The 144,179-nt window shown below is 42.7% G+C and overlaps 1 protein-coding gene across 1 annotated transcript; it reads left to right on the top strand.

Annotated features, from left to right (window-relative positions):
• Positions 1–35,332: 35,332 nt before the first annotated feature.
• Positions 35,333–136,204, top strand: LOC124590083 (odorant receptor Or2-like). The gene is made up of 9 exons (XM_047131621.1): positions 35,333–35,641; positions 43,858–44,264; positions 47,789–47,814; positions 52,195–52,202; positions 64,625–64,680; positions 91,150–91,249; positions 95,018–95,122; positions 112,268–112,423; positions 136,103–136,204. Exons 1-9 carry the CDS (start codon positions 35,333–35,335, stop codon positions 136,154–136,156), a joined length of 1,221 nt encoding a protein of 406 aa, XP_046987577.1. The 3' UTR covers positions 136,157–136,204.
• The last annotated feature ends 7,975 nt before the right edge of the window (positions 136,205–144,179 follow it).

The raw sequence follows: 144,179 nt of genomic DNA, 5'->3' as shown, positions 1-144,179 counted from the left end.
ATGGACTGGCCTGCCCATTCCGAAGTCTTAAATCCCATCGTGAACGTGTGGGAAAAGTTGGAGAGACGTACTGCAGAACATCAAATGGTTCAAAAGGCACTGAGCACTATGGGACTTAACATCTGAGGTCTCAGTCCAGTGATGAATACAGCCAGTTTCCCCCAGGGGGGATATATAGCTTGAGGGGGGTGGGTGTGGGGCGGGGGGGGGGGGGGGGCAGAGGACAAGGTTATAGGCTTAAAATTTAAGTGATAGCGTTCTGAAGACGTAGCAGCGCTATTAATATTTAAAATTTTTCATTATTAGCTAATATATAATTAAATAATATGTAGGTTAAGTACTACGCTGTTAGGCTAAGCCTAAGTTAATTATATTAAATAATTTTATTGCATGCAAAAAAACTCACATTTACATCGAGGCAGCATATCTCTTGATGACGTCATCAATAAAACTTTCTGTTGGCTCGTCGTCCCCTTCAGTTGAAATCTTCACACAAGTTTGGAGCGTTTCCTGACCTATCCAATTCCTTAATTTTGTCATCACCCTGTTCATTGTACTAAATGACCTTTCCACATAGCAAGTCGAAACTGGAATGCACAGTACACATTCAGCGAGTGTCCGTAGTGCTTCGTAGCCGATGTCGGCTCTCAGAATGAAAGACGCAACATCAGAAGACGTATAGTCTAATTTATTACTAACAATGTACCTAAAAGAATGCAAGTCTGCAATAACAGCGTCGACGTTTGTAAGTCCCAAATCACGCACAGTTATTTACAATCATTATCACTAAACTCCAGAAATTTTTTAAAACTCTAAAAATTTGCACTTAGTTCTATCACTTTTATTGCCTTCTCATCAAACCGTTGCTCAATTTCATCAATCATACTTTTAACAAATTTCCTTGCGCTTTTCATAGCTTGAATCTGCTCCTCTACGTTCGTGAATAGCACACCTTTTAACTTCTGTTGCGTCCTCCTGCAGTTTTTTAATTTTATTAAGAGTTTCATTTTCTGCACTATGTCCATCGCAGTCACAAAGACAGTCGATGTGTCTTAAATGTTCCAGAGTTCCAGAAACAAGTAGAGGGATTTGCGAAATTTTAAGTGATTGTCTCTGCAAAACTTTACATAAGTTCGAGACTGCATTTAACGTATCGTATAAAATCACTAAACCTACAATGAAATTGGTATTCATCAGATTCCTCCAGCTACACTTATTAAATCCGCGCCGTCCTTGTGTATATGTTCACATGCCATTATAATGGACTTGTAGGTTAGGAAAATAGCATGAACTGTGCGAGAGGTACTTAACCATCAGATGTCAACAACTTCGGGTATTTTTAAAACAGGTTGCTCCAAAGCACACTGAATTTCATGCAAAACATTTTCTCGTTTGGAAGAACCATGAAAAAGTTTGTAAATGTCTTTAACAACATGTAATGTGCGTCTTATAATGGGGTGTTTATTCCTAGAGTTGGTGGCATCAATTGACAAAACATGTGCTTTACACTGAATGTATGGCAGCTTATGGCCCTTCCTCTCTGACAACCGAGCGCGGACTCCTGAGATAGAACCACTAAAATTGGCAGCACCGTCGAAAGAACAAGATGATAATCTGTCGTAAGAAAGTTTTCTTTTCTTTAGTTCAGTATCAATTGCTATAAATATGGATTCAGCTGAAGTGCTTTTCAGTTCAACGAGACATAAAAACCTTTCCTTCACTTCAAACGACGGAGACAGTGCAACATATCGAACTACTAAAGACAGTTCACTTGGGTTGGAAAAATTTGTAGATTCGTCTTCCATTAATGAAAAATATTTTGTCTTGAAAGTCTAAAGACTCTCCCAATCAAGCAAACAATTCTGACGCAGTATACTTACTAAGATATGTGTACCTTTCGCTCTGAAATTTTAACCACTTTTCAAGATTAATGTCGCTTTTCAGTACTACCTTACGAATTAGAGGTTCATATTTCGTTGTGTGGGGTATTTCTTCCTTACTAAGGAAATACAGACTTCGAATTAACAATGACAATGCTTGCAGGTTTAAAGCTTTTTCATTTTATTTTTTGTTTAAATGTCTGTGTATGAATTGGAGCGTTTAATCCCTGTAATCTACCATTTTCAAGTGCAACGGCTTTTGCATGTTTTTCTGAGTTGGCGCGCTTTTCAAGTTTCCCCGTGCTTCCGGTAGCTTTTCTTAATTTAGTGAAAGGTACAGAAATGAACACTCCTCCTGTTGTCTGTAGAGCTTCGATATCGTTTTTTAAACGCATTTCTCACAATTTGCAGAAACCCCCATCCCGCTCGTGATCAAAGAACGACCAATTGTATTTACACTCCCATTTTTGCTGATACTTAATCTCGCGTCCAATACTTTGTTTAGAATTGCAATTAACGGATGGACAGAAATAGCACATTTATCGTTTGAAAACTGTGGATGGGAAACTGAAGACTTGGTAGACCTACGCAAATCATCGTCACAATCACTAGCACATCTTTCAGTAGACTCACACTCGTCTTTGTCTTTTGCAGTACACTGTCTTTTATTAGAAAAGAAAGAAATTAAAGTTTGTTGTTTCGACATTGTATTTGGGCACTAACACTTCTTTTTATGTTATAAACTGACGAAGACTGCATGTAGTACACTACATAATCACATCACATTTCCATAGCAACCTGTCGACTGACTGTTACAACCTTACAACAGTTTCAACAATGCATTGAGTTTTTATACAACAATGAAAGCTTAGATTATACTAGTAGAGCAGCGTTGCCAAACGTCCCACTCATGGTGGAATGTACCGTTTCTTTAGGCAAAAATTGTGTATCCCCATTGACACTGCGAAAATCATTGTCAAGTGTACACAAATATTTGGTTTGAGCTTTGGACTCATCGATTAGGAAAAATCTATATGGCTATTAAATCTTGGAAATATTCCCAGTAGTGCAATAAAAAATGAAAACAATCTTTTATAACGTCAGATGCTACTTCCAATTCCGTAGCAATACTTGGGGAAGTGTTTTGCGACATCAGGTTTATTCTAAGGGCAAATAGATACGAGTGGCGGATAAGAATAAAGTTCGCAGCGAGGGTGGGCTGTGTAGCTGAAGGATTAGCTTAGACGTTAGGCCGATTGGAGGTGCGGTGAGGGAAGACATGAGAGAGGAAAGGCTGACTTATTCCACAATCGGCGTTGCCAACAAACCTTGCAACGCTTAGCTTGACCGCACACTTATTATACAGCAACTGCTAATTTGTTGGTGTTGGCAATAATAATAATAATAACAGAACAATCGACGCTAAATGTTCCAAACCGAACAGATAAGTAACGGCCGGCCGCCACCTATTGTGTTACACATTCATTTTGCTTGTAAAAACTACATGTCATCACGACTTCTCCATAGTTGACTCCAAACTTCGTTAGCAACAGCAGCTGGCTTAGTTTAAATTTTGTCACAACGGTACAAGTTAACAGACCAGGTGATAATTTTTATGTTTCACCACAATTATAGATATGAATTTCTCGGGAGGGAATTTCCAATTAATCTCCGGGGGGGACTCCACCCCCCCCCCCCCCCGGGCCACCCCCTGAATTCATCACTGCATTAGTTCCCTAGACTTAGAACTAATTAAACCCAACTAACCTAAGGACATCACACACATCCATGCCCGAGGCAGGATTCGAACCTGCGACCGTAGCAGCAGTGCGGTTCCGGACTGAAGCGCCTAGAACCGTTCGGCCACAGCGGCCGGCAGCAGTTACGAACTTCCTCACGCAGCAGGACAGAATGTCCACATGCACCAACGACAATACAGCAGCTGCCAACCGCACTGGTGGCAGAATGGAAAGCCCTATTACAAGAAGTCCTTGCCAACCTTGTGCCCAGCATGGGAACACTTGTCGAGGATACATTGTCGTCTGTGGTGATCACACACCCCATTAAAAGCTATGTCTTACCGTTTGTAATGTCCAATTAACCATCATGAATAGTGATGACTTCCGTGTAGGTACTATCTTTGGATGAAAGTGTAATTTCTGTTCGTCTCATTGCGTATTTTGTCAGTTACCTTCTGTACTAAACTATAGCAGTTCTTCCTTTATGTATGACCAAATTTTTATTTAGTTTTGTTACTTGGCAGACACACATCACGCGAAAGTTTTTCACGCCAGCGTACGTATGATTAAATTCAAAGACAAAAGCATAAACACAACAAGACCAAACAAATTCTACAGCAGACAGCTGATCTCTTCAGTTGTTTGGCTTTGTACATAGTACGAGGGTGGTTTGAAAAGTTCTCGGAATCATCACGAGAGGTCAGCGCTACCACAACGAGTTGTTCACGTGATATTCATTGGATCGTTGCCTATAAACACGTGCCACGTCAGTGCTCTTGGAAGAGAGCTGTGCTGATGACGTGGCTCTGTTGTTGTTCCTACGTAGCGATTTGGGCAGATGGAAAAAATGGAGATTCGAGCAGTGATTAAGTACTCTGTAAAGAAAGGTATGAAAGTAAAGGACATTCATGCCGATTTCCAGAAAACACTGGGGGACTCTGCTCCTTCATATTCAACTGCTGCCAAGTAGACAAATGAATTTAAATTTGGTCGGGGGAGCTTAGATGATGATCCGCGCAGTGGTCGGCCAAGATGTTTCACTACTCCAGAAATCACTGATAAGTGCACAAAATTGTCATAAGGATCGCCAATTGAAAGTGCGTGAAATTGCTCACGCTTGTCAGATGTCATCTGAAAGGGTATATCTCATTTTAACTGAAGAATTAGAAATGAAAAAATTATCTGCGAGGTGGGTGCCGCGACTCTTGATGCTGGATCAAAAACGCATGAGAATGGACCTATTGGAACTATGTTTGGCCTGTTTTAAGAGAAACGAACTAGATTCGGTTTGTAACCACAGATGAAACTGGGGTGCACCCCAGAGACGAAACAACAGTCAAAGCAGTGGAAACATGTTGATTCTCTGCCACCAAAGAAAGCAAAGACAATTCATTCAGCAGGAAAGGTCACGGCATCTGGGATGCGAAGGGGATTCTGTTTGTAGATTATCTCTCCACTGGGCAAACAATTACTGGAGAATACTATTCTAACCTCCTGGACAAATTTAAACAAAAGATACGGCTCCGTCAGACTTCCATCTCTTCCCAAAACAAAAATTTTTCTTGGTGGACGAAGATTCACTTCAAACTAAGAATTGATAGCCAGAGTTAACAACTATTTTGAATTCCTGGAGGAAACTCATTTTCGGCATGGGATCAAGGCACTGGAACATCGTTGGCCCAAGTGCGTTAATCTACAAGGAGACACACTGAAAAATAAAAAAAAGTTTCAGTGATGTAAGTACTTTTTTTCTATTCCGTTCCGAGAACTTTTCAAACCACCCTCGTTTTATCTGTGATATCTTTAATATGCATAGTAATAACGGCGACACTGTCACCTTTCTATCGAAACTCGTTTTGAGTTCTTTTACAGAAGAAAACTCGTTTTCACGCAAAGTCTTAACTGTCAAACAGCTTAAGTAAACGAACTGTTAGAGTTCTGGAATAAAATGGGTGTGTGTAGAGTAAATAATTTCTTCGCAGCTCGTAACTTATCTTCCCAAAGCACTCTTAGCAGGTGGGCAATCGCGGTGGTCCGGTGCGACGGCATTAAAGTTGCAGCCGCGGCGAGGCGGAGTTCTTTGTGCGGCTGGAAGCTCTGCCATAATTAGGAGCCACGAGAGCTTCACTCGTCGCGGCCTCGTTGCATATGCACAGAGACGGAGGTCACGTCACTCCTGTGGAGGAACCAACCGCCCAGGCGTTGCCCCTACAGGCTGCGCCACCCGCGCTCAAGTCTGCTGCCACTGCCATTGCAGTGCCGCCATTACTCCTGCTCATCTCTACAGTAAATATCTTAAAACATTCACATGTAATATTAGTCTTTTTTTTGTTCACATTCTTTAGTGATACCCACAGGTTTGTAACTTGTTCGTGTACCTTTCATATACAACATGTCTTGTTTTATAAAGTATGTTAATATGAATATGCCTAAGCAAACAATTATTTTTCTCCGTTAAAACCAAAACATGTTTCAGCGAAGTCTCACCATCGTCCCTACGGTCGCAGGTACGAATCCTCCCTCGGGCATGGATGTGTGTGATGTCCTTAGGCTAGTTAGGTTTAAGTAGTTCTAAGTTCTAGGGGACTGATGACCTCAGATATTAAGTCCCATAGTGCTCAGAGCCATTTGAACCATTTTCACCATCGCCAATGAGTTAATTTATTTTCTTAGTATCACATTTTATGAATGTCTACCATTTGTAGTACAGCTGACATTTTGCTCCAATTGCCATTCGTAAATGCTTGGCATGGCACGGTGCTGAGACGATCACGTTGTGGTTGAAGCTCGTCTTGACCAGTGGCGAAGCTCTTCAGACGCTTTTCAGGCTTGCCTCTCCAAAAATTTGCAGAAAACTTGCAATTAGAGTTAGAATATAACAATGCATTGAAAACAGTACAAGTTTGTTTTGTATGTTGCTACTGTTTCATTCAAACCGTCCATGAGTTGACAGCTCGCTGCGTTATGCATGCTATCCATTTTAACAGTTCACTGGAGGCTTCTAGAAACAGCCTCTTGCTTCCAAGCAGTAGGCAGCAAGGCGGCAGGCAGTCACGTGTGTCGTAGGAGCGTGGAATTGCGGCTTTCCTCAGCTGTGAAAGTGTGTGTTATTTCGTGCGCTGCTCAGTACTGTACTGGTTTAACAAAACTTGTTTCAGTGCCACAACTCATGAGTGTATGTGATTAATTGATTATATTATGGCTTGTGTAGAGGAAACACTTGTGTCTTTATTTCGCGAATTAGGTGACAAACGATTTTCAAGCTGGACTTACTAAACAAAGTGCGCTTGTAAAGAAAGCCATTCACACTACGCTTAAACACTAATGTAACTGATGGGAAACGGAACAGAAAATTTCGAATTTCTTGGTATAAAAAGTATTCTTGGCATACAGGTTGCTCTGTATCAAATAAATTGAATAGTTACACATGTATTTCATTTTGTGGGTCTGGTATTGAGAAAGAATGGACGTCAGCTCCTTTCGGAGTTGTTGTTATTGTTGTTGTGATCTTCAGACCAGAGACTGGTTTGATGCGCCTCTCCATGCTACTCTATCCTGTGCAAGCTTCTTCATCTCCCAGTACTTACTGCAACCTACATCCTTCTGAATCTGCTTAGTGTATTCATCTCTTGGTCTCCCTCTACGATTTTTACCCTCCACGCTGCCCTCCAATGCTAAATTTGTGATTCCTTGATGCCTCAAAACATGTCCTACCAACCGATCCCGTCTTCTAGTCAAGTTGTGCCACAAACTTCTCTTCTCCCCAATCCTATTCAATACCTCCTCATTAGTTACGTGATCAACCCACCTTATCTTCAGCATTCTTCTGTAGCACTACATTTCGAAAGCTTCTATTCTCTTTTTGTCTAAACTATTTATTGTCCATGTTTCACTTCCATACATGACTACACTCCATACAAATACTTTCAGGAAAGACTTCCTGACACTTAAATCTATACTCGACGTTAACAAATTTCTCTTCTTCAGAAACGCTTTTCTTGCCATAGCCAGTCTACATTTTATATCCTCTCTACTTCGACCATCATCAGTTATTTTGCTCCTCAAATACCAAAACTCCTTTACTACTTTAAGCGTCTCATCACCTAATCTAATTCCCTCAGCATCACCCGATTTAATTCGACTACATTCCATTATCCTCATTTTGCTTTTGTTGATGTTCATCTTATATCCTCCTTTCAAGACTGTCCAATCCGTTCAACTGCTCTTCCAGGTCCTTTGCCATCCCTGACAGAATTACAATGTCATCGGCGAATCTAAGTTTTTATTTCTTCTCCATGGATTTTAATTCCTACTCCGAATTTTTCTTTTGTTTCCTTTACTGCTTGCTCAATATGCTGAGTGAATAACATCGGGAATAGGCTACAACCCTGTCTCACTCCATTCCCAACCACTGCTTCCCTTTCATGCCCCTCGATTGTTATAACTGCCATCTGGTTTCTGTACAAACTGTAAATAGCCTTTTGCTCCCTGTATTTTACCCCTTCCACCTTTAGAATTTGAAAGAGAATATTCCAGCCAACATTGTCAAAAGCTAGAAACATAAGTTTGCCTTTCCTTAATCTATCTTCTAACATAAGTCGTAGGGTCAGCATTGCCTCACGTGTTCCAACATTTCTACGGAATCCAAATTGATCTTCCCCGCGGTCGGCTTCTACCAGTTTTTCCGTTCGTCTGTAAAGAATTCGCGTTAGTATTTTGCAGCCTTGACTTATTAAACTCCTTTCGGAGTATGCGTGACAAAATATTTTGACAGAAAAGCCAAGAAACACCAGAATTCAAGAAGGAACCTTCAAAATCAAGAGAGTTTTCGGTTGTTGGCCCCCGGACGAGTGGAATATAAAATTTCTTTTGGAGCCAAACTGCTAGTCATAAAAAAATAATACCATGGTGACATAAAATGGATTCGTGATCAGGATACTTATTGATATTTGTTTCTCGGGCAAGATAGAGCTTGAATTCACAAGAGACTTTGAAGACGAAACTTCCGACAACAAAGGGGATTATCTTGAATTATTGGAACTTTTGTCTACAAAGGAACAGTTTAATCGTGATAATTTTTAGAGGACTTCTAGGTTCAAAGGAAAATCAAGCACAATTCAAAACGAATTGAATCAGTTACCAATGTCGTTCATGACTGGATTAAAGAAGAGTTAGTCGTGTGAGTTTGTTGAAGTGCAAGCATATGAAACCCCTGGACGTTTCTTGTAAGTCAGAAGTGAGTGTTATTCTCGAGTTTTGAACAAAAGACGGTTCCACAGAAATATTTATTGGTTTTCACAATGTTTCTAGTGACAAAAACTACTAAGGATTTTTCAGAAGTTTTATTAAATGCACTTGATGTTTGGGGAGTTACTGGCAAAATAGTGAAGCAAACACATCAATGCAGCCTCAGAAATGGCAGGTAAACATGGAAGTGTCCAAAATTTTGGTAAAGAAAAATGAATACGAGCTATGTTTTTGTTGTGCTATGGTTATAAACTTAATCTGATGCCGTTAGATTGTTCTAAAAATATGAAAGAAGTTAGGCTCTTCATTTACAATCTTGTAGCATTCAATTAATTTTTAGCAAGTCATCAACGCGAACACAACTCTTAGAGAATCAAGGATTCAAAATGTCTCAAATATGTACTACGCTCTGTAGTTTCAGTTCATGAACTGTTCGGACAATATAGAGGATGACAGTAATTGAATTATATGAGAGAAATGTAAATTAGTTACAAACTGCGACGTGCACACACTTTATTCAGCATGCAAACGTCACTTCAGATATTTGGATTTAGCTTATGAGATGTTCGGTATGCCTGCCATCACTGGCGATGATGTGGCGCAGGCGAATAGCAAAATTCTGCATGACCCGCTGATGTGTCGGGAAATCGATGCTGTCGATGACCTCCTGAGTGGCTGTTTTCAGTTCAGCAATGGTTTTGGGGTTATTGCTGTACACATTGTCTTTAATATAGCCCCACAAAAAGGAGTCGCATGTGTTCAGATCTGGAGAATATGACGGCCAATCGAGGTCCACGCCAGTGGCCTCTGGGTACCCCAGAGCCAATATGCGGTCCCCAAAGTGCTCCCCCAGGACATTAGGACATTAAACACCCTCCTGCTCCGATGGAGTCGAGTTCCGTCTTGCATGAACCACATCTTGTCGAAATCATGGTCACTTTGGACAATGGGGATGAAACCATCTTCCAAAACCTTCATGTACCATTCGGTAGTCACCGTGCCATCAAGGAATATCGCACCGATTATTCCGTGACTGGACATTACACACCACACAATTACCCACTGAGGGTGAAGAGACTTCTCGGTCGCGAAATGCGGATTCTCAGTTCCTCAAATGCACCAATTTGGCTTATTGACGAAAACGTATCCAAATGAAAGTGGGCTTCGTCGCTAAACCAAATCATATTCACATACTAATTCCCATCATGTCCCAGGGACAACTGTGCTATTTGATCGTCCTAACGCAAACTGTTCAGAAATTGTGACGATTTTATTTCATACAGTTCAATAACTGTCAATCTTAAACACCATGAGATGAAACATATTTTCCAAAATATCATCACAGATGATGAAGATTGGTATGAAGAGTCGTCAAACAGTACTTCTGCCTCGCTTAGCATTCTTAATAAAACTCAATTCCTTTTCCTACTTCGCCTTTACAAAAAAGTATTTGTATATGTTGACCTTCTCTATGCACTTCTTCAACACAAATTTGTCTGTGATATTAGTTTGTGTAATGTTGAAGTCGAGAAAACCATCAGTTTGTTAAAGGACGTGAGATCAGAAAACATTGTAACCTCTTGTACTGAAAGCTGTAACAAGAAATTTCATAGTAAAATAAGTCTTAGTGAGCGCGACTTGGGTCCCGTAAGACGTTATTTTATGATATCTTAGATAATATGATAGTGCAAATGGAAATGCGTTTTGGTGATCTTCAGAATATTACGTTTTTAGAGTTGCTCGATAAGAATAATTTCGAAATTATAAATCAAGTTTCGCAAGAATGAACCTCAGCTGCGTTGTCACAACGTACCTATTCTTCAACAAAGAACGACTTGAACATAAGTTAGGAAATATTTGTATTAACAAACATAAATATTTACCACCTGTAGACCTTCTTAAATTCATAATGGACAATGATCTTCAAAATATTTACAACGAAGTAACAAGGCTTATCAAATTCGTTCTTACTTCCTTATCACTACCGCTTCTTCTAAAATAAGCATGAACACCTTCAAAAGCATTAAAAATGCTTTTGCAATTCAATGACAAATGATAGATTGAGTTCTCTCTGCACAATTACCATAGAAAAAATACTGGTTAAACAACCCACAAGTAATCAGAAGTTTAAAGATAACATTATTGAAAACGCTGTTACCAAGAAGAATCGACGCATGGAACTCCTGTCTACTAAGATATAGGCCTAAGGTAAGCCTACCCACCAATAATCCATTAGCTTCGCCACTGCCACTGACGATCGGGAAACTTCACCGAGACATGGTTGAGGATTAAGGAAGAATAACTAGTGTTTGCTCAAGGCACAACAATATTTTGATAATTATTACAAGTGAATTCAATAATAATATTAAATTTCAGCGCCAAGACAGGCATTTCCGAACAAGAAACTGGAGCTAAATATCAGATGTACTGTAAATGACGGACAGAAAAACATAAATGTGTCATATTAAGAAAATAAATTAATCTACTGACGATGGTCAGACTTCAGCGAAACATGTTTGGGTGCTAAAGAAGAAGAATTTGTGTTTGCTTAAGGCACAACCATTTTTCCATAATTGTTCATTTGAACGCATACACGGAAAGTGAGTGCAACCACAAGATGAATGTTTGGTTTTTATTGCTGAAAACGCAGACTTTCACAGCTACGTTAACAACACAATCAGGTTTCATTGTTGTTAAATGTTTGCAGTTTAAGCACAAGTAGACAAAAAAATTAGATGATTCGTTTTCCCGTCGTTTGGCTATTTAATTGGACGGAAGAATGGTTGCTATTTTATTTTTAAATTTCATTCGATGACATGATGCTCAGATTCGGCCCCATACCCACTTTTTTTGCAGCCATATCCCAGCAGTTTATTGTATGTGGGACACAGAAATTCCAATTGGAAATATTTGGGACGGGATGTCCAGCTGCCTTACAACCAAGGGAAACCTCCCTCAAGCTTCAGTTGCAACTGGACGATTGCACCTGTATTTACTTGACTTCTGATACAACATCGTCCAAAGAAATACATGAAGGCCTAGCGCGTGTTTGTATATGCAAAAAAAATGAAATCAATGACTTGCTGTACATGAGAAGTGTACCAATCGGGATAATTTACGGTTTTTTGTTTTGTATTTCATACGTTCCATCGTCTTCTTCAGAACATACAAAGTGGGCTGTTCAAGATCTGGCCCACAATAGCGCCCGGCTTTGCAACCATTTTATTAGTGGAACAGGGTGAGCTGAGACTATTTTGTACAGGATTTTCATTTCCGGCATCTATCTTAACAATAAAAGAGAAATTTTCCGAAAACCTTATTTGGAACCGAGGATTTGAAGCTGTATGCAATTTATCTCTGGGACAATACATCTCAGTCAATATGATGAGGGCCTAGTGACTATTGATGTATGTGTTTGAGAATGTAATTGTGGAATGATCATATCTGCAGTATAATCACTACTCCGTTACAACATTAAATATTTTTTTTCTTCGCCAATGAAAAGGGAGACCTCGTGCATTATAAGACAAACCTCCAGAAAATCTTGGTCGGTACAGGGGGTTTGGAATTATTGTAGATGAATACTAAAATTATGTGAGCATTTGTTAGTGATGCATGCATATATGCACGAGTATGTGAAACTGTGGACCTGTAGTTTATGCGAAGATTAGAATTTGTCAGCCTCGGCTTCAAGAGGTTGTGGAGGCTGTTTGAAATCTGGCTCATTAGAGCGCCAAGGTTCTTTTCAATACCATGCAAGCTGGTTGTGGGGCAGTAGGCTTCCCAATTCGAAATAAATCAGAAGGGATTACTAGTACCGGAATTTGTAACCAAGGGAAATCCTTTAAAAATCTTGATCGGAATCAGAATGTTGCAGCTACTTTTAAATTATATTTGGGACAATGTAGTCCATTGTATCATACAAATGCTATGGCAGTTAGTTGCAGACGGAACTGCACTCTGAAAATGGTAAAGCCGGCAGTGACTGTCAACTAAATACACCTGGAACTATAAACGGGATTCCGGGAAGAAAAGCGTCAATCAGAAGCCTAACATAGTGCATTCAATAAACGGCGTTAATACACATGGCGCGGAGTGTTACAGTAGTTAATTAATTAAAATGTACTGTCGAATACGACAACAGCAAATAGAAATTAAAATGAGGTTAGCAGCACCATTTGTAAGAATGGTAATACATTTTTAACATACCCAATTTCTATTGTCACATTATGTCCAATTAGGGCAATACTTGAATAAATATAGGATTATCAAAGTTTAAAGTTTGAGATGTAACAGTACACAACATACGCTATATGACTATACAACACATACAAGGTGATTCACGTGCCCCTACCGCTGTCGTTTTATGCAATCCGCAATGTTATATGTGGGCTTTATAAACCAAGTGCGTTTCATTTTCTCTCGCTCGCGCTAACTTCTAGTCCCACAGGAAAAACGAGCAGGACGTTTTTATAGAAAATATAATGTAGTTGAATTTTGTACAGGGATCCCCATCCTATAACATGATGCCCAAACTATCAATGACCCATAAATTTAGTTTAAAACAGTGATCACATGGATAATAATACTCAGAACTGATTCGGATAATGAACTTGAGTATTTACAAAGTATTTTTTCAAGTCATTCATGGAAAGTTACCTTCCAACGCACTTCCAACCCATACACATCCCTCACCAGTCAGTCTGTCTGGTATGTTCCTTGTGGCGCTCCGTCCTACCATGGTACAAAAATTTCCGATTATACGAACTATTCCCGATATTCGACCTTTTTTTAGTCTTTACTGATTGGGCTATTACGCCACCGTTAACATTATTAATTCAAACGTGCCCGTGAGGTTTATGAAAAAAAACGACTTTTGTAAACGTTACGCTGAAATTAATTAAGTTGACAATTCGATTCAAACTTAATCTTCCAAGTGAAGTTGACGGAAGGCCTGATGAATACAACGATGTAGTTATTTGCAATTGCTGTTAAAATTTACAAAAGTTTTAGGTAAAATTTTCACAATCGTCAGTTTTACAATTTGTAAGTGCTCGATTAAGCTGGTGGCGTAACAAGACCAGACGGTGAAAACCAAAGGAGGTCGAATGTGGGAAATAATTCGTGCAGTCGTAAATTTTTGTACAGCTGTAGGAGGGAGTGCCATGGATAACATACAAGAAATCCTGACCGGTGGGGGCTGAGTGTGGGAATGTGATGCGTTTGAAGGTCGTTTTTACACTTTTTTCTTAGATAACTCGTGACACAACACACACTCCTTCCTTTCCGAAAATTCTTGTCTGCAAATTGTTAACACACCTTAACCTGTTAAGAGATTCATACAAGTGTAAGAGCTTCTTCCTTTTTTTTTGTAGCTAGTTTAATACTTGGAATGAGGAAAAAACGATAGTATTGCAGTTTTTTGCCTAATGATGTACATAATTTTTTTTTCTTTAGTTATAGACAGTAAAGTGTTTCCCATCAAGTGATTTATTGCCTGGAACTGTGCTAGACCCGTGTGGCAAGATAGCCATGTTAAAAAAATTCTCATGTCAACCCTTTCCTCATTTTGTGTCGCCATACAGTCCAGTCATTCAGGGAAGTAAATCCGAAAAGTGAAAGCAAAAACTCAGTTGTACATAAGTAAGGTTTTTGAGAAGTGTAGTTTGGGAGCATCCTTAGCAGCCATACGAAAATTACAGATGTAAACAGAGCACAATATTTGCGTAATTTATCTTACAGGGAAGGATTAGCAGACAAAGTGTAGTGTCGTTACCGTTTTATGGGTAAATCTATGGGAATATGATGTGATGTATTGCCGCAGCCCCCGGTAGCTGTCGAGCACAGGGTATTATCATTTTGGTTATAGCAACAGAGTTGTTAAATTATTGCAGGTCAGGCCAGGGTCGCTTGGTGAAACCCGCCAGCATAGTGGTAACGCACGTCTCTTGCAGTACAGTTAAGGGGATTTCTCCAACGGGTTCCAATGGTGTTGCCAAGAACACGACTAGAAGTGGCACACGGACACAACAGGTGCACTCTATCTTGTATAAGTAGTTGTCATTTTGGTAGCAGTTTCATTCGCTTCCCAGCAGTTCTACCAGGACGAGGGGACTATGCAGGATGAAAAGACCGCTTGGAACCGCCATCAGCAATCACGAGCTCAGGTCTCCTTTTGCCGGCCGGGTTGGCCGAGCGGTTCTAGGCGCTACAGTCTGGAGCCGCGCGACCGCTACGGTCGCAGGTTCGAATCCTGCCTCAGGCATGGATGTGTGTGATGTCCTTAGGTTAGTTAGGTTTAAGTAGTTCTAAGTTCTAGAGGACTGATGACCTCAGAAGCTAAGTCCCGTAGTGCTCAGAGCCATTTTTTCAGGTCTCCTTTCCTGTACCAACTTTCAGCATTAAGTCCACATTTCTGGCTTAGTGCCACAATCCAGCGGGCTATTCCAAGCTACTCGACAAGCAAGCCAATCTCCTGCCCAGGCGGTAGTGGGTCATATCCCATGTACAGCAGTCACCTTTTGCCATTGTGGACAGCCCGCCACCATACTGCACAGTCTTTCATCACGGAGCTAGCTACCATAGCAAGAATCCTGACTACCTTCTTGCACCACTGACAAGAGGTGCTTATGGCACATTGGCCACAGGAGTCAGCAAATCTGGGTGTGTACATATGCAGCCAGCTGGCTCCACGCTGGTTGTCATCTCCCCACTCACTTGGCTCTCTCTACATGGACTGGGGAAGTGGATGCTACACCACACAAACATAGCAGAGATATATACTGAAGAGCCAAAGAAAGAGGTACACCTGCTTAATATCGTGTAGGGCCCCGCGAGCATTCAGAAGTCCCGCAATATGATGTGGCTGAAGTAGTGCTGGAGGGAACTGACACAATGAATCCTGCAGGGCTGTCCATAAAGCCGTCAGAGTAAGAGGGAGTGGAGATCTCTTCTGAACGGCACGTTGCAAGACATTCAAGATATGCGCAATAATGTTCACGTCTAAGGAGTTTAGTAGCAAGCGGAAGTCTTTCAACTCAGAAGTGTTCCTGGAGCCACCCTGTAGCAATTATGGACGTGTGGGATGTCGCCTTGTCCTGCTGGAATTGCCCAAGTCCGTCGGAACGTGCAGTGGACATGAATGGATGCAGGTGATCGGACAGGGTGCTTACGTAAGTGCCACCTGTCAGAGTCGTATCTAGATGTATCAGGGATCCCATATCACTCCAACTGCACACGCCCCACACCTTACAGAGTCTCCACCAGCTTGAATAGTCCGCTGCTGATATGCGGGGTCCATGGATTCATAAGGTTGTCTCCATACCCGTACACGTCCATCGGCTCTGTACAATGTCAAACGAGATTCGTCCGACCAGGTGTCGTGTCTTCAGTCATCAGCAGTCCAATGTCGGTGTTGACGGGCCCAGACGAGGCGTAAAGCTTTGTGTCGTGCAGTCATCAAGGGTACACGAGTGGGCCTTTGGCTCTAAAAGCCAATATCGATGATGTTTCATTGAATGGTTCGCACGCTGACACATGTTGATGGCCCTGCATTGAAATCTACAGCTATTAACAGAAGAGTTTCACTTCTGTCACGTTGAGCGATCCTCTTCAGTCGTCGTTGGTCCGGTTCTTGTAGGATCTTTTTCCGACCGCAGCGACGTCGGAGATTTGGTGTTTTACCCGATTCCTGATATTGGCGGTACACTCGTGAAATGGTTGTACAGGAAAATCCCCACTTCATCGCTAGCTCGGAGATGCTGTGTCCCATTGATCGTGCTCCGACTATAACATCACGTGCAAACTCACTTAAATTTTGATAACCTGCCATTGTAGCAGCAGTAACTGATCTAACAACTGCGCCAGACACTTGTTGTCTTACGGAGGCGTTGCCGAGCGCAGCTACATATTCTGCCTGTTTACATATCTCGGTATTTGAATACCCATGGCTACATGAATTATTTTTGGTCCTTGGCGTAAAATAAAGTGTTAATTTCGACAGCCAAATCTTTCTGGGACTTCATTGTCTCTCTGGGTCTTCACTGGCCTGCTATCCTGTCTCATCCCTCTGGCCTCTGCCACCCTACATCACAGCCGCCCCTCCATCCCCAGCCCCACCTGCAAAAGTAACATTAACACTCAAAAACAAAATAAATTCAGACAGCATTACATAGTATCCATAAATGATCATTGTATTTCATCTGTATGGTTGAACAATATGACAGTTAACATGACGGCTGCGACGTCAAGTGCCATTATTTTTCTTCGTGTAGTAGTATTTAGTATCGTGCTTACAAGGAGGGCCATTTTGAACACCATTCACACTCAAAAATGGCTCAAATGGCTCTGAGCACTATGGGACTTAACATCTCAGGTCATCAGTCCCCTAGAACTTAGAACTACTTAAACCTAACTAACCTAAGGAGATCACACACATCCATGCCCGAGGCGGTCGCGCGGTACCAGACTGAAGAGCCTAGAACCGCTCGGCCACCAGCGGCCAGCACCATTCACACTCTCACATAACTGTCGGCTGAGAGGTTAGATGTATTTTTCGCTCAGATGTGCAGGATAGCACAGCCACGTCATACGCCTTGACTCAAAAATGTGCTTGTTTCCAGCAAGACAAATACGCACTCGGACACAGTGACGACGCCCCTGGAGGAATGCGTACTGTTAACACAATCTCCATTGTTACAGCTTCACGTGGGAGAAAACCAGAGAGAAATGCACAGACAGTTGTGCGACCTGACACCTGTCACCTCTTCATCAGGGATTTGCCCATCACCCCTGACATGGCGGGGTACAGGCACATTGTACTGTTCCTCTTTAATCTTCATCTTAATGTTTATGGTGATATACTTCATTTTTGGTTACCTTCTCATGTTCGATGTCCCCTCATCGTCAGTAGCGCTTAAGCGTTATGGCGGGCCGAAGTTTTGCCTTTACCACTGCTCGCCGGCGCAGACGTCTTAGGAAGTTGCTGAGTTCGTTGTCCGTGGGGCAGCCGGCGTGGCTGCCTGGGCGCCTGGCATCGTGGCCTCGACGACACTTGGCAGACTGTCAGCATGAAGGGATACTGTATTGAGGAGAGCAGGCAGTGAGGAGACAAGGGCAGCCAGGTCGCCACTGGTGACAGCTGCTGCTGGTGCGCCAAACTGCTGCAGGGCGACTGGCTGCGGCGACGGCGCGGGCAGTAGTCGAAGCGCTTGCACTTATGCCCCGCCCCCTACGCTGTATTGCTTGCTTGTGTGTGGCGGCGAGATTTTCCTCTGGGGATATCAACTCACTGACCCTCTGGCGTACTGTCTCGGCGAGCCACCACGGCCTTAAAACGTGTCAGTACAACGCCAGCTCGTGACGTACGCATCAACGCAGTTTCCACATTTGGGTTTGTGCATCTTCAGGAGTGGGTAGTTTGTGTTCACGTGGTTGCCTGTGCACTTAACGCATGCCCCAGGGAAGGAGCAGCGGCATGTCACATGTACCTCCTGGTATCGAAAGCACTGAGGCGATCCTGTCTGGCGAAGCGGATTGGCGATGACTATGGTGTAGTCACTCTCTTCATGCTGAAACAGCTTCCTATTCTCCTGGTGGTCTGTAGTGATCGCCAGGAGGGACAGAAACAATTTCTGGGCCTGAAGTTCTTTGACATGCGCCACAGTACCAACTGCAAATCCCAGATCCTCTAGTTCTCATTTAAGTAAATCGTGGGTTGCCTAGTGTAGTAAACTTTGAGGACTGACTTGCTTCAGTAATTCTTTTTGGAATGGTGGTGTGCCTGTTGAAGGGCAACGACAGAGCTGCCACCTCGTTCCTCACATTCCAGAAATATTCAGTTTAGCAAGCTGTACTCGCAGAGTGTAGAGCCTTCTAGTCTTCGTGGTGCCAACGACAATGCTGGACACAGAAGTGGTACTATGAAGACTTTCCAGACGAGTCTCGAATTTGTGAACAACATCACGATGGACGTATTAGTGTTTGAAGTCCCTGAACAGAATAACGTTTCTCAAATTGCATTCCCCATCGTCGTACGGAGCTAACACCTGGTTTGGGGGTATGGGATACCATCGAGTTAAAAACAAAACCATCATCTTTCGGCGTATAGCCTCGTAGGTCCGACGTGTTAAGATCGGTGACTGTGCCCTAACTTCAAGGTCTCCATAAGATAATCCTTCAACAAGGTAATGCAAGATCGCATTTGTCTGTGGTGTTACAATCGTCTTTAATATACAGGATATTCTAGTATTGTCCCGGTCAAAATGTTCTTTAGGTATCTCATTTCTGAATATATCTGGTCATAGGTTGCAGAGAGATTAGTACACCACCAGTTATCAGTTTCTTTGATTTATGAACTCTAGAATAAAGTTGAAGTAGTATTTGCATACTGCTTCAACTTTCAAAAATTCACTGTGCTGTATATGATGGTCATGTAACTGAAGGATGTATACCCTCGACTCCAGCGGCAGTCAGTCTGGTCCCTAAAGCCCGCTAGTAGGCTTCCGGCCATCACGATGGGCAATGGACTATGGGAGGCTCTCATAAAATTTTGGCATGAAGTATCTGGTAAATAATTATTGTTATATGCTTTAGCTTGCTGTACCTCTGCATTATACACACATCAAAAAATGTTTTGCATCACCTCGGTTCTGAGACATCCGGAACCTCTACAGAAAACTGGAATAGAGATCAACATAAACATCATTTATGTCCTTTTTATTGTTGTGAAAACCACACATTGCATGTTGTACCACCACACAGTGAGACCTTCAGAGGGGGTGGTCCAGATTTCGGTACACACCGGTACCTCTAATACCCAGTAGCTCGTCCTCTTGCATTGATGCATGCCTGTATTCATCGTGGCATATTATCCACAAGTTCATCAAGGCACTGTTGGTGCAGATTGTCCGTTCCGCAATGTCGATTTACCGTAGATCCCTCAGAGTGGTTGGTGGGTCACGTTGTCCATAAACAGCCGTTTTCAATCTATCCCAGGAATGTTCGATAGGGTTCATGTCTGGAGAACATGCTGGCCACTCTCGTTGAGCGATGCTGTTTTCCTGAAGGAAGTCATTCACAAGATGTGCACGATGGGAGGCCCGAAATGTCGTCCATGTAGACGAATGCCTCACAAATATGCTGCCGATATGGTTGCACTGTCGGTTGGAGGATGGCATTCACGTATCGTACAGCCGTTACGGCGCCTTCTATGACTTCCGGCGGCGGACGTCGGCCTACATAATGCCACCCCAAAACATCAGGGAACCTCCATCTTGCTGCACTCGCTGGACAGTGTGTCTAGGGCATTCAGCCTGACCGGGTTGCCTCCGAACACGTCTCCGACGATTGTCTGGTTGAAGGCACATGCGACACTCATCGATGAAGAGAACTCGATGCCAATCCGGAGCATTCCATTCGGCATGTTGTTGGGCCCATCTGTACCGCGCTGCATGGTGTCGTGGTTGCAAAGATGGACCTCGCCATGGTCGTCGGGAGTGAAGTTGCGCATCATGCAGCCTGTTGCGCACAGTCTGAGTCGTAACACGACGTCCTGTGCTGCACTAAAAGCATTATTCAACATGGTGGCTTCCCTGTCAGGGTTCCCCCGAGCCATAATCCGTAGGTGGCTGTCATTCACTGCAGTAGTAGCCCTTCTGCGGCCTGAGCGTGGCATGTCATCGACAGTTCCTGTCTCTCGGTATGTCCTCCATGTCCGAACAACATCTCTTTGGTTCACTCTGAGAAGCCTGGACACTTCCCTTGTTGAGAGTCCTTCCTGGCACAAAGTTACAATGTAAACGCGATCGAACCGCGGTATTCACGAGCCGTGTACCTCCTTCCTGGTGGAATGACTGGAACTGATCGGTGTCGGACCCCTTCCGTTTAATAGGCGCTGCTCATGCGAGGTTATTTACATACATCTTTGGGCGGGTTTAGTGACATCTCTGAACAGTCAAAGAGACTGTGTCTGTGATACAATATCCACAGTCAACGTCTGTCTTCATGAGTTCTGGGAACTGGGGTGATGCAAAACTTTTTTTGATGTGTGTACATTCGCCAAGCAAGTAAAACAGAATAAATGCTAGTGGACATGGACCACAATATGCCATTGTGCGATTAACCAGGAGATTCCAAGTCATACTTGGTTTTCCAGCTAGATGCTCACGAGGAAAGACATTGTTACTATTGAAGGAATAAGAGTCAATCTCATGAATAGAGACATTGTTAAAATTAATGTCAACTCCAGGCAGTGATTTCTGCCTTATTGACGAGGACACTGTCCATATACTAAGTGAATGTGTTAAATACAGTCATTCAAGAACAGCTACAGTGTCCAGTGCAATTTAAAAAAAATTAAGTATTATTTTACTCTTAAAATAGCTCTTAGTTCCTTGAACACAATGATTGCCTAATGTATTTGCCATTTAATCCATCTTAGATAAGCGGAAACTTCAAATCTGCCACTTTTTTGTGTTTGATTTTATACATATATACACAATTTGTGGCTTTTACTGTAATGGTACACTCTGACTAATGAACACTGTAGATTAATTATCTCCCAGAACTGTTGCTTACGTTTCTATAGGGTCGGCAAATAAAATATTTCCTGCACCTTAAGGTAGGAAACCAACCTTACATAATCCACACCTGTAGCAGATGACGTACGTTGGGTTAACTATCTTACACTAATAGCCATTAAAATTGCCACACCAAGAAGAAATGCAGATGATAAACGGGTATTCATTGGACAAATATATTATAATAGAACTGACATGTGATTACATTTTCACGCAATTTAGGTACTGAGAAATCAATACCCAGAACAATCACCTCTCGCTAATAACGGCATTGATACGCCTGGGCATTGAGTCAAACAGAGATTGGATGGCGCGAACAGGTACAGCTGCCCATGCAGCTTCAACACGATACCACAGTTCATCAAGTGTAATGTCTGGTGTATTGTGAGAAGCCAGTTGCTGGGCCACCATTGCCAGACGTTTTCAGTTAGTGATAGATCTGAAGAATGTGTTGGCCAGGGCAGCAGTCGAACATTTTCTGTATCCAGAAAGGCCTGTACAGGACCTGCAACATGCGGTCGCGCATTATCTTGCTGAAATGTAGGGTTTCGCAGGAATCAAATGAAGGGTAGAGCCACGGGTCGTAACACATCGGAAATGTAGCGTCCACTGTCCAAAGTGCCGTCAATGCGAGCAAGAGGTGACCGAGACGTGTAACCAATGGCGCCCCTTACCATCACGCCGGGTGATACGCCAGTATGGCGATGACGAATACAAGCTTCCAATGTGCGTTCACCGCGATGTCGCCAAACACGGATGCGACCATCATGATGCTGTAAACAGAACCTGGATTCATCCGAAACAATGACGTTTTGCCATTCGTGCACCCAGATTCGTCGTTGAGTACACCATCGCAGGCGCTCCTGTCTGTGATGCAGCGTCAAGGGTAACCGCAGCCATGGTCTCCGAGCTGATAGTCCATGCTGCTGCCAACGTCGTCGAACTTTTCGTCTTGCAAACGTCCCCATCTGTTGACTAGCCGGCCGTGGTGGACGTGCGGTTGTAGGCACTTCAGCCCGGAGCCGCGTGACCGCTACGGTCGCAGGTTCGAATCCTGCCTCGGGCATGGATGTGTGTGACGTCCTTAGGTTAGTTAGGTTTAAGTAGTTCTAAGTTCTAGGGGACTGATGACCTCAGATGTTAAGTCCCATAGTACTCAGAGCCATTTGATGTTCATGCGGTAAACACAGAAACGTGAACAATGACTAAGTTACTAACAAATGCGTCCAAATAAAACCAACGTGTTGTTATTCTTCTCTTGGGTGCCGAAGGACAAACACCGGTAGATATCCATCAGTTTATCGGGCAGCATTTCTGCCAAAAACGACCATTGTGCAAAACAGTGAGTGGGGGTGCTGCTGCTCCATGATAACACATGACCCCATATCGCAAACGTCGTAATACAGAAGTTACACCAGCTCAAGTGGAAAACACTCGAAAACCACCCTATAGCCCTGACTCTCCCCCATACGATTATCACGCCCTCGGCCACTTCAAAAAGGTCTTGAAGGGTCCACAATTTCCGTCGGATCTGGATGTGCAGCAAGCAGTTACGGCTCAAATGGTTCAATGGCTCTAAGCACTATGAGACTTAACATGTGAGGTCATCAGTCCTCTAGATATAGAACTACTTAATCCTAACTAAGGACATCACGCACATCCATGTCCGAGGCAGGATTCGAAGTCGCGACCGTAGCAGCAGCGCGGTTCCATACTGAAGTGCCTAGAACCGCTCGTCCACAGCGGCCGGCAGCAGTTACGAACTTCCTCACGCAGCAGGACAGAATGTTTCACCGAACGGGCGTCTTCAATCTGGTGCGTCAGTGGGATGTTGCCTCAATGCTCACTGCGATTTTGCCTGATTGGCATACCGATTCTCGATTCTAGACTGTACGTTCTTCGAACGGAAACTTTTTGATCGCCCCTTATATAATGACGTTATGACATTATCTGTTAAGCACTCCAAAGCATGACCACGATCCAGTAGTCCAATTTCTGCAATATATTATTTAATAACAAATGCACCCTTGATAAATACCATGTCAACATTGTCCCCGCATTATTGGTGTGTGACATCGCTATAAGAGTACCCATAGTAGACCTGTAAATAACAACGAAATAATCCACACTCACAACAGCTCTGAATTGACACTGTGAACAGTTATCCTCACCACCGGCATGAAACTAACATCTTAGTTTGTTACAAAACAATAATATCATTAACAGGATGGCTGAAAGCAGACGGGCCCTAAAAGAATGTAGTATAGTTGTAAATAACGATGGACAAGCCGAGTAGACGCATTTCTATGCAGAGCTAAACTACGCAGTAAACTATTTCCCCACCATTGGTTAGGAATGGTGGCGTAATACATGTTATTAAGAGGAAACTAAAATGTTGGCCAGATGCAAGTAGCTCTCACGCACTGAGCATTCCACAAATCTTAATTATGTATATAAATGATCATCACATCTGGGAATCAAGAAACTCTACCAATTTTGCCTGTAATCGATACTGACACTGGCAAGATATCAGTTTCAAGGATTCCAAGACGTTCGACAATGTTTTAATTTCAATGATATAACGTGACAAAGTCAGGCAGAGGCATGCGACCATTATTATAATAATCAGTAGTTCTTCATTCAGGCTGACTGGTTCCTGATGGTAAAAGTCAAACATCAGACAAGGAATGACTTTATTGTTCATATGATGCGTTTCGGGATTTATCCATCATGAGATACCCCGGAGCGATTACTGCATGTAGATATGGCGCTTCAAGTTGTATATGAAACAAACATTCACATACTAGTCTAGGATTAGAGAAATATGTAATTAAAAATATCAGGGCGTTTAATACAGTTTTTTTTCTACTCTGCTGTTGGGTGTTTTGACTGTTGGTGTCCTGTCTGCCTTATCAAGCTACTGCTTCCAGCAGTTAGCATCTGTTATGTGATCACAAGGTGTTGCTGCCACATGAATGTTTTTCCTGTCACCCCGGCCTTACTACGTCGTTTTAACGGTCAGAGAGTGAGCTTTCTCTCTCGCCCATTGCTGGTGTCCAAGGCGTGTAACGTCCATGTATCAGGTTCCATTCACTGTCGACACCAGTATGGTGGTGGAGGCTGGCGTCTGAGGCAGTTCTTCTAGCTGTGGTAAGGCAGTGCCAACATGAGGTGTGGCGCAGTCAGCACTGAGCTGGCTGGAAACTCACACGGACACAACTACTCATACGTCTTTGGAGTGTACTACTTCGCACACAACGGTAAGGAAAGGTGGGCTATGGAGTTGTGGGGCAACTGTCGCCGTAGGAAAGCTGGACAGGAGCAAAAATGATTGGTGAACAAGTTATAACAGGTAACAAAATTTTCACTTAACTTAAGATTTACTTAACGCTGACACTTGTTGATGGCCCAGCATTGAAATCTCCAGCAATTTGCTGAAGGACTGCACTTTAATACGCTGAATAATTCTCTTCAGTCGTCATTGGTACCGTTCTTGCAGGATATTTTTTCGGCGGAAACTATGTCGGAGATTTGATGTTTTACCGGATTCCTGATATTCACTGTACACTCGTGAAATGGTCGTACGGGAAAATCACCACTTCATCGCTACCTTGGAGATGGTGTGTCTCATCGCCCGAACCCCGACTATAACACCACGTTCAAACTCACTTAAATCTTGATAACCTGTCATTGTAGCAGCAGTAACCGTTGTAACAACAGCGCCAGACACTTGTCTTATTTAGGCGCTGCCAACCGCAGCGCCGTATTCTGCCTGTTTACATCTCTCCGTATTTGAATACACATGCTTATACCAGTTTCTCCGGCGCTTCAGTGTATATCATACGAGTAGTAGCACCGGGAGAGTGTTAAATATAAAAGCCAATCGCTTGAAGTAATTGCTTGTTATTTCGAGTCCCGAAACACATCTAATTATTCCTTTTGTTGGAATGACAATACGAGTATTTAAGACAAAATACGAATGGTTCGTGTGTAGGGAAGTCGAGTTGTAGTGTTCACTGTGTAAAGATGTGCAGAATATAAGAATCAATAAATGACAGGGAGTGTACTTTTTAAAGAATGGAGTAGTATTTCGGTGGGTTCATTTCGTGAAAGTAAACAAGCTCAGTTAACATCATTGGGACAAAAGATTTATAAACATAGGACGTTCGTAGCCATGTAACTGCACGCAGACAAAGGAGAAAAAGACAACGCAACGTTCTAGAGAACCGTAGAGCTGAACAGCAGAAAGACATTTTTGAAAGTACAAGAAAAATGTTTCGTACTGCATATTTTGTAGCGAAAGATAACAAACCGTATCTATACCGTCACAAGCTTGTGGATTTGTAAATTCAAAATGGTCTCCACATGACCTAAACGCTGCACAGTAAACTCAGTTGTGCCAACATCATAAGAGTGCCTTGCGGACCCTATGAGGACGAAGCTCTGTTCTTTCATAATATCAAATAAATCAAAGATCTCTGTGTTCATTGATGATCCCTGGTTTCACAGTCAGTTTTAATAATGTATTTAAGTTCCGAAATTAGTGATGGTAACGTAAATACGTTATTCTTGGATATCGTTGAACTTCATAAAACAGATAAAGAAATAACACAAGCTGAACTTTTAAAACGTCTCTCGAAGTACGGTTTTTCTGCATGTAATTAGAATGACAATTTGATTGGAGCATGCAGTGATGGTGGTAGTGTCATGCTAGGTAGGAATTCAGGTGTTTCAGAACAACTTAAGAAAAATACAACAAACTATTGAAAAGGCATACTTTGTGCCACCGAAATAAATGTTAGGTTTCTGATGCAACTGAAGAGGTTCCTGGTGTGAATCATACTATAAATTTTTTAAGAAGCTGTGTGCGTTGCGCCACCAATCTCCAGAGAATCAATATGAACTGCAGTGATGGTACTAGCGTCATGCTGGGTAGGAATTCAAGCGTTTTAGGACGACATAGGAAAAAGTACAACAAACTATTCAAATGACGTAGTTTGTGCCACCGAACTAAATTAGATGTTGCTGATGCAATTGAAGAGGTTACTAGTATGAATCATACTATCATTTTTCCAACAAGCTGCTTGAGTTGTGCTACCAATCTCCTAAGAATCAATGTGAACTATCAGCTATTGGACAAGAGTTAGTTGCAGAACTTAAGAAGATATATAATATATTCTCAGGGCATCGGATGGCCCCAAGTCCTATCAGGCTTTGAATGTTTATTCAAATAGATGTTCGAATGACAAAACTAAGAGATCAAATGTAAGGGAAGGGTTCAAGGGAATGCAGAAAACACTATCAAGCCCCGAGTTCAAGTGCATCACATTGCTTTCTGATGTTCTTGAAGAGATTGATACCCTCTCACAGTACCTCCAAAAGGGTAGTGCTAATATTTCCTCATGATATAGGACAAATACGAGGCTAATTAGAGCTACTGAACAACTGAAGGAAATGCTAGTGCTTTCATAAAGGAAGCAGAGGAAGATTTTTCAGAAGGCCACTTCAAAAACGTTTCACTGATTCTCAGAAGAGAACCAAGCAAAATGACTACCAGACTAACAAAAAACAATGCTTTCAGAACCTTAACAAAAATTTGAAGCAAAGGCTAATTTCGAATGACAATGAAGAACTCAGATCCTTCATTAAAGAGACTGATATTTTGGACAGTAAAAATTGATCCTATGAGGGTGGGAGCCGATGCCTAGAAGGGGGAAAAATCTAAGAAAAATGTGTGATTGTTTTCTTCTTTCTCTCCCAAATGTAAGAGAAGGTTTCACAGACTATATAGACAACAGTGGAAAGAACATTCATTAAAAGCTGAACCCAATTTTTGTTTGTGTTGATATGCTCCCTGTGAAACAGGCTTCAGCACAATGAACTTAGTTACGACAAAATTGCGGAATTCGCCTTCTATTTGCCATCGATCGTCTTTAATGTTTATTTCAATTGGGGCACCTGCGCCACATCTATAAAATCCCGATGATTGCAGTAAAGTATGGGTAAAAACACGTAGCCATGCCGAGGACAACCAGTTCAAGAAACCTTATATGCATGTGCAGCAGTCTGAGTGATAGCCAAAGTAATGAGATCTGCTTTATGTGAGTTCCTTCACTATGATTGTTACGAATACAGCAAATGCTCAACACCACCTACAAATATAATTAGCTAATCTTCTTTCTGTACTGTATATGCACACAGAGAAAAAAAGTGAATTTACTATCCTTTCTGATGCTGTTTTAATGTCCTGCAGTGTATTTTAATATTATCGTCACTTTTAATATTTGTGTTAGCTAATTCATACATATTTCACGTCTGTAGAACTTTTGAAGGCTATCTGGTAACATACAAGAAGTAGCCTCATGTCGCTAGTCTTGTTGGTAACGTGCAAGAGATAGCGTCGTGTCCGTAATCTTGTTAGGTATAGTGAACTCATTAGCAAATAAATAAATAAGTAGGCCTACTTGCGTTTGTATAATTGCTGTACACGAACATTTACGCATCAGTTGTTACATCTGATCCTGACAAGAAGTGACAGACTTGTGACGTTTGTTCTTTTGTTTCTAATGCGTTTCATTCTCTATCCTAAAGCGTAGAGTGGGTTGTTGGAGGCCCGAACAGTAGTGAAACCTGTTTTTTTTCTCTCAGTAATATACCAGCCGAGCTAGAAGTGAGTCAGAGAGAGGGATTTTACAGCTTCAAATTTTGCTTTACACCCAAGACAAGCATCCTGATAACAATAGAGATATTTTTAATTTTTTCTGGGATGAAATGAAATGATCGTATGACATTTATTGGTCAGGATATCCCCTTCGGGTTCGGTCGCCGTATCGAAAGTCTTTTTAGTTGACGCCACTTCGGCGACTTGCGTGTCAATGATAATGAAAATGATGATGAAGGACATACAACACTCAGTGCCATGCCGGGACTCGAACTCGGGCCCCCTTGCGTGGTAGGCGGTAACGCTACCGCTGCGGTACGGAGCCGGACTTTTCTCGGATAATATGCCACAGATAAAAACAAATATGAAGATGTAGTGTAAATTTGATATATGTTTATGTATGTACGTGAGAGAGTAAAGGCAATGACATTTTCGTCACGTGTACCGTACCTTCCGACGTTCTACATCTACATGACTGCTCTGTAATTTTTCGAACCACTTTCAGCCTGTTTTTTGACCGCCCAGCTCCCGAATATCACTTGGGAAAACAAAACACCTCACTCTTAATGTGCAAGATTTCATTTCTCTTGTTTTATGACGATGGCCATTTGTCCGTATATAGGTGACAGTTGACAAAATATTTTCGCATTCGGGTGGGAGTTCTCATCTCACCGCAACGGAAACGACTTTGTTTTAATGATTGCCGCCCGAACTCGCTTATCTTATCGATGATACTCTGTTACCCATTTCGCAGTCATACAAAACGAGATGCTCTTCTTTGAAATTTCTTATGCCCTCCGTCAGTCCCGTCCGGTAAGGATCCCATACCGCATAATAATATGGGAGCAAAGGACGGACAAGCGTAGTGTAGGCAGTCTCTCTAGCAGACATGATGCATCTTGCAAGTGTTCTGCCAGTAAAAGGCATTCTTTGGTTCTCCTTCCCCATAACATTTTCTGTACGATGGTTCCGATTAAGTTGCTGGCAATTATTATCCGTAGGTATTTAGTTGAATTACTTGTGTGACTTAATGTGTAACCGAAACTTAACGGATATTTTTAGCACTCATGCGGAAAAACACTTTTTGTTGTCGAAGGTCAACTGATACTTTTTTCACCATTGTTGTTGTTGTGGTCTTCAGTCCTGAGACTGGTTTGATGCAGCTCTCCATGCTACTCTATCCTGTGCAAGCTTCTTCATCTCCCAGTACTTACTGCAACCTACATCCTTCTGAATCTGCTTAGTGTATTCATCTCTTGGTCTTCCTATACGATTTTTACCCTCCACGCTGCCCTCCAATGCTAAATTTGTGATCCCTTGATGCCTCAAAACATGTCCTATCAACCGATCCCTTCTTCTAGTCAAGTTGTCCCACAAACTTCTCTTCTCCCCAATCCTATTCAATACCTCCTAATTAGTTACGCGATCTACCCACCTTATCTTCAGCATTCTTCTGTAGCACCACATTTCGAAAGCTTCTATTCTCTTCTTGTCCAAACTAGGTATCGTCCATGTTTCACTTCCATACATGGCTACACTCCATACAAATACTTTCAGAAATGACTTCCTGACACTTAAATCTATACTCGATGTTAACAAATTTCTCTTCTTCAGAAACGATTTCCTTGCCATTGCCAGTCTACATTTTATATCCTCTCTACTTCGACCATCATCAGTTATTTTGCTCCCTAAATAACAAAACTCCTTTACTACTTTAAGTGTCTCATTTCCTAATCTAATTCCCTCAGTATCACCCGATTTAATTCGACTACATTCCATTACTCTCGTTTTGCTTTTGTTGATGTTCATCTTATATCCTCCTTTCAAGACACTGTCCATTCCGTTCAACAGCTCTTCCAAGTCCTTTGCTGTCTCTGACAGAATTACAATGTCATCGGTGAACCTCAAAGTTTTTACTTCTTCTCCATGAATTTTAATACCTACTCCGAATTTTTCTTTTGTTTCCTTTATTGCTTGCTCAATATACAGATTGAATAACATCGGGGAGAGGCTGCAACCCTGTCTCACTCCTTTCCCAACCACTGCTTCCCTTTCATGCCCCTCGACTCTTATAACTGCCATCTGGTTTCTGTACAAATTGTAAATAGCCTTTCGCTCCCTGTATTTTACCCCTGCCACCTTCAGAATTTGAAAGAGAGTATTCCAGTTAACATTGTCAAAAGCTTTCTCTAAGTCTACAAATGCTAGAAACGTAGGTTTGCCTTTTCTTAATCTTTCTTCTAAGATAAGTCGTAAGGTTAGTATTACCTCCAACATTTCTACGGAATCCAAACTGATCTTCCCCGAGGTCCGCTTCTACCAGTTTTTCCATTCGTCTGTAAACTCTTTTTCACCATACAGATACCTTATCTAAACCATTTACAATTATTTGTGATTTCCTATTGACGTTACTAGACCAAAATAAGTCGTACTTAACTAGACGGTAAACGACATCATCATCATCATCTGTAAACAATCTGAAGCCCCGCACTGCGTACAAGCGTGCGGGGCAGAGCACCGCAGAACTGCACAGAATGGAGCAGATTATTCGTAGGTGCACAGCAACGTTCCACAGTGTGCGCTCGGTCGTCAGTAAAAACGGATAACCAGGAACTCGACCCAAACAAATCTGCGCACAAACGAACCATTTCCTTTGATGTACCGACACTGCCACGAACTTCGTTGCTGCGCAGAGTGGCGCGGTCTGACGCCCACTACGGCACCGCTGCGCCCGACATGTATTCTTGGTTTTGCGCTGCACGGCCGTTGTGAACGCGGCTTAACCCTCGTTATGGCTGTTATGCTCGCCAGATGGTGGTGCTTGTACTAAGAGACAGCGTTACGGCTGCTATGAAACAGTTTTCATCGAATTTTTCGAAAACTATTAGATGAAAAACTTTGATTTTTGCACATCTTACATTCTGACACCTTCACTCGATAAAGAACCGAATTTATTTTCGCTGTCTGTCATACCTACTGCGCTGCATCAAATTAAGTAAAACATTGCAAGAAATTTTAAGGGTTTTGCAGAGGTAAAAATGCATTGCGTATTAAGTTTGCGTATGATGTATTTTAGCTCATACAGTGCAGTGAATGAAATGTAGATCAGATACCAAAATTTTATTTCAAACTGAGATCAGAACGATGTATCATTTCGTTCACGTACTTGCACGTCGCAAATCAGGCAAAATCACGTGGTAATAAAATCGCCATATCTCATAAATGATTCGAGATATGGAAATGCGGTTTTTTGCACATGACGGAAAGCAATGTGGCACACACGTTGTGTGATAAATACTCGAAACTTTTTGATTTAACGAGATATGAAAGTAGCTTCTCCTCAGCAATGAGAGGTCGGTGGCTCAGTGCATACACGTGTCCATAGCTCTGTCACTGCAGAAAAACCCATACACTTCCACAGCACTGAAGAACAGTGTGGCATAATATACATGTCCACAGCAGCGGACGGGCCAGAGGGCTGCACAGAATGTCTCCTAAATCGTTTTAATAGATTAAGGACATCAGGTGGCCTATAATGCTTCCTAGGGGGAATCGAGATATCACTTCCGTTCCACTAGATGACTGCCCATGTATTACTACGAAGTATCACCTTTCTGACAGAAAAAAGCGAATCGACTTGCACCTTTGAGGCGAAACTCAATAGGCACACAATTGGAAGAAGCTTCTGAGGAATAGTGTCAAAAGTCTTCTAGAAATGTAGAAGTAGAAATCAGCATGAAATTGCCCGTCTATACCATTCATTATTTCGTGTAGTGAAAAGGGTGGGAGAGTCTATACGTAGGTCCAGAATTCGTTACCTGATACACAACGCCCTAGCAGATGCTTTGTATAGGTTCTACATCTACATCTACGTGATTACTCTGCTATTCACAATAAAGTGCCTGGCAGAGGGTTCAATGAACCACCTTCAAGCTGTCTCTCTACCGTTCCAATCTCGAAAGGCACGCGGGAAAAACGAGCACATAAATTTTTCTGTACTAGCCCTGGTTGCTCTTATTTTATCATGACGATCATTTCTCCCTGTGAAGGTGGGTGCCAACAGGATGTTTTCGCAATCGGAGGAGAAAACTGGTGATTGAAATTTCATGAGAAGATCCCGTTGCAACGAAAAACGCCTTTGTTTTAATGATTTCCACTTCAATTCACGTATCATGCCTGTGACACTATCTTCCCTATTTCGCGATAATACAAAACGAGCTGCCCTTCTTTATACTTTTTCGATGTCATCCGTCAGTCTCACCTGATGCGTATCCCACACAGCACAGCAATACTCCAGAATAGGGCGGACACGCGTGGTGAAAGTAGTCTCTTTAGTAGATCTGTTGCACCTTCTAAGTGTTCTACCACCAGTTTAGGTTATTTGTAATTGAATTCCTAAGTATTTAGCTGAATTTACAACCTTCAGATTTGTGTGACTTACCGCGTAATCGAAATTTAGCTGATTTGTTTTAGTACTCATGTGAATAACTTCACACTTTCCCTTATTCAGGGTCAATTGCCGCTTTTCGCACCATACAGATATGTTATCTAAATCATTTTGCAAGTCGTTTATCTCATCTGATGACTTTACAAGACAGTAAATGACAGCATCATCTGCAAACAGTCTAAGACGGCTACTCAGATTGTCTCCTATGTCGTTAATATACGTAGGTCAGGCACAATGGAGGTCCTATAACACTTCCCTGCGGAATGCCGCATATTACTTCTGTTTCACTGGATGACTTTCCGTCTATTTCTACGAACTGTGACCTTTCTGACAGGAAATCACGAATCCAGTCGCACAACTGAGGCGATACTCCGTAGGCACGCAGTTTGGTCTGAAGACGCTTGTGAGGAACGGTGTCGAAAGGCTTCTGGAAATCTAAAAATATGGAATCAATTTGACATCCACTGTCGATAGCACTCATTAAAAAAATTGTTCAAATGGCTCTGAGCACTAGGGGACTTAAATTCTGAAGTCATCAGTCCCCTAGAACTTGGAACTACTTAAACCTAACTAACCTAAGGACATCACACACATCCATGCCCGAGGCAGGATTCGAACCTGCGACCGTAGCGGTCGCGCGGTTCCAGACTGTAGCGCCTAAAACCGCTCGGCCACTCCGGCCGGCTCAAGAACAGATTGCTGACCACACTGTCCACCAGATCATTTATGCATACAGAAAATAACAGCAGCCCTATCCCACTTCCTTGGAGGACTCTTGACAATACCCTTGTCTCTGATGAGCACTGATCATCCATGCCCTAGGCAGGATTCGAAACTACGCGAGCACTTATTACTTCATGAGTATAAAGAGCTAGTTGTGTTTCACAAGAACGATATTTTCTGAATCCGTGCTATGTGTCAATAAATCGTTTTCTTCGAGGTACTTCATAATGTTCGAATACAGTATATGTTGTAAAACCCTACTGCAAATCGACGTTAGTGATATAGGCCTGTAATTCAGCGGATTACTCCTACTTCCCTTTTTGGCTATGGGTGTGACTTGAGCAGTTTTCCAGTCTTTAGGTTCGGATCTTTCTGTGAGCGAGTGGTTGTATACAATTGCTAAATATGGAGCTATTTTATCAGCATACTCTGAGAGGAACCTGACTGGTATACAATCTGGACAGGAGGCCTTGCCTTTATTAAGTGATTTAAGCTGCTTTGTTACACCGAGGACATCTACTTCTATGTTTCTCATCTTGGCAGTTGTTCTTGATTGGAATTCAGGAATAATTACTTCGTCTTCTTAGGTGAAGGAGTTTCGGAAAACCGTGTTTAATAACTCTGATTTAGTGTCACTGTCATCAGTGACTTCACCGTTGTTATCGCGCAGTGAAGGTATTGATTGCGACTTGCCATTGGTGTGCTTTTATGTATGACCAGAATCTCTTTGGGTTTTCTGCCAGGTTTGGAGACAGAATTTCGTTGTGGAAGTTATTAAAAGCATCTCGCATTGAAGTACGCGCTATATTTCGAACTTCTGTAAAACTTTGCCAATCTTGGGATTTTGCGTTCTTTTAAATTTGGCATGATTTTTTCTTTGCTTCTGCAACAACGCTCTGACCCGTTTTGTGTACCAAGGGGGATCAGTACCATCACTTATTAATTTATGTGGTCTATATCTCGCAACTGCTGTCGATACTATCTCTTTGAAAACATTCCACAACTTTTCTACACTTACATGATCAGATCGGAAGGAGTGAAGACTGTCTCTTAAAAAAGGTGTTAAGAGAATTTTTATCAGCTTCTTTAAATAGATATACTTTGCGTTTATTTTTGATGGTTGTAGGTGTTACGGTATTCAGTCTAGCATCAACTGCCTTGTGGTCTCTAATCTCTGTATTCGCCACAACACTCACTATTTGTCCAGGTTTATTGGTTGCTAAAAGGTCAAGTATGCTTTCGCAACCATTTTGCTTTTTATGCCTGCTGCTGGCTTTAAAAGTATAATTTTTCCAGCATACCGAGGCTAGATTGAAGTCACCACCGACTATAACTGTATGAAGAGGGTACTTATTTGAAATGAGACTCAATCTTTCTTTGAACTGTTCAGCAACTATATCTTCTGAGTTGGGGGGGGGGGGGGGGGGTTAGTAAAACGATCCAATTAATAGTTTAGTCCTATTGTCAGGAATAACTTCTACCCATGCTATTTCACACGAACTATCTACTTCAATTTCGCTACAAGGCAAACTACCTCTGACAGCAATAAATACTCCACCACCAACTGTATTTAATCTATCCTTTCTGAACACTGTTGGATCGTTTGAAAAAATTTCAGCTGAACTTATTTCCGGCTTTAGCCAGCTCTCTGTACCTACAATTATTTGAGCTTCAGTGCTTTCTATTAGGCCTTGGAGCTCTGGTTCTTTCCCAACACAGCTACGACAATTTACAACTACAATACCAATCGTTTCTACAACTACCTTAATGTGTATTACCTCCCCACTTTTAGACGGACGTCCCTTCTGTGGTTCCCTGAGACCCTCTAACCTAAAAAACCGCCCAGTCCCTTCCACACAGCCCCCGCTACCCGTGTAGCCACCTCCTGTGTGTAGTGGACTCCTGACCTATTAAGTGAAGCCCGGAAACCCACCACCCGATGGCGCAAGTCAAGGAATCTGCAGCCTACACGGTCACAGAACCGCCTGAGCCTCTGATTCAGACTCTCCACTCGGCTCTGCACCAAAGGACCACAGTCGGTTCTATCGACAGGTGTGATGCTCGAGAGGGAGGAGGACTGGGAGCGAAGGCGGATGCGCGGCCTGCGGCTGGTGGTGCGCACGCTGTGGCTGGTGGGCGCCTGGCCGCCGGGGGCGGCAGCTGGGGGCGGCGGGGGCGGAGGACGGCTGTACGCGCTGTACGTGGCGGCCGCCACGGCGCTCATGGCCTCCTACCCCGTGTGCGCGCTCTGCGTCATGGCCGAGGCGCGCCCCGACATACAGGTCACCGCCGTGCTCGTCGGCGTCACCTCCTCCTACGTGGGCGCCGTCTTCAAGATGCTCACCCTCTTCCTCAAGCGCTCACAGGTACGAAAGCAACCAGTTTCTTCGCCTGCATAAATATTCCACAAGCAATTGTGCAGGGCGTGACGGAGGGCACTTCGTGCATATATTAGTGATTTTCTGTCCTATTCCATCCGCATCCTGAGCGAGGAGCGCCCTAATTGACATCTACACCAATACTCTATAAACCATTGTGAAGAGCGTGGCAGAGAGTGCTTCCCATTGCACCACATTATTAGAGTTTCTCCCCGTTCCAGATGAGGACCTTGATGGGCTAGGCGAATAAGTGTCGTTACGCCCTTTTCCATCAGATGCCGATTCAATTCCTCCATCTTTCAATTATCCACCATGAAAATTTCAGCACGATATCTTTCATATATAGCGAGAAATACATTTCAGAAAGCAGTGGATGTCAGTCAACTTTCAACTTCTTTGCCTGCAATTTGTTAGCGATTCTTACGGAGTGCTTGCAGTCAAAGTGTTGCTGCAAATTGTATTAAAAAATGAGCGAAATAATTAAGCAGAGTAAAAAAAATGATTTTAAAGACACTAAGAATAGAAGAAGGTGGCAATAGTTATAGAAATAAGAAAGAGATTATTGTAACACAAAACGTTCAGCCTGTTATTCGTTGCTGTCGAAAGGAGTGTAGTCAGCAGTGACTACTGATGTCGAGGAAACTGTGTTTCATCTGTTTTATACTTAAAATGATAAAGCTCAAGCTTTCGTCAACCGAACGAATGAGACCTGCATTCACGATAATCGGTCGACCGCTTTTCTCTTCATCACAGACACTGATTTGCCCATTTATAGAAAATCGGTTCCACTGTCTTACGTCACCTTCATTCATTACGTTTGGCCCATGAACTTCATACACTTCGTGATGGATTTCACTAGCTTTTCAGTTTCTGCCTCAAGAAACCTTATTACAGAACGTATCTCACAACTGCAGGACTTCTCATTTCGGCATACATTTCGAATGCACGTGGCTCGGAGGCGAACAAAGACACGACCTTCTTTCTCCGTTGTTCGCAGCTTACTGATTCAAGGTGCATTCCATTGTAAGAGCGGCGCCAGTGCCTCTAGTATACACACGCTATATGAAAATGGAAGTTATTATGTTGGTGCTGAAGTTTGTCTTCCCAACCCAACTCATGTGTAGTGTTTTTTGTCACTCTAGCAGAGTGTGGGTGGGCGTTATAGTAGAATAGCATCCCTCCCCGCAGTCTTCCTGGTCGTTGTTCTTGGATTGCGTTCCAAGACGTCTCAGTTGTAGACAATATATGTCAGCAGTGATGGTTACACAGCAGTTCGTAGCACAGTACACCGCCGTTGTTCAACCAGATGCATAACATCATCTTTCACGGATGCACCCAAGTCTTTGTACGGGTAGTTGCTGCTTTGTTTGGGCTTAATCATTCCTTCCTTTTCCTTATGTTAGCATAAAGATATCATTTCTCGTCAGTAGAAACAATAAATGATACGAATTGTCGGTGTCGTTCACGAGTTAATCGATGACAAGCAAGCAGAGATATACATATGACCACCCGCTGATTTTTGTGATTTTGGTTTAGAGCATGCGGTACCCATACATGCGACTTTCGAACCTTCTCCATTGCTTGCAAATGTCGCGAGATGGTGGAATGATCATATCTGCCAGTTCTCGAGTACAATGACGTGGATCATTGTCGATTAATGCTTTTAAACGATCTGCATGGAACCCCAAAGGCCTTCTTGAACGTGAGGAGTTCCTGTTTAAAATGAGAAAACAATTTTCTTGCTGTGCCCTGTCCAATGGCATTTAACCCCATACGGCACAAATGTTTCTCGTCACCTCCGCTGCTGTCACCTCTTTATTGAACTCGAACAGTAGAATACGTCGGAAATGATCCGATTTCTTCACTCGGCACTCCATTTTGTAGCGTCCATAGCTCCATTCACTACCTCAAATGACAAAATGACAATATACAGGCTGTATCAAAAAGAATCATCCAATTAAAAAATTCATAACTATTATGTTATTTGGGATGTGTGAGTGAACAACGCACTGTTGGAAAGAGCAAACTCTAGAGTTTCACATTGTTCCCGCTAGGTAGCAGCAATGTGCGCCCACTTCAGTTTTAGGAAATATGTTGTCGGGACAACAGAAGGCGTTTTGTTTCCCACGTTTTGCGCAGTGTGGGTCATTAATAACTGTTCAGCGTGACTTTCGTACTAAGTATGTTGTGTATCGTCCTACAGCACAGAGCGCCCGCATCTCGTGGTCGTGCGGTAGCGTTCTCGCTTCCCACGCCCGGGTCCCCGGGTTCGATTCCCGGCGGGGTCAGGGATTTTCTCTGCCTCGTGATGGCTGGGTGTTGTATGCTGTCCTTAGGTTAGTTAGGTTTAAGTAGTTCTAAGTTCTAGGGGACTGATGACCGTAGCAGTTAAGTCCCATAGTGCTCAGAGCCATTTGAACCAACCATTTTTACAGCACAGAGCATTAGACGATGGCATGAACAATTCTGAGAAACATATTGTTTGTGTAAAGGGAAATCGCCGGGTCGTTCCCTAGTGTCTAACACAGAAGTCGAACGCATCCGCCATAGTAGGAATCCGTTCGCCGTGCAGCTCAACATGCCCCGATATCCGTCTGCCGTGTGTTGCGTCGACGTTCACACAAGGAACCATACAAAATTCAGCTACTGGAAGCTTTTCATAAAGGTGACAAACGATAATGTGTGTAGTTCTGTGATTTAGTTCTTGGGAAGATGGAGGATGACAGTTTTCTTTGTTAGTGTTTAGCGACGAGGCAGCAGTCCACTTAAGTGGAAAGGTGAACTGTCATAATGTGAGAATATGGGGTACAGAATAACCACATGAAGTTGTACAACATGAACTGGAATCTCCAAAATTTAATCTGTTTTGTGCAGTTTCACGGGAAAAGACATATGGTCCATTTTTCTTTGCCGAGAACAGTTACAGGAAGCACGTATCTCGATATTCTTGAGAATTTTCTTTTCTCACGGGTGGAGACTGATTCGAACGACTTCATTCACCAACAGGATGGGGCACCACCACACTGGCATCTGGATGTGTGGGAATTTTTAAATCAAAGGATTACTGAACGATGGATCAGTCGCATTAGACCCAATGATTCAGCCTTAGATTACCAGACTCCATACAAGACAGGGTGTTTATAAATGAATATCGGGGTTTTAACGCTGTATAATATTTATTACCGGTACATTAAACTTACAGTTATAAATGAATTGTCAAATTAAAGAGCAACTCAAACAGTTTTACCAAGAACCTTATAAATGTTCAATGTGAGCACCAGTTGTCACACGGCACACATCAAGTCTTTAGCCGAGTTCTCCCCAAACGTTGATAAGTGTGTCTTGATACACCTTGATACACAAGAGCAATGGCTCTTCCCTCAGTGGGAAGAAGATGAGCCAAAGAACTTCATTTTCCAGTAAGATGGTGCGCCACCTTACTGGCATACCGAAGTATGCGACTGGTTGAACTTCACTGTACCCACGCGCAGGATAGGCCGCAAAGGGCCCAATGACCGGGCTTGCTTTGCATGGCCTCCACGTTCACCCGACCTAACGCCATGCGGTTTTTCCTTTGGGGCCTCATCGAGGATCGTGCGTACGTGCCTCCGCTACCAGCAGACCCGAATTAAGAAGTCGGATTGAAGCAGCTGTTGCTACAATCACTGAAGACACACTTATCAACGTTTTGGAAGAACTCTACTATAGATTTGATGTGTGCCGTGTGACAAATGGTGCTCACATTGAACATTTATAAGGTTTTTGGTAAAACTGTTTGAGTTGCTCTTTCATTTGACATATCATTTATAAGTGTAAGTTTAATATAATAATAATAATAATAATAATAATATAATAATATAAATAATAGGATAATGACGATGCGCTTACAATGTGCCAACAAAACATACACAATGGTTAATGTTCATGCTCCCACAAACGGAGACAACAAGAAAAACCCCATAGAAACAGAAAAGTTCTGGGAAAATTTGGAGAATATAATGGCCAAGATTCCAAAAGATGATACAAAAGTTCTACTCGGCGATTTTAATGCCCAAATTGGTAGAGAGAAAATCCACCAAAAAACCGTAGGCAAATATCCTGCACATAAATTTACCAATAAAAATGGTACAAGGCTCGTCGAACTATGTAAGCAGAATAACCTGAAGATAATGTCAACATCTCTAAGAAAATGTCCAAGAAAACAAAAGACATGGAGATCTCCTATACAACAAATTGGCGAGTTTCAAATAGATCATGTGGCGATATCATACCCAGTACAAAAAGAAATTTACGACGTCCAAGTACGCAGAGGAGCAAACATTGATTCAGACCATTACCTAACTAGAATTAAAATCAAGTTTACAGCACGAAGAAGTCATCAGAAGAAAACAGAAATACAGAAATATGACACCAAGAAGATTAAAGAATCTAAAGTAAAAGAAGAATGGGAGAAGGAAAAGGCAAACACATGGGAAGAATTTCATTCTAAAATCACGCGAATAGCTAAGGAAACTATTCCCTTGAAAAAGATATTCAAACACCCTTGGTGGGATTCAGACCGTGAAAATGCATTGGAAAGGAGAAAAAAGGCATTTCAAGAATATAACAGTAAAAAATCACAAGAAAGTCTACATTTATTTAACGAGGTTAGAAAACAGGTTTCAAAATCTATTAGGCAAGCAAAAAGGAAGTACACAAAGGCACAACTGGATGCCATAGAAGAAAATTTCCAAAACTATAATACAAGAGACTTCTACAGAACTTTCGCAGATAAAATACGAGGATATATCCCTCAAAATTTATGTTTCAGAAAACCAGATGGTAAATTAGCCCTAACAAACCAGGAAAACTGTCAAGTATTGGCTCAATATTTTTCTAACCTACTAAATTGCCCAGAACCTAGTTTAAGGTTTCCCAAAGAAATCTGTGCCAACGCTCAACCGGATTCATTACCACCAACACAGGAAGAAATCAAATGTCACATTAAAAACTTAAAAAATAATAGAACATCTGGCGAAGATGGCATTGTTGCAGAGCTATTAAAAAACCTAGGACCATAGACGTTGCAAGAGCTCACAAAAATAATAACAAAAATATGGGAAACAGAAAAATTACCAGAGGATTGGAAATGTGCCCTTATTCACCCGTTACATAAAAAAGGAGACAGAACAAATGTCAATAACTACAGGGGAATCTCACTTTTACAAGTCACCTACAAAATTCTCTCAACATGCCTGCTGAAAAGAACACAAGAGCAGCTGGAACGCCAAATTGGTGATTATCAAGCAGGCTTCCGCCCCGGTCGCTCATGCATAGAACAAATATTTAATTTAAAGACAATATTAAAACACAAAGCAATTAGAAATGCCCCCATAATTTGTACATTTGTAGATTTTAAGAAAGCCTATGACTCAATTGACCGGCAATCTTTGTTCAACATTTTAGAGGAACTTGGACTTGACTCCAAAACACTAAGGCTTATCAAAGAATCACTGACAGACACTGTATCTAAAGTTAAATTCAGGGGAGAAATCTCTGAACCTTTTCTCATAAAAACTGGAGTACGTCAAGGTGACGGGCTATCTCCACTTCTGTTTAATATAGTCCTGGATAAAGTCATTAAGGAATGGGGAAAAGAATTAAAAAATCAATCCTACTGGAAACCAATCCATCTTGGTAGAACCAAAGACAACGTGGAGATATCTTGTTTAGCATTCGCGGACGACTTGGCCATACTTGCAGATGATGAAGAAATCGCCACCAAACAAATAGAGATCCTTAAGGAATGCGCGGATAAAGTAGGTTTACAAATTTCGTTTCAAAAGACAGAATTTTTCTGTACGAAATTCCATATACACAGTTTGAACACAAAATATGGAAAAATAAATAGAGTAAAACATTTTAAATACTTAGGTGAAATTTTGGAGCCAACCGGAGGAGAGAAAGTTGCACAGAAGATCAGACAACAGAAAATGAAGAGAGCATATGGTATGACACATGAAATATACAATAAAAAATGCATCTCCTCGAACACAAAAATCAGACGCTACTGCGCAGTAATTAAGCCAGCAGCACTATATGCTAGTGAAACGCTCACACTCCACACAAAATGTGATTTAGAAAAAATACTAAAAGAAGAACGCAAAATTATGAGAAAGATTTTAGGTCCAAAATTAACAGAAGAAGGATACCAGATACAATCAAGAAGAACCACAGAAACTATATCAAACCTGGCAGCAGACATAAGAAGGCGAAGATTAAAATTTTATGGACATGTCACTAGACTTCCCCACACACGACTCACTAACAGAATTCTCACTTACATAGAAAATGTCAAATCAACAACACTATGGATTAGCCAAGTAAAATTAGATTTACAAAAAGCAAATATTGAACTTAAAGATGTCAAAGATAGAAAAACTTTTAGAAATAAGGTGGAAAAGTGGATTGTATTGTCGGAGAAGGAAGCACTAAAGAGACCAGGAACAAAATGGACAGAAGAAAGGAAAAGAAAACATGGAGAACGAATGAAAGAAGTATGGAAGAAACGACGTCAGAAAGCTTTGCGTGATCCTTCTGGGTCCATTCGCGATAAGTAAGTAAGTAAGTAATATTATGAATCGTTAAAACCCCGATATTCACTTATAAACACGCTGTATTTTAATACACTACTGGGCATTAAAATTGCTAGACCACGGAGATGACGTGCTACAGACGCGAAATTTAACCGACAGGAAGAAGATGTTGCGATATGCAAATGATTAACTTTTCAGAGCGTTCACACAAGGTTGGCGCCGGTGGCGACACTTACAACCTTCTGACATGAGGGAAGTTTCCAACCGATTTCTCATACATAAACGGCAGTCGACCGGCGTTGGCTGGTGAAACGTTTTTTTGATGCCTCGTGTAAGGAGGAGAAATGCGTACCATCATGTTTCCGACTTCGATAAAGGTCGGATTTTAGCCTATCGCGATTGCGGTTTATTGCATCGCGACATTGCTGCTCGCATTGGTCGAGATCCAATGACTGTTAGCAGAATATGGAATCGGTTGGTTCAGGAGGGTAATACGGAACGCCGTGCTGGATCCCAACGGCCTCGTATCACTAGCAGTCCAATTGATAGGCATCTTATCCGCATGGCTGTAATGGATCGTGCAGCCACGTCTCGATCCATGAGTCAACAGATGGGGACGTTTGCAAGACAACAACCATCTGCACGAACAGTTCGACGACGTTTGCAGCAGCATGCTATCAGCTCGGAGACCATGGTTGCGGTTACCCTTGACGCTGCATCACAGACACGAGTGAATGCGATGGTGTACTCAACGAAGAACCTGGGTGCACGAATAGCAAAACGTCATTTTTTCGGATGAATCCAGGTTATGTTTACAGCATCATGATGGTCGCATCCGTGTTTGGCGACATTGCGGTGAACGCACATTGGAAGCGTGCATTCGTCATCGCCATACTGGCGTATCACCCGCTGTGATGGTGTGTGGTGCCATTGGTTCCACGTCTCGGTCCCCTCTTGTTCGCATTGACGGCACTTTGCACAGTGGACGTTACATTTAAGATGTGTTACGGCCCGTGGCTCTACCTTTCATTCGATCCCTGCGAAACCCTACATTTCAGCAAGATAATGCACGACCGCATGTTGCAGGTCCTGTACGAGCCTTTCTGGATACAGAAAATGTTCGACTGCTGTCCTGGCCAGCACATTCTCCAGATCTCTCACCAATTGAAAACGTCTGGTCAATGGTGGCCGAGCAACTGGCTCGTCACAATACACCAGTCACTGCTCTTGATGAACTGTGGTATCGTGTTGAAACTGCATGGGCAGGTGTACCTGTACACGCCATCCAAGCTCTGTTTGACTCAATGCCCAGGCGTATCAAGGTCGTTACTATGGCCAGAGGCGGTTGTTCTGGGTACTGATTTCTCAGGATCTATGTACCCAAATTGCGTGAAAATGTAATCACATGCCAGTTCTAGTATAATATATTTGTCCAATGAATACCCGTTTATCATCTAAATTTCTTCTTGGTGTAGCAATTTTAATAGCCAGTAGTGTATAATCACGATATCAGTGGTTAGTACAGTGGCTTTTTCTTTTTCTTTCCCTTGGATCCGTGCCTGCTATGCCGGTTAAATGTTTGCTGGTCGCCGTAGACAGATGTTCTGTGAAGAGTTCGCCTGCCCCCAGGTGTGCCAGTTGGTGCAGTCCGTGGAGCGTGAGTTCCCGCTATCGCCGCTGCTGGCAGGGGAGGAGCAGCGAGCGGTGGCGGCGTCCGCCGGCGACCACGGCGCGCGCCTGACGGCGTCCTTCGTGGCGCTGTGCTGCTTCTCGGTCTTCAACTGGAGCCTCGGCCCCATCGTGATGCGCCTGCTGGGGGCCGAGCGCGCGCTCGCGCTCTGCCTGCCGTGGTTCCCGTCCTACGAGCCGGCCAGCCCCTCCTTCCAGCTGCTCTACGGCTACCAGGTGCTGTCGCTGGTGCTGGTGGCGCTGTGGGTGGGCGCGCTCGACGCCTTCCTGCTCGTGCTGCTCGTCTACGCGGCGGGACAGCTGCGCGTCCTCAACTGCACGCTGCTCCACATGGGCGCCTGGCCAGAGCGCACCACACATCGTGCACTTTCTTACGATCTCGCCTCGAATCTCCCATTTACGAGGTGCGACAATAAAGTAATGAGACTGACTTTCTTTGCAAGATGTGGCAACCCTGCACGCTTGCGTAGGCACAGTATCTTTGACCTTGGTCTATAAGCTGCTTCTAGTCCGAGCGGCACATCGATACAACTGCTCAGTCGTGAGTTGTGCTGTAATAAGGTAGCACATCCAGAATGAGAATTTCACTCTGCAGCGGAGTGTGCGGTGATATGAAACTTCCTGGCAGATTAAAACTGTGTGCCCGACCGAGACTCGAACTCGGGACCTTTGCCTTTCGCGGGCAAGCTCTCTACCAACTGAGCTACCGAAGCACGACTCACGCCCCGTCCTCACAGCTTTACTTCTGCCAGTATCTCGTCTCCTACCTTCCAAACTTTATAGGTTCGCAGGAGAGCTTCTGTAAAGTTTGGAAGGTAGGAGACGAGATACTGGCAGAAGTAAAGCTGTGAGGAGCGGCCGTGAGTCGTGCTTCGGTAGCTCAATTGGTAGAGCGCTTGCCCGCGAAAGACAAAGGTCCCGAGTTTGAGTCTCGGTCGGGCACACAGTTTTAATCTTCCAGGAAGTTTCAAGTTAACACATGTTCGTTCCTCTCGTCACGGAATCGGAACCACATAATATTGCGCAACGGTATGCCATTTCTTTTTGCGTTAAATTGGGTGAAAACGCGGCGACAACTTACGGTAAACTTCAGAAGGCTTTTGGAGAGGAGGTTAGCCGCGCGGGATTAGCCGAGCGGTCCTGGCGCTGCAGTCATGGACTGTGCGGCTGGTCCCGGCGGAGGTTCGAGTCCTCCCTCGGGCATGGGTGTATGTGTGTGTTTGTCCTTAGAATAATTTCGGTTAAGTAGTGTGTAAGCTTAGGGACTGATGACCTTAGCAGTTAAGTCCCATAAGATTTCACACACGTTTGAACATTTTTTTGGAGAGGAGGTTATGTCAAGAGCTCAAGTTTTTCATTGGCATAACATGTTTAGTGAAGGCAGAGCGAATGTTGAAGATAAAGACCGCAGTGGGCGACCATCAACCTCACGGACGGATGGCCAGGTCCAAGGGAATTGTTCATAAAGATTGGATGCCTCCTGGACAAACAGTTAACCAATATTACTACACAGAAATTTTAGAAAGACTTCGTAAAAGAATTCTTCGTGTGCGCGCCAACATTGCTGTTAATTGGATTCTGCATCACGATAATGCCCCATCCCATACTGCTGTCAGTACAGCTATTTTTAACCTCAAAACAAATTTCAATACTTCCACAGCCACCTTATTCACCAGATATGGCTCCGTGCGACATTTTCTGTTTCCAAGAGTCAAAACGGCGGTCAAGGGACACCATTTTCAAACAACACAAGATGTCCAAGGAGCTGTGACGAAGGTCTTGGAGGATACTACAGAAGATGAGTTCCAGAAATGTTACCATGAATGGCAGAAGCGCTGGAAGAAGTGTGTGCAGTCAGAAGGGAACTACTTTGAAGGAGACAACACTAAACTTGACTAAAACGGTAAGGAACGTTTTTTTTCACATCATTCTCCTTACCCTATTGTCGCACCTCGTATGGCCAGTCAGTTCACCAGGAACACCCCCCCACCCCCCACCTAATCCCTCTTCCTCCGATTCTTTAACGAACTGAACTATGTTTAAATGTCTGATCACTTTACAAGTTAAGCTCACCGGACGAAAAACTAGCCCAGTGCACGAACAAGTGAATTGTTAAGCCTTCACGGATGGCGCAGCGATCGAGTCACGTGCTCAACAGTGGGCGCAGTTCACCTCGGCAGTTCCGTGGTCGGTGCGGCGAATTGCTAAGCGAAGGGGCCTGGCTCGATTCCTGGCCATGACGGAGAATTTTTCCCCTCAGCAACCGGTGTTACCGTGTGTAGTTGTCACTTTCCTGTTGTCACGATTAACATTGCAGTAAGGTTTTGGAAAATATACTTTATTCGAACGCTATGAAGTACCTCGAAGAAAACGATTTACTGACACGACAGCACGGTTTCAGAAAATATCGCTCTTGTGAAACACAACTAGCTCTTTATACTCATGGAGTAATAAGTGCTATCGACAGAGGATGTCAAATTGATTCCATATTTTTAGATTTCCAGAAGGCTTTCGACACCGTTACTCACAAGTGTCTTCTAACCAAACTGCGTGCCTACGGAGTATCGCCTCAGTTGTGCGACTGGATTCGTGATTTCCTGTAAGAAAGGTCACCACAGTTCGTAGTAATAGATGAAAAGTCATCGAGTGAAACAGAAGTAATATCCGGCGTTCCTCAAGGCAGTGTTATAGGCCCCCTATTGTTCCTGATCTATATCAACGACATAGCAGACAATCTGAGTAGCCGTCTTAGATTGTTTGTAGATGATGCTGCCATTTACCGTCTTGTAAAGTCATCAGATGATCAAAACGGCTTACAAAGTGATTTAGATAAGATATCTGTATGGTGCGAAAAGTGGCAATTGACCCTGAATAAAGAAAAGTGTGAGGTTATTCGCATGAGCACTAAAAGAAATCAGCTAAATTTCGATTACGCGATAAGTCACACAAATCTGAAGGCTGTAAATTCAACTAAATACTTAGACTAGGGATTACTATTACAAATAACCTAATTGGAACGATAACAGAGATAATGTTGTAATGTGGGCAGAGCAAACCAAAGACTGCGATCCATTGGCAGAACACTTAGAAGGTGCAACAGGTCTACTAAAGAGACTGCTTACACCACGCTTGTCCGCCCTACTCTGGAGTATTGCTGTGCGGTGTGGGATCCGCATCAGGTGGGACTGACGGATGACATCGAAAAAGTACAAAGAAGGGCAGCTCGGTTCGTATTATCGCTACATAGGGGAGATAGTGTCGCAGACATGATACTTGAATTGGAGCGGCAATCATTAAAACAAAGGTGTTTTTCGTTGCGGCGGGATCTTCTCATGAAATTTCAATCACCAGTTTTCTCCTCCGATTGCGAAAACGTTCTGTTGGCACGCACTTACATAGGGAAGAAGGATCATCACGATGAAATAAGAGAAATCAGGGCTCGCACAGAAAAATTTAAGTTCACGTTTTTCCAGCGTACCGTTAGAGAGTGGAACGGTAGAGAGACAGGTTGAAGGTGGTTCATGGAACACTCTGTCAGGCACTTTACTGTGAATAGCAGAGTAATCACGAAGAGATATAGACATTATTATTGATGTTGCTGAATGGGCAAGGCCCGAAAGTCAATAAACTGGAAAAGGAAATAAAGAAATAACCGCGCGCGCTCTGCCTCTGAGTGGGCATAAGGCAGTGGCGATCAATGCGACATTTGTGTTTCAAAGCGGACATTGTGCGTACACATGTGTAAATGTAAGGACGTGACAGAGTGGCAAAGAGGGGCAGTCGTGTTTGACTGTGCCCGTGGTCATAAGGTATGGTGTGTGACGCTGGATATGTTGGTGTTTCACGGTGGACTGTTCAACGCATCTGCGAGCAGTGGCTGCGAATCAAGACGTCAGAGTTGTGGTCGGAAAAGATCCTGACTCAGAGGGAACAGGGATGCGTTACACGGCATTTGAATCAAGATTATTTTCTAAACCCGACAGGGTTTTTTGCAGGCAGTGAATTAAAATCAATCCCAAACTGTTAGCGAGAGTACATTACCACGGGGACAGCATGCAACGAACTTATGGAGTCAGTCCCTGCGCATGAGGCCATTGGTCATCCTACGTTTCAAAGACGACACAGCCTAACTTCATTGGACTGGAATAATATGTGACTGGTTTCTGAACACTCCCCATCCTATTACATCTCGACTGGCCTTCAGAATCACCTGACTTGATACCGACAGAAAATCTGTGGGACATGTTGTGAGAGCTGGTAAAACGCCGACATTAGCGTATCCGAAATCGGATGGTATTGCAAGACGAAATCCTCAGCGAGTGGCTTAACCTGGATGCGACGTACCTGCACAACCATATGGGCTCACTTGCTGACCGAATCCAGGCGGCTGTCAAGTCCAGGTTCGAAAAAACGCGGCATTAAATGATACTTGTAATGTTTCCTAGAGTGGTGACAAATATTTATCCGTTGACCTTATGCTTAAAGATTGTTGGATGTCGCTAAATACTCTAACTACCGAACACTGCATGAGTGTGGTCTGGATAATTCGAGCTTCGTTTTTGTTTTTTCATACATCTCAGTGTTTATGACGCCATATCTCCTAAACTATGAGTCGCACAATAATATAATTTTTCAGATACATTCAATGGTGTATGTAGATACTGCCTACAAAATGAACTAGCACTAAAGAATAAACTGAAGCGTCATGTCTCATCTTGAAAGTTTACTGGGCGAATAGCGAAAATGTTCTCTTTTCGTTATCTTATGGGGGGTGTCAGCAAGAAAAAGTTTCGAAAAGTTTTTGAATTATGTGCGAAGTTTGTTGCAAGTCGCGGAGTGCTCTCATTCTCAAATACTAGATGAATGCAGTCTGCAGTTCGCCTTGCAAGATTGTAATAATCATGTCACATTGCTACTGACTTTCTCACTTACTGCAGATATTATTTTGCGTGTTATAAAAAAATCAGCGCAAAGAAAGCACACGACGAAAAAGAATCGCAACAGTTAACGTTAGCGGCCACAAGTGTCGTCTGCTGAGCGATGTGCCAACTCGGTAGATGCGCGGTCAGCGCAGCGGATGGCTCAGCGGGGGTCCCGGTTTCGATTCCCCTTCGGGTCGGAGTTCTCCTCCGCTCTGGGACTGGATGATGTGTTGTCCTTGCGCTAGTATCGACATAAGTGATATTCCACTGTTGAGATGGCTGAGCAGACACGACCCGGAAACCAATAAATTGAGAAAAAAATAAAAAAATATGAGGCACGGCCAAGCTCTTTCTCTGGTTGGTTGTTGCTGCGTCACCTTCTTTGTAAACGACTATTTGTCAGTCACCTTGTTCTTTTGATTAGGGTGTAATCTCTGAATTCTGTGTAGTATCAATGCGTTTAATGGAAAATAAACGCTCTCCGAACGTTTCTGTGCACTGCGTCATCACTGACTCGAAAGGCACAATGCTGAATGACAGTTATAACTTTACAAAAGAGCTTGTAGAAGCTCTTAGTGACGTAGCTGGGTAGAAAGGGTGTGGACTCACCTGCGTGCTCTTCAGTTAGTAGAGGCTGTCCCTAAGGTGATGACTCATTTTCAGGAAGCACGTTTCATACAGAAAACATATATCTACACAACAATAGCACGAGAGAAGCATTATAATTCATTAAAGTTCACTGTGGGCAACCTGAATGTCAACACAAAGAGAGCAACTTTCTTACGTAGCCTAGTACATGTTCCGTAGCTGATCAGGTGCGATGCTATTAACCGCCTCCACAATGCGATGATGCAGCTGACGCAGGTACTGGTTTTAACCCTGTGTACATGAGTCTTGATTTAACCCCATGCGAAAATGTCTAGGGGGGGGGGGGGGAGGGGGGGGAGATCAGGCGATCTCGGAGCTCACAAAGGGATGAACCTCTACCGATCCCCCGTCCAAGGAACGTGTGATTAAGGTAACCACGATCCACCGTCCAGGGAACACGCGATTAAGATAATCTCGAACAATGAAACGAAATGGGAAGGATCTTTGTCCTGCAGGTAGATGAACGAAATTCAGAATTCTGTCAACCTCCAACTGCGATTGCAGACAAAGCTCAAGCACGTCAAGGTAACTAGCACCTGTTATCGTTTGCTGTGCAAAAAAGAATAGTCCAAAAATCTTAACCTTGCTCACGCGTAGACATACGTTCAGTTTCCGGGGTTTTCCCGCCAATCCTTGAATCTCATGAGGATTGTTGTCGGGCCATATCCGGGAGTTGTGACGCCTCACAAAATCACATGTGTGAAAAGTGGTCTCGTCTGAGCAGAAGAGGCTGTCTAACACGCTTTCATTTTCCACGGCCTCCAAAAGGCGAGCACACATTTCCATACAGCAGCATAATCTTACTCCTCCCGGTAATGCTTTATCTGGATGCGATACTCCGTCACCTTCCGCATAAAACAAAGAGTACACCAGACAGTGGATCGCGGAATGTTCAACCACAGGTTAGTCGACCAACGGAAGCGCGTGGGCTCCTTTCAAGGATCTCCTCAATTCTACGGACTGCGTTATCAGATGCTGGTCGCCTCCCTGGATGTTTCTCATTAAGAAAACTTCTTCGTCTCAATTTGTTGTCAACGAGACTGATATCAGTCCTTCTACATCTGCATTTACATTGTTACTCTGCAATTCACACTTTAATGCCTGGTAGAGGGTTCATCGAATCATTTTCATACTACTTCTCTACCATTCCACTCTCAAATGGCGCGTGGGAAAAAGGAACAACTAAATCTTTCCGTTCGAGCTCTGGTTTCTCTTATTTTATTATGATGATAATTCCTCCTTACGTAGGTGGGTGTCAACAAAATATTTTCGCATTCGGAAGAGAAAATTGGTGATTGAAATTTCGTAAATAGATCTCGCCGCAAAGAAGACCGCCTTTGTTTCAGTGACTGCCACCCCAAATCGCCTATCATATCAGTGACACTCTCACCCCTATTACGCGATAACAAGAAACGAGCTGCCCTTTTTTGCACTTTTTCGATGTCCTCCGTCAATCCTACCTGGTAAGGATCCCACACCGCGCAGCAATATTCCAGCAGAGGACGTACAAGTGTAATGTAGGCTGTCTCTTTAGTGGGTTTAGTGGGTTTGTCGCATCTTCTAAGTGTTCTGCCAACAAAGCGCGGTCTACGTTTCGCCTTCCCCACAATATTATCTATGTGGTCTTTCCAATTTAAGTTGCTCGTAATTGTAATTCCTAGGTATTTAGTCGAATTGACGACCCTTAGATTTGTGCGATTTATCGTATACCCAAAATTTATCGGATTTCTTTTAGTACCCATGTGGATGACCTCGCACTTTTCTTTGTTTAGTGCCAATTGCCACTTTGCGCACCATACAGAAATTCTCTCTGGATCATTTTGTAATTGGAATTGATCGTCTGATGATCTTACTAGACGGTAAATTGCAGCGTCACTTGCAAACAATCTAAGGGGGCTGCTCAGATAATCACCTAGATCATTTATGTAAATCAGGAACAGCAGAGGGCCTATGACACTACCTTGCGGCACGCCAGATATCACTTCTGTTCTACTAGATGATTTACCGTCTATCACTACGAACTGTGACCTCTCTGAGAGGAAATCACGAATCCAGTCACACAACTAAGACGATACGCCATATGCACGCAATTTGATTAATAGTCGCTTGTGAGGAACAGTATCAAATGCCTTCTGGAAATCTAGGAATCTGGAATCGATCTGAGATCCCTTGTCGACAGCACTCATTACTTAATGGGAATAAAGAGCTAGCTGTGTTGCACTAGAACGATATTTTCTGAATCCGTGTTGGTTATGTATCAATAAATCATTTACTTCGAGGTGATTCATAATGTTCGAGTACAGTATGTGCTCCAAAATCCTACTGCAAATTTAGGTCAGTGATATGGATCTGTAATTCAATGGGTTACTCCTATTTCCTTTCTTGAATATTGATGTGACTTGTGCTACTTTCCAGTTGTTGGTGGCTCTTTTCCGTGTCTTATACGGTGCAGCTCACGCACCTCCTAGAATTTTTAACCACCAGATTTCCATGAAACAATGGCTACTCTTTCTTCTGCAGAGAGAATCTCAGAAATTTGTGAAAGAGCAATTGATTACAACAAAGGTCTCATGAAAATGAATCGTTACTTTTGGGACACCCTCTTCTTTGAGGGTGATATGGCCATACCGTTTCCTTTTGTTACTACAATCAGTTTATAAAAAAAATAAGTTTATAGTTCAACATGCAGTCGACATCGGTGTCGTAGGATTTGCAGTACCATATACCATACTTATGAGCATAAAATTCTGGCAAAATTTCGATTTGATGTAATGAATCGCAGCTCTCTTAAACGTGGGAAACTGCAAGATGTTGCTGTAACAGAGAGAAAGAACCCCGAAAGTATCCGACTGCAAGATTAGTGTGAACATCTCGAGCACATAACATCGTGTGTATTTAGAAACGATATGAAATGCAACCATCACATAAAATCGGTATTAGGGAAAGCGAATGGAGAGTTGTGGGGAAATGCAGTGGATCTGTAAAGAAAATTGTGTACGACGTGCTAATGCTAGTAATATTGGGCATTGTATGTGAGAAGTCCCAGTATCACTTGGTGAAAACGGCATATTTCATGAGGCCTGCTGAAAAGTAATCCCTCCGATTTTTTTATGTGGTAACCCTTAAAGTTCTTTAAACACAACAAACTTTATTAACATTATACATATTTATTTTCATGTGTACAGATTTACATCCCTAGGATACTCAAGGGCTCCGACTTGAAATGTGTAGTATGTCGGTGCGTGAGAAACAGGATGCTGTAGTCGAGTTTTGAATTCGAAGAGTTCGTCCATACTCTCCTTCAGCATGATAATGCAAGACCCACACGCGACCGTTGCGACACCTGCAACAATCCGATGCCCCAGGTTCAGGTCATCGATCATCTTCCATACAGTCTCGACTCGACTCCATCCGGTTTCCAACTGTTTATAAAAGCTAAGGAACACCTTCGAGGACTTCACTTTGATAGTGATGAAGCGGTGCAACCAGACGTGAGGTTGCGGTTCCGTCAACAAATTCGATCATTCTACAGTGACACTGTCAACAGACTGGTGTCACATTAGGACACACGTGTTAGTCAACAGGGTGTCTATGTTGAGAAATAAATATGCAGACCTCAAGAATAAAGGTTTAGGTTGTTTTAATAACGTTTGTTTTGTTAAAAAGCTTTAAGATTTTTCGCATAAAAAATTCGGAGGCATTACTTTTCAGCACACGCTCGTATACTGAAGCGCTTACATATAAAAACTATGTACTCAGCGGATCTGCATGTGTACCATCGTTCCTCACACAAAGATCGACGCGTCTGAATGTCCTTGATATCTTGTGAAGCCGTATCACATGCAAAAGACGCTGTATTACACAGTATTACACGACGGCCTATCGGCGTAATGATCTGATCATAACGGCAGGTTCAAATGGTTCAAAGGGCTCTAGGCACTATGGGACTTAACATCTGAGGTCATCAGTCCCCTAGACTTAGAACTATTTAAACCTAACTATCCTAAGGACATCACACATATCCACACCCGAGGCAGGATTCGAACCTGCGACCGTAGCAGCAGCGCGATTCCAGACCGAAGCGGCTAGAACCGCTCGGCCACAGAGGCTGGCATAAAGGCGGGGAAAAGTGTAGTATCAAATGATGAAGCGTGAATTTTGATGGTTTAGGAAGCCTGTCAAGTCAACTTACGCAAGAAATTCCATTGAAATTTGTTAGATGCAAAGTATGTATGCAGAAATGCCAGAAAAGATCCAGTTACTGTGTGCCAAAATGAAAGCTGGTTACGATGCGTTAAAGCAGGACATGAAATCTGAAATGAGTTACTTAAATTTTAAAAATTCATTCCATTAGTGATGAATTACGACAGGAAATGCGTAATGACAGGTAACAAATGGGTAGTGTGAAATCTGAAATGATTTGTTTGAATCAAGTCTTGAATGGAAAACCAGAGTCAACGGTAATCAGTGTAGTTGAATTAAAAACAGAAGTTGGAGAACAGTTAGACAACCTTGAAAGGCATGTGAAGGGTGAAAGCGGCAAATTTCTTAAAAAAATGTAAAATGGACAATGAGGTGTTAGAAAAAAAGTTTGCGAAACAATGGACCACCTGTCCAAAATTTGTTCTCAAACACTCATACCTTGTATAAGTAAACAACTAAGTAGCTACTTGTCAGAAAGAAATTCTGAAGGTAGGAACTAATTGTTCGAACTGTGTGAACAACTAAATAAAAAGATGTCTTATGAAGCAAAAAGTAGAACAAAAGTGGCTGTACAAATAGAACAAATAGATGTGTGGGTCTGTAAAACTGACAGTAAATTGGAGTCAGTAAAAAATCAGATTGTTGATTTGAACAGTGATTTTAATGTTATTGAAGAGAAAGCAGCATTTGGCAGTTCGTCTAACACCACTGAACAGGATTTTCCTCCTATTGATGCTAATTTTATAGTGTGGCGATAGTTTCTCGATCTGATCAGGACAAGCAGATATATCCACTGGATTTTTGGAATGATTTTGAGGATGTGTTGTGGCGTGGGTGGTCTGAAAGTGAAATCCTGTTATTTATTTTATTCGAAGAGATTTGTCAGGTGATGCTTTAGGTGTTGTGATGTTGCAGTGTAAAACGCTCTCTGGGTTTAAAGTAGCATAATAAAGAGAATGACGTACTCAGAGAATTTTGAAATGGAAAAAAGTTTGCTCCAGGTCTCGAATCAGTCAAAGAATTCGCGGGAAGGCGCTTTCACGTCTGTCACATTTGACAGAAAAAATGTAACCGGAAAAGTATTGTATTGTCTTAGAAAGTAAACTGCCATCAAAAGAGTAATCTTTTTACACCAAGGAATAAACAGATAAATTTATTATTTGGAAAAAGTGAAGAGCAAATAAATAACACCAGGCATATCGACAGAACGTCAATAACAGAAGTAATCAAGGTATAAGTGCAAATGCTTGATATTTAGAAACACGCAATACAAACATTAAACATTGTGGCAAGAGAAGCAGAAGTTCAAGTCAGCAGCCACCTCAATTTCCAATTTTTAACGAGGAAAAACAAAGGAATTCTGAGTCTTCATGACAGACAAGGGAGCAATGTGGTATTAGTACGACACCAATTGCGAACGAAGATGTATGTCGAGAGGGAAACTGGTCCCTGTTATGAGGCAACTGGCACTCACAGCATGGATATTAAAAGAGTCTCAAAGATTAATTAGCAAGGGTACACAAACAGAAAACTTTGATTGCATGTTAGTGGCGTCCAGTAATAATAATAATGAGCGTATGGCACTGGTGACCGGGAGACACCTCGCGGGGCGGTTCGGCCGCCGCTCCACAAGTTCTTTAACGCCACTACGGCGACTTGCGAGTGAATGAGGATGAAATGATGATGAAAGATACACAACACCCAGTAATCTCGAGGCAGAGAAAATCCCCGAACTCGCCGGGAATCGAACCCGGGACCCCGTGCGCGGCAAGCGAGAACGCTACCGCAAGACCACGAACCGCGGACTGTAGCGTCCCGTGACACAGAGATTATATTTGACAACACCTATAACTTACTTCACAGTATATTAAGTACTTTATATTGGTGTGATAAACAATAAAATGAAAACATCATGAAAAGTAGGATGAGGGCTCCAGAAATATTGTCCGAAACGTGCCAAGTTGACAATGAGGAGGAGGAGGAGGAAGAAAATGTATTCATGTTTGACAATGTAGGAAAACTCTTGATGGAATAGATTTGCTGATGGGGTCAATGAGACAAGTAATGTTATGAAAACAGTAGGCCGTGATAAGTTGTTGAAGGAGGCAGAACTGGTAGAACACTGGGGAAATACAACCAGTTCAGAAAGGAGATTGCTTACAATCATTCATGTGACCCATTCATTCTAGAATATTGTTCAAGCACGTGGGACCGTTACCCTGCATACAGAGAAGGGCAGCATAAATGGTCACAGGATTGTTTCATCCATGGGAAAATGTCACAGAGATGCTGAAAGAACTGAACTGACAGACTGTTGAGGGTAGATGTTAACTATCCAGAGAAAGCCTACTAACAAAGTCTCAAGAACAGGATTTCAATGATGACTGTCCGCCCCAGTAGCTGAGTGGTCAGCGTGACGGATTGCCGTCCTCTGGGCCCGGGTTCGATTCCCGGCTGGGTCGGAGATTTTCTCCGCTCAGGGACTGGGTGTTGTGTTGTGTTCATCATCATTTCATCCCCATCCGGCGTGCAGGCCGCCCAATGTGGCGCCGAATGTAATAAGACCTGCGATATGGCGGCCGGACCTGCCCCGCGAGGGGCCTCCCGGCCAATGACGCCAAACGCTCATTTCATTTCAATGATGACTCTAGGACTAAACGACAACCTCCTACACATCGATCCCACAGGGATCATGAGGACAATATTAGATTAACTACAGCGCTCCATATATGAATGGAACGGAGAAAACTGTAATAACTAGTTCAGTGGGTCGTATCCTCTATCATGCATTTCACAGTGGTTTACAGAGTATAAAATGGTTCAAATGGCTCTGAGCACTATGGGACTTAACTTCTGTGGTCATGAGTCCCCTAGAACTTAGAACTACTTAAACCTAACTAACCTAAGGACATCACACACATCCATGCCCGAGGCAGGATTCGAACCTGCGACCGTAGCAGTCCCGCGGTTCCGGACTGCGCGCCTAGAACCACTATACAGAGTATAGATGTAAATGTAGATGTCGATGTGGATGTGAGAATAGAATATAAGATTTGTAGTATCGTGACGAAAGAACTTTATTGCACTAAGGTAAGCGGTAATTTTGTGGAAGAATGTGTAACTAATACACAGTATCTGAAAACTGAGAAAATAATTGAGTGTGTTGAGTTAAAGTTAAATGACGGGCACGACAAACGCAGAAGGAATAAAAGTGGAAAATCCTGTTCGTATAAAAGTTATTACGACCGGTAGACGTCATTTTAGCCGAAGGCTGATCGAGCAGAATTTATTTGATACACACGTGTATAATGAAGAAATAATTCATTAGAAAGTGTGCAGTTCTGTGATATAATGTATCAGTAATTAAATTAGATTGCCTTTTAGTAAGTGGAAGCGAGACACAGGTACGAATTCATTTATATTAAAGACCATTCAAAGTAATAGGAAACCCATATTCTAATACCTATCGCTTTGAATATCGCAGAGGGAGACCAAGAGATCAATACACTAAGCAGATTCAGAAGGATGTAGGTTGCAGTAGGTACTGGGAGATGAAGAAGCTTGCACAGGATAGAGTAGCATGGAGAGCTGCATCAAACCAGTCTCAGGACTGAAGACCACAACAACAACAACAACACATCGCTTCGAATATTCAAAGAGAAAAAATGGTTGGGGTTTAAGAATGAATATGCTCATGTTCTACGGCATGAGAATGCAGAAGGCAATGGAAACCACTGCATTAAAGACACGTAACATGTATCCACAGGGTATGTGGCCTGTAACTGAAGGAGTATCATGATGATCTCTCCATTGGCAAAAGATTCCGGAATAGTCCCCCATTCAGATCTCCGGGACGGGACTGCCAAGGTGGAGGTTACCATGAGAAAAAGACTGATTAATCAACGAAAGGAAAACGTTCTACGAGTCGCGGCGTGGAATGTCAGAATCTTGAACGTGATAGGGAAACTAGAAAATCTGCAAAGGGAAATGCAAAGGCTCAATCTGGATATAGTAGGGGTCAGTGAAGTGAAGTGGAAAGAAGACAAGGATTTCTGGTCAGGGTAATATCAACAGCAGCAGAAAATCGTATAACGGGAGTAGGATTTGTTATGAATAGGAAAGTAGAGCAGAGAGTGTGTTACTGTGAACAGTTCAGTGACAGGGTTGTTCTTATCAGAATCAACAGCAAACCAACACCGACAACGATAGTTTAGGCATACATACCGACATCACAAGCTGAAGATGAAGAGACAGAGAAAGTGTATGAGGATATTGAAAGGGTAATGTAAGGGTATGTAAATGGGGATGAAAATCTAATAATCATGGGGGACTGGAATGCAGTTTTAGGGGGTGGAGGGGGAAGGAGTAGAAGAAAAGGTTACAGGAGAGTATGGGCTTGGGACAAGGAATGAGAGAGGAGAAAGACTAATTGAGTTATTTAACAAGTTTCAGCTAGTAATAACGAATACTCTGTTCAAGAATCACAAGAGGAGGAGGTATGCTTGGAAAAGTCAGGGTGATACGGAAAGATTTCAGTTAGATTATGTCATGATCAGACAGAGATTCCAAAATCAGATTCGGATTGTAAGGCGTACCCAGGAGCAGATATAGACTCAGATCACAATGTAGTAGTGACGAACAGTAGGCTGAAGTTTAAGACATTAGTCAGGAAGAATCAATACGCAAAGAAGTGGGATACGGAAGTACTAAGGAATGACGAGGTACGGTTGAAGTTCTCTAAGGTTATAGATACAGCAATAAGGAGTAGCTCAGTAGGCAGTGCAGTTGAAGAGCAATGGACATCTCTAAAAAGGACCATGACAGAATTTGGGAAGGAAAACATAGGTACAAAGAAGGTAACTGCGAAGAAACCATGGGTAATTGAAGAAATACTTCAATTGATCGATGAAAGGAGGAAGTACAAAAATGTTCCGCGAAACTCAGGGATACAGAAATACAAGTCGTTGAGGAACTAAATAAATAGGAAGCGCAGAGAAGCTAAGACGAAATGGCTGCAAGAAAAATGTGAAGACATCGACAAGGAAATGATGGTCGGAAGGACCGACGCAGCATACAGGAAAGTCAAAACAACCTTCAGTGGCATTAAAAGCAAGGGTGATAACATTAAGAATGCAAGGGAATTCCAGTGTTAAATGCAGATGAGAGAGCGGATAGGTGGAAAGAATTCATAGAAAGCCTATATGAAAGGGAAAATTTGTCTGATGTGATAGAAGAAGAAACAGGAGTCGATTTAGAAGAGATAGGGGATTCAGTATTAGAATCAGAATTTAAAAGAGTTTTGGAGGACTTAAGATCAAATAAAGCAGAAGGGATAGATAACACTCCATCAGAATTTCTAAAATCATTGGGAGATGTGACAACAAAACGAGTATTCTTGTTGGTGTGTAGAATGTATGAGTCTGGCGACATTCGACAATGAGCGAAGTATCGGAAATACACCCTGCTGACGGCTGTGGCTCTGGAAATAGAAATATCTGTACCATTCTTATGACTTGATATACTCTTCCCTTTGATATCACAGTATTCCACATCAAATCCATACCTTCCTTACGACTAGACATAGTCATTTCCTTTGCACATGCCAGAACACAAACACATACTTTATAAGCCTGATGCTCAAGGCAAACCTATCATGCATCCCCTACTACTAAGTTTGATACAGCGTCAGTAACTGATTGCTGGTGATACCAAATAATACTGACTAAAAATCTATGATGGGTGGACATGTCTGATAAGTTTTTTCCTGCGAGTGGCACCGTTGTGTCTTAGAAAGAAAAACGTAATCGTCTTACAAAGCGCCAGATGTTAAAAAACACAAGCATATTACTATCACAAGCCGTCCTGGTCCTATCCATGTTAAAAGTTATACTGGCTTTATAAATCGAGGTATGGCATTACCTCCAAATGAATTGGTTTTTCCAGACAAATACCGTGGCACTGAATATAGACGGTGATCGTAGGAGTGTGTATTATTAAGACCAGCAGTGCGGTTACACGTAGCCCATGATGCGACCTCGTGATAAAATCACTGAATTTTGAAAGTGATTCTGCTAAGGAATGCGGTATGAAACTGCTATTTGCAACACCCTCATGTCGCTGCTAGATATTTCTCCAGTATTTGTAACGTATTCTGGCTCGATACCATGTCAGCGGTTCCACGATATATCCACCGGATTATAGGCGATGGTTGATTGAGAAGGATCACATACTGTAGATGGTGTGCTGATTGAGGTCATAAGAAATGTACACGGGCTTCTCAGATCTCCAGTGTTACGCTGTCCACTAGAAATAATGTCTGTGACTTGGAATAAAGTCTTTCTATTCAAACACATACCTGCGTTGGATCCTATGGAGAAGTCCTTTAATGATTACAGCCACTAGTGAATCATATTTCTGGCATTCTCATATCTCGAAACGAGTCACCTTTCACGAACCTGTCTGCTACATCAAAATTCCAATTTGGTTTAGGTAGTCCCTACGCATCTTGCAACTGCTGCCATTTCTGCAGCTTTCTGCATGTGATCGTTCCAATTTAAGTCGGAACTCAGCAGAAATCAGAGAGAGCCATATCCACCACCTTCTGAAGCCCGTGTAGAAACAGAGTGACGCGAGTTAGTGCAACAGGACCGTGTTTTGACAATTCGATGGAAATGGGAACAAGTTGTCGTAGCTCTGCCAACAGTGTACAACGTGTAAGATCAGCGCCAAACGAAGCCTGCTGCTGCAGCACTAGATTGTATAAAAGACAGTATGGGAACTTGGAGAAGGCCGAGGATTTCGCTACTGCATTGTGGTGCATCCCCATGCCACATACAGATACTACAGTCCGAAGCAGATCCGCGTCCCTTAGGGCCAGTTTATGTCTATCAGCCCAACATGTTATCTTTGTTATTCTGTACCATCCAACAGAGAAAAATTACGAACTATAAAAGCTCAACTACCTTCATCCGATAGAGAACACGATAAGATTTTTACCGCATCTCTCTCCTCCCATATATCGAAAAAAAATACTGTCTGCAGGCCAGCATCGAGCACAAAATGGTCCAAATGGCTCGGAGCACTATGGGACTTAACTTCTGAGGTCATCAGTCCCCTAGAACTTAGAACTACTTAAACCTAACTAACCTAAGGACATCACAGACATCCATGCCCGAGTCAGGATTCGAACCTGCGACCGTAGCGGTCGCACCGTTCCAGACTGAAGCGCCTAGAACCACTCGGCCACTTCGGCCGGCAGATACTGCTATAAGACCCACACAGAACATGCAGTTGAATACGAGTCGAACGCAGGCTATGTCACACAACTGATGCATCCTGACAGAACATCAGGAAAAAATGGTCAAATGATATGAAACAACTTCTCTCTCTCTCTCTCTCTCTCTCTCTCTCTCTCTCTCTCTAGAATGCATCATCAGTCTACCGTTAAATCGTACCTCGTTACAACTCCATCTCAACCGACCACTCCATCCACTGTATGTCATCATCTAACGTAGATGCAAGTAAGTTTAGAGGCAGATGGTTCTCTGTCTTCCTGAAAAGCGTCAAATACAGTAGTCAACTCGCGTGTATCACTGTTACCTCAATAGACATACAGTAGAACGCTGCCTCAACTGAAAAAAAAAGTGACTGTTTCCCTGGTTCCCTTCGCTTCCATGCCGACGTTTACTCGGATGCCTCTTGATGTAGAATACTTATTCCCATGTACAAATTGTTCTGCACCAACCAGAAGACACGCAAATACTTCCTCAATTTCCCCGCATTTCAGTGTATACTTCCTCAATTTATACGTATTTTTCGCAATCCTATCGATTTTATGTCAGTTCGCGATCATGACATAACCTCTCGTTCCGTGTTCTAAAATTGCTTGTGAATGTAGTACAGCTGCCAACACCTAGCGCAAATGCACTGATCTGGATGCATAGTACAGCACTGTACTCTGTTATATCCAGTCATCTCCACACCACATATTCGACATTTGCCGAACGTCTGCTCTGTTTTCTGTATGTCTGTGTATGTGCATGCGTCGCGGATGGTTCCCATGAGCAGGTCCTCCCGCTGTTGGACCAAACTTCGAACAAAGAACGCATCTTCCGACGTAACGCGTGGCTGGTACACCCGCGAGCCCTATCCCAAATGCGATGTGTGGTGGATCCGCCTCTGGACATCGGTCTGGATGTATAGTGCGCGGCCGATCCACACTCGAACGGTAACTCGGATGTGGTATATTGCGGATCTGCATCCCAATATCGCTCCATATATTGTGCGTGGCGGATCCACCTTCAAACCCTATCCCGGACGCGGCACATTATGGATCCGCGTCCCAACATCTCTCCAGATATAACGCTCAGCGGATCCACACTCGAACGCTAACTCGGGTCTACTGTGGGTCCCAGTATAGTGCCTGCTGGAGAGCACTGTTTTCCTGCGTTGGCCTATCGCGACGTGCCAGCGATGGTGGAGTGACCAGCGAGCTAAAATCGCCAAGTGACATGAACAGTTGCAGGCATTTCTCAGAGGACTGTATAAGCCTCTGGCATACCCAAGAGAGATCTCCACAAGACCGTCAACACATCAACGAACACCCACGACAACCACACATGTATTTTGCTTCTAACATAATTTCTACACTACTGGCCATTAAAATTGCTACACCGCAAAGATGACGAGCTACAGACACCAAATTTAACCGACAGGAAGAAGATGCTGTGATATGCAAATCACACAAGATTGGCGCCGGTGGCGACACCTACAACGTGCTGACATGAGGAAACTTTCCAACCGATTTATCATACACAAACAGCAGCTGACCGGCGTTTCCTGGTGGAACGTTGTGATGCTCCGTGTAAGGAGGAGAAATGCGTACCATCAAGTTTCCGACTTTGACAAAGGTCGGATTGTAGCCTATCGCGATTGCGGTTTATCGTATCGCGACATTGCTGCTCGCATTGGTTGAGATCCAATAACTGTTGGCAGAATATGGAATCGGTGGGTTCAGGAGGGTAATACGAAATCCCGTGCTTGATCCCAACGGCCTCGTGTCAGTAGCAGTCGAGATAACAGGCATCTTATCCGCATGGCTGTAACGGATCGTGCAGCCACATCTCGATCCGTGAGTCAACAGATGGGGACGTTAGCAAGACAACAACCATCTGCACGAACAGTTCGACGACGTTTGCAGCAGCATGGACTATCAGCTCGGAGACCATGGCTGCGGTTACCCTTGACGCTGTATCACAGACAAGAGCGCCTGCGATGGTGTACTCAACGACGAACCAGGGTGCACAAATGGCAAAACGTCATTTTTTCGGATGAATCCAGGTTCTGTTTACAGCATCATGATGGTCGCATCCGTGTTTGGCGACATGGCGGTGAACGCACATTGGAAGCTTGTATTCGCCATCGCCATACTGGCGTATCACCCGGCGTGATGGTATGGGGTGCCATTGGTTACACGTCTCGGTCACTTCTTGTTCGCATTGACGGCACTTTGAACAGTGAACGTTACATTTCAGATGTGTTACGACCCGTGGCTCTACCCTTCATTCGATCCCTGCGAAACCTTACATATCAGCAGGATAATGGACGACCGCATGTTGCAGGTCCTGTACGGGCCTTTCTGGACATAGAAAATGTTTGACTGCTTCCCTGGCCAGCACATTCTCCAGATCTCTCACCAATTGAAAGCGTATGGTCAATGGTGGCCGAGCAACTGGCTCGTCACAATACGCCAGTCACTACTCTTGATGAACTGTGGTAGCGTGTTGAAGCTGCATGGGTAGGTGTGCCTGTACACGCCATCCAAGCTCTGTTTGACTCAATGCCCAGGCGTATCAAGGCCGTTACTATGGCCAGAGGCGGTTGTTCTGGGTACTGATTTCTCAGGACCTATGCACCCAAATTGCGTGAAAATGTAATCACATGTCAGTTGTAGTATAATATATTAGTCCAATGAATACCTGTTTCCATCTGCATTTCTTCTTGGTGTAGCAATTTTAATGGCCAGTTGTGTATTTTATTCTTATTATTTAATCTTGATGATTTAGCAATGAGGTGCTTTGGTATACCAGTTTACACAAAATTGGGTAAGTTACACTCCTTCCAACAAATTTAGAGAGTAAAATTTTGCAACAGACCGCGTCCTTATTTTAATAAATTTATCGTTGTGAACAGGAAGTAGTTTGTTAAAGCTGCATAATATTAGTCAGTGTCATCTAGAAACAATTTTTCACACTGTAGAATTTGATGAGATTGAGTTGAATCGTGAGAATATTGACCCATATGCATCTGTTCGTTCCCCAGTGAAATTTACCGACCAAAAAAATTCGAAGGCAGTGTACTTATGAAGTAGGAATTACAGTACTGCCACTAACCTGTGAAACTAACAGTCTCTTTCACTCGTGATGTATTCAACTGCCTAACAGCCGCCTCAAAACACCACCAACGACTATCACCTATGGTATGGTTTGTACAAGGTAATCTATGAGGTAGAAAGGGGGGAGGAACTGGTTAGTCCCAGCTGCCTGGGGTGTTGGACAACAGGAACATCTGAGAGGAGACGGCTAAAAGTTATGCACCGTTGCAACGCATGCGGTGAAACCGACGGCTATCACTTTGAACAACTGCTAAGAAATTAAATATTTGTGTTAGCCGTAACATGGTCAAGTCAATTAAAAGTGCATGTTCAGTTCTGACCATCAGTTCGTTACCTCAAAGAAGTCAATTTAGGGCCACTTGTCGCTTGTGTAATGTTTACCCTTAAGATTTGGCATATCCTCTAGTACTAATTTTTGTTGTACAGTAACAAGTGTGAAGAAACCAACACGGCGTCATGAATTTAAGAGTTTTCTGCCTCATATTCCCGCAGCGGCGACGATCCCAGCGGGCACAGACAGGTGAAGACGGTGCGCACGGAGGCGGAGGCCACGGCCATGCTGAGGGAGTGCGCCAGGCACCACCTGCAGGTCTGCAGGTACGCAAGCAAACAACAAGGACCCCTATTTGCAGCGATAAGTGTATCTCACTTGTTCTGTGGAGGTGCTGTATGTGGCAATGTCAATTAAAATTAAAATCGGAACAAATGTTTAATGTATAAATGCATGCAAATGGAGGATTTACGATCCGACAACGACTTCTATTCTGTGGACTCGCTTGATGCTGACCGCCATTTATTAACATTGCAGCTTAGCGCCCCCTGCTTCGCCCGCGTAAGCTCTATGGTCTGCATAGATCTCTTTCTTTGTGTTTCTTTCATAGGCTTTATATCTTGTTCACAAATTGCAACACATTCTATTACATTCACGTATATTAAGACCATAGAAGCACGGTCTTTTTCCGAATTACTTCTGACCAGAAGTCCCAGGTTTTTGTTAATCGTGTCTTTTCCTTTCTTGTGGTGATATTTGCAGAGAAACTCTCATCCCATAACACATATTTCTTTATATCCAACCGAGAAGTGAAATACGAATTTTCATAGACTTCACTTTAAATTATTATAATGTAACGAAATACTTTCTTGAAACATTTCATTCCCTATTTCACCCCATTAAGGGTTGAATTTCCAAAAGCAATGAAACATGTATATTTTTGTGATCTTGTGGAATCGGGTGTATTGCCGGTGGTCTAAGTCTTCCCAACACAGTATTTTCACGACATAACTCGGTGTCTTCATCAGGTATTTCCTGCGACTGTCGCAGAAAAGACTTGATGAAGACGTCTCGTTACGACGTCGAAATAGTGTGTTGGGGAGATGCAGACCACCGGCAGTACAGCTGATTCTATGAGATCACACCGACTCGCCGGGAAAGTACAAGAAATTACACGCATATTTTTATTTCTAACAGCGACGCCAAATACAAATTTTCGTAGATTTAGCTTCAAATTTCCTCGCGTAATGAAATAGTTCAAAAAAATTTTCATACCCAGTTTGGCGCCCTTACGAGTGGAATCTCGTACAATCCCTCCCTAAACGATGCCTACAGTATAAGGTCCACACCCTCTCAGAATTTTAATTTTCTGTCTTTAGTGGTTTGGGTTGGGCGTTGATAAATCAGTGAATCAGTATGGCCCTATTTCACCCCCTTAGGGGCTAAACTTCCAAAAATAGTGAAACACGTATTTTTTCACTTCTAAGTAAGAAGTCAAGTACCAGTTTTCAAAGATTTAGTTTTAAAAATGCTTACACTATGAAATATATTCACAAAACACTTCACCTCTCTTCCACTCACTTAAAGATTCAATTTCCAAAGACAGTGAACTGCGTATTCTTTTAATTTCTAACAGAGAAGCCAAATACAAATTTTCATAGATGTAGCTTTGAAAATGCTTACATAATGAAATATTTCCATAAAAACTTTCATCCCTTGTTTCACCCCCACAGAGCTTGAATATCTAAAAACAGTACAACACTTGTTTCTTTTTCTTTATAATCGAAAAGCCAAATTCAAGTTTCCGTATATTTAGCATTAAGAATCCTTACACAATAAAAGAGTATGTTCATAAAACACTTCATCCCATATTTCGCCCCCTCAGGGGGTTAAATTTCCAAATGCTCTGAAACATGAATTTCTTTTATTTTTAAGTTGGAAGTCAAATACCACTTTCATAGATGTAGCTTTAAAAATACTTTAGTCGTTCTTCAATAATGATTTATTTAAAAAAAATCACCTATTATTTCACACCCATAGCGGTAAAATTTCGAGAAATTCTGAAATAATTACTTTATTTCTGCCCGAGAAACCAAATACCAATTTTCGTAGGTCTATCTATAAAAAAAAAATGACTCTGAGCACTACGGGACTTAACATCTGTGGTCATCAGTCCCCTAGAACTTAGAACTACTTAAACCTAACTAACCTAAGGACATCACACACATCCATGCCCGAGACAGGATTCGAACCTGCGACCGTAGCAGTCGCGCGGTTCCGGACTGAGCGCCTAGAACCGCTACACCACCGCGGCCGGCAGCGTCTATCTTCAAAATAGCCGTAGTAGCGACATATTTTCAAAAAACTTTTCATCCCCATCTTTCACCCCCTTAGAGGTGAAATTTCGAGAGTTCCGTCTTAAACGATGCCTGCAACATAAAATCAACATTCTCTCCGTATTTCAACTTTCCATCCTTAGCGACTTAAGCTGGGCGATGATGAGTCAGTGAGTCGGGACATCGCCTTTTATACATAGTATAGTGATCGTTGTGGTATTTTCAGCTCTATAAGTCTACTGTTCTCAACATCCTCGATGATCAACTTCGTATATTCTGCATTTTAGCTGCCCCGTGATTCACTCTCTCCAATGCTTCTTTACAAGGACTTCATTGATTGGAGCCACTGTACATGACTTACTTATGTCTTCTCTTAGTATGCGGTTTTCGTGGATTTGTTTCTTCTACTAACTATTCTGTTATTGTACCATTTCGTGATTTATCTGTCTGCTTAATTTTTAACTCCCCTCAATATCTCCTCATTTAAAATATGCTTACAGTTTCTTCTTCTCTGCTTGATTTCTCCACGTCTGGTTTTCATATAAAGCAGTTCTCAGAAACTTCTTCCTCAGATCAGTTTAAATGTGTAATGCTGCTCATTCTCTTTTACTGAAGAAAAATTACTTACCTGCTGTCACCTGTTTTTCAGATCTTTTTTGCTTCACCTTGTAACCTCCCGACCGAAATTTTTAAGGATAATATTTTTAAATGCTGATGCTCATTGAGCTATGTGTTTTGAATGTTAACAAGAATACAACCTAACGTAACCTCCCAGCAAATAAATTCAATGACAATGACAACTAAACAAAAATTAGCAATCTGACCCAAGTATAAGTTCCTCACAAAAAAATGAAAGTCAATTCAGTGATAACAAAATCTCAGTGACAATGAAAACACGAACAGATCGAAATGTCGATCTTAGGCCCTGTTCATTAATTAAACTGAAATTCTTACCTTAGTAAAGCTGCATGTCAAATTTCTGCTCTTATTGTTGGCCATGGCTTGGAGGAACTGCATCGCAAGTAATATTTTTTTTTTTTTTTTTTGAAATTTAACTGAAACTTTTCTTTAAAGGAAATGGAAGGAAATCGTTCGTTCAATTAAATAGTTCTTTTGTTAAAAATATTGCTTTGAAATCAAAATTATTATTGGGGCGATTGTTGCACAAATTAGTTACAGTTAATTTACATTATTAGCTGAGCGCATTTAAAAATAATATACCTCATCCTGAATCTTGACCAGAGTGCCATGTCGACGCCCGCCGACTCCTCACACACAACTGCACTGGGCTGCTACTACCGACGTACTGCTCTGCCCTACTGCTACTGACAGACTGCCCACTGACTACTGCTGGCAACTGTACTGCACGACTACTACTGACAGACTACTGCTCGCAACTCTCGCGCGGTCAAGCGCAGACTAGCCACGATAAATGGCTCTCTGGTCAGAGACTCTGCAATGCCTCGCCATCGCCGCCACATAACATACGTGTTTCATAACCCTCCACTGGGGGGGCAAAAATTTGGCAGCGATGGTGAGTCATTTGGACTTGCCAAGCGCGGCAAAATTTTTTCTTTAATTAATCAACTTCTACAATTTACAGAATATTTTGATACATGAATTAAATGTTGTGCACATGCACCGAGTACAAAACATTTCAAACAAAGACAAAATGTGAGTACAAAACATAGTAGCAAATCAGAAAACTGTATATACAAATTATTTGGCAGATAACAAAGTGCACACACACTGAAAAAATTCTGTAGCATTTTCAGAACAAATAAACAGAATGGCAGAAAATCATGTTGACAAGTGACATGAGTGCACATGCACTGCAGTTCAGAACATATCAGCAAATGACGAAATGTATATACAATGAGTAACAAATGACATAAGTGCATACACACTGAAGTATTGAACATACAGAATGAGTACAAATCATATTGAAAAATGAGAAAAGTGCACAGGCACTGAAGTTCAGTAGAAAACATATTAACACATAATATAAGTGCACATGCACTGTAGTTCAGAACATATCATCAAAATAAAAATGTATATACAATATAAAAGACAAGAGTGCACATATACTGTACTTCAGAACAAATCGAAAAAATGTCTTTACCATTTTCACAACAAATAAACATAATGGCAAAAAAAATCATGTCGACAAGTGACATGAGTGTACTCGCACTGGAGTTCAGCAAATCGAAAAAAAAAATGTATATCCCATGAACATAAATGATGTTAGCAAAAAATGATTTTCACTATTAGGATAGGAAAGGGAAGGATTGCATCATGGTTGTAGCACTTTAGATTGCACACCGCTGTTCGGAAAGTCCATATCCTTCCACAGAAGTACAACACCAAGTGACACAATTTGAAGTTTTTTTCCCATCACAATTTATCAGCGTAGCCAAGACACTGAACTGTCGTAGTAATGTTCCATGTTTTCATTTTGGCAGTACATTAGGTACACCAAACAGTGGGACCATAATAACGTCTTCATCGCTCACGGTGGTGGACAGCATGTCGTGTCAACACCACGCTCTTACAAGGCACACCAACGTAGAATTAGTGCAAAAACCAAATATAGTGCTCCATGATCATGAGGATGGACAGGACAAATGGATATTGGAGTAATTCAGGGTAGTTAGCTCATAAGGTGAAGGACATTAAGTCACAGAATAGGCTTTGTTGAGAATTACAGTAGTAGTTTCCGGCATTCATAGCCCAGTTATTGAAAATTTCTGTACCACGTATGTAGTATTACAGAATAATGTTCATAAAATTAAATTATTGGCATCATGGGTAATCGTATTACAATAAACAGTGGCAGTCCTTGGCCAGTTACAAAGCATATTTAGTATGACAGAATAATGTTCATCAGAAGTCTTAATTGGAAAGGAGAGTCAATTATTGGCCTAGCATTAACATAATACATTGAGTGATACAAATTATTGGCACTCATTGGCCATTTACCAAAACATGACAAGTCAACATTGAAAACAAGAGCTTCTTAATGGCATAATTAATAACATAATTCATTTAGTGACATTAATTATTGGCACTCATTGGCCAGTTACCAAAACATGAAAGGTCATAATTCATTTAATTAGATTAATTATTGGCAGTCAGTGGCCAGTAAGTATTGAATAGTATAAAACATTGTTCATCATTCAGTATTATTCAGAATTTTCTTAAATGAGTAGCATTATTTGAAACTGGTGATACACACCATTAAGAAGTCATGATTAAAAATCAGTTAATTACAGTCATAGCATTAATAATCATGGGCATTATAAGTAGTCTCATTACAATAAACAGTGGCAGTTATTTGCCCGTTACAAAGCATTATTTTATATATATATTTTTGTTGTATCATTAAGAAGTCATTACTGAAGTGACATACTATTCAGAGCTGATCAGTATTATTCAGAATTCTCTTAAACTAGTAACATTATTTGGGACTGGTAATACGTTTTTTGTTTGTTTTTTGTTTCTGTGCTAGATAGATAGCAATGCATTGCTTTGGGTAATTATAAGGGAAAGCAAGAAGAAAAAGAAAAAAAAATTGCTTCTAGGTTGTTCCTGTAAATGAAAAATGTGTAACGTCATTCGTCATGAGTCAGCTGTAGCAAGGTTGTGACACAAGTGGGTAAAAAAGATGCAAGTACTAGTATAGGCTTAATAAGTAACACGTTTAGTAACTATCATGAAAGGCTTCTCCTGGAAAAAAAATACAAAATGGATTATTGAGCTGAAAGAAGAAATGCATTTTATGCTGAAAAGTAGTGAACTTCGAATTAACAGATAGTGAAATGTGTATAAAAAATGTGTTCCATAGCTGTCCTTTCCAAAACCTTCAGTCATTATACTGTGCAATATAACACCTGCTGTCAAAACGAACTGCAACAAATACTTAAATAACTACATAGCCTAAATATAACTTCAACATTATCCTCATCTGCAAAGAAAACTTCATTATCCATATCATCAAAAACTCCATTATCATCATCACCTGTAAAGAAAAACTTCATTATTCATAGCAGCATATTCTTCATCATTATTCATCAGCATTCATTATCATCTGCAAAAAAAAAATCACTTCATTACTCATTACACAACTATTCCTTATCTCTAGCATATTTCATCACTAAAACTAAGATGTGTAGTTCTGTCTGACAGCCTGCATCAATCACCTTGCATTCTGAAAGAAAAATTAGTTAAGACTGCTATTCTACGATGAGTATAGTATATTCTTGTTAATGCTTGTTAATCCTAATCCATTTACTCTTCCTCATAAAGTTATTGCATCTTCTTTCGTTTATTCCGTAGGTGAAATTCCCATTTCTGTTGAATTTATTTCTTACACGCATCATTTCTTTCTGAAATTGATGAACAGAGATTAATGTCTTACATTTTAATCATATACTCGTTAAATAATAACTGGTTTATGGTGACATAATTAACCATACAGCATAACATGACAGAAAACGTAATATGTCAAAGGCATAGACAGTGTTCAAAGACAAAATGTACAGAGAATATCACAATGCAGCAGTCACGATGTTGAGATATCATAGGGCAAAAAAAATGTCAAAGTCAACTGGTGTGTGTTATATCTTAACTATTTCACAGTGCATACAAACAAAACTGGAATACAATCATACACACAAAAAAAAAAAAAAAATGGAAAATGTGCACGGTCTGATGTGTAACGACAAGAAGAGCGACCTTCTAACCTTACCTTGCCGGGCACTTGCCAAGAAAAAATACGATAATCATCAGTAATTAGTCATGTGAATATAATTGCATAAGTGGTCATAAAAAATTAGTAAATGGCATCATAGTGTGTTGAATCATAAAGTGTCTTCATTCAATAAAGGGTTTAATATTTGACCAATGGTGGTTGCCTTTCGATTTTCTGGTTCTCAAAGTTTCGACGTTTACCACATTGGGATGAGGAATGCTGCGAATCCGATATGGTCCTGCGTATAGAAGTTCAAATTTACTGCACTTACCTTTTAATTTGCTGGATAAATAGTGTGTACGTACTAATATCTTCTGTCCAACGTGAAAGTCGCGGCGTGTACAAACCTGTTTTTGCTGTCTTCTCCGGCGCTCTGCGGCACGTTTGATGTTGTTCAGCACAATGTCAATTATTTCGTGGTGTCTTAGTCGACGACAGGTAGGGAAGTTTACTAATTCTTTAATTTTGTTTGGTGGTTCAACGTTTTTCAGTGTAACAGACGGAGATAGCATTGTGGATTCATTTGGAATGGAATTAATTACATCTTGGAATGAGAGTATGTGTGTATCCCAATCAATATGTCTTTTGTGGCAGTATATTCGACACAGCTTACCAATTTCTTTCATTAATCTTTCACAGGGGTTCGAAGAAGCATGGTACTTGGATATATAAATCGGAGAAATGTTTCTAGCTCGTAACATACGTGTCCATGTAGCAGAACGAAATTGTGATCCATTGTCAGAAATTACTTTCATCACATGCCCTACATGAAATAGAAAATGTTTTACAAATGCTTTCGAAACAGTTTTAGCAGTAGCTTTGCGTAACGGAGTGAAGGTAACAAATTTTGAAGTGAGCTCAACAGCGACAAATATGTAGCAAAAACCTCTGTTAGTTCTCGGAATTGGGCCAAAAATGTCTACTGCGGCCATGTGTCTTAATTTAACAGGTACAATGGGATATAAAGGAGGAATATGTGAAGTGGTGTCTGACTTAGCTTTCTGGCAAATTTTACAAGACGCTAAAACTCGTCGTATACGTTTCTCCATGTTGGTAAAATAACAGTTCTGTCTCAGTATAGGAAAACATTTTCGTGCTCCGTAATGTGCGTAACTTAAATGAGTGTACCAGATTAATTTGTTAACCAGTTCGTCAGGAATGCATAATAACCAATTGTTGCTGTCAGGATGAGGGCGCCGAAACAGAATGTCATTGCTTACAGTGTAATGGTTTCTAATCGTAACATTAGTCCTATCTTGCGAAAGGTGTTTAATTTCTTTCCACACGTTGTCTTTATTTTGTTCTTGTGCTATGTCCTGTAATGACGACGAAATAAAATTTTCAAATGCAACTTGCTGAATGTACATGACACTGAAATTTGCTTTGCAGAAGTCTTGCTGATTGTTGCTCAGAGAACGCGATAGTGCGTCTGCTATAACATTTTGTGTGCCGGGAATGTGGACAATCGTAAAATTAAATTCTTGTAAATAAAGTTTCCATCTACTTAATCTATCGTGTGTGAATTTAGCCGAAAGTAAAAATTGTATCGCTCTGTGGTCTGTGTAGATGGTAGTATGTTTGCCATAAAGAAAGTGCCGAAATCTCGTGAAAGCCCATACAACACATAATGTTTCCAATTCTGTAACGGAGTAATTTCGTTCAGCAGGTGACAGAATGCGGCTAGCAAATGCGATGTTTTTAATTACTGTAGACCCATCTTCTTCTATTTCCTGAAAAATATGTACGCCTAAAGCGGTGTTACAACTGTCGGTGGCAATGGAAAAATTTCTGGTAAGGTCTGGGTGCGATAAAAGTGGAGCATTCAACAAAGCATGTTTCAGGTTCACAAATTCAGAATGTGCTTGCTTATCCCATGACCAAACACTGTTTTTACCTGTTAATTGGCATAATCTAGGCGTGTCTAAAGCAAAGTGATGAATAAATTTACGAAAAAAGTTAATTAAGCCCAAAAAACTGCGTAATTGCTTTTTTGTCGTAGGAATGGAATAGTAACGTCACGTAGAGCTTGAAGTTTTTCCGGATCAGGCGCAATGCCTTCTGCTGAAATTACGTGTCCAAGAAATTTTATGGAAGTTTTGCCAAAGTGCGATTTACTGAGATTAACTGTGAGTCCTTGAGCATGAAAAGTTTGCAACAGTTGTTCTAAAATCACATTGTGTTCAGACCAGTTAGCTTCTGCAATAAGAATGTCGTCTACGTACGTCGTGATTCTGTCTTTAATGCAAACGTGTGTCGGATGGCGTCAAAATTAATAACATTTTCGTGAACAAGATTCTGCGTGTCTAAATTATTGCTTACGTTACTGGAATATACAACCTGTACTGTGTCTGGTCAAAATCTGTCGTACGTGCTATTATTTACGGGAGGATACTGTGGCATTTCGACTATTTGAACTGCTCTGTTATTTCTTACTGACGTGTTACGCTATATATGACACCTATTGCCTTGTTCATTCATGATTATTTGTTGTTGCTAATGTTCTTGCTGCTGATAAGATAGTCTGTTATTAAATGTACGCTGATAATTGTGCTCATTATTTTTCGTCTGTCGTAATAGTCATTCCTATACGGTGCATTGCGATATGAATTGAAATACTGAGTTTTCTGTACGTAGTTATTTCCTTGCTGCCGTGCGTTACTATTTGTTGGATCTGGGACTATACGTGTACGCGGCGAAACATTGAAGTTTGGTTGACCTTGTAGACTGCATTGTTGGTTAGGTATGCTAAGCGGCTGACTTTCATGCTATTGTAGTGAAAAACATCTATTGTTACAAAAATGTGGTTCCGATTGCTCAAAATTTTATACATACTGATGATTACGATTTTATCTGAAATTAAAATTACGGCGATAGTTGTCATTTCTCGAGTGCCTAATGAAAATTGTCACTTTCGGTAAAAGATTTGTCATATCGGGTTTTCATTACATATTCTTAGTTCTAGATAGAGCAATAGTTAAAGAGCTGTTTTGATAGATATAAAGGATAGTAGAAGAGAAGGCAGCAGTGCAGAAAACTAAAGATGAAACAGCACTACTACAGCTCGGGGCCCTATGCACGCTACGGCACATATTCATTAAAGCGTAATGAATCCCCTGAGGTCATTTATGCACTGCAAATAAATTTTAGCTTTTGCGTTGCAAGCAATAGCGGTAAATTCCAAAAGTAAATCGCTGTATTCTTGCTAATTCCAGTTTCTGCATAATAGGTAATGCTGATGAAAATACAATAGCAAATTGTCGCCTCAGGTTCAAAGCTAGTTTCTCCATTACAGGTAATAGCGGTGAAAGTACAAAAATAAATTGTCATATACAGTGCAAATCGTGTATCTGTGTTCTGCCATTATTAAATTCCTTACATTTTCTTACAAATGCAAATTGCTTATAATCAACGTTCTCCTCACTGAATTTGATAACACGTTCAGGTTTGTGTGTGAATCTGTTCGAATGTGTCATTTCGGATTTCAAGTTGCGTAGCTTTTCAGATTTTAAGTCGCGTGGCTTTTCGGATTTTAAGTCGCGTAGTTGCTGTAAATTGCTCAAATTATACGCACTGCGTAAGTCTGACAAATGTTCGTAAAGTGGCGTCTGCTGTGATGTGTTATGAACTGAAATATTTTTCATATCTGTTACCTCTTGTTGTAAACTCGATAACCTTCTACGTAACGTGTTATTAGACGAATCGATCTCATTAATAGTCTGCTGTAAATTTTGAAATTCAGGTGTTTGATTAAATGAAATCGGTGCAGTATCGTCTGATTTATTATCATTATTACTTTCAATAGCATCAATACGACTGGCTAATTCATCATATTTTTCAGTTAGTATTTTTGCCTGATCATCGGTTTTAGAATCGGACGCATTAATCTATTTTTGCAACTTACGTGTAGTTTCGCTCAGTTTTTTAACATCAGCTTTGATGACATCGCAATCCTGTGTTAGTTCTAATTGTTCGAGTCTGTCGGTCACTGTTTGAAAATCGGTTGTGTATGTGTCTGTTTTCGTTTTAAGATCCGAAATTTCGTCACGTAATTCTGTGTTCGACTGTTTGATGGTATTAATTTCGCCGGACACTGTCGCAATATTATTGTCTACATACGTTTTTGCCTTCGCAAACATTTTACGTTTGTCTTCTTGTCTCTGTGCTGTGATTGTTTCCATTACTTGTCGTTTTACTTTGTTTTGATCCTGAATAAATTTACTGAAACGCGTATCACTGTTTTGTATATGGTGATTAAAGCGTTCGTCAATCTGAGTGTTCTGTTGGTCGAATTTCGCGTCTATTTTTGCGTCCATTGTGCGCGAAAGTTCTACCGTCATTGCTTTAAACTCGTCCCGTAATTGTGTAGCTTTTTCAGAGCATTGTTTAGCGACTGTACTAATTTCCGCTCTAAGTGTTTCTGTTGTGGCTGTTTGCATTTCCCTTAATTCTTGAGCAACAGATCTAATTTCTTCGCTACTTTTTCTTGAACAAGCCTCAATTTCCTCGCGTAACTGTTCCTTAGTGTCTTGACACTGCGCGGCAACGGCTCCAATTTGTTCACTAAGCTGCTTGGAACTGTTGTCTAATTTATCATTTAGCTGTTTGGAACTGTTGTCTAATTTATCATTAAAGTGTTGTTTGAGATTTTCGTTATCTTTTTTGTTCTGTTCACTAAGTTGTTTGAATTTTTCATCAGTATTGTCTAGTTTTTTACTATTTTGTAGCAATATTGCCATAATTTGACCCAATGTAACATTATCTACTCTATTATCTGTGCTGTTTAGTGGTGGATCTGGAATTATCTCACTTTCTGTAACCATTTGGTCATTCTGTAATTTACAAAAAGATTTGTCAGTCGAATGTACACTATCAGTCATTGTTTCGGAATTAAATAGATCCGTCCTACTTTGAGTATCCTGATCACTTTCATTAGAAAAATTTGTCTGTACATCACTTGAATTTTCCGAACCGGGTATGTTAAGCTGGGCAGCGCTCATTACAATAGAGCGTCCCGCGTCATTAATTGTCGTCAAATTAACAGAAGAGACAATTGAGTTCGTTTGTTCATTATTAAGGTAAAAGTCATCATTATTGGTTGGAATGCACTGATTGTCAGTGAACGCAGGATTGTCATCATGACACTGTGTGTCACAAGTCCTATCGGTAAAGTTGTTTGAGTCGGTAATTTCATTCATAATACCTCGCGATACACTATTCACAGTCTTTCACGGCATTTTTGCAATAGTCACAATTATTCACAAAACAAATAAGCACAATGCAAAAGCAACACACAAATACAACAGAGCAACGAATTGCCGTTGACCTGTAGAAAGAAAGTCACAAGACTAGTAAAAGCGTCGCGCCAAATTCTAATTATATCTAAGCAAATAAGAGCAGATATCTGACTGTTTTTCAAAAGATTCTCAATGAAATACGATTCTGGACTGGGTGTCGCCAAGTGTAACCTCCCCACCGAAAATTTTAAGGATAATATTTTTAAATGCTGATGCTCATTGAGCTATGTGTTTTGAATGTTAACAAGAATACAACCTAACGTAACCTCCCAGCAAATAAATTCAATGACAATGACAACTAAACAAAAATTAGCAATCTGACCCAAGTATAAGTTCCTCACAAAAAAATGAAAGTCAATTCAGTGATAACAAAATCTCAGTGACAATGAAAACACGAACAGATCGAAATGTCGATCTTAGGCCCTGTTCATTAATTAAACTGAAATTCTTACCTTAGTAAAGCTGCATGTCAAATTTCTGCTCTTATTGTTGGCCACGGCTTGGAGGAACTGCATCGCAAGTAATATTTTTTTTTTTTTTTTTTGAAATTTAACTGAAACTTTTCTTTAAAGGAAATGGGAGGAAATCGTTCGTTCAATTAAATAGTTCTTTTGTTAAAAATATTGCTTTGAAATCAAAATTATTATTGGGGCGATTGTTGCACAAATTAGTTACAGTTAATTTACATTATTAGCTGAGCGCATTTAAAAATAATATACCTCATCCTGAATCTTGACCAGAGTGCCATGTCGACGCCCGCCGACTCCTCACACACAACTGCACTGGGCTGCTACTACCGACGTACTGCTCTGCCCTACTGCTACTGACAGACTGCCCACTGACTACTGCTGGCAACTGTACTGCACGACTACTACTGACAGACTACTGCTCGCAACTCTCGCGCGGTCAAGCGCAGACTAGCCACGATAAATGGCTCTCTGGTCAGAGACTCTGCAATGCCTCGCCATCGCCGCCACACAACATACGTGTTTCAACCTATCTTCGGCAATCACGCCTCCCAGACTGCGGAATTCTTTCACTTGATCTTCTGGAGCTTCCCCCGTACTGATGTTTAGAAATTCCTACACCTCTTTCTACCACAGTTCTTTGCTTTCCTTTTTATTAACTCTTAACGTAAATTTTGTGGTAAACGCTGTAGACAGCAATCTTTAGTTCATGTATGTCTTCTTTACTTTCGGTCAGACGCTGCTTGCCATTTTTAAAATTAAATAACAGTGACATTAAGCTACAACACTTTCTTCTTCACACCAATTCGCCTCTTTATCTTCAGTTCTTAATACACAAATGAAAATATACTAAATAGTCACACAAATTGTTGGCAAGGTTCGAAGGTTAGATATACTTTTGCGTTAAGCATGAAGATATACCTGTAGTTGCTTATACCAGTACAGAAAGAGGAAACATCTTGAAGCCGGCCGCTGTGGCCGAGCGGTTCTAGGCGCTTCAGTCCGGAACCTCGCTGCTACTACGGTCACAGGTTCGAATCCTGCCTCTAGCATGGATGTGTGTGATGTCCTTAGGTTAGTTAGGTTTAAGCAGTTATAAGTCTAGGGAACTGATCACTTCAGATGTTAAATCTCATAGTGCTTGGAGCCATTGGAACCAAACATCTCAAATGGAGCGCAGAAGACTTTAGAGAGGGCTATTCAGAAGTACATGTGGGTTTTCAGAAGACGAAACCGACAACACATGCAAAAAAAGCACACTTCAATCGATAGAATATCTCTCCAAGATTCTATTCGTAATACGATTCCTTTGTACTCCTGACGAATGATTCCCGCACACACTCCACTTCGTCTGCTGATGGTCCCGACTGGCCTGTTTTCTTCGCACCGCATAAGCTGACAGTTTCACGGAATGTGTTGTACTGAAACGTCCCCTTAGAAAAATTAATGAATTACTGTGCTGATAAACCTCTTACATTATTTGCTTTTCAAACAGCTGAGCAAAACTGAACGTACTCGGACATTACTCTCTTCACTTATTCTGATCAACACTAAACTGACACACAATACTTTTAGCGCAACGCGATCTTACTTTTAATAATCCCTACAGAAGAATGGCCCGGACTAACAATAACCTATACCTTTCATGAATCACTTACCTCACAAAAATCTTCGTTACTCGAACTACTGCAATACAGCGAGCGCCAATACTGTCAGCTAAATAAAATATTCTAACTACTGAAGGCACTAACTACTGATAGGCATAGTTAGCAAATGAAAGATTTTGATAAAGAACAAACAATGTATTTACCATAACAGTGTTCAAAAGTCATAATATATATCAGTTCATGACATCCAGTCTTACAAATTTACTGTCTCTGATGGACACACGTCCAGATCATCTGCTCTCAAAACTCCGCCATCTCTCTCCCCACATCCACCACTGCTGGCGGCTCACCTCCAACTGCGCAACGCTCTGTGTTGCCAACTCTAGAAAACCCGAGTCGCTAGATTCAATATCAAAAGTCGCTAGAAAGTCGCTAAAACTGATTTTACTAGGGGTGTACTGAAAATTTCGTGCTGTGAATGGTGCAATAAGCCAGTTGGGGGGGGGGGGGGGGTGGAATAAAATATTAATAAAAACTCTCATACATAATTGCTATATTGTCTTAATTAAATGACACATCGCTTGCAACAACATATATATAAAATACGCTAACGTTTAATTAAACTAGTTATCATAATTGACACAACACATAAATTGTTGTTTCAATCACAGTAGTCAAATATACTAGAAATATACAACTATATTTGTAACAAAAGAAAGCAAGAAAACAAATTAAGTTACAAAATATATACATACCGGTATGTCAGCTATTCATCGTCGTCACTCAGAAGATCGAATAACTCTTCTGTTTCATGCTCTGACAGAACTGTAGTTGATGTAGAGGGTTGAACTTCGCTCTACAGATGATGCAGTTCGACTGGTTTTGTCGCAAAAGGGTAACTTTTGTTCGTTCCAACAAGCTCCAATACGTCTGACGGTATGTCAAAAGATGCACAATCTTTATTTTGTTTCTTCAGCTGGTCTCTCAATATGATCAAAGCATTAATTGTCTTTAACGATAATCTGTTACGTTGTTTAGTTTTTATGTTCATAGAACTGAATATTCTTTCCATTTCTGCATTTTAATGCAGTAGGCATAGAACAGTCATTGCTAGCTGTGAAATCAAAGAAAAAGGATTCTCCCCTGTGGTATTTTCATACTGCAAAACCTCACTCCAAAATAAAACAGTGTTAGTAGTGTTATTCCACCTAATGAAGTTGATATTATGCCATTCTTGCAACATACAGTCTATGAAATCGCTACTAAAAGCCAGTTCTTTGGCTACATGCGCTACAGCATTATTTTGATTCACTTTTAGTGTTTCTTCAACACTCAGCATTGACATATTTTTCAGGGTCGTAACTTTACTTGGCAGTCTTTGTTGAATTTCTTTGATGAGTTTCAGGCTAAACTGAATGCATCTCTTCTTCAAATAAACTTTATTTTCTTCAGACAAACTTGACTCAGACAATTTCTATAGTTAAAATCTTAGTTTTGTTCATGAAAATACTGGCCCAAAATAGTTTTGAGTCGTCGGTACTCCAAAAGTCGCCAGATAAGTAGCTTAATAATTTTTGTCGCTAAAAAGTATTTTTTGTCGCTAAGACGAAGGCAAAAGTCGCCATTTCTAGCGACAAAGTCGCTAAATTGGCAACACTGGCAACGCTACGCGCTGTTAACAGCCAACTGCCCAACGCTACAATAGCGACTATTGCAACAATGCCGACCAGCCTCAGACTGCACACAGCACAGCCAGTGATTTCATATAGAGCGCTACGTGGCGTTACCAACATAAAAACCTCAACAGTCTACTTACAGTACCACCCACAGATTGTTTTGTTTGTCGGAGCTTTTACCTGATATTTGGTATGAAATCGTCACTGAACCGTCACAATTGACTAACATTTAGCGAATTCAAGTTCACAAAAACCACTCATCACTGCATTATACACAGTGAACATTAATAAAACCGACAATTTGCAGGGACGGATATCTAACTGGAAACGGAGGAAGACAGGTCCTCTAAATATGTGTCCGGAGATGCTTTGTTGCCACGGTAGATGGCGTTGACGAATGGCAGTTCCTCTGACCATGTGCCGTGCGTTCCTTGGTGCTGCAGGCTGTGAGATTGACGCAGCGTACTGCATGCAGCAGAGTGGTCCGGTACTCATGTCGGGAACAAGTCGTGGTGGTGTTTCTGTACGGCCAAGCGGATGGAAACCGTCGTAAGTCAGCACGGTCCTCCAAATCTAGTGTACGTACAGTCCGCCGTCTTCCTGCACTTTCGTCTGTCTGAAAGGGCTCATGATCACGCAAACGCCTAAAAAGGTGCTTGAAATCTTGTGCGATGTGGTTGGTGTCTGTCAGGGTATTTATTTTGGTATAGCCTTGCTACTTCTCGGCCGTTTCCATCCGCTTGGCGGTACACGAACACCATCTCGTTTGTTTTCGACGTGAACACCGGACCATTCTGCTGCTTACAGTACGCTGCATCAATCACACAGCGTGCAACACACGAAGAACACACGGCATGTGGTCAGAGTAACTTTCATTCGTCAGAGCCATCCAACGTGGCAACGATGCATTTCCGGACTCATGTTCATAGGCGCTTTTTTCCTGCGTTTCCAGTCGGTTATCCGTCCCTGCACTTTGTCGGTTTTATTGATATTCACTCTGTATCCTATGTTCTGACAAGCCTGCCCCATGGCGGTGCGTTCCGCAAACACATCACGACGCGTGTTACGTATCGAAACTTGGAGAGATGCGCTATCCACTAAGATGTGTCAGCTTCCTGTATCTCTTGTAATGTTCGTGCATCTTATACCCAAATGTATTGTCGACGTTACTTTCATCGTGATCATATAGAGCCCACAATCTATATACCAGTCACTGGCAGTGAGACTGTTGTAACATGCGCTTGAACAACGAAAAGTATATTCTGATATCCAGCTAAGCTGAGCGATTTTTTTGAAATTTCTGTTTCAGCTCAAATCCGAAAAACCTACTGTTTGTCTGCCTAGTTATTGAACTCTGCTAGTGGCTAATGGCGTACTTAAGGAGATTTCAGGCTGTGTGCACTGTCAGAAACCCAGCTCCCATAACAGAAACTCAGTTGCACTAAAGGACGATCAAAACACGGCTCTTCTTAAAATAGCTCCTTGCGTGAGGTCTCGAACTATTTTTCAACACACAGTATGTATCTTATTTTATATTTTGTCGACTGCCACTAAGTTAATAGTATGCTTTTGGTCTTAGGTGATGTTTGGTGCAAGCGGGATCAGGCTCCATGACAGGCCATTATCATACTGTACGAGGTGTACCAAAAATAATCATCCGATTTAAATTTCATAAGTATTACGTTATTTGAGATATGTGCGTGAACAACGTATTGCTGGAAAGAGCAAACACTCAAGTTTTACATGGTTCCCGCTAGGTAGCAGCAGTGTGCGCCCACTGCAATTCCTAGTAAAAATGATGTCGGGACAAAAGAAAGCGTTTTGTTCAAATGCCTCTGAGCATTATGGGACTTATCATCTGAGGTTATCAGTCCCCTAGAACTTAGACCTACTTAAGCCTAACTAACCGAAGGCCATCACACACATCCATGCCCGAGGCAGGATTCGAACCTGGGACCGTAGCGGTCGCGCGGTTCCAGACCGAAGTGCCTAGAACCGCTCGACCACACCGGCCGGCAAAGCGTTTTGTGTTCTACGTTTTGCGCAGTGCGGGTGAGTAATAACTGATCAGCGTGACTTTCGTACTAGGTACGGTGTAGATCCTCCCACAGCACAGAGCGTTAGACGATGACATGAACAATTCCGTGAAACAGGTTGTTTGTGTAAAGGCAAATCGCCGGGTCGCCCCCGAGCGTCTGACACAGACGTCGAACGCATCCGCCATAGTTTCACAAGGAGTCCGCAGAAATAAGTTCGCCATGCAGATCGACAGCTCAATATGCACCGATGTCCGTCTGGCACGTCTTGCGTCGGCGTTCACACACGAAACCATACAAAATTCAGCTGCTGCAGGCTCTTCGTGAAGGTGACAAACAACAACGTGTGGAGTTCTGTAATTTCGTTCTTGTCAAAATGGAGGATGACAGATTTATCCACACTTAGTGTTTAGTGATGAGGCAACGTTTCATTTAAATGGAGAGGTGAACCGTCATAATGTAAGTATGAGAGGAACTCTCCAAAATACACTCCTGGAAATTGAAATAAGAACACCGTGAATTCATTGTCCCAGGAAGGGGAAACTTTATTGACACATTCCTGGGGTCAGATACATCACATGATCACACTGACAGAACCACAGGCACATAAACACAGGCAACAGAGCATGCACAATGTCGGCACTAGTATAGTGTATATCCACCTTTCGCAGCAATGCAGGCTGCTATTCTCCCATGGAGACGATCGTAGAGATGCTGGATGTAGTCCTGTGGAACGGCTTGCCATGCCATTTCCACCTGGCGCCTCAGTTGGACCAGCGTTCATGCTGGACGTGCAGACCGCGTGAGACGACGCTTCATCCAGTCCCAAACATGCTCAATGGGGGACAGATCCGGAGATCTTGCTGGCCAGGGTAGTTGACTTACACCTTCTAGAGCACGTTGGGTGGCACGGGATACATGCGGACGTGCATTGTCCTGTTGGAACAGCAAGTTCCCTTGCCGGTCTAGGAATGGTAGAACGATGGGTTCGATGACGGTTTGGATGTACCGTGCACTATTCAGTGTCCCCTCGACGATCACCAGTGGTGTACGGCCAGTGTAGGAGATCGCTCCCCACACCATGATGCCGGGTGTTGGCCCTGTGTGCCTCGGTCGTATGCAGTCCTGATTGTGGCGCTCACCTGCACGGCGCCAAACACGCATACGACCATCATTGGCACCAAGGCAGAAGCGACTCTCATCGCTGAAGACGAGACGTCTCCATTCGTCCCTCCATTCACGCCTGTCGCGACACCACTGGAGGCGGGCTGCACGATGTTGGGGCGTGAGCGGAAGACGGCCTAACGGTGTGCGGGACCGTAGCCCAGCTTCATGGAGACGGTTGCGAATGGTCCTCGCCGATACCCCAGGAGCAACAGTGTCCCTAATTTGCTGGGAAGTGGCGGTGCGGTCCCCTACGGCACTGCGTAGGATCCTACGGTCTTGGCGTGCATCCGTGCGTCGCTGCGGTCCGGTCCCAGGTCGACGGGCACGTGCACCTTCCACCGACCACTGGCGACAACATCGATGTACTGTGGAGACCTCACGCCCCACGTGTTGAGCAATTCGGCGGTACGTCCACCCGGCCTCCCGCATGCCCACTATACGCCCTCGCTCAAAGTCCGTCAACTGCACATACGGTTCACGTCCACGCTGTCGCGGCATGCTACCAGTGTTAAAGACTGCGATGGAGCTCCGTATGCCACGGCAAACAGGCTGACACTGACGGCGGCGGTGCACAAATGCTGCGCAGCTAGCGCCATTCGACGGCCAACACTGCGGTTCCTGGTGTGCCCGCTGTGCCGTGCGTGTGATCATTGCTTGTACAGCCCTCTCGCAGTGTCCGGAGCAAGTATGGTGGGTCTGACACACCGGTGTCAATGTGTTCTTTTTTCCATTTCCAGGAGTGTATAATGTGTTTGTGCAGTTTCACAGGAGAAGGTGTATGGTCCATTTTTCTTTGCCAAGAACACTGTCACAGAAAGTACATATGTCGATATGCTTGAGAACTTTCTTTCCCCACAGTTGGAGACTGATCCGATCGACTTCATTTACCAACAGGATGGGGCACTGCCATACTGCTATCTGGAAGTGCGGAATTAAATCATAGGATTACTGAACGATGGATCGGTCGCACTGGACCAAATGATTCAGCCTTACATTACTGGCCTCCAAGGTCACCGGACCTGATTGTATGCGATTACTTCCTGTAGGGGTTGATAAAAGAGTTTATTTATGTGCCTCCGTTACCAACAGCAATGAATGAACAGAGGCATCGCATAACAGCAGCTGTGGAAGCTGCAACTCAAGACATGCCCGCTGCAGTGTGGGAACAATCTGAATACAATACTGGCCATTAAAATTGCTACACCAAGAAGGAATGCAGATGATAAACGGGTATTCATTGGACAAATATATCATACTAGACTTGACATGTGATTACAATTCACGCAATTTGGGTGCATAGATCCTGAGAAATCAGTACCCAGAACAACCACCTCTGGCCGTAGTAACGGTCTTGATACGCCTGGGCATTTAGTCAAACAGAGCTTGGATGGCGTGTACGGATACAGCTGCCCATGCAGCTTCAACAAGATACCACAGTTCATCAAGAGTAGTGACTGGCGTATTGCGACGAGCCAGTTGCTAGGCCACCATTGACCAGACGTTTTCAATTGGTAGGAGATCTGGAGAATGTGCTGGCTAGGGAAGCAGTCGAACATTTTCTGTATCCAGAAAGGCCCGTATAGGACCTGCAACATGTGGTCGTGCATTATCCTGCTTAAATGTAGGGTTTCACAGGGATCGAATGAAAGGTAGAGCCACGGGTCGTGACACATCTGAAATGTAACGTCCACTGTTCAAAGTGCCGTCAGTGCGAACAAGAGGTCACCGGCACGTGTAACCAATGGCACCCCATACCATCACGCCGGGTGATACGCCAGTATGGCGATGACGAATACACACTTCCAATGTGCGTTCACCGAGATGTCGCCAAACACGGATGCGACTATCATGATGCTGTAAACAGAACCTGGATTCATCCGAAAAATGACTTTTCGCCATACGTGCATCCAGGTTCGTCATTGAGTACACCATCGCAGGCGCTCCTGTTGTGATGCAGCGTCAAGGGTACCTGCAGCCATGGTCTCCTAGCTGATAGTCCCTGCTGCTGCAAACGTCGTCGAATTTTTCGTGCAGATGGTTGTTTCCATGCAGATAAGATGCCTGTCATCTCAACTGCTAGTGATACGAGGCTGTTGGGATCCAGCACGGCGTTCCGTATTGCCCTCCTGAACCCACCGATTCCATATTCTGGTAACAGTCATTGGATCTCGACCAACGCGAGCAGCAATGTCGCGATACGATAAACCGAAATCGCGGTAGAGTACAATCCGACCTTTATCAAAGTCGGAAACGTGGTCGTACCCATTTCTCCTCCTTACACGAGGCATCACAACAACATTTCACCAGGCAACGCCGGTCAATTGCTGTTTGTGTATGAGAAATCGGTTGGAAAGTTTCCTCATGTCAGCACGTTGTAGGTGTCGCCGCCGGCGCCAACCTTGTGTGAATGCTATGAAAAGCTAATCATTTGCATATCACAGCATCTTCTTCCTGTCGGTCAAATTTCGCGTCTGTAGCACGTCATCTTCGTGGTGTAGCAATTTTAATGGCCAGTAGTGTATATCGCATTGACATATGTCGTGAATTTCGGGTGGCAGGGGGGGGGGGGGGGGAGGGGAGGGAGGGGGGTGTATTGAACACCCATGAAAAGGTATGAAAAAACTTTTTGAGTTTCCCGTTCATCAAAAACAAAATTCATTGCTTGTGGCTACTAGTTTCAGAAATATTGACCAGCCAAATCGGATGATCCTTTTTGGTACACCCGGTACATCTAATGCGTAATATAAACAATTTGATAGGGTATTTGCGACATATGGGCACAGCAGTTTACCTTCGAAGACCTCAAACTTATCAAAATGTTTGCTGCTGCAACAAATAAGTGAAAGAGTTTATTTAACTAAGAATTATTTTTTAGTTATTCAGTATTGTTGCGTTTAATATTTTAAAAGACAATTGGGGCCGCAGGCGAATGAGAAGAGTGGGCGTATAAAGCTTAGCTGGAAGAACCTATGGTATGAGTGTGTTAGCTAGGGTCAAGGTCGCTCGAGTAGCTCATAATTACTCGGGACGCAGGTCATTCTACAACTGGATACGCGGAAACGACAATATTTTGTACATTAAATATACTTCTTTAGAGTAGGATTACAGCTCCTTAGCCATAAGGTTGGTGGGGAGTATGATGGGTTCCCAGATGCTTTCTCTGCAAGGCTGTGTTCAGTTGGCATTACAGTCGTCCTTCATTTATGACATTCATAAACTGGGCTCCGAATCTTCTCTTCCTGCTCTTCTTCCTTCGCCTTTCCTCTAAGCAAAATTGGTACACCATTGTGAGCGGCGCAGAAGATAATCAATGCTTTCTTTTATTTGCACTTTGCACACTAGTTCTTTTGTCATTTTTTGTTTATGGCTCTGAGCACTATGGGATTTAACATCTGAGGTCATCAGTCCCCTAGAACTTAGAACTACTTAAGCCTAACTAACCTAAGGACATCACACACATCCATGCCCGAGGCAGGATTCGAACCTGCGACCGGAGCAGTCGCACGGTTCCAAACTGTAGCGCCTAGAACCGCTCGGCCACACTGGCCGGCTATTCTTTATGAAACTTGTCTTTATCATGCTCTCGGTACATGGTATTCGTAGTGCACGCCGCCAGAACTACGTTTCAGAATCTTCCAATTTAATTATTTCGCTTTTCCCCATGGTCAGTGTCTCTGAGAAGTAGTTTCCTGCACTCCACAAGGAAGGTCATATAAACAGTTTTAGCAAATCTTACATCTCATTTGCAGCTTCTACTAGAGGAGATAATGCATGAATTCTTTTGCCTGGATAAGTTTTATATCTCCCTTAGTGACTTGCGCTTATTTAAATTCACATACTTTGTGTTCGTCTATGAGACAAGTTTGGGTTCTGTATAACTAATGGATTGAGTACTTATGAACACTGTGAAGCAACTGTACTGGATAAATTACATACATAGTTGCAACATTTAGAGAAACAGATTAACAAGACAGTAAGTGTAAAATCACTGCTGTGAACTGCAGAATGCTACTATAAAACATTTCGAAAAAACGAAGTGTTGTTTCGTTCCTAAGTTCGCAAGTACGTCTTTTTAAAACATGCGTGAAATCAAAGTGGCCAAATTACGGCAGCAGTACAAGGGTAGTAGACGAGCTGGACCGCAAGTACGTTCTCTGTTCATCGTCTGTGTCACTCTCGTCACAAACACGCAATCAGAACACGCGATCCAGACAGGGACTCTGGAAGTCGATCGCGACAGTGTATGGGCGGTGGTGGAAGAGCCGTCGAACTCCAAGCTACTGCAGATCCTGTGCATGTCTTTAGTCGCCGCCGACTCAATACTGAACACCGAAAAATACATCGAAGAGACACAAATTTTCATGTCAGGATGATTACCACAGGAAAGGCAGCTCCACGATCAGGCCTAGAGGGCCGCCAGATTCCAACCGGCCACCGTGTCATCATCTGCCACATGACGTCATGCGGTAGCGGTGTAGAGGGGTACAGGGTCAGCACACCGTTTCCCAGCCGCTGTCGGCTTTACAGCCCTTGGAGCCGCCATTTTCTCACTCAACTAGCTCCTCAGTTGGCATCACTACATTAAGAGAACCCTCTCCAGCCCTCCCACAGCAAAAATTCTCGGCATTACCAACAATTAGACTCAGGTCATCTGCATGGCAAATCAGCCATGCTTACCACTTCTGTTTCTTGCTTTTTTCTTTCTTTTTTATTTTAATTTAATTTCTTTCTTTAGATATATAGACTTGGTTGTATTTCTTTCCCTCTCTCTCTTCATTCTTTCTTTTTCCTTTCAATTCTTTTCTTTTCTTTTTTTTCTTTCACGAGTGCCATCCTTGTACAGGGGCCATGCTGATCTTCTATATATACATCTGCGTCTTCATCTACATCTACATACATACTCCACAAGCCATTGTATGTCGTGTGGCGAAAGAAACCTTAAACTATTACTAGTCATTTCCTTTCCTGTTCCACTCGCAAACGCAGCGAGCGAAAAACAACTCTTTATATGCCTCCATACGAGCCCTAATTTCTCTATCTTCGTGGTTCCTGCGCGAAATGCAATAGAAACGTTCTGCCATCAACTTTAAATTCCGGTTCTCTAATCTTACTCAACAGTGTTCTGGGAAAAGAACGTTTCTTCTCTCTATCGTTCCAATTTTAGCATATGTACCGCCGAAGCGACTATTCCTTAACGGAGGCGGACACCGGGAATATGTTGCAGGAAATAAATATACTGAGACAGAGTTTTAATCATAAGGTACATCATTTGATTTAAGACAATCCGATGTTCAAGTGTTCAGTTGTGAATTAAAACTCTAAGCCTCTGAAGGTATCACATTCAAGTTAATACTGTCATGAATCTCATTAATGAATTGACCTGATTCTGAATGAAAGGTGAATGAATCTCTCAAAGGATACATACTGAAATACCGCGATCTTCTATTAGCCAGAACTCGATAACTCTTCCAGAGGACACCGGAACTGTGCAAGCGTTGTCCGTGGAATTAGACACAGAGTACAGCGTCTCCCATCTGAACTGTAACAACATGATGCTACTCATCCAATAAGGAGGCACTACTGGTTAATATTACGAGTACTAAAAAAGTACACAATTCTTGCCACGGAAAGTATACTCTTCAGAGTTTAATTAATATCACAGACATTGGCGATATTATTGATATACCTGTTTAATTAGGGCTGTCATCAACACACATATGTATGCCCGTGATAGTCTGGTCGAGTAAGTCTGAGTTCCTTTGCCTGCGCGCACGGCGGTTTCGCTAGCAAACAGAAATTTTGCTGTAAACATTTCTCATACCCGCATGGCTCTGTGGTACACTAGGAAAATGTTCAACACTCTGTATTACCCTCCTATAAACAATGCAGCCTACTCGAATCCTTTAAGTTTCGTTGACTAGTGAAGAATGCACATGACCATTGTGTTATCAATTATATCGTTCCGTTACATTTCGAACCTGTTTATTAAGTTGGAGCAGCTCACATTTAAGAGGCCTAATACCACGGGGAATTATTCAAATGTCAATAGATCTGAGAAAAACAAAGTATCAGTAGAAACTGAATGTCTCACACGTATTCAAGGTAATCAGAAAAGGTAATAAACTCCCAAACAATTATTTTTCTGGACGACCCCGAGGGTTGGTTGGTGTCATCCTGGAGGTGCACCCAGCTGGATGACTGTAGTTCAGGTTGTGGCAGCACTAGGTCTCGGAGCGGCCCACAGACCAGCATTTAGGGGAAGCGGTGGCTGGAGTAGTCGAGGCTAGGTGGTCCACGTCGGCCTTTGGGTGGTGTGGAACACATCTCGGTGTCGGTAGCAGCCGAAGTCAACATACTGGTGTGTCTGGGCTGCGATTTACCCGCATTGGTTATGGTCGGATCCTGCCTCTGGTCATACAGGGACTTAGTGTCCCAGCGCAGGACAAGGCATGAGGTAATTCGACTCAAGGCTGTAGCGAATTGAGGTCTGCTCTGCTAAAAATTTGGGACCAAACTGCTAAGGTCATCGGTCCCTAAGCTTACGCACTACTTAATCCAACTTAAACTGCCTTACGCTAACACACACAGCCATGCCCAAGGGAGGACTCGAACCACCAATGTGGGGAGACGCGCAGACTGTCGCAAGACGCCCTACACCGCGCGGATACGCCGCGCTACTTCGGAAATATTCAGGCCCTGGCAGTGGAATTTCATAGCCAGCTAGCTGGTCCACCTGATCATGGGTTGTAAGGTCTGCTCGAAGGGGTGTTGGTAAAACAGATGGCACTCAGAGTCTTGAATAAATGTCTTTATATGGAAGGTGCGATGTACTACTTGCTAACACACATTGACAGAAGGAATTAGGTGGTGGTGGCAAGTTGACCTAACTGCTGAGGCCATCTGCCCCTAGGCTTACATACTACTTATCTAACTTAAACTAAGTGTGATTAAGGACAACACACAAAGCCATGCCAGAAGGAGGACTCGACCCTCTGGCGGGGAGGGAGACTGTGCGGCTGGTCCCGATGGAGGATCGAGTCCTCCCTCGGACATGGGTGTGTGTGTTTGTCCTTAGGATACTTTAGGTTAAGTAGTGTGTAAGCTTAGGGACTGATGACCTTAGCAGTTAAGTCACATAAGATTTCACACACATTTGAACATTTGGGAGGGGGGGGGGGGGGGGCGAACCATACAAAACGCCTAAGACCGCGCGGTTACCCCGCGCGGCGAATTAGCTGGCTGAACAATCCAAAAACTCTTTTTTTAATATATGAGTAGTATAGCTCCTATTGACAGTAGGCCTCTCATATTTCTTTATTGTTATGGTTTCTCGCTAGATAATGTGCTAATCGAACATTGACCTTGAGTGAAGAAAGAGATACTAGCTGAGACCGGCAGGCCCTGCACTGACAATGATAGCTCTTTCTTTCTTTCTTTTTTAAATTCCCGGTGTACGTTGCAGGTTCGTGCAGAGCGTGGAAGAGGTGGCAGCCCCTGCGCTGACGCTGCAGCTGCTGGTCAGCACGTTCCTGCTCTGCATGTCCGCCTTCACCGCCACGCAGGTCAGTCCCCACCCGTCAACCGCCCACATCCTGCAGCCACCTTGTGGTCTGCGACTCCCATGTTGTGTCCACTGTCATAAACCGCGATACACTTACCATCTATACAAGAAAATGAAGTCTTGAGACAATTAATTTGAGACCTACTAATATAAAGACGGCTTTGATGGCCAGTGTTTACTTTCGCTAACAATTCCTGGCTCCGAGGCTGTGAACGATGAATTGAACTATCCACTGACATTTAGTCCCCATGTGCAGGTGATATCCTTAGAGATGAGACATTAGCAGCTGTGTAGAAGCTTCAACATGATGCCAAATGCACACGATTATGTTCCTAACGCAAAATCATTCGCGATTGCTTATGAAGAGAAACAGCAGCGAACAAGAAAAATTTTCCTCTTTTGTACAAACAAAGTTATTGAAAGCATTGTAAAAGTATGGGCAAAGCATAGAGTTTAAACGATTTTTGAGTCTCGGAATATCGCCTTAGACGATCACAAGAAGAACTAATACTTTGGACAGACGGGTAAAACACCCTTTGCAGTGTGGAGATCATCGGATTATCACGTTGGCTTGTATGAAGACGCAATAGAAATTTATAAATATAATATTTTTAACAGCAGGAAAAAAGGAATGAATTAAATAAAAGATTCATGCTCACTTTGCCACAGAATTCTAGCGATCGATTATGTGTCACCCGTCGGCGTTTCTGGCATCACCTTAGGTACTGTGCAGCTCTCTCACCCCCTAACTCTATTATAACTTCGGGCTCCCTCTAGCTTTCTACCCAATTCGCAATGCTTCATCTCTGAGGATGTTCCCATAGAAGATGATAAAACCTTACGGAATAGTTTCATGCATCGACCGCAGCCTCACAACCTGGAGCCGAAAGACTGTACTGAACAGACACGTCTAAGTAAAAGATGCAACTGAAACGCCCTGGCAGATTAAAACTGTGTGCCGGACCGAGACTCGAACTCGGGACCTTTGCCTTTCGCGGGCAAGTGCACTAGAAACATCCCCCAGGCTGTGGCTAAGCCATGTCTCCGCAATATCCTTTCTTCCAGGAGTGCTAGTTCTGCAAGGTTCGCAGGACAGCTTCTGTGAAGTTTGGAAGATAGGAGACGAGGTACTGGCGGAATTAATGCTGTGAGGACGGGGCGTGAGTCGTGCTTGGGTAGCTCAGTGGTAGAGCACTTGCCCGCGAAAGGCAAACGTCCCGAGTTCGAGTCTCGGTCCGGCACACAGTTTTAATCTGCCAGGACGTTTCATATCAGCGCAGACTACGCTGTAGAGTGAAAATTTCATTCCAAAAGCTGCAACTGTATCTACATCCGTAACACAAGCGACTATACCGTGGTCAGCGAAGTGTTACGTACTGCAACAGTATTCCGAACGTGAATCGTTAGAAGAACGAACGACCATACTGGTCCAAATCTGAATTTATTGGCATGGTCAGCAAACAACGTGTATTTTGTAGGAAATATTACGTCTTACCTCGTCTTCGAGCATCTGCACTCTAATCCTGCAGACTAAGTCGCTCTCTGATACACTACGTACTTCTAAATTCTCCACATACTAGAGATCGTGAACTTTTCTGTAAAGATCTTATATCGGCTAAATACACTATAAGACAAAAAAATTAAAAAAGACGCCGTCCCACTAAGGTACTATCTGAATAGGACGGAAATCTCTAAATGTAATGACCATGTTCAGACAAACGAATGATTCCACTTTCAGAAAAACTGAATGATTAGCTTCAGGAACTAAGCAAGTCAATAACGCATTGGTTGACCTCTGACCCTTGTACAAGCAGTTATTCGACTTGGCGTTGATTGATAGGGTTGTTGGATGTCCTTCTGGGGGATTCGTAGTAAATTATGTCGAACTGGAAACTTAAATCGTCAAAATCCGGAGCTAGTTGGAGGGTCCTGCAGAGTGTATATCGGAGCAAACTGGCCTACTTTTCTCTTAATTTTTTCTCCTGCTACCATTAATTCGCTGTTTTAGGAAGACATACAAAAATCTGTAACGGGCAAACATTCAAAACTTGAGAATTAATAGGCTACAATTAATACAATTAATGTTAACTGACAGTGATTAACGTGGACCATACACAATATAATACTGCTAATATCACTCCATGGTGGCATACTAGATGTTAACTTTGCGTCCAGAGGAATATACTGCCTTCCGTCCAGGGGAATATACTGCATTAATTTTCAATCTAGGTACAAATGCATCCAGTAGCGGGTAGTGTACAAAAAACTTGTGAGTTCCTGGTTCTTCTTGTTAATAACGATAATAATCGTGGCTATTGTGCAAAGTTGGCTCATCATACGAGGATCATATCCCCATGATGGATTATATTCTTCATGAGAAAGGCTACAGCCATCATTAAGAACGCGCACACAGCTTTACAACCAATAACAACGCCAAACCAAGGTACACATATTAAAAAGAGTTTTGCTTTTCCAGAACTCCTGTAGATAGACGTTGACTGTGGATGTTGTATCTATTGTATCACATACACAGTCCCTTTGACTGTTCAGAGATGTCACTAAACCCGCCCAACGATGTAAACAACCATGCATGAGCAACGCGCATTAGACGGAGGGGGTCCGACAGACGATCACTTCCCGTCATTCCACCAGGAAGGACGTACACAGCTCGTGTGGTCTGTAGTTCAACCATGCCTAGACCGTCAATACCGCGGTTCGATCGCGTTCGTACTGTTACTTAGTGCCAGGAAGGGCTCTCAACAAGGGAAGTGTCCAGGCATCTCGGAGTGAACCAAAGCAATGTTGTTCGGACATGGAGGAGATACAGAGAGACAGGAACTGTCGATGACATGCCTCGCTCAGGCCGCCAAAGAGCTACTACTGCAGTGGATGACCGCTGCAGTGGATTGTGGCTCGGAGGAACCCTGATAGCAGCGCCACCATGTTGAATAATGCTTTTCGTGCAGCCACAGGACGTCGCAATAGACTGCATGATGCACAACTTCACTCCTGACGTGCATGGCGAGGTTCATTGTTGCAACCACGACACCATGCAGCGCGGTACAGATGGGCCCTACAACATGCCGAATGGACCGCTCAGGATTGGCATTACGTTCCCTTCACCGATGAGTGCCGCATATGCCTTCAACCAGGCAATCGTCGGAGACGGGTCAGGCCGAGCGCCTTAGACACACTGACATATGACACAATGGCGTGGGCTGAGATTACATGGAATGGACGGTGCTCTCATCCAGCTAAACTTATCATTGACTGGAAACGGTTATGTTCGGCTTCTTGGAGACCATTTGCAGCCTCTCGTGGATTTTTATGTTTCGAAACAACGATGGAATTTTTATGGGTGACTCGATTGGTTGACCGTTCTGGACAATTGGAGGTAATTTTTTGGCTGCCCAGATCGCCAGACGTAAATCTCACCGAACCTTTATGGGACATAATCGACAGGTTATTTCATGCATAAAATCCTGCAGCGGCAAGACCTTCGCAGTTATGGGCGGCTATATAGGCAGCATGGCTCAGTATTTCTACAAAGTGCTTCTAACAAGTTGCTGAGATCATGCCACGTAGAGCTACTGCACTACGCAGGGCAAAAGGAGGTCCCACACAATATTAGGATGTATGCCATGAGTTTCGTCACCCTAATGTAACGCTGTGGCTGATCAGTGTTTATTTTCATATACGGCCACCAGTAGCCAGTAGATACTGTTGGTGCCAGTAACCTTTGTCACGTGCAGAATGCGCTGTGCCGCAGATCCCCGTGGGCAGCCCGCTGCTGGCGCGGGTCGTCATCTACATGCTGACCGGCGCCTCGGAGCTGCTCATCTACTGCAAGTACTGCGATGACGTCATCTCAGAGGTGCGTGCAACGCTGCAGCATGCTCTGGCAGCTTCTTCGCAATCGCATATATCTCTGTATTCTGTTTCTCTGAACTAATGGCAGCAATGACTTTCCCAACGCCTTCTAACTACTCCAAACAATGCGAGAATTAGACGATATGGCACACGTACCGAAACACAAGCTTCCAGTTTGCTTTGATATCGCACGCAGTAGGACGGAGTGTTAGAACTTTATAATATATGAGTCGCCCACAATATTACTGCTCTTCGGTATTAGAGCGCTGCAGTCGGCTTACCGTGAGTTAGCGCTTAGTCGGGACTGATAGTATAAGCACAACTGACCTGAAAGCATTGACAGTGCGACGCGCTTTCCTTAGTCACCACTGCACTTGTTTACTGTAACGTCACCGCGTGTTCCCGATAACAACCATGTGAATTAATATCGTCGTTGAGTAGCAGAGGAATATATATATTTTGTCCACAATGTATGTATGAATCATCGTCCCTGCACCATTAAAATTAGTGTAAGAAACCGTAACCAGTCACTTCTAGAGTAATTTGTGTAGGATATAAAGAAGATCTTAAATGTTACCAGCTAGTTTACTCGTCTTTCGGGTGATAGGTAGAGGCAACACACAGATTTCTAAACGAACTTCTGTATGACATCGCGGCGGGGCGGTTTCGACTCTCACTAACCTTTAAGCGATTTCCACATTCCACATACTTGGATAGGTTTCAGGCTGTCCGCCCCTTCTCTCTACGATGATAGATGTTGCTTTAGCCGACAAAATCAGCGCTGACGAAAATTCGACTAAATGCCTACCGTGCAAAGGCCGCATAACTCTAGTCCATGTACAGTAGCTGAAAGTTACTTAAACTATAAACGTGCGGTCTAACGCAGTGCTTTCCGGGCGGGAAAGCGTCGGTCTCCGGCAGGAATCAGCCCGGCTTATTAGTGTCGAGGTCCGGCGTCCCGGCCAGTCTGTGGATGGTTTTTAAGGCGGTTTTCCATCTGCCTCGGTTACCTTTATTCCGCCTGAGTTACACTACGTCGGCGATTGCTACGCAAACACTTTCTCCACGTACGCGTACACCACCATTACTCTACCACGCACACATTGGGGGGTTACACTCATCTGTTGTGAGACGTTCCCCGGGGGTCCACTGGGGCCGAACCGCACAATAGCCCTGGGTTCGGTGCGGGGCGGCGGTGGGGTGGGTGGACTGCTGTAGCCTGTTGTGGGGTTGTGAACCACTGAGGGCTACGGCGGGGACGAAGCCCCCCCGTCGTTTCTAGGTCCCCAGTTCCATACAATACAATACAATACAATACAATGCTTAAACTATACAGTGTTCGGGATGCTTAAATGCCGGCCGGAGTGGCCGAGCGGTTAAAGGCGCTCCGGTCTGGAACCGCACGACCGCTACGGTCGCAGGTTCGAATCCTGCCTCGGGCATGGATGTGTGTGATGTCCTTAGGTTAGTTAGGTTTAAGTAGTTCTAAGTTCTAGTGGACTTATGACCACAGCAGTTGAGTCCCATAGTGCTCAGAACCATTTGAACCATTTTTTTTAATGCTTAAATGAATGGTTTGAATAAATGTCAAAATATCCTTTAAGCTGATTTATTGTCTTTAAAACAAGGAAAATGGCTATTAAGTCCGTATTTAATATCCCTTCATCAATTATTCAATGTTACTGAATGTCTCTGTTACAAGTTAACACTCGAAAGCAGCCAGAAGATATTTAGTCCGACCTGGTATCTTGAACGTCGTAAACAGTCGCTGACCCACGACTACTTGCGAGTTAGCATATTCAGTCGTTCAGTAGGCTTCCTGTAAAAAAGTGCCCGCCATAATGTCTCGTAAACTGGACGAAACTCGCCACGCGGAGTTATGTACGACATTAAATGTCTCCTAAACGAAATCACGCACACAGCTCAAGCTTTCACAAAATACTCAATACTGTAGTCGCTTTTCGTCAACGACACGAGAACCGATCAAACGCGCGAATTTCTTCATTTGACCAGCACGGCTTAACATAGGTGCTTACCAGAAAACAGCTCCCGAGCGACTATCTCGACTCATAGCAAAGCCCTACTCAAACGCGCGGGAAATGCTCAATTCGTATTGGCCAGTATGTTAAGCAGCCAATAGATCATCTCGAGCACTTCTATACTCGCCAATCACATTGGCACAAGTAATTTAGATAGAAATCTCGTAATTCCGAAACTAAATAAAATTTAATGGAAACAAAATACGATTCCTCTCCACAAAAGAAATTATTAATACATTTAATACTTCACGCCCCTTCTGGTCGCCTTTCACAAACTCAATTTCACACACACATACGTCACAAATTCGCCTATTGCACAGCAACTTTCTCACGCATACATTTACATAGTTTTAATGCAATATCACATTCTACTTTACATATGTCCTCCATTAACTCTCTCAGTCTCCCCAAAACACTCACACAACCGAAAACACCATGAGATAATAATTTCCAAAGTACTTTTAATTACGTCCGAAATGTGTGGCAATGAAATTAAAGAAAACTCCAGAAAATTAGATTATATCAAGCTATCCGCCTGATTGTAGTTTCAATTGATGCTATAGATGAATAAATTACAGTCTCTAACTCAGTTTCATAATGCCAGCGCAGTTATTATGTGTTTTACGTAAAATTTATATCTCGGAAAGAATTAAAGTTACTGGTTCGAAATTTTAAAAGAATGGTTGTGTTATCCATGGAATTTGCTACACTAAGTATGAAAAAGATGGATTGATATTTAATAGTACTTCTTCAGATTCATAAAGAGTATGTGTAACGTATTGTTAAGGCCGGTATTACACTATCAAATTTCTTTGTCAAAGATTTGATCAAAGACGTGATCAAATATTCCGTCAAATATATTTGACAAAGATCTTTGACATAGCGCTAAAAGGGGTATTACACTGTCATCATATTTTTCGTCAAAGTTCAAGATGGCTGACAACAACAACTTGTTACCGCAGCAGTTGCATGTACCACAATTGCACTGTGTGCACGTGCGGAAGAGAAGCGGGGGGAAAAAAAAGGAAACATACCTGGGTGAGGCCGTGGGTTTTACGACGACACGATAAAATCATTCAATAAAACTTGTTACGTGAGCTTATAGTGGCGGACGTCAAGTCGTATATCAATTACTTAAGAATGGATGAGCATATATTTCTGTATGTGCTCAATGAAGTATATCCTCATATCCCAAAGAACAATATTCACTTAAGAACTGCTACATCTGCAGAAGACGGACTCACTGTAACACTCCGATTCCTTGCTACAGGAGAGGGTTAGGTTAGGTTAGGTTACGTCAGGTCTCCAATCTTCGTAATCTATTTTTGTATTCAGCGTGCCTCACGTTGTAAAGCGCCTCATCAGCTTCATAAATCTCTATTAATTTTGTAGTTGTCGGCACACACCAATTGTATTTACTGGCAATGTTTATAAAAACACTATAGACGACAGAATCCAGCGACGCTAGCGCTCCATGTGGTAACGTGTCACATTGCAGTGAACAGAAGACAAGCGACTTCTTTGATCAAATCTACGGCGAGGCCCTAGATTTGATCAAATATTGGACGACATTTGACAAAGTTTCCTATTAAACCATCAAATATCTTTGACAAAGATATTGGACAAAGATATTGGACAAAGAAATTTGATAGTGTAATACCGGCCTAAAGAAGTACGCGGTTCGCTCGGCCCAGTGGTCAGCGTCAGCTGTGCTAGCGTGAGAACGAAAATCTGCTCTCTTCCCGGCTCCACGGCAAGCTACGTTTTCAATGCAAAGTGACAACTCGTAATAATTTGCTGCGTTACAACATGCAGCATTACAAAAGAACAGATGCCTCATTCTTCTATTATTCGCTTAGAACGGACAGCATGTCATGTGTCTAAATGTTTTAAAATATTGTTTAGTAGACCCTTCCTCTTTAATTGCAGGTGTTACACAAAAATGGTTCCTTGTTATCAGTCTTTTAGCCCTCGTCCTTCTAGCGCTGATGCGGGTCCTATGTGATTATGATAGATAAAGGACAGTTTTTGTAGCAGTGGAATTGTTCAAAAACGGTCTCATTAATGTGACCATCTGTCAAAAGCCTTAATAACCACCTTTTGCAGCGCATACCGCTGCCAGACGTGCAGCAAGAGAGTCAACGAGGTTCTGGAGGGTGTCGACAAGGATGTGGGGCCATGCTGATTCCAGTGCAGTGACCAACTGCGCTAGCTTTCTCTGTTGAGGATCCATGGCGTGTACAGCCCGATCGAGGTGGTCCCACAGATTCTCGACTGGGATTAAATCCTGGGAGTTTGGTGATCATGGGAGTATGGTAAACTCATCGTTGCGCTTTTCGAATCACGCACGTATACTGTGAACTCTGTGACACGTTGCATTGTCCGTCCTGCTGGTAGATGCCATCGTACTGAGCAAAAACAAACTCCTTGTAAGGGTGGGCATGGTCCCCGAGGAAAGATGCGTACTTATCTTGACCCAGCTAGCCTTCCAGAATTACGACATTACCCATGCCTTGAAGACATTCCCCAGACCATGACGCTCCCTCCTCCTGCCTGGACCCTTACGATGATTGTTGGAGGGCCGTCACGCCAACGGTCTCTGTCCCATGGAGCATAAAACGTGATTATTCTGAAAAAGCCACCCGTTACCACCCAGTGGACGTCCCGTTGTGGTATTGGCGTGCAAATCCAAGCCTTCGTCGCAATAAACAAGTCAGTATGTGTGCGTGAAACAGGCGCCGGCTGCGGAGGCCCATACGCAGCAATGTTCGCTGAACAGCCGTTGAGGAGACACTGTTGGTGGTCCCTTGCTTCATCAGGGCCGACAGTAGCTCGTCTACTCGCCCGCACACATCTCTGCTGCCGTCGTTCACCTCTCTCATCTCTGGCCCGTGGTGCACCACAGTTGCCTGGATCAGGTTTTGGATGGCTTCATTTTGCCATGCGCGGTATACTTTAACCACGGCGGCACGCGAACGGTTGACGAACCTAGCAGTTTCGGAAATGCTTGTACTCTTGACCCGAAAGCCAATGATCTTGCCCTTTTGGACGTCAGATAAATCACTACGATTCCACGTTCCGCCGACCGGCTTTATACAGGGTGAGTCACACGAAACCTAACATCCATTTTATTTCGTGAATGATTCCAGATATCGAAACGCGGTTTGCGTCAAATGGTAGTACGCTAAGGGGCACGTATCTCTCGAACGTCCATTTCAAATGTATTTTCGGTCCATGGTTAACAATTTGAGCACATACTTAAGTAAAGCATAAAACTACGTTTCATTAAGAAAAACATTTATTTTGTGGGTGATATGTCGTCAGTCATTCTGAATAAACTGTTTACTTTATTTAAAGTGTATTCAATGTAATTACGATTTTGAGCGGCATTTATAGACACATTTGTCTCCAAGCAAAGACAGGTTAGCTTTTTTTTTTTTTTTTTTTTTTTTTCAAAGGTAAGGAGCCTATTACAGCACTTCCCTTTTTCTGTTGAAAAAGGGTTTCTATCTTTATGAAATATGGGTGACCGACGTTTCGGTTTTGGCTTTGACAAATAATAACGGTAAGAGTTTAAATGAAAAGTTTGCTGAGGAAAAAGCTGGAAATGTACATACATTTGAAATAGTTTTCCTAAGCCCCGTCTAATACAACAGCAGCTAGCACTTGCCGTACTTACTACACAAAAATCGTAACGGACCCTGTATCAGTGTGGTATAGCATATGAATTCTTATCTTCGTATGCCTGTATTGCTGCATATAAAGATGTAGCCTCCCGCGAGAGCTCTGTTTGGCGGTCTTTATATCGCAGTAGCTGACTCTGGTCACCTTGATTGTCATTTCTCGGATTCTTTTGTGAAGAGTTTCAACCTGAACATCATCAAGCATTACATCACTGTACCTGTCTTTTCAAGCGCTTTCGGATGCCTTTAAAAAAGTATACCATTCTGTTTAAAAAATCACATCTGCTTCAATATCTCGACACATACGACAGTTAAGATACTTTATTACGTACCAAACTAGATGCCCCTTAGCGTACTATAATTTGCTAAAAACTTCGTTTCAATGCCTGGAATCATTCTCTTCGGTGACTCACCCCGTCTATCCTCCAAATGGTTCAAATGGCTCTGAGCACTATGGGACTTAACATCTGAGGTCATCCGTCCCCTAGAACTTAGAACTACTTAAACCTAACTAACCTAAGACATGACACACATCCATGCCCGAGGCAGGATTCGAACCTGCGACCGTAGCGTTCGCCCGATTCCAGACTGTAGCGCCTAGAACCACTCGGCCACAACGGCTGGCTGTCTATCCTCCAATGCTAGTGCTACCACCTACTGTCTGTGAGTGGCTATTACACACTGACGTCAAACATAGGTGGTGGTCAAATTAACGTGACTCGGTCGTGTATTTATACTGTTCCATCAAGTGATAAGTAGTCACCGCAAATGATCGACACTGTTTTGCACATGCATCATACGGGATTCGATGAGATCATTGATGTTTTCCTGCAAGTTACGTTGCCAATATGTATCTTTGGGAAGTCTTTTTTATGCTTGAACCCGCAATTACCATAAATTTCCTGAAATAAGTAATCTTCCTGCATGAAGCTGTTGTTATATTCGAACTAAACATTTATTCCACTTCATTTGCTATTAGTTAATGTTTCTACTTATCAGTCATGTAGCGGTAAGAGTAATAACGAAAATAACGGGTGGCTTCGAACAAAAAATTAATAATAATAATAATAATAAGAGAGAGAGAGAGAGAGAGAGAGAGAGAGAGAGCGAGAAAGAGAAAGATTGAGAGAGAGAGAGAGAGAGAGAGAAAGAGAGAAACAAAATACACTCATCAGCTATTTACATATGATAAAAACTGAATTATTTGCTTACAGCACAACAAGGTCCATACAGACGTATGGGAAGAACAGAAGTAGCGAAATAAGTGCGTTGAGGTCTGAGGGTGACTCACATCTCGTTACTCGACTTACTGACTCACTTGTTGCACATCGTCATAAATTGAGTCTTATGCGCTTGGGTATTGTGGTAAGTACTACAGTATTTCCGCCAACTAGCGACGAGGACATCCTACCAGTGGGCAGAGATATGAGTGTGGACTCGAATTTTCGCCTCCATAAAGGGCTGAACAAGGATACTTGGAAAGTTTAGCCGCCGGGTCACAAGTTTTCAGCTGACGTCACACTGTACAGCTTGCGTGTCAGAATGATGTCAACACAACAGCCAGTCCCCGAGCGGAGAAAATCTCCGACCGGCCGGGAATTGAGCCCGGGCCTGCTGCATGGCAGTTAGATGTGCTGACCACCATGCAAACGAACTAAACGAATTAGTGTCTCATTAAAGAAATAATGTAGTGCTAGTTAATTATTTCCATCGCTACTTTGCGTTATTTTCTTTGCATTTTAAAGCCTGCGCTGTTCAAGTTAAATACAATTACAGGAGAAGCTCTGTTCTTCTACGTAACTGCCTCGAGGAAATTATAAATCGAAAATCATTAACTCCATTTCTGAATAATTCTTCGTTTGCTTAGGTGTATTCGTTTTGATTTCGAGGGGTATACACAGAAGCAGAATTTCAGAATCCTGTGAGAGTCCTGGTTGTCACTGTACGGTATTGCGCACTCGGGCACTACGCAGCTCCAGTGGGGCAACGAGAAGTTTAGCAGCTGTACTTTCACAAGGTCATAACTACGTACTGTCAGAATTAAGACCCAAATTTTCGCGTGCAATCGATTGAAGGGGCTGATGTCTTGCTTGTGTGCTTTTATCCTGCTCAAAATATGATGCCAGATTTCTGGTGTTTCCTTGTTATATGGGCAGAGCCTTTGGTTTCTCGGTGGTTTTAAATAAGCGCACACCGCCGTCGTCAGATCAGTTGGAATACAGTACGGGGTGGACAAGAACTCCTCGTACCCCTTAGTATCGAATGCTAATTGACTTAATCTGTTTCAGCAGAAGTACTTACTAATGTAATAAGTGTCCAGTATACCAGTATGTCCCACATAATGCTGTAAACGCATTTCGATATGTCTCCATATTCTATCTAACGTATTTTTGAGCATGTCCGGTTTATAGTGCGAAATGCATGCTCAACAACATTGCGCAGTTCTTCGTTTGTAGCATAACAACTTACAGATACAGGCGCCATAACGGGTTGTCAGGTGTGTTGAGGTCAGACCTTCTTGGTGGCCATTTCAAGAGAGCTGGTGTTGCTGATGAGCCACGACCTACCCCTGGCCCAGAAAGTGTTCATTTAGGACCTCATACACTGCAAGAGCATAGTGAAGTGGCGCTCCATCTTGCTGCAGTCATATGCGTTCTTTGAGGCTCCTTTCCTCAAACTGAGGTATTCAAATTTTTTGTAACACGTGTAAATAAATTGCGGCATTCACGGGGTGATATCAAGTATCGATACCATCCACTGGCGTCCCACGAACCACACTTGGTAACGCAACGCACGTTTCCGTCAGATACCGATAGAAGTCGTGCGGCGTCCAGCAGATGCAATGGAGCACCCCTGCTGACCCATGCCTCCAGCGACTCCATACGTCGAGCACCCTCTGCCGCAACATCACAGGATGGTCGGCGGCAGCCACGCGGTCCACTCGCAACGGAGTGTAGCCCAGTCGCAATGGAGGGGCCACCGAGACACAGCCCAGTCACTGTCACTCGTGCATTAGTTAAGAGAGCCACCCCCTAACACGCTCTTTTTGCTATTGCTTCAGCCAGACTTTATCGCTTCATGCTCATTTGTAAATAGTCATTGTACTCTTGGTGAAAGATAACTAGCCGTTACTACACTACTGGCCATTAAAATTGCTACACCAAGAAGGAATGCAGATGATAAACGGGTATTCATTGGACAAATATATTATACTAGAACTGACATGTGATTACATTTTCACGCAATTTGGATGCATAGAGCCTGAGAAATCAGTACCCAGAACAACCACTTCTGGCCGTAATAACGGCCTTGATACGCCTGGGCATTGAGTCAAACAGAGCTTGGATGGCGTGTACGGATACAGCTGCCCATGCAGCTTCAACAAGATACCACAGTTCATCAAGCGTAGTGACTGGCGTATTGTGACGAGCCAGTTGATCGGCCACCATTGACCAGACGTTTTCAATTGGTGAGAGATCTGGAGAATGTGCTGGCCAGGGCAGCAGTCGAACATTTTCTGTATCCCGAAAGGCCCGTACGGGACCTGCAACATGCGGTCGTGCATTATCCTGCTGAAATGTAAGGTTTCGCAGAGATCGAATGAAGGGTAGAGCCACGGCTCGTAACACATCTGAAATGTAATGTCCACTGTTCAAAGTGCCGTCAGTCCGAACAAGAGGCGACCGAGACGTGTAACCAATGACACCCCATACCATCACGCCGGATGGTACGCCAGTATGGCGATGACGAATACAAGCTTCCAATGTGCATTCACCGCGATGTCGCCAAACACGGATGCGACCATCATGATGCCTGGATTGATCCGAAAAAATGACGTTTCGCCATTCGTGCACCCAGGTTCGTCGTTGAGTACACCATCGCAGGCGCTCCTGTCTGTGATGCAGCGTCAAGGGTAACCGCAGCCGTGGTCTCCGAGCTGATAGCCAATGCTGCTGCAAACGTCGTCGAACTGTTCGTGCAGATGGTTGTTGTTTTGCAAACGTGCAAACGACCCAATCTGTTGACTCAGGGATCGAGACGTGGCTGCACGATCCGTTACAGCCATGCGGATAAGATGCCTGTCATCTCGACTGCTAGAGATACGAGGCCGTTGGGACCCGGCACGGCGTTCCGTATTACCCTCCTGAACCCACCGATTCCATATTCTGCTAAAAGTCATTGGATCTCGACTAACGCAAGCAGTAATGTCGCGATACGATAAACCGCAATTGCGATAGGCTACAATCTGACATTTATCAAAGTCGGAAACGTGATGGTACGCATTTGTCCTCCTTACACGAGGCATCACAACAACGTTTCACCAGGCAACGCCGGTCAATTGCTCTTTGTGTATGAGAAATCGGTTGGAAAGTTTCCTCATGTCAGCACGTTGTAGGTGTCGCCGCCGGCGCCAACCTTGTGTGAATGCTCTGAAAAGCTAATCATTTGCATATCACAGCATCTTCTTCCTGTCGGTTAAATTTCGCGTCTGTAGCACGTCATCTTCCTGGTGTAGCAATTTTAATGGCCAGTAGTGTATATTTGCTCGTTCGCTAATCATTTGTGCTTCTCTCCATTTTTCGTACCACGACAGCCGTTCTGTACAAAGTAAGCATACTATGATCCAACCAGATGTTGTGATGTCATCGCTGCCTTTTCATTACGTGAGGCGGGTTGCTTTCTAACTCGACAATGTAATGAGGATTCTCTTTGGCCCAAATGACAATATTTGTAGCTTGTGAGCTGTGATAAATGGCACATTTATCTGAACTGTAACCTTTCCAGGGTTAACTTCATTTGGAAACTGAGTTATCAAAGCATGGCATGTTAAAACAATCTCATTCTGGTGAGTATCTGGTAACTTCTTTAAGAACGTCAGTAGAAAAGTGTGGTGTCACCGCCAACACCACACTTGCTAGGTGGTAGCCTTAAAATGGGCCGCGGTCCGTTAGTATACGTCGGACCCGCGTGTCGCCACTATCAGTGATTGCAGACCGAGCGCCGCCACACGGCAGGTCTAGAGAGACTTCCTAGCACTCGCCCAGTTGTACAGCCGACTTTGCTAGCGATAGTTCACTGACTAATTACGCTCTCATTTGCCGAGACGATAGTTAGCATAGCCTTCAGCTACGTCATTTGCTACGACCTAGCAAGGCGCCATTATCATTTGCTATTTATCTTGTGACGCATGTACCGTCAGACCGATGTTCACCAATTATGGATTAAAGTTAAGTATTCCAGAAGCTACGTACCTTTTTTGCTAGTCTCAATTCCTTGTCATTTTGCAGACCTCACGCCAGCCTGCGTGAGCTTAAACGCGTGCCCTTCGGCCTCCCGTCCTAGTGGATTGGCTGTCTTGCCAGTCCACAACAAAAAGATCTGACTTTAAGGTCTTCTTTCATGTGATCTGGCTGTTGTCCTCGGCACACCGGTCCCGAAGCACGCTTTAGGAGATTTTTCAATCTAAGCAGAGACTCCGGCGCATGTTTCTTCTTTCTTCAGCTCTGTGGCCTGTCTTTAAGACTGCCAAAGGCAGAATCACTTCTTTCCCAATGCAGAAGTGTTGCCTTTCACGGTGAAGTCTTATTAATTCTTTCCTGAAATGTTCTCATACTCTGTCTCATTGCCTGCCCCACGCATTTGTCACGAAGCACCTCCCAATAGTGTACCTATGATCACTCACATGTGCCATGGCTACAAATTAAGACTCGACTGCGACTGAGAAAACATGTAAAGATGAATCGCAATAATTGATTCCAAAAACTGATAAGAAGTAACATAGCTACCAACCTGCGTAACAATAACATTTGGCTAAACAGGAGATACAGGGTTACGGGGATTTCTCGCCCACCCAGCACATGAAGCACTCCTTTACGCGCCATTATAGTGTGGCGTTTATTCACTCACTGTGGACTTGATTTCGACGTGAATAGAGCTGGAGTTATTTGTACATTCCTTAAAACAGACTTGTCCCCCCTTCCGGAGTTTATCGGCTCGCGACTTCTTGCGTTAATTCGCGCAGCCGCGTCTTCTGACTTTTATCGTTTGGAAACGTATTCAAATTCAGTTAGAACTTTACTCCGAATTCTCCCCTATTTTACACGTGAAGAACAATTGAATGAAGTGAGACACAAAAAAATGCCCACCAGTAGCCATTCGTACGCCTGATATTAACTGCTTCTCAATTTGGATTTCGTAAAGATCCTCCACAGAGAAACTGACGCAAGACAACGCAGTTATGGCATCCTTCTAGCATGGATGGAGTCATATCTTTATAACGGAAAACAGTGAGTATGACCAATAGCCATGAAACTAGGACCGTAAAGGGGAACATAACATAGGGGATTCCACTGGTGTCGGTGCCGGTCTCATTTTTTCTGTGTTAACTTACACAGATCACCTTCCAATGAATTTAAAGGGCGATCCAAAAACTGGAAGGCTTGTTGATGACGAACATACTAATGAAGAGATCAAACTCAACTTTGACAGGTACAGCTCAAGTGATAGTTGAATAGGTCTACTAGTCGTCCAGAGCTAACAGTTTATGTCGTAATCTCACGATTATTCATATTGTGCGACTTCAAACAAGGTATAATCAGCTGTTAGCACGAGAGGGAGATGTTAATGGTCACAGAGAGCGGAGTTGCGCAGTGGCTAGCTCATAGGACTCGCATTCGGCAGGACGACGGTTCAAATCCGCGTCCGACCGTTCGTGACTTCCCAAAGTCACTCAAGGCAAATGCCGGGATGATTCCTTCGGAAGGACTCAACCGCTTTCCTTCCCCATCCCTCCTTAGTACGAGCTTGTGCTCCGTCTCTAACGACCTCATCGACGGGACGTTAAACGCTAATCCCCCCATCCTCCTCCTCCTTACACTAAGTGACACGTGTTGTGTAATGTTTGATGGAATCCAGGTAAATAACTAGTTAAAATGAAATCAACTGAAGAGAAGCTCAGTTCGGCATGTTTTGCTCTTAGAAGCACATCTCATTATGTTGAAAAGAGCAGTATCTTATTTTGCATGTTTTCATTCCCTGGTGTCTTATGGAATTATCCACAGAGGCAGTGCACCTAAAGTAAATAAATTTTCATTCAACAGTAAGGAGCATTAACACAATACAGTATGTAAAGCAGATAGCCACTCATCTTGCAGAGGCCTTTTCTTATTAGCTTGGAATTCTTACATTTACTTTCCAGTACATTTACTCGTTAACGGTTTCTGTTGTTGACAAAAAATATTAGTTTCAACTGGACTGTGATATGCACAATCACAACAAGAGACACATAAACAAAATTTTCATGCACATTTCACCTCTTTCTCTATGGTTCAGAATGGAATTATTTACTCTGATGCGTAAAATATGTAACAGTTTTCGACGTAAAATACACGATGTGATCTAAAGTGTACGGATATCCCTATGCAACACGGAACTGAGCACCAGATGTAAAGAGCGGCGGACCAGCCGGTATGAGAGCAGGCAGGGAGTATTGTGTTGTCATAGAGAGACAGCAGCAGCAGAATGGGTTGGTCAAGAGAACTCAGTGACTTCGGACGTAGAGTAGCCATTGGATGTCACCTAAGTAGTAAATCCGTCAGGGATATTTCAGCCTTTGTAAAGCTGCCAAAGTCTACTGCTGGTTATGTGACTGTAAAGTGGGAATGCGAAGGAACGACCACAGCTAAACAAAGACCAGTCAGACCTCACCTACTGTCGGAATGAGACCGTCGAGTATTGCAGAGGATGGTTGTCAAAATCACAAGAAATCACCATAATGAATCACTCGCGACAGTTCCAAACTACTCCCACCAGTCCATATAGCGTAATGACTGCGAGTAGGGAGTTAAAAAAGAATAAGGTACAATGGTCTAACAGTTCTTCATAAAGAGCAGATTTCCGTAATCAACGCTAAGCGGTGCTGGAAGTGGTGCAGGCAGCGGCGCTAGAGTCTGGAAACGAGTGATGTGGAGTGGTGACGCACGCTGTACCCTGTGACAATCCGATGGAATGGTTTGTCGAATGCCGGGAGAACATTACCTTCCATCATGTTTGCTGCCAACAATGAAATACGGAGGAGGTGGTGTAACAGCATGGAGATATCGGTCCCGGTTAGTGTGTGGTCTTCTCACTGTGATTAAGAAAACGCAAAATGCGGAAAGATATCAACACATTTTACACTGCTGCGTACTGCGTACCGTAGAGGTACAGATCGGAGATGACTGTATCAGCATGACAGTGCAACTTGTTATAGAACAGCATCTTTGAGGCAACGGTTTGTGGACAACAACGTTGCTAAAAAGGATTGGCCTGCCCACAGTCCCGATATGAATCGGATAGAGCACCTTTAGGATGAGTTAGAACATCGACTTCGGTCCAGACCCCATTGTCCAACATCGCTACCTTGTCTGGTTTCGGCTCTTGACGAAGAATCGTCTACCCTCGACAAATAGCAAAACAAGCTGTGAAACACTTTGTTAACAGCACATTCCAAGAAGAGTTAAAGCAACCAATAAAATTTCATGTGAGCGAAAGTTGTGGAATAATCCGATAGAGGACTCGGTAGTGCCTGATGGACCAAGAAGAGAAGCAGTAGTCGTATCCCACTTGACTTCTCGACATGAATGTTTGACGGCCCCTCTGCTTAAGAACTCCATCTTGTTGTCCCCAGACATGTTCTGTGTCACAAAATTGGTTACACCATGAGCAAGGAACATTTAAAAGAGTATACAAAATTAACTGATTGTATTCAGACCTAATGACATTGTACTGGGAAGGAAAATGGCAAATAATAATAAGTCAAGTACCAGAAAATTAAATTAATTATAACAATAGCATTCAAATGTTATATCTGACTGACCAACACGGTTGATAATCTTCCCTCATACAAAGGATGTAGCTATAGATGCTCTTACAAGCTGTGAGCATTTGTCCTGAAATGTCAATCATTGATAGATACCAGCCGGTGAAAGAAGATACAGCAGTCATTCGCATCTTTTATTTATTGTAGCAAATCTAGATTTTGATGACAGAGAGATCATCTCGAAAGCTAGAGGTAATACAAGAATCAACTAGAATACAATGGTATTCGTGTGAATATCAAACTACAGTTTTATAAATTTCAGTTATAAGTGGATGGTACACAGCAAAAGATAAAGTTAACACATTTGATCCATTATTTGGTGTAGTCTCTATTGGACTAAAAACGTCAAGAGTTGTTATTGCACTGATTCCGCTGTTTACAGTTGTCTCACAACTGGCACAGTGTACGTCATAAATGACAATGGCGCCCTCTATACATGCATCATGTTATAGTATTGCATTATATATAATTAAGTAGTTGGTTAAGCCTTTTTAAGGAAATGTTTTTTTTACTGATGTACACAAGAAGGGGTTTCAACAGTGAGTGATGCTGAAACGGAAAAAAATTCTTTACAATCAAAGTGGTAGTAATGCGAACTACTTTGTGTAGGTGGCAACAGGTAACAGGTAGGTTTTTTAAATTAAAATACAAAACTTAGGTACGTTTGAACATTTTATTTCGGTCGTTCCAATGTGATACATGTACCTTTGTGAACTTATCACTTCTGAGAACGCATGTTGTTACATCTTGATTACCTGTAAATACCACATTAATGCAATAAATGCTCAAAATGACGTCCGTCAACCTCAGTGCATTTGGCAATACGTGTAACGACATTGCTCTCAAGAGCGAGTAGTTCGCCTTCCGTTATGTTCGCACATGCATTGACAATGCGCTGACGCATGTTGTCAGGCGTTGTCGGTGGATCACGATAGCAAATATCCTTCAACTTTCCCCACAGAGAGAAATCCGGGGACGTTAGATACGGTGAACGTGCGGGCCATGGTATGGTGTCTCGACGACCATTCCACCTGTCATGAAATATGCTATTCAATATCGCTTCAACCGCAGCAAGCTATGTGCCGGACATCCATCATGTTGGAAGTACATCGCCATTCTGTCATGCGGTGAAACATCTTGTAGTAATATCGGTAGAACATTACGTAGGAAATCAGCATACAATGCATCATTTAGATTGCCATCGATAAAATGGGGGCCAGTTATCCTTCTTCCCATAATGCCGCATCATAGATTAACCCGCCATGGTCGCTGATGTTCCACTTGTCGTAGCCATCGTGGATTTTCCGTTGCCCAATAGTGCATATTATGCCAGCTTACCTTACCGCCGTTGGTGAATGACGATTCGTCGCTAAATAGAGCGCGTGCAAAAAATCTGTCATCGTCCCGTAATTTCTCTTGCGGAACTGTACACGACGTTCAAAGTCGTCGCCATGCAATTCCTGGTGCATAGAAATATGGTACGGGTGCAATCAATGTTGATGTAGCACGCTCAACACTGACATTTTTGAGATTCCCGATTCTCACGCAGTTTGTCTGCTACTGATGAGCGGATTAGCCGCGGCAGCAGCTAAAGCACCTACTTGGGCATCACCATTTGTTGCAGGTTGACGTTTCACACGTGGCTGAACACTTCCTGTTTCCTTAAATAACGTAACTATCCGGCGAAGGGTCCGGACACTTGGATGATGTCGTCCACGATACCGAGCAGCATACACAGCACACGCCCGTTGGGCATTCTCATCACAATAGCCATACATCAACTCGATATCGACCTTTTCCGCAATTGGTAAACGCTCCATTTTAACACGGGTAATGTATCACGAAGCAAATACCGTCCGCACTGGCGGAATGTTACTTGATACCACGTACTTATACGTTTGTGACTATTACAGCGCCATCTATGACAAAGCGAAAACAGTGGTCCAACTAAAACATTCATATTTCTTTACGTATTACACGAACATGTAATAAAAACGGGGTTTCCGATTTAAAAAAAAAAAACGTAATTGATATCCGTTTGACCTATGGCAGCGCCATCTAGCGGGCCAACCATAACGCCATCTGGTTTTCCCCTTCAAGCTACGCAAGTTTCGTTCTTTGTAGGTTTTTCGTTTGATGCTTATTTCGTGAGATATTTGGCCCGGTCACTATCAATGGACGTCCCTGTATACAATTATACTTTGATGTTGCCACGTATGCGATTGTACTGTAATTTGGTACCTGTAGCATTGAAGATGGTTACTCAGTTACTCAAATGTAGGTCTGCTGCAATAAACACAAGTTGCGAGTGAAATCCGTTCCATCTTTTTACCAACTGAAATAAGTACGGTCGCTGAGCAGTTCCAGGTTGTAATGAAGTCAAATTTTGAAAAATCTATAGATGTATTACATTTCATTTTGAAATTGTTACATGCCGTCTTTACGGTGTTGCAATTTTCATGGGACAGTGTAGTGTTACGTGTTTGTAGATAGGGCGTTGTTTTCTGTGCTGGTGTTGGTGTGTAGCGCAGTGTGCGCAGCTTGTGAGAGCGGCGGTGTGTCTGCAGAGCGGCCGAGTGCAGCAGGCGCTGTACGGCAGCGGGTGGGCGGCGCGGGGCGGCGCCTTCAGCAGCGGCGTGCTCATCATGATGGCCAGGGCGCAGCGGCCGCTCTGCCTGCGGGCCGCCCACGTCCTGCCCGTCTCGCTGCAGACCTTCACCAAGGTCAGCCCATTCTCACTGGCACCTAGCCCAGGCCGCGCCGGGATAACTCGCTCACCCCTGCCCACCGGAGCGCACGAAACTGGACGTCAGCCGATAAGCGGAGCAACTGGCTCTGAGCATTATAGGACTTAACAGCTGAGGTCACCAATCCCCTAGAATCTGCTACTGGACTCCCAGGAAAGTTTCCAACACATACCGTTTGAAGCGTTACTCCCCCCTGGACAGAAGTCGGCATTGTGCCTTTTGTATTCAATCCCGATGCAATTTCTGTGTTTCATCATCAATGTGAAGGTCCATGGGTCACAGTAAACCTACCGTGGTGCATCGGAATATAATACTGGTCTCCCAGGAAGGGTTTAAAACACAGACTGAAGCGTTACTCCCCCTGAACAGAAGTCTGCATTTTGCATTTTGTATTAAATCCCGATGCAATTTCTGTGTTTCGTCGTCAATGTGACAGGGAGGACTCGAAACTGCGCCTCCGACGGGGGGAGCCGCGCGAACCGTGTCGAGGCGCCCCAGACCGCACGGCTACCCCGCGCGGCAAAAAACCTGGTTTGTATCAGGCATACATCAGTACTTTAGAAAACATTGACAAAGAGATTTCATTATGTATTAGTGACTACCTTTACTGTATTGCTTCTCTAGTGCAGACTAACATCATAATCATTCAGCAGAACTAGATCTGAAAATCTTCTCGCAGAGTTCTTCCAACCTCGGTGGACAACGAATGTACCTGTCCCACTGACAAGTTACTTGCCCGGGTACGATACTCAAACGGTTCTTTCACAATGAGTACTCCAAGAATCTAACAATAATATAGATTTTTATCCCATGCCGGAAAAGAAAACTTCTTTCAATTATTTTTTCACCTGGTCATACGTTAGTATACCGGATTTCGATATTGTCGCGAGGACATTTTGGGCCTCAAGAAGAGATTCCTGATACCTCGGTCCAAACTTTCCATCAGTTTCTTTTAAAACTATGAAAGGGGTGGGGTGGGGGTGGGGGGTGGGGGGTGGACAGTGTGAAAAATAGTTTTTTACGCTGTGTCCGAGGACAAGCAACCTGTTCATCTGGTGATCCAAAACACTCGATGGAACAAAAAAAAAAAATGGTTCAAATGGCTCTGAGAACTATGGGACTTAACATCTGTGGTCATCAGTCCCCTAGAACTTAGAACTACTTAAACCTACCTAACCTAAGGACATCACACACATCCATGCCCGAGGCAGGATTCGAACCTGCGACCGTAGCAATCGCGCAGTTCCAGACTGAGCGCCTAGAACCGCTCGGCCACCGAGGCCGGCCTTGATGGAACAGCTAAGGCTCTTGATGTTGGAAGAATTTTGGGAGATTTTCAGGTCTAGTTCTTCCGAATGATTACTATGTAAGTCTCCACTTGAGAAACTACATAATAAAGCTGCAGGCACTACTACCTTATGAGATATCTTCGCCAAGGTTTTCCACTGCCTGAAATATGCCTCATACAAATCAGGATATTTAGAGGATTTCCCGCCACAATTTGAGAATCCTGCTGAATATTGTTTTACATGGTTTCTGTGTATTATGTGAAGAAGTTTCGTTCATTGTACCAGCATGGTGTAGAAAAGACTGTATTTTAAGCATCTCTTACAGCTAAAACAAAAAACGCGGTCGTAAAACGTAAAATAACAATTAAAACATAAAATAAAAACAAGTAAAATATATAATTAGAATAAAAATGAATGTTTACGTATTTCAATTGGGTATGTCGTAAATATTCCGACAGCACATTATGTACAGTTTATTTTCCGAAAATGGCATTTCAGAAAGAAGCTTTATCACACATGGATGTATGTGACGTCATAGCTTCTTTAATTCAAATTGGAACAAAAGTTTTCATTTATCAGAATTACTTAATGGTGTTGGGATATTTTGCAGAATTTCAAATTATTACAAAAGTTGATTATACAGCTTTCAAGAACGTTAATTACATTTTGACTTTGTATGAAACTCATTTTTTATGTATCATGATTTCGAAGATATTCCCGCTAAACCTAATATGCCAAATTATTTTTCGGGGTGTGTTTTACCTCACACTAGTGAAATTGGGAAAAAACGAAAAATAGGTATTCCTTTATTTTGACCCCTTTACATATCCGCCATTTTTTTTTGTGAAGATCGTTTATTTACATTTGAGAATGTTCGCTTGTGAGTGTTGTATTACCTCCCCTATTGTTACTTCGTTGTAACGCACTATTGATTATTGGTCTCCACTTTAGCTAAGTCGTACGTTTTCTGTTTCCGGATTTCTCGTTGCACTTTATCTGTAGCACCGTATTCACCTGAACTTTCCCTTGTTATTTGTCATTTCTTCTCGCAGTCGATGATCCGTTGTTGACGGCTCCAGACCGGTGGCTCCAGTCTCATCTTTTTTTTTCTCTCTCTATCTTTTTTCCATCAACACCGATAATGTGAAAACCAAATCGCGCTCTTCAATCATCATATAATTTGAACCACAGGAACAGGTAACTGAATGAATTCAGTTTCCTAGAGGTACAAATGGCTCTGAGCACTATAGGACTTAACATCTGAGGCCATCAGTCCCCTAGAACTTAGAACTACCTAAACCTAACTAACCTAAGTACATCACACACATCCAAGTCCGAGGCAGGGTTCGAAGCTGCGACCGTAGCGGTCGCGCGTTTCCAGACTGACGCGCCTAGAACCGCTCGGCCACACAGGCCGGCTCAGTTTCCTAGTCTTTCAAACAGCTTCCCGTGTCGCACTGGTACTTAGCAAACCCATACTTATTCGCGAAATGTCCAGACAGATTTAATGCTGAAATGGAGAATTGTTGATTAGTAAAATGTAGCACATAATTTAATATTATCAATTTTGGTGCTGCAAAGTAATATGTTTTACAACCGGATGAAGAGAGCATTGTCTCTCGAACATATTGTTGAACTGTGTGTAGGACAGAAATACGGCTGAATAAAAATTTCACGAAATTTCAATCTCCAAGGTTCTCTTCCAATAGTGAAAATATTTTGTTGAGACCTACCAACATAGGGAGAAATGGTCATTGTAACAAAACATGAGAAATTGGAGCTCACACAGAAATATTTAAGTCTTCGTTTTTCCCGTGTGCATTTACAGGATAATAAAATAGAGAAATAGTGTGATAGTTGTTCGATGAATTCTTTCCAAACACATAATTGCGAATTTCAGAGTAGTCATGCAGATGTAGATGAACGCTACCTGTTTTTATTCTCAATGTAGCATGTTATCCTCTGCAGACACTCAACCAGGGCCACTACCAATTGTGCTGTACGGAATGAACCCGAACCCGTGACAAAATTTCGGAAGCATAGAAGCTGAAGTAATGAATTAACGTTTTTGCCAAGCTCAGTACTTCAAAGCAAGTATCGTACTTATTAGGCAGATATACTATTTACTGCACCACCCTGACAATGTAGCTAACACACTTGCATGTAATATTCTAGTCCAATGCCCTCCCTAACACAAACTTCATTTCACGCTTCAGCCCATCTTGATTTTCCCACCTTCAAATCATCAGTATTCCGTGGAGTTGTGTTGTACATGATGCCAGAGTGGTGTATTGGGTAGCATACCTGTCTAGTTAGCTGGAGACCTGCGTTCAAGCCTCAACCTTACCACAAATTTTAGGTCATTACTTCAGCTTCTACCCTTATCGAAGATGAAGTTAATACTCGGTATGTCTCCAGGAAAATGTAATTACATCAGATAGAAATTACGGAAGCTGTCCACCGGTATTTTCTGAATTGTGTAAGAAACCCTTGATTTTCGGTGGTTCGTTACACAGTATTAATGCAATAAGGGTATATTGCGTTTCATTCCCAATTATTTTTATTTCATGAAACTATTTTCACAATAGTGAAGAAGTTTGTAATATCCAGTCAGCAAGATGTACAGTGTAAAGCAGTGTAATTCAACAACCCTCAGATGCTAAAATATTGTCATTCGGTTGTCGTCACTGCGGTAGCAGCTCAACACAATATCATCGCGCCACTTCTCCATTGCATTCAGTGAAGTCATACACCTATAGGCCAACTCTTCATCAGCAAACCTATCCATACTGGATTGTATCACTAATCGACAGAACCTTCCATTTACTGCTCAGCGGAAGGAAAACAAATTCCGAAGCCTGTAGAACGTCCTTCCCGAGGGCGCCGTCGTGACCCCAATTTTGTTCAGCATCTACACGTTGGGCGTTTCAACCACAATGTACCGAAAGTTCATTTGTGCAGATGATATCGCTATAGCCGCACAAAGCGTGACGTGAGCTTAGCCCAAACAGAGGACACATTCTTTCAAGACCTACAAATGATAAATCAATCTTTTAAAAATCGGGACTTAAATCAAATACGAATAAAACGGAAGTTTCGGCCTGATATAACAGACCGACCAAATAACAGATAGCCCTACTCCGAAGGATTTATCTTAAGGCACAATCCATATCCTAAATTTTTTTTTGTACAAACAACATCATGAAAATGCCTCAGCTAAAGTAAAAACCAGGCCAAACATAATCCAAAAATTAGTAAATAGTCATGGTGAGCTGATACCAACACGTTGAGAACCAGCAGCATCTCTCTGATTTTCTCTTATGCGGAGTATTGTGCCCCTGTTTGGATCAATAGCCAGCCACCACACAACTCTTACTGACCTTCCAGTTCACATAATCAATGAGACTAGTTACGGGTCAACCAGTGGCCACCGTTCTGAGCAACACAGCCCCGCCCCAGACCAAACGTCTTGCTGCTCTAAAATTTCAGCTTCAAAAGTGCTCTGAGCCAGCACTACATATTCACGCAGAGTCTATTCAACTTACTAACGAATATATGGAATTAAGACTGAAATCAAGAAACGCTCCAGAGAGAACTGCAACACACTATAGAAACTTTACTACAGACGAGCACTGGCGATCACAATGGAGACAAGAAGACAAAAACTGTGATCTCATAAAAGACACGACAATCAAAGTCACCAGTTTCGACCATAGTAGAAGGGCATGGTGCAACCTCAGCAGAATCGGGACTGGACAGGGAATATGCAATGAATTACTGTTCCAATGAGGAATGGCCAAAAATCTTTCTTGTGCTAAATGTGAAGCCAAAGAACCAACAATTTTCCACATAGCCTTCGAGTGCCTAAGTATCTGCTTTGAAGAATAGCTGCAAGAAATACTGGACCTTTCGCTTGCAGCACTGGATTGGCAGAAAAAGTGTAATATATGTTTATGATATATTTGGGACCATGTTTTAAATTTTAAATTTCTGTTTTTACACATATTTTTTCCATGTTTGTACAGTTATTGCTTATCTATATGTTACTGACTGGAAACCTGTAACCTGTGTTTGTGATATATTTGTATTCATTTTTATACTTTAAATTTCTCGTTGTACCCATATTTTACCATGTTTGTACAATTCCTGTCCGTTTATATGTAATGTAAGGAACTACCGGTTTCAACTCACTGTAAATCATCTTCGGACCATACCACGTAATTTAGAGTACAATAGAATAGAAGGAAACAAGTAATATAATAAACATTGACTTAACAATAAATTATACGATGTTATACCCCGTGATGCTGTGTGGAGACGCTGGCATTGAATAGGAACTGTCGACACCACCCACTGATGTCAACTGGTGACTATGTCGCGTTGTCACGGAGTTAAATATCAGACGCTCCGCCCCTTGCCTGTCGCCCTATGGTCCGCAGCTCTTGGTCGTGCGGTAGCGTTCTCGCTTCCCACGCCCGGGTTCCTGGGTTCGATTCCCGGCGGGGTCAGGGATTTTCTCTGCCTCGTGATGACTGGGTGTTGTGTGATGTCCTTAGGTTAGTTAGGTTTAAGTAGTTCTAGGGGACTGACGACCACAGATGTTAAGTCCCATAGTGCTCAGAGCCATTTTTTTGTCGCCCTATGCTTTACGTCATCTTAAGCCAATAGGATACAACGTATACAATACATGTCAGACAGCATCATTATAAACTTCAATACTATGATACGTATTATCGTAAGTTGTATTTAAATAGCAAGTTGTGGGTCATTTCCAAGAATGATTGCCTATCGAAGTTGAAACGTTCCAAACGAAGTTGCGACAGTAAATCGATTATGGAGGTCTCATGGCGCGCGTTATGATACATTGCTTGTGATCGCCATTTGTATCAGTTTTGCGTTGTTTCTTCAGTTTCAGTAAATTACGTTCCGGCCATAATTGTTTGTGACATTTTCCCTTCATAGCGACTGTAATGAGTGGTGCTTCTCAAGTTTCGTCTGCGGATTGCGTCACATGGAGGACTCTCATCCCATGCATAAGCAGTGTAAACAAATGTTTGACTTTTTCCGGGAAATATGGACTTCTGCCCGACGAAGTCACGAGAGACTGTATTGACTGTGGTGCTGACAAGTCTGTGAAGCTGCGTAAGAGGAGTGCGGACACAGAGATTCCATTGCAATTTCATTACGGGCTTTGTGGAAAGCGAACCAGCATCAGGAAAAATACGTGGTTCGAGTCCTCTATATTATCGATTGAGACGTGCATAATTCTTGTGTCGTGCTGGATTCGTGATTACACTCTGCAAGCCACAGCATCAGAAACTGAGCTATCGGCGAATACCGTCTGTGATTACTTCGGATTTTGCCGAGAAGTGTGCTACGTCATAGTGGCAAACGACAGTGCCAATTGGTAGACCGCATAAAATAGTGGAATTAGACGAGTCTCACATTGCTAGGCGAAAGAATCAGAGAGGGCGGCCTACTAAAACTGAAGTAGATCATATTTGGGTTTTTGGTGGCATAGAAAGGGAGCCACGCAAGTGCTTCGTTGTCAGGGTATTGTAGCGAGACAAGGTGACTCTAGTGGGTCTTATAAAGCATTTCATACAGCCAGGAACAAAAGTCATCACCGACGGTTTTCAGTCATACCAGAGTCTCAAAGCTGAAGGGTTCGAGCCCGAATTTGTGAACCACTCTGTCGAGTCTGTCTCTTCAGATGACGCCAGTGTCCATACCCAGAACATAGAACGCCTGTGGAAATCTGTCAAGTCAACCATAAAAAGAGAAGACCGTCCAGGATAGAGGGACGAACTCTATTTATTCCAGTACCTATACTTTCACAACTTGCGTCTCCAGGGGAAAGTCGACCCATGCGACACTCTGCCGATATTCCTTCGCGATATTGGCAGAGTACACCCCGGGTATGGCAAAAAAGGACTTGTCCCAGCAGCTTATACATCGAGCGGACTCTCACAAGACGATAACACCGACGGCGACTAAGATAAGTCGTCTCCTTTCAATTTACCAGTGCTTCTCTAACGTTTTTCTTTTGTCGTTCTCTAGTAACAACTTGAAACATACTCGTAACGCGCGCCACGAGACCTCCATAAACGATTCACTATCGCAACTTCGATATGTATCGTTTGGAGCGTTCCAACTTCGATAGGCAATCATTCTTGGTGTAACGTCCCCTTAGAAAAATTAATGAATTACTGTGCTGGTAAGCCCTACGTTATTTGATTTTCAAACAGCTGAGCAGAACTGAAATTACTCAGACATTTCGCATTTCGCTCTTTACCTATTCTGATCAACATTAAAATGACACACAATATTTTTAACGCAACGCAATCTGACTTTCAATAATCCCTACAAAAGAATGGCCCTGACTAACAATAACCTATACCTTTCATGAATCACTTACCTCACAAAAATCTTGGTTACTCAAGCTACTGCAATACCAAACATAATGAGAAGAAATGTACACGTATAAACTACACGGGCAACAAGCCAGACAAAAAAGTAGATTATTCAAAAACACCCATCTCACTGTGGTCTCCACCGTTGACAACATTTCACACTCTTACGGATATAGTGAAGATAACCTCAAAATTTGCACAATGCCCCTGAAGATCTACTGCTAAATACGCTAGAAGAAATTTAAATTTTCATACGGTATAAGAAAGATCGGTCAACATTACTAAATGAACAAACAGATTACAAAGAAAGATATTTTTCAGTCATAATGATGACTTCTGTAAAAAAAATTGCTTGTTCCTTTTATATATTTTGCTATATATTTACGATCACGTATTTAATGAAATATTTTTAGATTTTGGCTATGTATTTTACCCCTAATGTAAAAACTTTTTCAAACACCTGTATGTAATTAAATTCCGAACAGTGACAACACAGCATGGTGTGTTGTTAATGTGTCTACATTACTGATAATGCTGGACGGTGTGTAACACCATGCCATTTTAACGCTCGTCGCTGAAGGACGACTTTCAGCCAACGCAAAAATAATCATACGTGGCCGAACCGAATGCAGAACGGTAGCGCTATAAGATCTTTGATCGCTGTCGATAAGTCGTTCATGTCGCTAGGTGAGCAGCGGCGCCTTGCAGCCTATCTTTGGTATACATCAAATCTCGCAGAGGTGAGTGCAGTAATGTGTTAACTGATGCCATTGGGTGGTCAATTACGATTTGTCACGTTATATTGCGTATTTAACTGTATAATACACAACTTGTTATTTAGATACATCTTACGATAATAGGTATCATAGTACTGCATTTTATATTCATGCTGTCTGACATGTATTGTATACGTTGCATCCTATTGGATAAAGATGACATAAGGCATAGGGCGACAGGCGAGGGGCGGGGCGCCTGCTATTTAACTCCGTCACAACGCGACATAATCAGCAGTCGACATCAGTGGGGGGTGGTACCTACATTTCTTGCTCAGTGCCAGCATCTCCACACAGCATCACTGGGTATAACATTGTATAATTTATTGTTAACTCAATGTTCGTTATATTACTTTTTTCCTTCTATTCTGTTGTATTCTAAATTACGCAGTATGGTCCGAAGATGATCCAGTCGGGATGGAACCGGTCACCGCTTATGGAGAAAAGTATTTTTATGCAATCAAGACTACTGGCCATTAAAGTTGCTACAACACGAAGATGACGTGCTACAGACGCGAAATTTAACCGACAGGGATAAGACGCTGTGACATGCAAAAGATTAGCTTTTCAGAGCATTCACACAAGGTTGGCGCCGGGGGCGACACCTACAACGTGCTGACATGAGGAAACTTTCCAACCGACTTCTCATACACAAACAACAGTTGACCGGCGTTGCCTGGTGAAACGTTGTTGTGATGCCCCGTGTAAGGAGGATAAATGCGTACCATCTCCTTTCTGACTTTGATAAAGGTCGGATTGTAGCCTATTGCGATTTCGGTTTATCGTATCGCGACATTGCTGCTCGCATTGGTCGAGATCCAATGACTGTCAGCAGAATATGCAATCGGTGGGTTCAGGTGGGTAATACGGAACGCCGTGCTGGATCCCAATGGCCTCGTATCACTAGCAGTCGAGATGACAGGCATCTTATCAGCATGGCTGTAACGGATCGCGCAGCCACGTCTCGATCCCTGAGTCAACAGATTGGGACTTTTGCAAGACGACAACCATCTGCACGAACAGCTCAACGATGTTTGCAGCAGCATGGACTATCAGCTCGGAGACCATGGCTACGGTTACCCATGACGATGCATCACAGACAGGAGCGCATGCGATGGTGTACTCAACGACGAACCTGGGTGCATGAACGGCAAAACGTCATTTTTTCAGTTGAATTCAGCCTCTGTTTACAGCATCGTGATGGTCGCATTCGTGTTTGGCGACATCGCGGTGAACGCACATTGGAAGCGTGTATTCGTCATCGCCATACTGGCGTATCACCCGCCGTGATGGTATGGGGTGCCATTGATTACACGTCTCGGTCACCTCGTGTTCGCATTGACGGCACTTTGAACAGTGAACGTTACATTTCAGATATGTTATGACCCGTGGCTCTACCCTTCATTCGAGCCCTGCGAAACCCTACATTTCAGCAGGATAATGCACGACCGCATGTTGCAGGTCCTGTACGGGCCTTTCTGGATACAGAAAATGTTCGACTGCTGCCCTGGCCAGCACATTCTCCAGACCTCTCACCAACTGAAAACGTCTGGTCAATGGTGGCCGGGTAACTGGCTCGTCACAATACGCTACTCACTACTCTTGATGAACTGTGGTATCGTGTTGAAGCTGAATGGGCAGCTGTACCTGTACACGCCATCCAAGCTCTGTTTGACTCAATGCCCAGGCGTATCAAGGTCGTTATTACGGCCAGAGGTGGTTGTTCTGGGTACTGATTTCTCAGGATCTATGCACCCAAATTGCGGTAAAATGTAATCACATGTCAGTTCTAGTATAATACATTTGTCCAATGAATACCCGTTTATTATCTGCATTTCTTCTTGGTGTAGCAATTTTAATGGCCAGTAGTGTAATATTTTACCATTGTTCATTTTGGTCACTGCTATGCTGAATATGTTCGCAAATATTATGTACTATCAAGACTGTTCCATATAACAGTTTATCACTGTTTATTGTGATCGCTGCTGTGCCCCGTTTGTTTACAAAGACTATCTATATGAATTGTCTGCGTGATGCTGAGGTACTCTCGTCTCAGGCGTCACCTGCATCCCAGCGCCAGTGTCCAACATTAAGGACCTGTTACAACGGTTGCGGGCCATCTGACCTCAGGAGACGATACAACGGCCTTATGACACACTTTCGAACAGAACCAGTGCATGCATCCTGTGGTGCTGATTTCACAAAGGACTTGCAGGCTATCGTGCCGACTCCTTCGGCGAACTGCTAGATGTTCTTTGCCAGATGATGGACCTGCTGAGCTCGATGGAATTGGAGCTGCCTGTTAACCGTCGCAACGCAGTGTGGTGACAGGAACCGTGTGCTGGTTGTTCCAGGTGATTGCTGACGGGCAAGATCCCATTATGCTGGCGACCTCTGTAGCACGCGGCTCGAGTTGCTAGTGGCCCCACTCCGCCTGGCGAGTATGCTGCCCCGTGCAACCGGCATTGCTAAGGGAAGGCCAGCTTGCAGTGGAGTTGCGACTTGCGGGTACAACAGTTCCCAATCTGAATTACTTTCACTAACAAGCGCATCCCGCCAGTATATTACTTTCAAGCACCAGAACACCAATATTTGGGTGAAATAAATCCTCATATCCGTGGATTTCAGCAAGCACTTATTATCATGGTATGGGCGGTTATCATCGATGATGATTCGAATAAATCGCCGGCCGGAGTGGCCGAGTGGTTCTACGCGCTACAGTCTGGAACCGCGCGACCGATACGTCACAGGTTCGAATCCTGCCTCGGGCATGGATGTGTGTGATGTCCTTACGTTAGTTAGGTTTAAGTAGTTCTAAGTTCTAGGGGACTGATGACCTCAGAAGTTAAGTCCCATAGTACTCAGAGCCATTTGCACCATTTTTGTATTCGTATAAATCACGCATTCTTCCCCCTCATCTGATGCCATTCCTCTCATAAGCGCTGTATGATCTCTTGAAAGGTGCACCACTGAACATAAGAGAACAAAATTATTTTTAACAAAATGCTGAAGCGGTAAATTTGGCAACTACCATCCGAGGCCATCGTAACGCAATTTATAGAAAGGTTAATCGGTAGACGTGGGCGGAAACCGTTAGGTACTTAATATCTTACTGGAATTAGCACCCGTGGTTTAGGGGTAGCGTTACTGAGTAGCAATCAAAATGTTGTGTGTCCTGGGATTGATACCAGCCACTGCACAAATTTTACATAAAAATTATCAACAATGGCGGCCGAAGACTTTCTATATAAGGAGTCTCCCTCGTACTCCCAAGGGCCTTGTCAAAGAGCGTGGATGAGCGGACAGAGTTTCAGGGTAGCCTCATGCCCTTCGCGGGGGAGATTGTCCCGAAAAGTTGAAAGAATCAGCAGTGATCAGTGGCATGAGGATGCAGAATACAATTGAAACCACTGCATTAATGACACTCAACGTGCATCCACCGGGCATGTTTGTAATTGTTCAAGATGATCTCCGGTGGCAAAATATTCCCCCTTTCGGAAGTCCGAGAGGGAACTACCAAAGAGGAGGAAACAATGAAGAAAGACTGAATAATCAATGAAAGGGTAGCATTCAACAAATCTGAGGACGGAATGTCAGATGTCTGAACGTCGTAGCAAAACTAGAAAATCTGAAATGGGAAATACAAAGGCTCAGTTTAGATCCATAGGAGTCAAAGACGTGAAATGGAGAGAAAACATGAATTTATGGTCAGATGAGTATAGGGTAAAATCAACAGCAGCAGAAAATATTGTAACGAGGGTGATTGGTTATGAACAGGAAAATAGGGCAGAGAGTGAGTTACTGCGAACACTTTGGTGATAGAGTTTTTCTCATCAGAAGGGACAGAATATCAATGCCGACAACAACAGCTCGGGCAGACATGCTGATGTCACAACCATAAGATGGAGAGCAACAGAAATTGTATGGATGTATCAAACGAGTAATTCAGAATGGAAAGGAAGATGATAGTAGGAGTGAGAGAGGAGGAGCACCAGCTGAGATCTGCCGTAAATGACACTAGTAATAAGGAATAAACTGTTCAAAAATTACAAGAGAATGAGCTATACTTGAAAAAGGCCTGAAGATACGGGACCATTTCAGATGGATTACATTATGGTCAGACAAGGAATCCGAAATCAGATACAGGATTCTAAGGCGTACTCAGGAACAGATACAGATTCAAATCACGCGACATTGAGGATTAAGAGTGGACTTGAGTTAAAGAGATCGTCCGGAAGAATCAGTGAGGAAATAAATGGGGTACTGAAGTAGTGAGGAATGATGGCATGCGTTTGAAGTTCTCTAAGCCTCTAAATACTGCGATTATGACTAACACAGTTGACAGGTCAGCTGAAGGGGAGTGGGTATCGCTGAAAAAGAGATTCACAGAAGATGGACCGAGAAACATAGATAGAATAAAGGTAACTGCGAAAAAACACCTTAGGTAACAGAAGAAGTACTTAACTTGATCAGCGAGTACAGGAAGTTCAAAAATGTTCAGGGAAAGATAGGAACAAAGCAATTTAACTGCCTTAGGAATGGAATTAATAGTAAGTGCAGGGAAGCCAAGGCGAAATGGTTGCAGAAAAATGTGAATAAATAGGAAAAGAAATAGCGTTAGAAAAATTGATTCAGTATATACAAAAGTGAAAATAACCTTAAGCGAATTGAAAGCAAGGGCATCAACATTAAGACTCCAATGCGAATGGCACTGTTAAACGCAGAGGAAAAATAATGCACGTTAAGGTTCATACGGAGAGGAGGGTGTGGAGGGAAGAAATTGTAGAAGAAGATATGGGAGAAGTAGTGGAAGCCACAGAGGACCTAGTATTAGAATCAGAATATAAATGAGCTCTGGAAGATAGGAGATCAAATTAGACAGAAGGAACTGATTACATCCCTTCGAAATTTCTAAAATCATTGGGAAAAGTGGCTACCAAGGGACTATTCAAGTTGGTTTATAGAATCTATGAGACTGGAGATATACCATCAAAGCTTCAGAAAGAATCGTCCATACAGTCCTGAAGATAGTGAGGATGGAACTACTGCACAATCAGCTTAACAGCTCATGAATTCTAGTTGTTGACAAGAATAATATACAGGTATAGAAGAACGGAAAAGGAAGTTGAAGATCTGTTAGCTACCTACCACCTTGGCTTTCTGAAAGTACAGGCACCAGAGAGACAGTTATGACGTTGCACCTGACAACGGAAGCAAGGCCTAAGAAAATAAAAAAAATAAAAAAAAATTCATAGGATTTGTCGATCTAGAAATGCGTTCGACATTGAAAAATGGTGGAAGATGTTCAACATTCTCAGAAAGTATGAGTAAGCTACAGTGAAAGACGGGTAAACATACAATATTTACAAGAACGAAGAGGGAATAGTATGACTCAGGATCAAGAACGAAGTTCTGAGATTAGAAGGGATGTAAGACAGGGACGCAGTTTTTCACTCCTGCTGTACTATCTGTAAATCAAAGAAGCGATGACAGAAATCAAAGAAAAAGTAGGGTTAAAATTCAGGGTGCAACACATCAAGGATAATATTCGCTGATAATATTTTACCCTAAGTGACACTGAAGAAGATCTACAAGACCTGTTGAGTGGAATGAACAGTCTAATGAGTACAAAATATGGATTGAAAGTAAACCAAAGAAAGACGAAAGTAATGAGGAGTAGTTGAAATCAGATTACCGATAAAATAAGCATGAAAATGGGTGCCGTCAGAGTTGGGGGGGTGAAGGAATTTTACTACCTTGGGGAAGCAAAATAACACATGAGGACATTTAAAGTAGACTACAATAGGCGAAGAGGGCATTAAGGGCAAAAGAAGTCTGCTTGTGTCAGACATACGCCTTAATTTGAGGAAAAAATATCTGTAACTGTAAGTTTGGAGCACAGCATTGCGTCTTACGAATATGCACCGTGGGAAAACCGGAAAAGAGAATCGAAAAGGGTGAGATGTGATGCTACAAAAAAATGTTCAAAATTAAGTTGTCTGATAACATAATAAATGGGGTGATTCTCCGTAGAATCGACGAAGAAATGAGCACATGGAAAACAAAACAGTAACAAGAATAAAGAACAGGACATAGGACACGTGTTACGACATCAGGGAATAGCTTGTATTATAATACAGGGTGAAAAGCGTAAGGGAAGAAAGAGACTGGAATACATCCAACAAATAATTGAGGATGTAGGATCTTTGGGCTACTCTCAGACGCATCAAACAAAACAGAAGAGTGATGACATTTTGGAAGGCTGCACGAGGAATATTCGTGACGAGGCTTTGGTAATTCTGAAGTAGGATTAGTTACACACCTACATATTTTCGATCGAGTGTCAGATATCACAGTGCAAATACAATTTATGAAATTTGCCATTGCTGCCACCCTGTCGAGAACTTTTAGCATTTATGTCAAGAAACATAAATATTAACACAAGTATTAAATATTTGATTCCTCTTACACTTCCTTTAAACATATAAACGGACGGTTTCTAGACATATCTTCCTAAATAAAATTTTTCATAATAAATCTCCTGTAATATCCCTAGAAGTAGGTAATAAGGATGTCAAGCAACCTGTATGAATATCTAACTAGAACATGTTGGATATGTAATAATCTTGAGAAGCTATACGTTATATTCAACCACATACAACAGCAGACAGAGAAAACTACAGTTTGACTTTCTGTCATGCACCCGAATTTCGTAAACTGCCATGTAATAACGGATACGCAAAAAGGTTAGTCTTTAAGATCTCACGAGGAATGGACAGCAACTAAAGATGACAATCGTGGTTTTCTAGACATCTCCAGGCCTTTGCCAGCTTTCAAAATACGCGAGAGGCAACAGTCCAGGCAACAGTCCAAATACGATAAACTTCAGACGAGTCACGCCAAAACAAATACAGGTCGCACAAATGTATACTTCTCGCCTCCACGAACTGTAACTGTAATGCTGCACCAAGTAAAACGACAAGAAGCAGATTACAGCGGCTCGAAGGGAAAAACAGTGTTGAATATAACTATATTTGTGACCGAGTACACAAATTCTTGCAAAAGTTAGTGTTCTAACTTCTAAAGTTTACAGTCTTTTGCGCCATTGTAGCACTACGTGTGGAAAGAATAAGACTTACCCCGTTAACAAATATAGCACAGTCGTCATTTAAATGTTACATAAATAAAGCAAAGGAGGAAGTAGATAAAAATTTGAATATCAATAAAACTGCCAACAGAATGGCTAACAACGCTGCGGTTCACGCACTACTTACATTTAGAACAATTGTCGGATAAAATGGACATTCTACTTTGCAATTAATCTGGTCTGAACACAAAATAGCTAAGATGAAAGACGTGAATAATTCCAGAAACAACAATAGTGACTTGTTAATATCAAAATTGGAAACATGTAACAGAAGTTACGGAATTAAACTACGCACCTTGGTTACACATGATGATCAAACTAAGATAGGATACTGGCAGAGGCAAAGAATGCTTACTTCAAAAACAGCTTTCCTGCTTCCAAACACGTACGTAGAGTTGAGGAAGGAATACGTGAACTTGTGCGTCCGGATCACAGCACTGTATGAAACTGAATATTGAATCGCTTGGAAACATTAGTGGAAGAAACTGTAAGCATTTGGAATGTCGTGCTGACGAAGCATGTAAAAATTGTACATGTAGACGTACAGAAAGAAGAGAAATTATAACTGATGGGTAGGGACAAAGACAAAGATTAGAGCATGTGAAACATTTTTGTCACTGATGTTGAATGTGGAACGTAGACACGGACCGTGACAGTAGGCGATTGTCAAACCAAGACAAAGATTGACGACTTAGAAAAGAAGGAAACACAGGAACAACCGCATGCGTGGCTCACTCCTGCGCAGTACAAGGCGTGTTCATTTGTAGACATTGTGTGATAACGGTCACCGACGCCTCTTTGTGAGTGTACACGGAATGCTCAGGTCAACAACTGATACCCGTCCATGTTTCAAGGCTTCGAATTAACGTTTAACTGCGTGAAATGCTTATCGGCCAGCTGTTCTCCCCTCTAGTAATCCCACTGAGGTTAATTTGTATCGTAGGCAAGTGATTTTATGTAAAACGACAGTTGCACTTAAATGCAGCTAAATTCCTTATTTGGTGTCGTTTTGCAACAAACGAACAGATGTCACCGTGAACTGGGTCCAGCGTCTTGGGTTTCATTTTTCACAGGAGTGTAGCAAATCAGCTAACTACATACACTGGCATACATTGTTATCGTCATCAAAAACGTCTACATATTGATTATTTCAATGCGGCATACTTCTCAAACCTTTTTTCAAACCTCATTTTGATAACAGTTTAACGTTTGTTACTCTGAACTGTCTCAGTGATACGATAAATAATTGCAACAGCGTAGCCATCTCACGAAGCTTCTTTAGAACGTGTCCAGCTTTATTGGTACCCTGGTAATTATTCCTGAGTATTTAATATTGATTCATTTGCTTTTTGATCTCACATTTATTCGAGATATTTCTCTCTGCTATGATTTGATGACCTTGTCTAGCACAACACTGAAAAGGAGTGGAAATAATAGACCACATTGCCTTAACTTGTTCCTATCTAAAGATTCAGAGACTTCGCAAATGAATTTTACTTTACAGATTAAGTTCGTTAAAATCCATTTGATTTGCTTAGTTGTTCTCTTATCCACATCATATCCATGTGGTGCATTAAATAGGGTGGTGCAGTCAATCGAATCATAGCTTTTTTTAAAACACACAGTCATGGACTGTGCGGCTGGTCCCAGCGGAGGTTCGAGTCCTCCCTCTGGCATGGATGTGTGTGTTTGTCCTTAGAATAATTTAGGTTAAATAGTGTGTAAGCTTAGGGACTGATGACCTCAGCAGTTAAGTCCCGTAAGATTTCACACACATTTGAGCATTCGGAAAAAAAACACACACACACAAACATGGTCTGTGTGCGAATGGAGTAGCGATGCTGTGGCATCTTCTTGAGAATCCAGATTTGTTCTTCAGTCTTTCGAAAGCCTAGGTTTCATTCATCTATTGCTCTAATCAATTAAGGAAAACACGAGAAATTGCTTTGTGGTCGAGTGGCAGAAGGGAAGTGCCCTGGTAATTGTTTGACTCCATCTTGTCACTTTTTTTGTGTTTCCATCATGCTAATACTTGATCTGTTTTCGTTGGTGGGCGTAATACCAGAGGAAATAAATGATTGTCGGTCGATCCACCCTCATCTTATGGCTCGTTACTCTGTTTGAGCAGCTTTTGGGTTGCTGTTGTGGCATAAAATGAAGGCTGTCTATGTGTTTTCTGACCGTAAGCAAGCACGTCGTCCTAATCCAGAAAACACGCTATATGGATTCCAAGCACGCAGATCTAGAATCCCTCATAACGAGACATGGCAACACCTCTCAGTTTAAACACTTCAGATCTTTAGGTGAAATTATTGCTAGCATTGGCAAAGACAAAGAGATTAAAAAACGTGCAAAAAACTGTGTATAGCTTGCCCAATGATCTGGAATGTCTATGACTAGAAAAGCCTTCCCTCCAAAGCCAAACTTCGCCATTACCAGCTGTTATTGCAGAAGCCTTCTACTAAAGACTGACATTTAGTTTCAATGTCACCGAGAAAACCGAACGACAACATTGGAAAAAAAATGCAGACTCAAGACAGTATCCAGATGCACAAAAGCTCAGAACAAATGCTTTATCTGACAAGACGATTTGCTTCTATCCATGGAAAAGAGTTCCGAGGTATGACGTATCGTACGAATGGACGTCTCTCTATTAAACAAAAGCATCTTCGACATCTGAAACAGGGCCCGAAGAAACAAAGAACGACAGCTAGCCGACAGCTGAAAGTATGTGACAAATGTCGCTGTTTATTCAATGGTAACTACACGAACTCCAGTCAGGTGGAAGATCGGTTCCCGCAAATTTATGTCTAAATAAGTGACACAAATGGACACTAGAAAGACGACAGGCACGTAGTGAGAGCATGAAGAAGTCTTGGAAAGATAAGAACGAGACGACTAAAGCTTATTAATGGTTCTGCGTGCTTTTTAAAGACGCAAGACCAAAACTGAATCACTAATTAACTAATAATAATCACATTAGTGTAACTGCGCTACAGGTAAGTTACAAACAAGTCGGAATCGTCGAATAGGGTATTTGGATAGGACAACTGTGCTTCATCAGCAGGCTGCAATGGAGGCCATCTACCCTCCAACTTTATTCAAACAAACCGCAAGGCATAGCAATGGACCATCGCCTCACAATAGGTACCGTTTAGGTGAACAGTGCAGGGTAATAAGCACCGTCTTACGATTTTCGATTTGCGATTAAATACCCTGTATTACACACCTCACATCCCCAACCTCAGTCTTGGTGATGCGAGACCATTCTTCTCTAACGTATACGTACACGACAATATATCGCGCGTCATCAGTCTGCACGATCTCTTTCCTCTCTTCTTATAGAGTTGTGTGACTCATGTTCTTCGTGTCCGCTTGTTTCTTTCCCGTTTGAGATACGTGTAGCAGTCTTGTAAGACAGTAACTTCTGCTCCGAAAGCAGCAAAATGGCTCTGTATTGTGAGCTTTGTCAGCTGCAGTGCTGTGCTGAATTAGCGGGATAATCTCTGCCATGGCGCCCGACGGTCCACCGATACGAAGCGAAAAGGCGATAACGATCCGTAATACTCACAGATCTGAAATGTTCACAGCTGACTGTTCCCATAATGTCCGTGAAAATCTTAGTGTCTGTACGACATCGGAGAGAGGTTTCTGCATCTCTCTGGTCTCGACGATTCAGTCGTGTCTGAACGCACCGACACTGCGTACGAGGTTAACGCCCATCCATTATGTGCGTCCCTATATCTTCAGGTCTTATTGGTGTTTTTCGTATAGTCTGACGTAGCAGTTATATAGTATCTACTATACCCGCCGTTCATTCCACTCTGAAACTGTTACGTGAAAGAGTCGCTGTATCCTTTGCAGTTCTCATTCACATTTTTATTATATTCTTTACTAGCTCACAGCCCATTGCTTCGCATAGAGTGTATGGTCTGCACAGGTTATTTTTTTTTTATCAAATAAAATAATTAAAATATATATGATACCACAGCTAGTCTGGAATGCCTCAAGGCAATAGTAAATAGAACAAACATATGCAAGGTCGAATACAAGCGGCTGAGAGCCTCAATTAAATTCGAAAATTTTAAAATATACTACCATAATCTTTTAATCTTAATGTTTTTGCTTAAAGGGTAATTTCAATAATAAAGTTTTAAGCGGCTTAAGGCCCATAATTGATTTTTAAAAATTCAAAATACATAAAGTCCAGTAAAAACCCCAATTTTTAAATCTTTGGCTATGATAGATTATACACAGACAGTAAACACCGGTGAGAAGGACAATAAAGAAACGCCACTCAGAAGCCTCGAGGGAGGTCGGTCTGCCCTCTTTCACTTAGGTGAGACAGATGGTGAGCCCACCTACACATGATCTGTCGGAACCGAACCAGGGGACAGCCACGGACCGACTGACGACTTGCTTGCCACCAATCAGTACACGAAAACTCAAACACAAAAGGTTACAAACGTGATTATCCACAATAAAATATGTATTAGCTGTCAAAACTACACACCATGTTGGACAGCGACAACAGGTGAGGAAAGGACACTGCCTGAAATTACGTTAGTGGCCAGAGCAGATAACCGGAGCACTAAACGGCCACAAGGCAGAAAATTCTGCAGGTACACTTGAATTTGAAATACGGTAATATAGTTAACTTCACCAAAAAGGAACACTATCTGAATTCACGTCAGTGGCTAGGGTAGGTAACCAGAACACTAATAGCCACAAGGCAGAAAATTCTGCTGGTACACCTGAATTTGAAATACGGTAATATAGTGAACTTCACCAAAAAGAAACACTGCCTGAATTTACGTCAGTGGCCAGGGCAGGTAATCAGAACACTAACGGCCACAAGGCAGAAAATTCCGCTGGTGCACTTGAATTGTAGTCAACCAATATAGTTAATTGCAAACGCGTGGCGGCTAAATTTCAGCAATAGAAATAATCGGTGTTGCTCACAGGAAAACCTCCCAAACAGCGAACCACCGAAACGAACCACACAACATGAATGGGTATTGGAACCACCACTAAACTTTGACGTCCTGGGTCGGTGAACCACGAAGCTCGTAGCGATCGGACAGCCCCACACACCCTCCGGCACGCGCAGGGACCGCCAGCGGACCCAGCCGACTGCACCGCGTGGAGATAACTCCTCTGGTCTGCAGCAATCGACCGACTCCTCTCAGAATGCCGACAACATCTAAAATAGTCGTCAGTGAAAATAACGCCAACTACACACAAACCTGACAAACACGGCACGAAGACCTGAACGATATCCAACAGTAACTAAGCACGCACGAAGACAAAGTCGATGCACACACACACACACACACACACACACACACACACACACATACACACACACACACAGCCGACTCATGATCATCGGCGAGCCAAAAGCGTCGTCCGGTAGGACGAGCGACCGACGATCCATCAAGACCGTGGCCCGGCTCAAGTGATGCGTGGCGGCAATGGTCGGGCGAGCCATGTGACGCAGACCTCTCTGCTCCAACCCGACTGCACGAGTGCCGCACTGCAACTCCCCGACTGGCAGGTCCGGACTGCGCTCCAGACGCGTTCCAACTGACTGGCAGCCCGAACTCGCGATCCGAACTCTCTTACGACCAGTGATCTATATACTAGCTGGATGTTGAACTTCAGCTGTCTGATCGTGCCAGCCATAGATGCTCATATTTCGTTTCTTGCCAAACTACAACATGGTTGCTTAGATGTGTCACTAGAACACGAAAGGAAAATACTTTCCGATTCCGCCCCACCTGAGCCTATTACATCACATGTTGACGTAAAGATCAAGACAAGAAATAAGTCTCCAATTCTTTGTCACGTACAGCCCGATGCAAATTCGTTTGCCAAAATACAACATGGCGGTCGGTGCGGAGCATACGAATCTGCAGACACGCTGCAGTTCTATACTCTGAGATCAGACTTCTACATGCAGGTTGTATAGAGATCATTGCTTACGACAGACAACGACCGGGAAGTAATAGCAGTCCAGCAAAGATAATACGAGAGGGGATATATCGATACGCGCTGCTAACGCCGTTCACGGTCAGGCCAAGCAGCAACTCAGTGACAGTAGTAATCTAAATTAACGTAGTGAGGTGGAAGTACGTTAAAAACGGGGTGTATAACACGTGATGGCGGGAACACGAGCCACGTACGGCTCGTATATGCCGAGGAAAACAAGATATCGAAACAATACTTCTAAAAGGTGACATTAATCAAAGGGATGATTATTTTTATATGTAACCAATGCTCGTAATTTTTATATCAGCCAGGTCGCTGAAACAACTGAATTTCTTAACGGAACTACTAACTTCTTATCAAAATTCGAAGGCTATGAAAACAGGACTATGAAGTCGTGACGTATCTTATGATTTGCTGCGAAAATTTTGCAGAAAGCGAGGAAAAAAGTGTGCTTAATGTGAATGCCAAGAATACCGGCGCAGCACAGATTCCTCCCAGTTAGGCGACATTTACATATCGAAGTAGCGGAAACTACACTGTGCTGACACACATTACTTTCACCTTCAACACAGTCCCCAGGAACTCTTGTGAAAACCGTCACTACTAGTACCGCTACACTCCAATTTTCAAGGGCTCGAGGGTACCATTTAACAACGTATTGTTTAATTAAAAATTATAGTTGTTTCAGTACCTTGCTTTGGTCGTAAAAGGAAAAGTTACGAGCATCTACCACGAAGGAAACTGATCAAGCAGCTCCGTACTGATATTTGCTGGAAACCTTGTACAAATATATGGAATGGTTCATGAAATATCTCTTTGTTTACTAGCTACTCGATGTGTTCTATGCTCCGTGTTCATTAAATGGCTGAAATCTCGAAAATTTTAGAGTTAGTAACGAACGCAAGTGATTCACGGAATTCGAGCTTTCGATAGCTGTTTCCGCCATCACCATCGGGAAAGAAAGCAGAGACGGGGTCTTTCGCGGTGGCATGCTTCAGTAAAGTCTCTTCGGCTTACAAGCAGCGTCAGTTCGAATTAAACACTCAACCTTTCGATAACTCGACATAAAATTTTTCTAGGTATGGTACCGCGTCATAATGCATAAAACTACTGCTGCTGGAGAAAAACCAACGTTTCGAGCACGGTTGCAGCGGCAGTAGTTTTATGCATTATGAGTCGGTACCATACCTAGAAAAATTTTATGTATACTGACTCTGGCCGCGGAAGCCTACGCAACTTTCGATAGCTGACTACCACGCACTGGCAGGGTGTTCTGCAGATATAGATGGAGTGGCAGCATCTGGAACGTTCCAAAGAGTGCCGGAGTGACATGTGCGGGAGGCAAGTTGGGCAGCTCCTAGCAGCTCCGTCCCGTCGCGGGAGCAAATGTCAGACGGCGTGAAGGTTCAAATGATTCAAATGGCTCTCAGCACTATGGGGCTTAACTGCTGAGGTCATGAGTACCCTAGAACTTAGAACTACTTAAACCTAACTAACCTAAGGACATCACACACATCCATGCCCGAGGCAGGATTCCAACCTGCGACCGTAGCGGTCGCACGGTTCCAGACTGAAGCGCCTAGAACCGCTCGGCCACACCGGCCGGCAGGCGTGAAGGGCCGGCGCCACGTTTGAAACGGCCGCTCTCGCGTCTCTCGAAGCGTTAAGCTTCCGTCTTTGCTTTCACTCCTGACGACGATGGCGGAAACAGCTATCGAACGCTAGAGTGTTTTATTCTAAGTGACGCTGTTTGTAAACCGAGAAGACTGTATTGCTGAGTTCATAGCCTTAGGAATTAATTGTTATGTCTCGTTTACATTGAGGTTGAGGATTAGCACAAGTCTTACAGTTTATACGTCGTATGTGAAAGAATTTTGAAGTCCTGAAATCTAAAAATGCTTTTACTATATGTGTGAAGGATAGAAAGGTTACAACCTGTATTGTATAGTAATGCTTCACCAACGGTGTTTTAACTATTGAAATAAGGCGCGATTTCACTGCTGCCCCTTTCACATTAAACAAAGCGGCTCTTCCTGTTTCAGGTGCTGAATGCCTCCTACACGGTCTTCACGCTCATGCGCCAGATCAAGGACTGAGGATCGCACATGTGGCGTGCTGTGCTGGCTGCATCCTTCTCTGTGCATGTGTAGTACAGAAATGCGTAATGGAGATGTTAGTAGAAGCCAACACACTGATATGAGTGCACAAGAATGAACCAATCTAATAAAATATTGTACATGTATATAGCCTATTGCGATGTCATCCCGACCTCTTTCCTTTCCTCTTTCTTTTCAACTTCATTTTGCCACTCGAATGATATAATACTCCAACGGAGAAAAGTCTTTCAGAACAAATAATTTCTATGGAAAAACTCGCAGAATGAGGGCATTTTGCGCGAAGAAGCAGTGTAGAAAGTCTAAAATATTCATCGGTTTTGTTACAGTTGACAGCGGTTCTATCCTGCTACGCCCGTGGATGCATGTGCGTTGCATTTCAGCTTCGCTATATAGTTCTTTACTCATTACCTCTTACTTTCACATCTTTGGGCATCCTCCTTTGAGGATTAAACCATTTGTTAAAGGCGCTCAGTCCCTCTCCATAGAAGAATGGTGAGCGCAGAAGAAAGTTCACAAGTATCTTCAGGTATGTCGTATCGAGGTGAATCTACTCATTCATGATTATACCCCACAGAGCTACCCTATTCGAAGTATGTTCTTTGCCATGTTTAACAAGCTACTCCAAACAGTCCTAGACATTTTCTATGGACTAAAGATAGTCATAGGTATGATAGAACGTCTGAGTAATCGTCAAATAAGGACTGAATGCAGCCAGCCCTGAGAACAAGGAAGACAGGAGTGTCCACAGCAAACTTGTCACAAACATGTAGAAGAATGGGTAACATGTTGTCACCGACTGAAACTTTTGGAACAAACATTCTGGTTTATGTTCACGATAAATATATGAATAAGCCTGTGGTATGTTGTAGTAACTAGTGGTCTAGCAGATACTGAATCTCACATACAAATAATTACTAATTTATTACAACTTGAAAGTGGTAAATACTTAACTCTTGAAACAATTAGTGTCCACGCAGATGACATGTACCTGATGCTGTGGCTGACGTTTATAACATATAACACAGCGTTAATTGCAGAATTATAGTTTCATATCAGGGCACAATTGCCTTTAACTGGAAGTAAAGTTCAGAATAACGGTTCTATTCGCATGCACCCCGATCTGTGGTGAAACAATATTGTCGTCTTTAGCGATGTCCGTTGATTGCGTAGAAGTTGGGCTATTACATACAGGGTGACAATTATTGAACTATAAAAAAAAACGTAAGTTACAAACTACAGCGTGCGCACACTTTATTGAAAGGTAAACGTCGCTACAGATATTAGGATTTATGTTATGACATGTTCGATTTGCCTTCCATCATTGGCGATGACGTGGCGTAGACGAATAGCGAAATTTTGCGTGACCCGCTGAAGAGTCGGACGTCGATGCCCTCGATGACCTCCTGAATAGCTGTTTTCAGCTCAGCAGTGGTTTTGGGGTTATTGCTGTACACTTTGTCTTTAATATAGCCCTACAAAAAGGACTCGCATAACTTCAGATCCGGAAAATATGGCGGCCAATCGAGGCCCATGTCAGTTGTGTCTGGGTACCCCAGAGCCAGAATTCGGTCCCCAAAGTGCTGTTCCAGGACATCAAACACTCTCGTGCTTCGATAGAGTCGAGCTCCGTCTTGCGTGGACCACATCTTGTCGAAATCAGGGTCACTTTGGATAACGGGGATGAAATCATCTTTCAAAGCCTTCACGTACTGTCCGTGACTGGACAATTCACACCACACACTCAACCGTTGAGGGTGGAGGAATTGTCGATCGCGAAACACGTATGCTCAGTCCCCCAAACGCTCCAATTTTGCTTATTGACGGACCCATCCAAATGAAAGTGGGCTTCGTCGCTAAACCAAGCCATAATAAGCATACTAATTCCCATCATAACCCGCGGCCAAACGTGCAATTTGAACGTCCTTACGCAAACCGTTCAGAAGTTCTGGCGATTTTATTTCAAATATTTCAGTAATTGTCGCTCCTACATACACACTGGGCTTAGCGGCACTGCGCTCGGACATACATAACTTTCCGAATGTGGTGGCGTAAGGAAATATTTGGAGCCAAGTCCACGCTGACGTCTCCGATTCGTTGATGCGTCGCGCAGCGACTGTCTTTACTTGTGGTGCCGTCGTGAGGTATCAACTTTTCGTTCTGTGGACGAAACCACAGAGTCAGAGTCATGGTACGAAAAACACTATGGAAACATCAAAGAACCATCTCTGGCCTGAATAGCACCCTGCAGGTTAAACATCCCACTGAGATATCGATGTACTTACTGTCTTACGTCATTTGATAAGAAGCAAAATCACATCTTATCGGACCAAACTGCACGTCTACAGTGTGTTGCTGTGCTGTTTCTGTGTTGACCGACCCGTTGACGATGTGTATCCTTTCGTGCTGCTGCTAGCACTGGTCTACTGCGAGGTAGACGACTCCACATGACCACTGCGTGCAATTTCCTAAACAAAATTCACTGCGAAAATGATTTAGATAGTCCTGCATTTACTACCCACATCAATTTCTCTCTTGTGTGAAACAGGTTGTCATTGACAAGGAATTAGACTCGCCCCTGATTTTTGTCGATTACGATCTTTCTATGACCTCTATTCTTACACGGCTGCGACTGTAACACCATTCCTCGAAGATACGTTGTACAGTCCGCGTAGATATAGCAACAAATTGGGCACCTTCATTTACGATGTGGTCGTCGGCGTGTCTAAACACGACAGCTCGTTCCTGCCATTCATTTACATCTTATTAATTCACATCTTATACAATCTACAGCACTCCAAAGCGACCCATGTGCTTTTTTAAAGGGGTTACTTACAATTTGTCCGGCGAGCTTAACTGTGCGTAAGTTGCTGACACGTTGCAAGGAGTGTAAGTTGCATGGGATATCTCTTCGAAACAAAACAAAGAATAGGTTCGTTGTTCCTACATGACTTTATTCAGAGTAACTGTTTCAAGCACCGGCGTCTCTTGCAGAACCTTTCCATAACGACTGCCTAGTGCCAGACTGTGCCCGAACAAATCACTTCCGCCGACTCCCGTCTGCCGCTGTGTCAGATCACAATGTTTTGCTGAATATTGTCCGCCGATAGTAGATAACAGCAGTAGTTTAAGACGTTGCTTCCAGACGTATATCTGTATAGTGAAGTGAGTAATGGACCACGTCCCAAAAGCGTTCAGGCGTGTCGTAGTTACGCTGGATGTCATGTCATGCTGTGTACAAATCTATTAGAAGCAGTCAAATGAAAATCGAACACCCAGTGCAACGGGCCCACGGAAGGGTTCCGTTCAAGAGCAATCACAACATGCGTTGAGACATTTACCCCACTGGAGATCAGATGATCAATTCCTATTCGTAGAACGTGGTCCGACGCTGAAGGATCAACTACCGTACCCACTCTTGCACTTCCTCGTCCGACTGAAGCCGGTGCTCACGCTTGTCTTTCTTCAGGCCGCCAAAGATGTGGAAATCACACGGTGGAAGATCTGAGCTATAAAGAGTACGTTGCAATGGTTCCCAATCAAATCGCTGAAGTTTAACCTTCGTCCGATCGGCAGTGTGAGGACGGACGTTATGGTGTAACATGATAATTCCATCCGACAACATTCCTGGACGATTCGACTTGATGCAGCGTCTCAGTTTCTCCAAAGTGTCTTCATAGAGTGAACATTGATTGTGTTTTCACGCTCGATGAACTCGACGAGCAAAGGGTCCTGCATTCGAAGAAGAAGGTCATCAGGACCGTACCGGAACTTGTATGAACAGCTTTGGGGAGATGTGATATATTTCCACAGCTGGCTTTGCCATTTGCTCTCGGGATGTCGCAATGCTGTCGGACGGAATCATCCTGTTGAACGACAACGCCCACCCCCACACCGCCAACCGGATGAAGGTTACGGTTCAGCGATTTGGTTGGGAAACACTGCAACATCTTCCGTACGGCACGGATCTTTCACCGTATGATTTTCACATTTTTGGCGACCTGAAGAAAGACATGCTTGGACTTCGGTTTCAGTCGGACGAGGAAGTGCAAGAATGGGTGAGGTTGAGGATCCGTCAGCGGCCGATCGCATTCAACGAAACAGGAATTGGTCGTATGGTCTCCCAGAGGGATAAATGTCTTAACATGTTTGATGGTTATTTTTGAATGGAACCATTCGATGGTCCTGTTGTGGGGGTAGTTCGGTTTTCATTTTACTGCCCCTTATAAAAGAACACGGTTAATATCTGTCCAGCAATTCAGCCAGAAAGTAGGGATCGGTAACTTGATAGTTCACATAGGTGTTCGACATTTGGCTGGTCTCCATTTTCACAGTCGGCGGCCCCTGTTCCCACTGAAGACCCCGTGCTGCAGATAGAAGTTGTGCGAGCGTATTGGCATGCAGTACTGGATTTACAACCCATCTGAATTACGCAAAACGATCTTGAATGTCATGAGAAGCAGAGAATGTGGTCACCTCGCGCCTTTCGGAAACCGCGCAGCACCTTGAAGGAAGACTGGAAAGATGTTCAAGTAGAGCTTCGCTTGAGCTTCTTGGATAAGGTCACGGACGAATGAAGGTCGTATATTGGCGTCAGTGGCTGGCTCCCAACTTTCGTATCTGTTGGAATATACAGAGTGCAGTTTTCTGTTCTTCTTGATTCATGCACATCGACTGAGGTGAATTCATTCCGTTTCGTTTAAAAAAAGCTTGATTTCAGAGTCTGTGTCAAGAAATACAAAAAAATAGATGAAATGATAATTAAATCGACACTCTTGAGTGGCGACAGGTCTTGTTGATTTACATCAATGGGGACAGATGAAAATGTGTGCCCCGAACGGTACTCTAACCCGGCATCTCCTGCTTACATGGCAGACGCTGAAAGGTGGCTACACTGAGCCACAGCGCCAGAGATTGCGACAAAGAGTATTATTCAGCCGCCTCCACTGGCAGTGCTTGTCGAGAAGTCGTCGTGGAGAGTGCTTATTGAGAAGTAGCAGTAGGCAGTGCTTGTTGAGATGTAGCAGTAGCGAGTCGTAGTTGAGAAGTTGCGGTAGTAAGTGCTTGTTCAGAACTTGTAGTATTGTTTTGATGGGCTAGACACCAGATGTTGTTAGATTGGGGATGCTGTAATGATCAGAGTGTGCTTTTCGTCAATACATATGAAGGTAAAAAATTCCTTTTTTTTTATTATTTCAATGTCTTAAACAATAATGTCTCTTGGTCACAGGTTCAGTCAACAAAGCATCTGGCTCGTGTTCTTGCATTAGACTGTATTTCTGGTTACTATGTGCAATTATAGTATATCTGTTTATTTTTTTTTAATTACTTCAGTATAAATGGTATTTAAAATATCTTGTCGTATTGAGGAAGAACCGTGCCAGATGTGTACGTTGAATCACACTTCCACACACAGAACAGCTACACTTGTGTTTTGTTGTTTCCTAGGTTTTATAGTTTCTGGGGACTTAATTAATTAATTGTGTTACCGGAAATTTCGTTTCATTCTTTGTTGTTGTTCTATGCAGTCAGATTGCGTACAAATACCAGTCAGGGCCAACCGGTTACGAGACAGCGTAACCGGACAGACAGCTACTAAATCAAAAAATTAAAATTATTTGCATACTAAATAATTAAGCCCCCATGCACGTGGCGACCGCTGCTTCGGATCGTCCCTTGGAATTCTTCTGATTGTAAAAATAGCAGACAGTAGTATTGTTGTAGTAATTTGTAGTTTAGTAATTGTAGTCTATATTGCATGTGTAGATTTGGTAATTGTTATTCTTCTAATGGTTTTTTTTTTTTTGCAGAATTTAATTTTTGTTGTCTTGTATACGCGTTTGACAATTTTCTGCAATTATGAAGATTTCAATTGTTCGTTAATCGTGTTTGAGGGAAGCATTTCGTGTGAATGGTATTGTGTGTAATTTTCGTATAGTGACGAGTTTTGTATGTTTTGTAAATGATTACGCGATCGATGATAAAGGCAAAAATGATGAATAGTGAGAATGACGAAGTTGTTAACATGGCGAACTCGCCGACACAGGAGAACAGTATGATGAATAATGAAGTAGAAAATAATTTAATAAGCAGGGAAAATAGTCCGGAACCAATTCAAAATTTTTCACAATCAAAACATTTTCAGAATACGAGATTAACGACAGAAGACTCTGGAATAGTATCGAACACAGATAGCTTTATGGCTATGCCGAAAGAAGTTGGTTTTGCGGGAAATGTTAGGAGCGAAAAGAAGTTTGAACCAGTTAATATGGAGCAGTTGATGGGTGCTATATTAAATTTGGGATCACAGGTGGGAACAACGGAATCACAGTTAAGATCTGAATTAAAAACAGTGGAATCACAAATAGGAACAATTAAAACAGATATAGGAACAATTAAAACCAACATGAAAGCAATGACAACACGGTTAGACTCACGAATAGGGACATGTTTCAAAAACATGAAAGATGAATCAAAGAAAGAAATTAGAGAAGAAGTACAACCGATTTTGAATGCTCACAATAATAGTTTAATTTCAATAGAAATTAGACAAGAGGAACAGGACAGAGAACAGGAAGAAAGAGATCGCGCGATAGTACAAAAATTTTCAGAGTTAAACTTACAACGTACACACGCTAAGGAAGAAACATTTGGGAGAATCGAGGAATCCGTACCAAATGACAGAATCATTAACCTAATACTACAATATGAACAGTTAACTACTAAATGTGTCAATACCGAAACCCGAGTCGCGACACTTACGTCCTCAGGGGATTCGCTACACTAAGTGAATATGTGCCGTAGCGTGCACAGGGCCCCGAGCTGTAGTAGTGTTATTTCCCTTTTAGTTTTCTGCACTGCTGCCTACTCTTTTATTATTCTTTGCATCTATCAAAACAACTCTTCGACTATCAATCTATCTAGAGAGACGGTAAATAATAACCGGATATGACTATTTTACCCAAAAGTGATTTTGAAAACTACCATCTGGACTTACTGTATCTTCAGCAGCATTCATTCGTAGTTTAAACGAAATTTTACCTGTTTACCTTCGTGACAATATTACTTCTTATGTTGACGATATTCTTATTGCTAAACGTTCTTGGAGTGAGCATAACAAAATTTTGGATTCATTATTACGTATTTTTGCAAGAGTTGGCATTACAGTGAACTTGGAAAAATCTGAATTTGGTCGTTCTCAGGTGAAATTTCTTGGTCATATTATTTCTACAGAAGGTATTTTTCCTGATCCAGAGAAACTAGACGCTATTCGTAATTATACTGTTCCTACCACAAAACGTGATGTTCGTAGTTTCCTTGGTGTCTGTAATTTTCTTAGACGCTTTGTTAGATTGGACGATTTGCCCACACCTCGTTTATGTGAACTATCTGGAAAGAATTCTAATTGGTGTTGGGATGAGGAAGCTCAATCAGAATTTGAACAACTTTTTGATGCTTTAGTTGCTGCTCCACTTCTTTCACATCCGGATTTATCTAAAGATTTTTGTTTGGCGACGGACTCATCACACAAAGGCCTAGGTGCACATTTATTTCAAGAGATAGAAGAAAACGGCGTTGCAGTACAGAAGACTATTGCATTTGGAAGTCGTGTTCTCTCTAAATCAGAAAAGAATTATTCGATTACGGAACTTGAGGCTTTGGCTGTTGTATGGGCTTTCACAAAATTTCGGACATTTTTGTTTGGCAGACATACTAGGGTTTACACCGATCACCGAGCTCTGGAATTTCTTATGTCAACAAAATTAACTCTTGGAAGATTGTCACGATGGGCGCTGTATCTACAGGAATTTGACTTTAGTATTGTTTACATACAGGGTTCTTCAAATATTATTGCTGATACTTAATCACGTGCACCGATGGGTTTGAAACAAAGTGCTGAGGAGGACTGCAAAGAAAACAATTATTGTTTGATGTATATTCAAGGTGTTGCGTTTGAAAATTTTATTTCGTCTTCGCTCCAGGACATCGCTAACGAGCGAAATAA

This window comes from Schistocerca americana, chromosome 2, assembly GCF_021461395.2.
Source record: "Schistocerca americana isolate TAMUIC-IGC-003095 chromosome 2, iqSchAmer2.1, whole genome shotgun sequence".
NCBI classification, from domain to species: domain Eukaryota; kingdom Metazoa; phylum Arthropoda; class Insecta; order Orthoptera; family Acrididae; genus Schistocerca; species Schistocerca americana.
Note: the sequence above shows the minus strand (reverse complement) of the source record. Positions and strands in the feature narration are given on the sequence as shown.

Bases quoted from the DNA above. Each gene is read 5' to 3' on its own strand.
- LOC124590083 (XM_047131621.1), top strand. From the start codon at position 35,333: ATGCTCGAGAGGGAGGAGGACTGGGAGCGAAGGCGGATGCGCGGCCTG. The intron at 44,265-47,788 runs GCGCACCACACA...CGCATCTGCGAG, and splicing joins CACATGGGCGCCTGGCCAGA to CAGTGGCTGCGAATCAAGAC. The intron at 112,424-136,102 runs GTCAGCCCATTC...TTCCTGTTTCAG, and splicing joins CGCTGCAGACCTTCACCAAG to GTGCTGAATGCCTCCTACAC.